Source organism: Cydia splendana, chromosome 27, assembly GCF_910591565.1.
Source record: "Cydia splendana chromosome 27, ilCydSple1.2, whole genome shotgun sequence".
NCBI lineage: Eukaryota > Metazoa > Arthropoda > Insecta > Lepidoptera > Tortricidae > Cydia > Cydia splendana.
This window is the reverse complement of record NC_085986.1, coordinates 698074-842252: the sequence shown is the minus strand read 5'-3', so window position 1 is coordinate 842252 and position 144179 is coordinate 698074. Positions and strand designations below refer to the sequence as shown.

Below are 144179 nucleotides of genomic sequence, written 5' to 3'. Positions count from 1 at the left end.
CAAAATGTCTGCAGCACTATGTATAATTGAGGTTAACGCCATCTAGCGTTGTATCGTCGCATTACTTGAAACCCCTAAGCACATCACTGTGAGTACTACTGGTACTACAGTTATATTAATACCAGTTTGAGGGAAACTCACTAGATGGCATTTAAATCAAAAAACAATGACATTGTCCGTCACACATAACATAAGTCACGCAAGCGCCCTGCGCCGCCTACATGTAACAGCAGGCTCAGCATACATTTTCGCCGTGCGGTAGAAAGAGAGGAGAGACGCCTTACGCGTTACGCGTTACGCTGTCTCGAGTTTATAATTTTTTCCCCACCTCAAAAAGTGCACAGCGCCGCTAAAGAAGTTTTCACTTCAAAAACTTACCGAGTTGTTTTGTATGGAGATGACAGCACAGATGTCATCATCTGACTCCACGATCAGAATCACACTCTTTGGTATTGTGTAGTTGAACCTGAAAAAATATTATTTTAAGCAACAAGAGTTATTTAAATGCGAGGGCCGGAGCGATCGTCCATTAATCACGTCATACTAAACTTAAAATAGGGGGGTCTGCAAAAAATCACGAATGATCACTTTAGGGGAGGGGGGGTCAAAACTTGATCTGTCATTTTGACTTGTAAAGTCTATTTTTTTATTCGGTAGACTAAAATGACATTTCCTAGTATGAACATAAAATAACATTTCATGGTATGAAATGTCATTTTAGTCTACCGAAAGTACCGAATATAAAAATAGACTTTACCTATTTGTAAGAAAGGGAGAAAACATAATTTAACTAAATCAGGCCCGTAAAGTTATATGAATAAGGGGGTAAGAGTGTTGTTTGTACCTTAGAGAGGGTAGCTGGAGATCTGTTGTTCTCGTGTTATTGGGCGGCGGGTCGCTGCTGAACGAGAAATAGTAATACTTCGGTGAGCTCGGCGTCACGTTCAAATACACTTCCTGTAACAACACCAACAACAACTTTTTGATTTTTATGAACTTAAGACATCGGTTACACGCTAATTCTGGCGTCAGTTCAGTCCATCAATCTGGTCAGAATGACGAGAGAATTATCGTGTAACACTCGGACTGATGGACTGATGGTCTGGACTGATGAAAATTTAATATTTTAGATAATTTTCGTCAGTCCATTTTGAATGACAGAAAACTGATAGGAGACTGATCATGTAACCTGTTTGTGTCATTCTCGCGTCAGTCACCATATTAGACAAGACTAAATGACTGTGTTGCGTTCTGGGTCCAAACGGCGACTGTGTCGTTATTTTATCAGTCTGTTGTCAGTCTGGACTGATCGTGTAACCGTGTTCATTTTCCATCATTCTGGCATATAAGTTCATTGTTTTTACCTTAAATTCTGACGTTTCAACTGAGTTGCACCAGCTGTGGTCACGGAACTTATTAAAATTTTAAGCGCTGTGCTGTCACCGCTGGTGGCCTAACGGTAAGAGCGTGCGACTATCAATCCGGAGGTCGCGGGATCAAACCCCGGCTCGTACCAATGAGTTTTTTGGAACTTCTGTACGAAATATCATCTGATATTTACCATTCGCTTTTCGGTGAAGGAAAACATCGTGAGGAAACCGGACTAACCCCAATAAGGCCTAGTTTATCCTCTGTGTTGGAAGGTCAGATGGCAGTCGCTTTCGTAAAAACCAATGCCTACATCAAATCATGGGATTAAAATAGTTGTCAAGCGGACCCCAGGCTCTCATGAGCAAAATGCCGGGATAACGCGAGGAAGAAGATGAACTTATTGAAATTGAAATTGAAATTGAAATCTTTATTGTCATATTGTGAGTTACAATGATTTTAAAATTATGTTAAGGTAGAATCATCACAATCAACCGCGATGCGGAGTACAATGTTAATACTAAAACTAATCTTACAGCTAAATACTTATACAAATGTCATGCCGTTACATGTGATACGAATAAAATGATGGGTAATATGTCAATGAGCAAATTAATAAATATTACTATTCTTACTAATTATTGTTTGAAGGCATAAAGTGGTCACTTATCTTATAGTAAGATTTTTCTAGGCACCATTTATAAAGTTTTCGTCCGAAGTCAGGTTGTTCAAGTATTTTAATTTCATTAGGCAAGTGGTTAAATGTGTGAACAGACATATAAAACACACTCTTTCTAAAGTAAGCTGTTTTGTGATCAATGGGATAGCACAAGTTAAAGCCATGGAGTTTTGACGTTATTCTCGGATTGCTTTTTTGTACATTAAACTTGTGTAGATTTTTTTTCACATAAAGACAGATTTCATATACATATAAAGAGGGGACCGTTAGTATTTGTAATTCCTTGAACAATGGCAGGCACGAGTCTCTACTACGGGCGCTACAGATCGCCCTTACACATTTTTTCTGCAGCTTAAAAACTCTGTTAATGTCTTTGCAATTGCCCCATAAGATGATGCCATAGCGGAGGTTGGACATTATATGGCCATGAAATGCCGTTATCGATGCTTGCCTGGAAGCGATATTTCTCAATTTACGCAGAGCAAAGATAAACCTAGTTAATTTCTTAATTAAGTGTTCAATATGGACTTCCCAACTATTGTGACAATCTATCATAACGCCTAAAAATCGCAAAGATGTTACGCTATGTATCTTTTCATTGTTATACATAATATTGATATTTGTGGGGTTACCCTGAGGAGCATGAAATTCCATATAATTTGTTTTATTTAAATTAACTCTTAACTTATTATTTTCTAGCCAAACATTAATATCATGGAAAACAGTATTTACTTCAAACTCGTAAGTAGCAGGGTCTTTGCAGCAAACAACAACGGAACAATCATCAGCAAACAGAGTTACTTTGTGCTTAGTAATATTAGGTAGATCATTTATATATATAAGAAATAATAACGGACCAAGTATACTGCCTTGTGGAACACCCTGTTTTACAATTTCAACGTCAGAGTGAAACTTTACTATAGTTTGAGTCTTAGGACAGTATTTTGTGGTTTCGGTCAACTGTTGCCTGTTCACTAAATACGATTCTATCCAGTCCGCACAGATCCCACGGATGCCATATTTATGCAATTTGTCTAATAGAATATTGTGTTGGACATAGTCAAACGCTTTTGACATGTCCATGAATATTGCTGTCACGGGCAACCTTTTCTCTCTGCTCTCAGCAATATCTTCTAGCAACTCAAGTATAGCCGACGTTGTAGACCTGTTTTTTCTAAAGCCAAATTGACGATCAGACAGGACGTCAAACCTATCAAAGAAATTTAACATTCGAGAATACATCACTCGTTCAAATACTTTAGATATTATGGGAATTAATGCAATAGGTCTGTAGTTATCTGAAAGACGCTTATCACCTTTTTTAAAGACCGGTTTAATTATACTAACCTTTAATTTATCGGGAAACGTACCCTGCATCATTGAAAGATTAATATTTTTTTTTTATTAAAACTTATTAAAATTTTATAACGGACAACTCATGTAAGGTCGAATTTCGCTCAACATGATTCCAAAATCCAACTTTAATTATGAACTTTGTCCACCACTGGGTTACATTGCCCATTTTAGACAATCATGCTTAACACTGGGTATTAACCTTGTACACTCTTGTACATAACTTATCCTCGACTAGATACCCTTGTCCAACACTGGGTAATTATGTCCAACACTGGTTATAGTTTGTAGCTTTCTAATAGACCCCGACGGCTAATCCTTTGTCTATTGTTAAGTAAAACCGCTCGTGCCACGTGCCACAACCACCTGCATAAAAAATTGATCGTTGTCTTTACCCTAGTGTGTCATCGAGATGCGTAACAAAAGCGCGTTATCGGAGAGCGCACCTACACTGGTTTTTTGAGCGTTGGACTAGCCCGCGCTCAGGTGCCAAATAGAATAATTAAGACAGGTAAGTAGCACGTGCGGTTTTACTTAACAATAGACAAAGGATTAGCCGTCGGGGTCTATTAGAAAGCTACAAACTATACTAACCTTATCCACTTCGATAAAAAAGTCTGTGACCCGCCGCAACTTGATGGAGACGGGCACGTCGGTAGGATTAGATGTGGTTATTTGTATCGTCGGCCGATTCACCGTTGTTATATCTGGAACAATTAATAAATTAAATAAAAATATTTGCCACAGATAATTACCTTATTATTATATTATGTATCTTATTAACTTATTATTATAGTATTTTTCTTATTTACTCGTAATGCATGTCAATTATAAGATGTAATAATGTTTTGACATGATGTGTCCCGCCGAGTTTGTTGCCGGTCCCATATTGGGATACCCTCCTCCAATTGAAGGGGGATTTAAATCTTCTCGAGGCAGAGGTGTAGGGTTGGAGCCGGTATAGCTTTATTTGACGTTCATAAGCGCATTATAATATGCCTACTTGAATAAACTATTTTTTATCTTATCTTATCTATTAATATTATTTTCGATATTCCAAAAACTTTCAGTGCCACCCGTACTTACTAGGCCCGGCGTCGTGTGGACACAGCGTGCGAGCCATGTCGTTCGTGCGCCATCGCCAGTTACTAGTTTGCATCACTAGAGGGAGCTCCCAGGATGATACGCCTGTGGACAGAAGTAGGTACAGATGTAGAGCATAATTATTATCCTTCGTATTTTCACGGAAACGTACGAACGTGTCTTGATATTCCAATCAGACTCGGTACAAAAAATACTGAGGTCGACTGACAAATTTAAATGTAAAAAAATCCCTATAACTGTATGTTATGAATTAGTATTTTATACAATCGTGATATAATAGAGAGCTTTTCAGTCGAGTACCGTGTTTAGACATCGAAGCTTGCTGAGTTGCCTAAGTGAGGTACGAGATTGAAAAGGTTGATTATATCACTATTGTATACAATAAATTTCAATTTCATTTCAAAAACAAACGTTTCCGAGACAACACGATGGAAATTATGCACTACATCTGTATAAGTATGTGTAGTCAGCAGAAGATGTTATATTAAGCAGGTGAGATGTTTTAATGTGTGTGTGTGTGTGTAGTGTATATAGGCGTTTTTAGGAAATAGTGTACCATTTTTCTTCTAATAACACACTTTTGGGTGATTTCTATTCATAATCCAGTAACTTTGTCGAATTTTGTAACCTGGCTCTTTTGCGTCAAATCCGGTAGTTCTGATTTTTTGCAGACTTGTTTATGATGTTGGCCCAATGAATAATCCAAGTTTGTGACTTCGAGCGCCGAACGCAACTTTGTCAAAAATAGAATAAACCGCATTTTTTTTTAGATTTGGGCGATTATAACCCTAAAGTACTAGTTTTTGGTAGTAACTTCCTAGGGTGTTTTTAAAGTAGACTAAATTTGCTACAACAAGACACTAGAATTGTCTCTGTACATCTAATATTTTCCGAGATAAAGCCTTTCAAAATTTTATAATTTTACATCAGTTCTTAGGTGTAATATAAGGGTTAGGCAGGTAACTTATATATTCAAAATAGGCACTCATACATTTTTTTATGGAAAATAAATATTTTGTAGAACGTGCCGGTGATGAATTCCATATAAATTACCAACCTAACCCTTATATTACACCTAAGAACTGATGTAAAATTATAAAATTTTGAAAGGCTTTATCTCGGAAAATATTAGATGTACAGAGACAATTTTAGTGTCTTATTGTAGCAAATTTAGTCTACTTTAAAAACGCAGTAGGAAGTTACTATCAAAAACTAGTACTTCAGAGTTATAATCGCCCACATCTAAAAAAAAATGCGGTTTTTTAGATTTTTGACAAAGTTGCGTTCGGCGCTCGAGGTCACAAACTTGGATTATTCATTGGGCCAACATCATAAACAAGCCTGCAAACATCAGAACTACCGGATTTGACGCAATTACGCAAAATGTATAATTTGACTGTATTATCAGGATCACGATGATAATATTGATAAAAAAAGTGTCTGAAAAAAAAAATTACTGACGCATTTTCACATAATGGCATACTGGGAACACTTTTTTCATTTTTTTATTGAATAATCCTCATGATTGTGAGTCCAAATAAACTAAAACTTGGTAGTTTAAAAAAAATATATGTTACACTTTTTTCTGAAAACCCGCGTATGTTTAAGGAATGTACAGACAGTCGCCATCAGATATATTGGAGCGGCCGAGGTCCTCAAAAATATCTGATCACGCACTCTATAAAAGTCTGTATCTTTAGGTATTTAAATAAAAGTAAACATAATCTCCTGATCTCCTCAAATGGCTCCTTAAGCCAGTTGAGAGTAGATGAAAACATTACATGATCAAATAATGTAGGTTAAAGTATGGTTAAAGTCAGGTCGTTCAGTGACTGATCCAGGCGTTTTTGTATTTGGTTGGTTAACCAATAAATGTTATAACTACCCGAAAATGTACAAATTGTTTGTTTACATTTATTTAAACACCTAAAGATACAGAATGTAGCGCCTTGACAATAGAGGCGTGAGATATTTGTGAGTACCTTGACCGCTGCGATATATCTGACAGCGAGTGGCAATGTCACTATATCTAACCTTTCTGCTGCGTGGCGGTGACGAACACGGGGTGGTCACCGTCGACGACGTCGGTGGTAGAGACGTGTACTCGCGTCGGTAGGTGGCGCCATTTGTCTGTCGTCTGAATTAATTAAAAAGAAGCATTAGGGCATTCCACGACAGAATTTAAGACGAAACAGGAGCTGAGTTTTAAATATTTTAGGTAAATATACCCGTCTCGCTAACGGAAGCGGCACCTAAAAGTAGTGCGACAAGGACAAGGCGAAAAATCCTGCGTAAAAATCTCAAAAATCGAGGTTTCGTACTCCTCTGTTTCCTCCTCCAAAACTTAACCAATCGTAACCAAATTTGGAAATCTAAATGATTATGAAATTATCTGTGTCGGACCGTTTTGCTTTTTTGGCTAATTGATATCAGTTTTGAATACCACGCCTCTCATTGCGGCATAGTCAATTAGGCCATTTTGGCCATTTTTGAAGTGCTCTAGCGCCTTAAAAGACAAAAATATCAAAAAAAGCAAAACGGTCCGACACAGATATTGACAATATTAATCTGTGTTGAAAAAATCATTGCTCTAGCTTTAAAAACCACGGAGGAAAACGAGGAGTACGTTTGTATGGAGAAATGACCACTCCTGTTGGCTCTTAAGGGCGTCACACACGGCGAAGATACTATAATATTTTATGTTAAGATGCCTGGATATAAAATACGAGTATGATAGTATCTTAAGGTATCACACACTGTTAAGTAGAGATGCCCCGAATAGTGGTTTTGGCTGAATACCGAATATTCGGCCCCTCTCTCGGCCGAAGCGCCGAATATTCGGCATGACATGCGAACATTTTACATTACCCAGTCGCCGAGGCCGAAACCGGCTAGGGCAGGATGATGATGATTCTGACTGCAATCTCTTTCGAAACAATAATATAATGCACCTCGAGTTATGAAGAAAATAACAAAAATTTACCATTACCCCAGTTGCAATTATATGTGCAGTTACCTCATTGAAGTCCAAGATCTGTTCAGTCGTTGAGTTCACTGTGATGTTGATGAGGGTGTCATATTCGTACCTGTAATATTTCCATATTTACGATATTTCCACATTGAAAACATTTCGAAAACTTCTCATATTTTTGTATGGGGATTGAATTTTTCAATTTGTTTCCTTTGTATTATTTGTTTCCCAAATTTTTTTCATCTTTTTGAAACTTTCCGCAAGTTTTTCATCACACTCGCTCATTAAATGTGGAATAGCACGCAGATTTAGCGGGAGTTATAGGAAAAGCGTTTTCCCTAGGGAGTTATGAAGTTTCTAGTGCCATAATTAACAGTTTTTTGTCTTTATACATAATTTTTGTATTGCAAGTGTGATGAAAAACATTGTGTGTAACTCGGGGCATAATAATATTGCAAACTCGAGTCTATAAATTTAACTTACTCTTGTTTGCAATATTTAACTTACGCCCCATGTTGCACAATGTACTATTTTTACCCCCCTTTTAATATGGCCACGAGGTTGGTCCCGAATTTGGCAGTACTTGTTAGGTGGGTCTGAGCCCAGTCAACTATGGGAACCACCGGCCTAACCTCCTAAGACCCAGAGGCATTTTTGCAGTTTTGAATTTGGAACCTTCTTGTATTCCATTGTAGTTCAAAATTTCCAGGGCTCTATGCGGAAGGCAGAAGATCGGCCAGGCCCCAATTTCCAGGGCTCTATGCGGAAGGCAGAACTTCGGCCAGGCCCCAATTTCCAGGGCTCTATGCGGAAGGCAGAAGATCGGCCAGGCCCCAATTTCCAGGGCTCTATGCGGAAGGCAGAAGATCGGCCAGGCCCCAATTTCCAGGGCTCTATGCGGAAGGCAGAAGATCGGCCAGGCCCCAATTTCACCACGGCTACAATTGTCAGTGACATATGTCGAGCGACAATTGTCTAGCGACAGGTGACATATTACAATTTTATAAAATATTTTCTATAGAAATACTTACAAACATGACAGGCATTTTGCTACAATTGTAGTGAAACAAAAATTATTTTTTCTAGTCGACATATTTGTAGAATTGTCAGCGAATCTTGACAGGAAATGAGTTATATGTCGGAACTTCGTGAAAATTGTCGTGTTTCTTGTGACAATTGTCATAAACTTAGCAAGAGAAATATCTGTTTTTTTCCAATATAATAAAGTTTCTTTTAATAATACAATGATGGTGGCAAACAGGAATACGGCCCGCCCGATGGTAAGCGGTAACCGTAGCTCATGGATGCCTGTGACGTCAGCAACAGTGATGTATTACAACTGTCGCACCTGTCACCGTGGTGAAATTGGGGCCAGGTTGGAGAGCAATGCAAGATAAAGCAACTTATAGCGGTGACGACCCTCAGTCATGAGGTTTCAACGAGGAAGAAGGAGAGCTCAAAATTCGATTTTAATTTGTTCTTTTTAAAGGAACTCAGGAGGCTTACTAAAGTAAAAGTGAACACCAGAAGTGATGTTACACAATACTTGTACCAACATTACTAAACTGTTTCTCAACTTTGCTAACAAAACTTCTCAGTTGAATGATGCCATTTTAGTATGCTAGCTAATGCAACGGAAGTAGTTAAATTATTATTATAAAGAGAACTTTTATTGAAGACAGTAAAGTAAGAATTAGATAATTAAAGACTAACCCCCTTATTCATAAACGTTTACTAAAGTTGACAAGCCGATAATAATTGTTTGTCCCTTTCCATCATACCAATATGTCGGAAAGGGACAAACGATTATTATCGGCTTGTCAACTTTAGTAAACATTTATGAATAAGGAGGTTTGTGCATGATTGAAGTTTTCTTTGTGAAAGAAAAATTACCAATATAAAATGCATATTTTTGGTACCTACACAATGGAAATTATGAAAATGTTAACAAGTTAAGGCTCAGTTCAGTATGAACATAATAAAAAAAAATACCTATATATTATTAAAAAAAGTGCAGACCCATAAATTTCAACCTTTATGCACCTTTTTTTTACGCATTTTTTAAGATTTAAAGATATATTTTTAAGCATGTTATATATCACACATCGGTAACTCATGGCATTTAGGTAGCACTTAAAAGATTAGTGATGAGCACACATCGGTAACTCATGGCACTTGACAATTTCTAACAGACCAGTGATGTGACAATGTTCTTCCTATACGAGTCGAGAAAAAGAAACCACTAATAAAAGGAATTAATTAAACTAATCTTTTAAATGCTACCTAAATGCCACGAGTTACTAATGTGTATATATATCCAGTTATTGTGAAGGTCTTTACTATCTATCGGCTGATAAAAATGTTTTGTTTTGATACTATCAAGCAACTGCAATATGATACTGATATTAAATAACAAAGTTATTTCACTGATTCATCGTTATCTACGGCTTTACAAATAATAATAACGCGTCCCCAGTCTACTACTGGCATAGTACGGGGAATCCCTAGCCACAAACACACATATACTGTTAAAATAGACACAAATATGTATAAGAAGCTACTCACACATTGTAAACAAAATTCCTTTTCGTCCCATTTTCACCAAAAAAACTACTCTGAACTATGCAGTTTAGTAATCCATATAAAACTACACTCACAATTAATGATTTTGTAAGCATTTCGTGCACTTAAACTATGTTATTGCTCATTTATTAAAGATAAAGAGTCGCAAAATACACCGCTCAATGCCTTTTGCGAATAACTGGAAGATGTCATTGTCATCGTGACATTGACAGGTAATGTCAAGGGAACGTTCGGAAATTGATTAATAAAATAGTCAGTAACTATGATTGACTATGATAATGATCCGTACCTTTTTTAATTAATTACTAGAGTTCTGTCGGAGTGTTTTTATGTAACTGAAGAGGTAATTATAATTTGAAAATGTAGTTAAAACAGAAAATATACTTGAATCCAGGAAACTCTTCTACATTTGTTTTGTATTAGATTTTATGCTTGATCTTTGTTATGTACATTGTACAGTAATTTGAGACCAGTAGGCATATGTATAGTAACAAAACTGATCGTCGAACAAAGAACAATAGGTTAGTATCAAGGTAACAATAAAATAATGCACAAAAATTATTGATTTTCACTTATCGAACTTGCGCAAAGTTCTTTCACTTGTCAATTTTCTAGATTTGTATCGAAAATACCATCAACGAGAACAAATACATCACGATATGCGGTCCAAGCCTAACTAAAATTTCATAAAAGTCAGAGTTTCGTTTTGATAGTAGGGCAACACTGTGGATCCTTTGTGCAATTCGGAACAAAATTTCAAAAAAGCATTTGTACATTGAAAACATGCTAACAGTAAATAGATTGAAAATGGCGTCGTTTTGCCGATCAAATAAAATATTTTAATCTTTTCATCAAAAAATTCTTCTGATCATATGTTTTCGACTATTTCTCTCTCAATTAAGTTTTATATTATTCGGAACATAACATTTAAACGGCAGTCAGTGTTTAAGTGGCTTAATTCAGTTGTAAATTGTAAAAAGTAGTGGAAAAATGTGTTGTATTTTATGTTGAGTGTTTTAAATCACGTTTACATGAATTTATCTTGGATCTCGAGGGCGAGATGTTATCGACGGTGGAGGAGAGCCGGGGCTACGACTTCCAGGACCCGGAGAACGCCAAGAAATGGCGCGGGCTCTTCGTTGGCTCACTCCGAAAGGTTTGTATACAAAAACATTCATTGATAAAAGTTAGTTTTTGTTACGAAATAGTCGGAAAAACTCCTAGAAATGTATTAAAGAACCATTTTTATTTAATTGTGAGGGTTTTAAAATAATTTCTTCATTGGTTTAAGCGTTTATTTAAGTACCAGATGTTGTATTTCGTTTATATATTTTTGAAGGTCTGTCTCATTCGTAATTCAAGGGTAGGTGTTCAGAGCATTTAAATTTCTTCCGAATCCAGTATGCAATCAAAAAGTGTCTTAAAATGGCTAATTTTTATATAAATTATAGTTAATTGGTTCAAAACAATCATACAAAGTTTGGGGTCAATTTGTACACAATATTTCAAAACCAGCCAAGTGCGAGTCGGACTCGCGCACGAAAGGTTCCGTACCATCACGCAAAAATCGGCAAATAAATCACGTTTGTTGTATGGGAGCCCCACTTAAATATTTATTTTATTCTGTTTTTAGTATTTGTCTATCTCAATAAAATACTAAACAAGAGTGACCAAGTAGTTGAAAACTTATTGAAACAAAGACAAATTGATGTTTCTCTTATGACTCACTAATGGAGACCCCAGCCTAAAAAAGTGAGCTATCCAGAGTGTTAGCTCATTAACTTGAAGATGCCAGTTCAATTCCAGTGGAGCAGAGGCATATTTTAAAGATTTGGCGGCCCTGGGCCACAGATAGATTCCCCGCCCCATTAAGTGATGATAATGTAGCTCATACAAGGAAAAAAAACCTGTTTTGCCACCCTCTGCAGCCTGCCACCCCAGGCCATGGCCCCCTTGGCCCTAGGGTAAATATGCCCCTGCAGTGGAGGGCTTCGTCATTTTTTCTTTAGTATATGACACTCATTTGAGTTTAATTTGGAAATTTTATGACATATTGGAAATTCTCCAATGAATAAATGGGCTGTTCCATTGAATATGTTGTTTAAAGTCTATTTCAATAGAACTTGCTAACTATGTAAACAAACAACTTAACTTTGTTGTATCACTGTTTCTCTTTGAATTTTCACACAACCTCATCAAATACCATTGAAACCATACACATATACACTATTGAAACGGTCCGTTCCGTAAAATACACAAATATATAACTGTATCTTGGATATTTCTTTAAAAGTTTAAAATGGGTTCATAAGTTAGGTTATTAGGACCTGTTGGAATGACGGTTTTGTTTCTTTTAAATTCTACAATTGTCTATGATGGGTAGTGTTGTGACTAAAGTTTGTGATATAAACCCGCTACACACTACCCAACCCACGCTCTGTACCTACCGCCGCGGTTATAAAATACATCAATACATCATTCTTAAGTACTAAGTTGTCTTCTGATTGTGATTAAACAAATTAAAAATAAGTAACTACTTGTTTTTTACTTTTGGTATTTTATTATTCAATATGGTTTGACATTAGTAAAGTAGTAAGTAGGAGTCTTGACCATCACTAGTAAATTCATCATTCAGAGACAATTTCAATATGGCGGTTTGTTTACATAGTTAGCAAGTTCTATTGAAATAGACTTTACATGATTATATACCAAATTAACCATGTGTAACAAAATGCCTAAAATTTAAAATGACTAATCTTTTTCTTGGAACACATCATTTCACAACATGATGAATCAATTCATAGGCTGACCTAACTGGTGACCGAAGGGCTTGCGGCTACCTCGCACAATGTATCAGCATTGCGATACAGCGAGGAAATGCTGCCAGCATCCTTGGTACAATGCCTCAAAGGCCTGTTTTAGGTTTAAGCTAGTTATTAATTTCGTTTAGTAGTACCACTATATATATCTTGTATGTAAATAAATGACTTTTTATTCATAGTTACACATAGGTCTTAAGTAAAACATAGGTACACATAGGTATTACTTAGGTAAAACAGGTACACATAGGTCTTACTTAGGTACATAGGTACACATAGGTCTTAGGTAAAACATAGGTACACATAGGTCTTACTTAGGTAAAAAAGGTACACATAAGTCTTACTTGGGTAAAACATAGGTACACATAGGTCTTAGGTAAAACATAGGTACACATAGGTCTTACTTTGGTAAAAAAGGTACACATAAGTCTTACTTGGGTAAAACATAGGTACACATAGGTCTTAGGTAAAACATAGGTACACATAGGTCTTAGGTAAAACATAGGTACACATAGGTCTTACTTAGGTAAAAAAGGTACACATAAGTCTTACTTGGGTAAAACATAGGTACACAAAGGTCTTAGGTATATAGGTACATTTGAATTCGTTATGTTTAGCCGGTTGCCATAGGCGACGACGAGCGTTTGTATTGTAAGTATTTGTGTTGTCTGACTCGTGCGCGTATCGCGTGTGTATCGATACAAACGCGCGCCATCAAAATACCGCGCTGTGCATAGTTTATACCTTTGGCGTTGTGCACAAATCACGCGAGGTGTTTTCGGCTACTTTTTGATCCCCCCTCCCCCTGGTGATATTTGGTGAGGTTTTTCGCTACCCCCATTCCCCCCGCACAACCTCACGTGTATTTTTTTGAATCTTTTTCATTCGACCTAATTTTAAGAAAAATTGTATTGTTTATAGAAAATCTTGTTTATTTTTCTATTTTCGTTAAATAGACTCGCTATTTTGAAGTGCAGAGTGAAGATTTATGTTTAACGAAACCGAGTAAAAGTATCTACTCATGTGGTAGGTGTTTTTTTCATAGTTTCGTTCACTGTAGAAAAATACACGTGAGGTTTCCTTATACCCCCCCTCCCCCAACGTGATCTATCGTGATTTTTTCGTTACTGTTTATTCAATATAACGCACGCACCTGCTTGATGCACGCATTCTTGCTCAAATACTAAACGTTTCGTTTTTTTTTATAATAATAATAATAACTCAGCCTTTATACGTCCCACTGCTGGGCACAGGCCTCCTGCCTCCTCTCATGCGTGAGAGGGCTTAAATAAAAACCGGGCAAGTGCGAGTCAGTCGGACTCGCGCACGAAGGGTTCCGTACCATAATGCAAAAAAAAACGAAAAAAAAAAGCAAAAAAAAAACGGTCACCCATCCAAGTACTGACCACTCCCGACGTTGCTTAACTTTGGTGAAAAATCACGTTTGTTGTATGGGAGCCCCATTTAAATATTTATTTAATTCTGTTTTTAGTATTTGTTGTTATAGCGGCAACAGAAATACATCATCTGTGAAAATTTCAACTGTCTAGCTATCACGGTTCGTGAGATACAGCCTGGTGACAGACAGACGGACGGACGGACGGACGGACAGCGAAGTCTTAGTAATAGGGTCCCGTTTTACCCTTTGGGTACGGAACCCTAAAAAAGGATAAAAATTAATAAAAAAAAACAACGGGTTGCACTCCGGGAGTGCCGACAGAAGTGAAAACTCAATGACTAGTCCAAAATGACTGCAGCACAATGTATAATTGACCCATCCTCCTTTCTATTGAAAAACTTTAGTTCCGAAATTGCTGGCCAGTGAGCTTAAAATTGTAGCGTTAATTGTTTAAAATTCGAATATAAATTGTAAAGTTACCTTGCAGACATCGCATCTAAATATATTTGGTCATGATATTTTGAGTTTTATTCACCAGTACTAGAGTTCACTTTTATTAGCGATTTCATCAAGATGTAGCTTTATTGAATTATATTGGAGTGATATAAAGTTATGTAACTGTGAGATCCTCATATTTCAGCCCGTACGAGATTAGAACATTGAGCTTTATTGCTTAATATAAAAGTCCAGTTTTAAATAATTGACCTGATTATGATATGTTATGACTAAAGTTCTTTGGTAAATAACATTGTCCGTGACACATGACGTCAGAGTTACGTTACGCGTTCTGAATCGAGTTTATCATTTTTTCCCCACCTCAAAAAGTGCTCAGCGCCACTAAAGAAGTTTTCACTTCAAAAATTAACATTTGACGTTTTTTAAGTACCTAATCTTGACATCCGCATCCGCGGATGTGAGCCTTTAAATATCCGCATGCGCATTCGCATCCGCGGATGTCAAAAATCTGCATCTGCAACATCCCTGGTTTATAACTTTTTAGGTTTAATAGTTTTTACTATAAGGACGGACAGAAGACGCCCGGACGGCTGGAGGGACGGAAAACCACGACCCAGATGGTCGGACGACATTAGAAAGACGGCAGGGCCGATCTGGCATAGAACCGCCGTATACAGAACAACATGGAAATCCATGAAAGAGGCATATGTTCAGCAGTGGACGCAAATATGCTGAGAAGAAGAGAGAAGAGAGAGACTGGAAGTGGGTGTAGGGTGGTAAATTTTGTCTGTTTTGTTTATTGTGCGCATTTGTCCTCAGGTGCTGGAACAGGTGCACCCGTCGCTGACCGCGGAGGAGAGTGCCCTGGAGTTTGTCGAGTCCCTCTGTCTGCGTCTCCTCGCTACGCTCTGCGCCCACCCTTCACCACTCTGCGTACAGGTAAGCATAAGGGCTGATTTAGACGGCGCGCGAACTCGTATGCGATTTTAGTTACATTGAGGACTATTGGTTACATCCAATTCAGCCGACTAATCATACCACAATGTAATGCAACTCGCATGCGAGTTCTCGCACCGTCTAAATGAGCCTTAAGGCAGTTTGGCGCGACTTTACACTCTTGTATAGTGATGAAAAAATATTACTCTCATAGTTGTAATATCAGCTATTGCCCCCTGCTATGCCTAGATGCCCTAGATGGATTAATTAACATATTTTTGAGCATGTATAAATTGCACAATTTATATTTTAAAAAATGCAGAGAGTAATTGTTCGAAAGCTTTCCGTCGGTTGTACAGTCAACTGTAAAAATATGTCCCATAGTTCTTAATTCACTGACATAAGAGTCATGGGACATATTTTTGAGATAATTTGTACACCCAATATGGTAATTTACAGTTGGCTGTACCAGGATCTCGTCATCAAATCTTGACGTGTACAATGGGACCTTTTCAAACAAGAAATTTGTTTTCCAAATTGGTTCATTTGCCTTCGAAAAATCGGAAAACTTACATAAAATAAAGTTCCTGAATGATGATGAATTCAAAACCTCTAGAATTAAATGAAAGAATTTGTAAAAAAAAATTGCTAAACACCTTCTTGAGACAAACAAAGCAACGAACTTTCTTTTGATCAAAACTGAATTCACTCAAGCCCGAATCCAAGTCTTTCCTCTTGGAATAATAGTTTTATCAAAAAAAAATTATAATTGAAAGATTCTTTAGAATTTGTATGTTGATTATTAAGGTACCAATCGGCCACACTGTTAACTGACAGATCGTAAACCTTATTACAAAACATCCACCGGCAGTTAAGAGTGTTTATACAAACCAAAACCATATTGCAGGATGTAGAGGAGCGCGTGGCCCGAACCTTCCCCACTCCAATAGACAAGTGGGCGCTGTGCGACGCCCGCGACGCCGCCGCCAGCGCCACCAAGCGGCGGAAGCTGTTACTACCACAAGACCGCCTGCATCAGATGCTGCAGAAGGTATTTATATAGTAAACTATCATCTACCAGGGACTGTCTCATCTTAAACAGACAGAAAGCATCATACTGTTTTTGTATTACGCTAGTACTGGCACCCAAAAGAACGGGATGAGTATAGTTTTTCTTTCTTCTTATTAACTGACAAATTTGGTTTGCCAGACTATAAATATGATAGATACATATCTGTTCGCCAAAACTAAATAATATTAATAAGTTGTCACAACTGATCTACAAACATATTACTGCGATGTATATTATTACTGATGTATATTACTGATGTATAATACTGATATATATTACTGATGTATATTTATTTATTTCCAGGAGGTGCTAATGTACAAAATCGACACGTCCGTGTCCGTGTTCATGACCGCCATATTGGAATACGTGAGCACGGACATATTGCGGCTGGCGGGGCATTTTGTGAAGAAGATATCAGCCAAGTCCGGCTACGAGACCATCACTAGCGGGGACATCAAGACTGCCATGTGTGCGGATAAGGTATTTATTTAGATTAAAACTCAAGAAAGCACTCGCTACGCTCGGAGTTCTAATATCTGTGCTGTTTTTAAACCATAAAGACGGTCATGTGATATAAGGTAGGAATTTAGACCAAAATTAAAGACACTCGCTACGCTGGGAGTTCAGTAACTAAAAAGTCTGATTCATTATTATATTTTAGCAGTCGGGTTTTTGTTTTTAACCCTTTTCCAGGCCATACCAATCTACAAGGTTTTCCCGAAAAATCTAAATAAATTCCAATTAATCCAGGTTTGATGATTCATTTGAAGACAAGTCAAATTTCCCGAAAGTGCAATCTAATTTGAATCTTAAATCGGAATGCTAAAGTTGAAATTCTAGTGGCGCGTATGTGGTCGATAAATCATACTATGCCTGGCAAACGGTTAAAATAATTCTTAAATTGTACAACTGGACTTAATCGCGTATTTCAGTTTTAAGATTTACTACTGACGTTTTGAGTACGGCGTTGTACCCGTGGTGTAACTAATGATGTGTAAAAGTTTCGAGTACGGCGTTGTACCCGTGGTGGAACTAATGATGTGTAAAAGTTTCGAGTACGGCGTTGTACCCGTGGTGGAACTAATGATGTGTAAAAGTTTCGAGTACGGCGTTGTACCCGTGGTGGAACTAATGATGTGTAAAAGTTTCGAGTACGGCGTTGTACCCGTGGTGGAACTAATGATGTGTAAAAGTTTCGAGTACGGCGTTGTACCCGTGGTGGAACTAATGATGTGTAAGAATCGTGAAAGCTTAAATCAGTGTTTTATAATAGGGTATTTTCCTACTAGTCAAATCAGTTACTTTTTTAGAACTGTCAAAATGATTTGCTAATATGGAATTTATATGAAACATTACATCATGACGTCACGGTCAACTCACCTACTTTTTATATTTCTATCCGATTTATTAAATAGAACTTGTGCTTAAAAATAACTCCTATCTGTGTTTTTCTAATAATTATCTGGTGCTTTATTTCATGCATGATGTAAAATAATTTATTTTAAATACAGTATAATACCCTATAATTCCGCTAGGAGTCCGCTGGATGCCTAGGGGAGGCCTATGTCCAGCAGTGGACGTCCTCTGGCTGACATGATGATGATCCTATAATTGACTTGTCCACAGGTGCTTCTAGACATGTTCTACCAGGAGTCCCTGGCGGCGGTGGTGACCTCGGACCGGCGGGGCCGGCGCGGGTCCCTGTCGTACGCCGAACTCGCGAGAGACCTCCTCACAGATGAGAAACACTTTCTAAGAGACCTGCATCTCATCATAAGGGTGTTTAAGGATGAACTGGAGAAAATATTGGATAAGGACACTAGGGTGAGTCCAAAATATATTTTTTAATATGTCTTCTGGTTTCCGAGTCATCGGTCATACTTTAAACAAAAAATCCGACGAATTGGAACATTCTTTTTTTTTAAGTCCCCTTAAGGCACCTTTATTGTAATCCCTTGAGAAATATATTTCGTACAAGTTTTCCAGCTGAGGCCAGAATAAAAATCAAAACGGTTCAGAAAAAAAGTCCAGTTTCAGTACAGTAAGCTGCTAACAAATTTTAGACTGTATTCGCGCACATATTTATTTAAATGTTGTCAAATATTACTATATTACTAAGACCCAAGGACCCTATTACTAAGACTCCGCTGTCCGTCCGTCCGTCCGTCCGTCCGTCTGTCACCAGGCTGTACCTCACGAACCGTGATAGCTAGACAGTTGAAATTTTCACAGATGATGTATTTCTGTTGCCGCTATAACAACAAATACTAAAAACAGAATAAAATATAGATTTAAGTGGGGCTCCCATACAACAAACGTGACTTTTGACCGAAGTTAAGCAACGTCGGGCGGGGTCAATACTTGGATGGGTGACCGTTTTTTTTTGCCGTTTTTTGCATTATGGTACGGAACCCTTCGTGCGCGAGTCCGACTCGCACTTGCCCGGTTATTTATTTTATTTTATAAGACTGAGTTAGGGCTGATACAGACGGACTGTAACCCGACTGCAACTTGTATGGGAATTGCACGCGTCCAGTCGGCGTGCAGTTCCCATACAAGTTACAGTCGGGTCCGGCCCTCAGTCATTGACAAATACTAGCAAATAACAACTTTTTTTAATTTGTTCCAGACGATCTCTCTAATTTTCGGCAACATTGTGGACATCTACGAGTTAACCGTGACATTATTGGGCAACCTGGAGGACGCCATGGAAATGTCTCAGGACTCACCCACGCCGTACATAGGCAGCTGTTTCGAAGGTAAGATAGACAGACACGGAGATAGATAGGAAGATAAACAAACAAATAAACAGACAGATAGACATCAACATTGGAAAGGTCTCAGGATTCACCCACGCCGTACATAGGCAGCTGTTTCGAAGGTAAGATAGACAGACACAGAGATAGATAAGAAGATAAACAAACAAATAAACAGACAGATAGACATCAACATTGGAAAGGTCTCAGGATTCACCCACGCCGTACATAGGCAGCTGTTTCGAAGGTAAGATAGACAGACACGGAGATAGATAGGAAGATAAACAAACAAATAAACAGACAGATAGACATCAACATTGGAAAGGTCTCAGGATTCACCCACGCCGTACATAGGCAGCTGTTTCGAAGGTAAGATAGACAGACACGGAGATAGATAGGAAGATAAACAAACAAATAAACAGACAGATAGACATCAACATTGGAAAGGTCTCAGGATTCACCCACGCCGTACATAGGCAGCTGTTTCGAAGGTAAGATAGACAGACACAGAGATAGATAGGAAGATAAACAAACAAATAAACAGACAGATAGACATCAACATTGGAAAGGTCTCAGGACTCACACCCACGCCGTACATAGGCAGCTGTTTCGAAGGTAAGATAGACAGACACAGAGATAGATAAGAAGATAAACAAACAAATAAACAGACAGATGGACATCAACATTGGAAAGGTCTCAGGACTCACACCCACGCCGTACATAGGCAGCTGTTTCGAAGGTAAGATAGACAGACACAGAGATAGATAAGAAGATAAACAAACAAATAAACAGACAGATGGACATCAACATTGGAAAGGTCTCAGGACTCACACCCACGCCGTACATAGGCAGCTGTTTCGAAGGTAAGATAGACAGACACAGAGATAGATAAGAAGATAAACAAACAAATAAACAGACAGATAGACATCAACATTGGAAAGGTCTCAGGACTCACACCCACGCCGTACATAGGCAGCTGTTTCGAAGGTAAGATAGACAGACACAGAGATAGATAAGAAGATAAACAAACAAATAAACAGACAGATGGACATCAACATTGGAAAGGTCTCAGGACTCACACCCACGCCGCGCCGTACATAGGCAGCTGTTTCGAAGGTAAGATAGACAGACACAGAGATAGATAAGAAGATAAACAGACAGATGGACATCAACATAGGAAAGGTCTCAGGACTCACACCCACGCCGTACATAGGCAGCTGTTTCGAAGGTAAGATAGACAGACACAGAGATAGATAAGAAGATAAACAAACAAATAAACAGACAGATAGACATCAACATTGGAAAGGTCTCAGGACTCACCCACGCCGTACATAGGCAGCTGTTTCGAAGGTAAGATAGACAGACACAGAGATAGATAAGAAGATAAACAAACAAATAAACAGACAGATAGACATCAACATTGGAAAGGTCTCAGGACTCACCCACGCCGTACATAGGCAGCTGTTTCGAAGGTAAGATAGACAGACACAGAGATAGATAAGAAGATAAACAAACAAATAAACAGACAGATAGACATCAACATTGGAAAGGTCTCAGGACTCACCCACGCCGTACATAGGCAGCTGTTTCGAAGGTAAGATAGACAGACACAGAGATAGATAAGAAGATAAACAAACAAATAAACAGACAGATGGACATCAACATTGGAAAGGTCTCAGGACTCACACCCACGCCGTACATAGGCAGCTGTTTCGAAGGTAAGATAGACAGACACAGAGATAGATAAGAAGATAAACAAACAAATAAACAGACAGATAGACATCAACATTGGAAAGGTCTCAGGACTCACCCACGCCGTACATAGGCAGCTGTTTCGAAGGTAAGATAGACAGACACAGAGATAGATAAGAAGATAAACAAACAAATAAACAGACAGATAGACATCAACATTGGAAAGGTCTCAGGACTCACCCACGCCGTACATAGGCAGCTGTTTCGAAGGTAAGATAGACAGACACAGAGATAGATAAGAAGATAAACAAACAAATAAACAGACAGATAGACATCAACATTGGAAAGGTCTCAGGACTCACCCACGCCGTACATAGGCAGCTGTTTCGAAGGTAAGATAGACAGACACAGAGATAGATAAGAAGATAAACAAACAAATAAACAGACAGATGGACATCAACATTGGAAAGGTCTCAGGACTCACACCCACGCCGTACATAGGCAGCTGTTTCGAAGGTAAGATAGACAGACACAGAGATAGATAAGAAGATAAACAAACAAATAAACAGACAGATGGACATCAACATTGGAAAGGTCTCAGGACTCACACCCACGCCGTACATAGGCAGCTGTTTCGAAGGTAAGATAGACAGACACAGAGATAGATAAGAAGATAAACAAACAAATAAACAGACAGATAGACATCAACATTGGAAAGGTCTCAGGACTCACCCACGCCGTACATAGGCAGCTGTTTCGAAGGTAAGATAGACAGACACAGAGATAGATAAGAAGATAAACAAACAAATAAACAGACAGATAGACATCAACATTGGAAAGGTCTCAGGACTCACACCCACGCCGTACATAGGCAGCTGTTTCGAAGGTAAGATAGACAGACACAGAGATAGATAGGAAGATAAACAAACAAATAAACAGACAGATAGACATCAACATTGGAAAGGTCTCAGGACTCACACCCACGCCGTACATAGGCAGCTGTTTCGAAGGTAAGATAGACAGACACAGAGATAGATAGGAAGATAAACAAACAAATAAACAGACAGATAGACATCAACATTGGAAAGGTCTCAGGACTCACACCCACGCCGTACATAGGCAGCTGTTTCGAAGGTAAGATAGACAGACACAGAGATAGATAGGAAGATAAACAAACAAATAAACAGACAGATAGACATCAACATTGGAAAGGTCTCAGGATTCACCCACGCCGTACATAGGCAGCTGTTTCAAAGGTAAGATAGACAGACACAGAGATAGATAGGAAGATAAACAAACAAGTAAACAGACAGATAGACATCAACATTGGAAAGGTCTCAGGACTCACACCCACGCCGTACATAGGCAGCTGTTTCGAAGGTAAGATAGACAGACACAGAGATAGATAGGAAGATAAACAAACAAATAAACAGACAGATAGACATCAACATTGGAAAGGTCTCAGGACTCACACCCACGCCGTACATAGGCAGCTGTTTCGAAGGTAAGATAGACAGACACAGAGATAGATAGGAAGATAAACAAACAAATAAACAGACAGATAGACATCAACATTGGAAAGGTCTCAGGACTCACACCCACGCCGTACATAGGCAGCTGTTTCGAAGGTAAGATAGACAGACACAGAGATAGATAAGAAGATAAACAAACAAATAAACAGACAGATAGACATCAACATTGGAAAGGTCTCAGGACTCACCCACGCCGTACATAGGCAGCTGTTTCGAAGGTAAGATAGACAGACACAGAGATAGATAAGAAGATAAACAAACAAATAAACAGACAGATAGACATCAACATTGGAAAGGTCTCAGGACTCACCCACGCCGTACATAGGCAGCTGTTTCGAAGGTAAGATAGACAGACACAGAGATAGATAAGAAGATAAACAAACAAATAAACAGACAGATAGACATCAACATTGGAAAGGTCTCAGGACTCACACCCACGCCGTACATAGGCAGCTGTTTTGAATACAGAAAGACACACAATGTACAGTCAGAGTCATAGACGTTGCCGAAGGGACTAAAATCTGCGTTAATATTTTGTATTTTGGTATGGATCTGTAATTTGGACCTAAGTGTATTTGTTTACACATTTTTGACTGCGTCGACCAGGAAGATTAGAGCCCGTTTGACGTAAGAAACAATTTCATGACAATAGTACATAAGGTTGTAAATCAAAATGTAACCATTCTGTAACCAAAAGTTTTGTTTAACATGTAACCTGAAATTAGAATATCCATATTTATTTATTTTTTACTTGTTTACAGAATTAGCTGAAGTGGAGGAGTTCAGAGCATACGTAAGATACGCGAATATCGTTACGAGAAAAGAATCGAGGGACGCGCTACAGAATATCGTCGCTGAGCCCGCTGTAAGTGATTTTAAGTAAATTATACGCGGTCACTCAAAAGGGGAATGGTCACTCACAAGAGGGTCAGGGTTACTCTCAAGTTTGCGACGGTCACTCACAGGTGAGAATTAGCCGAGCGGAGGCGTTCAGAGCTTATGTAAGATACGCCAACATCGTCACAAGAAAGGAATCGAGGGACGCGCTACAGAATATCGTCGCAGAGCCCGCTGTAAGTGATTTTAAATAATTTATACAAGGTCACTCACACGTCGGGCACGGTCACTCACACAATGGGCGCGGTCACTCACACGATGGCCAGGGTTGCTCACAAGTTTGTGCCGGTCACTCACAGGTGAGAATTGCCGAGGTGGAGGCGTTCAGAGCTTACGTAAGATACGCCAACATCACAAGAAAGGAATCGATGGACGAGGAATAGTTATTTGTACAACAAGAGATCAAAGTTTGATATTTCTTCGAGTGCTTATTTTGAGTCCCGTGCAAGCGAAAGATTCTATAATAGATTCACGAGCGTAGCGAGTGAATCTAATTTAGAATCTTGAGCGTAGTAAGGGATTCAAAAGCGCACGAGATGTAAATAACTTTGATCTCGTGTAGTACACAAAATTTTTCACCCTAAGCAGTGAGAACATACCTGAGGGACAGAGATAATAGAACCCAAGTATATCGAACTTGTATTAGACCCCGCATGTTGAAATGACCATAAAGGTCACTTGAATGTCATTTTGTCTCACTCAGTGAGCAAAATGCGATTTTGCTCACTGAGTGACCCACAATCAGTGAGCAAAATGCGATTTTGCTCACTGAGTGAGACAAAATGACTCAGTGAGCAAAATAGCATTTTGCTCACTGTTTTTAAGAAGCAAAGTACCCTTGTTCGAGCTGCTGAGGTGAAAAATTTGTTGTATCTTTCCCAATTACAATTAAGAGTGACCTTGAGGTTTAAAAGCCGTGTTAATTCTTTTTACGCCTTTTATTCTCCCATAAATTATGATTATTATTTTTAAATGTATTGCTAATAAACAAAAAAACACTTTCTAACTACATATTACAAAACTTCACCAAACTGCGAAACAGTTTGTTGGCGTATGAAATACACCCATTCATACCTAAATATTTATACCTACATGCTTAATACTATACTAATCAATGTGTTTTATCCTTTTTTTTCCAGTTCTCGGAACGCCTCGACACCGCCGGCCACGGGTTCCGGCTCGCCGTCAAGTACTACCTCCCGAAACTATTACTGGCCCCAGTTGCCCATGTCTTCCTGTACCATAGTTACGTACTGGCGATGTTGCAAGTGGCGCCCGCTACTGACGATCGGGAGAGCTTTAAACAGGTGAGGGTCACTCATTAACACGATCGGTCACTCACTCGGCTTGCCTGACACTCACGCGTGACTGATGTGTTAAACATGGTCACTCACGCGTGTAACCCGGTCACTCACGAATAATCACTCAAAACTATAAACACGATAGCAGGTAATATGTGTAATTTTACCTTTAACACTTATTTCGTTTAAAATGTAGTATTTTCTTTTGAATAGTTTTGTAAAAAAATATCATATTGAAATAATTTGGCTCATTAAAAATCTTATTATATGTTTTATTTTTCAGGTTGAATGCAACCTCCATCCTATAAAAAAGTTACTCATGAAAGCATTAGGAAACGGACCCAAAATGTAAGTAGTCCCAGGAATAATTATACTTTAGTAAGATGTTTTTGATGTAAAATGTTAGGTGTACTTTCGTTTGGGCCAAATACCTTTCGCCAAATTTCACTTCCCAACAAACTTATCGCAATAGTTTCATTTCCCAAAGGAACCTTTAGCAAAGTTACACTTCGCATATAATTTATTTGGTCAAATTATCACTTGGCATGATTTTACTTTGTCAAATGTTGTTAGGACAAAAAAATATTTGGCTAACGTTTTTTACTGGCTAATATTATATTCCAAAAAAGCCGTTAAGTGGGTTAGGTTAGGTTTGAACTGCGATCCTCACAGAACCGAACAAAAGTGGGTTAGGTTAGGTTAGAACTGCGAGCCTTACAGAAACGAAATGCTACTAAAAAGTGGGTGGTTTTACCTCCTTTTCTACATAGTGCACCATCTACAATAATCTTTCACCGGCCCCCATAGAAATCGCGATTAAGTATTTCAAATAAAAGCAAAAATAAAAATATCTATTGGTATGTAAATTGTATGCCATGCAATATGCTGTACTTACATGGTACATTTGACTAAAAATTTTTTGGTAAAATGAAACTTGTCCAAGTAATTATTTGCTAAACAATAGCTTGCCAAAAAATACTATTGCTAACTGAAAAATTGCGATAAGTTGTTTTGCCAAACATTTTTTTGGGAAATGATAATTTGGGAAACATAGTTTAGGATGTGAAACTTTGGGAAACGTTTTTGGCCCATTCGTTAGTAAACCAAAATGTTATATATATAGTTGGTCAACCAATTTGTCAGTCAGCAAGAACCAGGAAAACTATACTCATCGTTTTCTTTTGGGTGCTAGTACTAGTGTAAGACAAAGATATGTAGTATGATTCTCTCTGTCTATGATTGAAATGAGACAGTCCTTTGACAAACTATACCTCCCTTTTTTCCTTACAGTGACATGGCGTTACGAATGGCGGCGAGAGCACGGCGACAGTTAGCAATAGAAAAATGTAACGAATTGGCCAGGCTAGTCGACAACTGGGACAAAAGCGAAACGGGGCAGTGTTGCAATGAATTTATCAGAGGTTAGTAAAGGACGTATTACAGCTTTGTTTAGTTTAAGACGAGTTATGGTATGCTATTGTGGGGCAAGTGAATATATTGAGAAAACTGGCTGGTCGATAATAAAGCAGAAGTGAGATGAGATAGTTGCAAGATGTAACTAAAGGCCGTATTATGCTTATGTGCAGTTTTTATCGCTGTATGGGACGCCAATTTGGGGTAAATCAAGTTCTTATGAATTTGGGTACAGTCAGCAGCAGAAGTTGCTAAGCGCGCGGTGTTCAAAATTACCTTGACGCGCTCTTATTCTCTTATCAATAAAGTTGCGTCAAGATAATTTTGAACACCTCGCCCGCTTAGCAACTATTGCTGCTGACTGTATCTATCAACAACGTATGGCACGCTGCTGTGGGGTAAGAGTTTAGAAAACTGTTACAAATCGGACCTTTGATCAGCTAGTCGATAATTGGGACAAGAGCGAAACGGGACAGGGCTGCAATGAATTTATCATAAGGTAAGTTTAGACCAAGGGCCCAAAAGAAGACGTTTGTCTGAGAAGCCTAAGTGAAAGATTTTGTAATATTTTGCATGTTATTAATGAGAGATTGTTTTTTACAGAGGATACGTTATCAAAAATCGGGCCTGGCAAGCGGATAGCGGAAAGAAGAGCGTACCTTTTTGATGGCTTATTACTTCTGTGCAAGCCAATCACTAGTATAGTAAGTATATGTGTTTTCGCCTCCTAATTGGTGAATTTAATTAACTCATTTAAACAGTTTAAGGCACTGAGTTCATACTAATTTCGAAAGAATAATGACTAAAAATATTACAAATATGTTTGCGACTTTTACGCGCACAGTGCTATTAGTTTTTAATTTTTTTCTACTCCCGTACTTTTATTTGTCATTTAAAGGGTCGTGCACACACCTTTAAAACCCTACCTTATAGTTGTCAAGACAAGTCTTTAGTCTATTCCCCAAAAAATAATTTGTGCATACACGCAGTATCTTTTTGGCGATTTTACGATACTTCGTGTAATGACCACTTAAAAAATATTGAATGAAATACAGTGTTGCCAACCGTATTTTAAATGTCACCTCTGATAAATAAGTGAACCATAGACATTTTTTTTAATTCCATTCATTAATTCATTCTTTTCCCGCCCGTACCCTCCATTTTTGCTACTTCTTGAATTAAAAATATTTGTTAAATTTACATTTTTATTTCTAAGTTAGTGCTTGGTCGTAGAAAAAGTATTGTATGCAACGTTGTTTAACTGAGTCAAAAAATACTCGTGGCGTCTTTATTAACAATTTTCGGCTTCGCCTCAAATTGTTACTCACGACACTCGCCTTTTTTGACCTCTCTTAAACAACGGTTGCATAAATAGTACATTGTAGGAGAGGACGGAAAACCGCTAAAAGATGGACGAGTCGTTTGAGACTCAAATAATACGAGTCCATCTTTAGCGTTTCCGGCCGAGGCATTACATAGTACTTTTCACGACTACTGCGTGGAAATAAGAAAACATTTGCATAACTATAAGTACTAGCCCGCGATTTCTCTGGTAACAAATTACTAGCCACTGCCTGTGCTGTCTCTAGAATTTCAGTAGGCGTCAGCGTAAGAATATCATTTTCTTCACTAGAAGAACTCATTTTTATAGCGAGCGTAGATACGTGTTTCTTGTATTTTTTAGTCAAACACAATTTACACTATCCAATTCAGTAAGTATTTTCAGATCCCGCCTTTTTTACTTTTTTTATCACTTTTAAGATGCGTTTTTCTGTTATTTGCTTCAAACCGACTCTAAACTTAGAAGCGTTTTTGCAAAAAAAAACCACAAACAGCTACAAAAGTAAAAAACGCTTTAAGCGTGAACTGAATGGATAATTGTTAAAAAAAATGAACTGAATGGTTTTGTCATTTCTTTTTTTTAAACAAGAAATTGGTCCTATAAATAACCTAATTTTATTTTTGAAGGAAAAATTTGCGCCAAAAAAGACATTTTATTGATTTTATGTTTTATATGATACTCATTGCTGTAGCGAACCGTCACCAATGACAGATGATGATAACAATGAAACATTGTAGTAGTGGTGGTTCAGGTGCTACAGGTATTGCCTACTTTCCAGCTTGGTTTTAGACCAGCTATTGCCACATTTCCGAACAGTGGCGTGAAAATAGTATAAAAGGATAAGAATTAGTTCTGTGTTTCACATAAGATATAAATGCGGGCATTTCCGAAAATGTTAGAGTCGCTCGTGTTCCCCTTAGGTGGGCGTGGCGGCGGCCGGCGCGGCCGGCGCGGGCGGCGTGCAGCAGCTCAAGCTCAAGGAGAAGCTGCACGTGCGGAAACTCGAGCTCGTCGACCGCCCCGATAGTGACGGTAACATATCTACCAATTATACTCTCTTCAGTAGAAATAGGTAGCTAATTCATTCTAAATTAGGTAGTATGGAAGCTCAATATACCATTGGGATTGGGACCAAAGCGAGCTCACTTATTAGAGGTTAGTAACATGTTTACTTATTACGGCTTCGTTTAATTTGAGACACCGTATGGGACGCTATTATGGGGTAAGTTGAAATATTTTAAAATATATCGACTTGAGAAGAGGTGGGCGTGGCGGGGGCTGGCGAAACGGGGCGCTTGCAGCAGCTAAAAGAGAATATGCATGTGCTGGAACTCGAGCTCGTCGACCGGCCTAGTGACGAGAAATATAGAAGAATAGAAAAACACAATATATTGCAAACTAATAACCCTTTTTTCCACAGAAGCGAAGCACTGCGTAGAGCTACTGCCGCGCGCGGGTCCGCCCGTCGTGCTAGCGTGCGCGTCCTGCCAGGAGAAACGGAACTGGATGTGCGACCTCGTCATGCTCAACACCAAACCCATGCTAGACCGCTCTCTAGACAGGTAAATACCATCCATTATCATTCACAGACAACGGTCACTCATAAGATAGACATGGTCACTCGCAAAAAGTCACGGTCACGTATGAGATCGAAACGGTCACTCACAAGTTGGTCACGCTCACTCGTGTCCGCGGTACGGGTCACTCATGATTGAAACACGATCACTGACAGCTCGGACGCGATCACTCACACTCACAAGCCCATAGCGAGTGGTACACTGTCACTCACAAACACTGCGTAGAACTAGTACCGCGCGCGGGTCCGCCCGTCGTGCTAGCAAAGAAGCGCAACTGGATGTGCTCAACACCACGCTCATGCTGGACCGCAGCCTAGTCAGGTGACTACCCGCTTGTCACTCACAAGATAGAGGCGGTCACTCACGGGTGAAGCACCAGTCACTCATTATATATGCCAGGTCAAGTCACGCATCGCAAGTGTATACCACGGTCACTCACAGCTAGGTCGAATAAACGTGGCATGGACATGGCCACTCACAAACCACTCACGGTAACTCACATATAGGGGCACGGCCGCTCATGAATGAGGTGAGGTCGCTCCCAAGTTTACTCACAAATTAGGCGCGGTCACTCACAAGCGGAGTCCGATCGGACAAATTGTATAATGGTACTGCCATTGTAGTATCTGGGATATAAAAATACAGAATTATTTGTTCTTTACTATATAGTTATGCACTATTAATTTCCTTCTATGGAATGCTGTTATGGGGTAATTCGTCTTCTAACCATAACCTTTTTGTTACAGCATACTACTAGACCTAGAAAAACGTCACCCCCTTAAACTACCCCCACCGGAGCTATACAGGTTCGCGGTCCCGGACTCGCCTGACAACATCCGGTTAGAAGAGAGACAGGGGAACGCGCCCGCCCCTTTAATAAAGGTAAGAAATTTTTTATAGATTAAAATAGGCGTGAAATAGAATGTGACTAAGGGCCACTTGCACCAATCACTAACCGGTTAAACCTGGGTCACCACGGTTACCAGTACAATTTGACACTGGGTTAACGGTTTTACCGCTTAACCCCGGGTTAGTATGGTGCAAGTGGGGCTAATGGTGCTCCCACATTGGCTGTTAATCATTGTTATAGAACATCGTGTGACAGGGACAACATAATATAAATAATCAATACCATCATGCTGTCCCTGTCACACGATGTTATATCACTACACCTTATGAAACAAAGTCCCCCGCCGCGTCTGTCTGTTTGTGTGTATGTACAGTCAGCAGCAGAAGTTGCTAAGCGGGCGAGGTGTTCACAATTACCTTGACACGCTCGTATTATCTGAACAATAAAGTCGCGTCAATATCATTTTGAACACCTCGCCCGCTTAGCAACTTCTGCTGCTGACTGTATGTGTCTCAAAAACTACAACGGATTTTCATGCGGTTTTCACCTATCAATAGTGGTTTTTGAGGAAGGTTTAGGCGTATAATTTGTTAAGGTTTTGTGTAACCCGTGCGAAGCCGGGGCGGGTCGCTAGTTTTAAATATTTTAATGTATTATTTTCTTCACAGGGCGCAACTCTACTAAAACTAGTAGAACGGCTAACCTACCACATATACGCGGACCTGAACCTAGTACGAACGTTCCTAACGACGTACAGATCGTTCTGTTCCCCGTCGGAGTTGCTGGGACTGCTGATCGAGAGGTTTCACATACCGGACCCCAGCGAGGTCTACGAGACACACATACCAGGTATGTAACAAATTAAACTAGTAGAACGGCTAACCTACCACATATACGCGGACCTGAACCTAGTACGAACGTTCCTAACGACGTACAGATCGTTCTGTTCCCCGTCGGAGTTTCTAGGACTGCTGATCGAGAGGTTTCACATACCGGACCCCAGCGAGGTCTACGAGACACACATACCAGGTATGTAACAAATTAAACTAGTAGAACGGCTAACCTACCACATATACGCGGACCTGAACCTAGTACGAACGTTCCTAACGACGTACAGATCGTTCTGTTCCCCGTCGGAGTTGCTGGGACTGCTGATCGAGAGGTTTCACATACCGGACCCCAGCGAGGTCTACGAGACACACATACCAGGTATGTAACAAATTAAACTAGTAGAACGGCTAACCTACCACATATACGCGGACCTGAACCTAGTACGAACGTTCCTAACGACGTACAGATCGTTCTGTTCCCCGTCGGAGTTTCTGGGACTGCTGATCGAGAGGTTTCACATACCGGACCCCAGCGAGGTCTACGAGACACACATACCAGGTATGTAACAAATTAAACTAGTAGAACGGCTAACCTACCACATATACGCGGACCTGAACCTAGTACGAACGTTCCTGACGACGTACAGATCGTTCTGTTCCCCGTCGGAGTTGCTGGGACTGCTGATCGAGAGGTTTCACATACCGGACCCCAGCGAGGTCTACGAGACACACATACCAGGTATGTAACAAATTAAACTAGTAGAACGGCTAACCTACCACATATACGCGGACCTGAACCTAGTACGAACGTTCCTGACGACGTACAGATCGTTCTGTTCCCCGTCGGAGTTGCTAGGACTGCTGATCGAGAGGTTTCACATACCGGACCCCAGCGAGGTCTACGAGACACACATACCAGGTATGTAACAAATTAAACTAGTAGAACGGCTAACCTACCACATATACGCGGACCTGAACCTAGTACGAACGTTCCTGACGACGTACAGATCGTTCTGTTCCCCGTCGGAGTTGCTGGGACTCCTGATCGAGAGGTTTCACATACCGGACCCCAGCGAGGTCTACGAGACAGACATACCAGGTATGTAACAAATTAAAGAAAAACATTTGTCCCAGTCCAAAGCGAGTAAGTTTCCCGTCATGGTTGGAAAGGCGCCACGCGTTTATTACGTAAGACGAATTTTGCCAGTTTTTGATCCCCTCTTAAAAAAATATTTTTTTTTTCAAAGAAACCATTTTTATAAACGTTCATTTGTACAACTAGTAGGTATAGTCGCCATCAGATATCGTACCGGCCGAGGTGCTCACAAGTATCTGAACACGCCTATATTGTCAGGGCGTTAGAGTGCGTGTTTAGATACTTTTGAGCACAACGGCCGCTCCGATATATCTGATGGCGCTAAGATCTTCGCGGGACCATTGCGATGGAAATAGAGTGGTGCCACTCGCGAGAATGTTCTCCGTTTACTATGGGAAATATTCTCGAGAGAGAACGTTCTCCATACAAAACGGAGACCGTTCTCGAGAACGGCAGAACTGTAGATAGAAATCGTTTAGTTATACGCATATAAGCGCGTGCTTCGGGTTTTTCAAAGTATAATCTTAAATTCGCACATTTTTGTGATTTTGAAAAATGCTTGATGAGCAATGTGTCGGAAATGCATACTATGATTACTTTCAATCAATTGTAACGTACGGAATTGATATGTGGGGCAAGCAACGGACAGACAAAGGGTGTTTATGATGCAAAAAAGGTAATTAGGATTATGGCTGCGGTGCCCTGGGACTCGCCTGCCCGCAGCCTATTTCGGAAGTTAAGGATCATGACTGATGTAGGTCTGTACATATTTGCAAGAATTAATAGTCGGGTTTTCCGAAAGCAGCATTTAAGAAAAACGCAATGTTAAAGTTAAGGTCGAGGTGATCGTGAAGTATGTACCAGTCAAGTCCGGATACATCCTGAGGGTCGTGAAGTTGGAATCTCGACACAGTGTGAATTTTAATTCTTTTGTGGTGAGCGTTCCGACTGAACATCTAGCGACCTTCACCAAGGAGGAGTTTTGGCCGAAGAGTGTCAAGTTCCGGCGGTTCCGCGGCCGGCTCCCTGACACTGCGGGGTTGCGAACTGCATCGCACCCATAATTGTGTGTTCTTAATTTTAAGATATATGTACTTATGCTAGTTTTTAGGTATTTAACTATGGACCAATAGTTGCCTGAAAATAAATATTTTCATTAATTCATTGATTTCTTCTAAACCTTATGTAACTATAACTATTATATAAAACGGACTTGTATGCACGCACGCTTGCCAGTCGTAAGGATACGGACCCCGAACCAGCACAGGACCATTCAACCGGCCACCTCGCTCGATAGCATTATGGGTGACGTATATTTCATACTGATATTGATGGAGTTTTTTATGTTCTTTTTTGTTCGTACAGTCAAGGAATATTGTACCTTGTCACAATGATAATATGAAAACCACTAGTGACAAGGTACAAAGAGCAACACCCTTAAGGGGCTATTCATAAATTACGTCATTTCAAATTAGGGGGGGGGGGGGGTCTGGACATCGGATGACGGTAGCATGAAGTAGGAGGAAATGGGGTCATTTGAAGCATGTTTTTTGGATGATTATAGGGGGGGGGGGGGGGGTCAAAAATCGCCAAAAATCGATGACGTAATTTATGGACAGCCCCTAACTGTCCATGGGTGGACCTTATGCCTTTTGTAATAAGGTTTACCCTCGTAAGACCCACCATATAAAGTTTTCAATTATTTAATTTGAACCTTATTCTATAAGTAAATTAGAACGAATTTAGTTTGTTTTAAAAAGCAATGAAACGAAAGAAATGCTACTTTATTTGGTTCATGGAAGGTTCAAATTAGGTTGCACGAATATGTGCATTGTAATGTACATTTAGTCTCAGGAGGTTAACGATGGACAGTTAACAGTGTGGGCTATGGTGCAGGTCGTTTCACGAAAGCTGGCACGAATGGAATGAATTAAACTTTCATTGTTTGAGTGATATACATGTATCGTATACAGTCAGAGCTGCCACATAGATATTTTCATTCACTCATTCGCTCCATTCGTGCCAGTTCTCGTGAAATGACCGGTACGAAGTGGCACGGACATCTAATTTCTTTGTTTTTAGCACCCTTTTATATATCGCATTTAATTCCAATTAATATTAACTTATTTCCTTTTTGTAGAACGACACTGATATGTTTTTTGACCTTTTTAAGTTTTGCAGAAACTGATTTGTGATTTTTAGGTCTTTATGATTTAATTTCATGTGATTCCGTGTTATACAAATATATTTAGAGTTAGACCAAGATAACTGCAACGATTTTGACAACACGGACTGTGCAAGTGTTATTTATACGTCATAATTTCATAGAAGTTTGACGTTTAAAATAACACTTGCACAGTCTGGGGCTATCGAAATCGCGGAAGACTTGTCTTGGTCTAACTCTATTAAGCTTTTTATATTTAAATTTTATAGTGACATAAAATTAAGTTTACTTGTTTTTTTTTAACAGAAAGCATAGAGAGCGTAGCGAGTGACGCTGAGAAACTTAGCAAAAACACGGCCCGGGAAGACTGGAAGAGGTATAGGAAAGAATTCCAGCAGCCTGTCAAATTCAGGTAGGTCGAGGGTTCGAGTCTCGCCAGAGGCACTGAATAAATAATAGTACTAGGTACAGAAGACTCACTCTCTAAAAAAACGCGTCTGTTACGATCAGGACAGATATGACCGCTAGGTGGCGACAGCGCCACGCGCGGCTTACGGCTCGGCCACGACATCGAGCGACTTGCGACGGCGGGAGCGATAACCATAGGTTGGAGCGAAAGGTCCGATCGCCGAGCGCTCCAACCTATGGTTATCGCTTCCGCCGTCGCAAGTCGCTCGATGTCGTGGCCGAGCCGTTATGGCTAGCCACCAAAATTGGTGTGGAACGGATGTACTTTTACCTACCTGTAGCAAAGCGACGAAATCGCGGAGTGAGCCACGCCTGCCAGAGGCACTGATTTATCCTTGTAACACTTTAAACTCTCGCGTTTTGTACACATATTTAATTACACAAACGGGTCTACCGCGATATAATTTCATTGTTTTTACCTTTAATGAAATTATATCGCGGTAGACCCGTTTGTGTAATTAAATATGATTTATCCTTATTCCTTTATTTTATGCATTGTGGTATTTTAACTGACGTTTGATTATATAAAATCGAATTTTAACCTTATGATACCTGAACAACACAAGCCTTCTTAAGCTTACTGTGGGGCTTAGTCAATTTGTGTAATAATGTCCTATAACAGGGGTTCCCAAAGTTGACTGGCCTCCGACCCACCTTTTTAGGGTTCCGTACCCAAAGGGTAAAACGGGACCCTATTACTAAGACTCCGCTGTCCGTCCGTCCGTCCGTCTGTCACCAGGCTGTATCTTACGAACCGTGATAGCTAGACAGTTGAAATTTTCACAGATGATGTATTTCTGTTGCCGCTATAACAACAAATACTAAAAAGTACGGAACCCTCGGTGGGCGAGTCCGACTCGCACTTGTCCGATTTTTTTTAACGTTCGGAAAATGCGTTTACGCATGCCACCTGGCCCGGTGGAAGCAGGAGCGATGACGGACTAACCAGCGGTAGGACTACCGTCTAAAACCACCAACGAATGCCGACTCCACCTTGTAGAGGAGCGCCGCAGGATCACTATCAGCACGACTGCGTACAAACGGCTCCGACCGAACCTAATAAAACTGCCAAATTCGGGACCCACCTCTTGGCCGTCTTAAAAAGGAGTAGCTAGATCAGTGCCCCAAACGCGTTAGTTCCGCGTAGCATTATTCCCGATCGCGTTTTTCCCCACTCGCGTTAGTTCCGCGTAGCATTATTCCCGATCGCATTTTTCCCCACTCGCGTTAGTTGCGCGTAGCATTATTCCCGATCGCATTTTTCCCCACTCGCGTTAGTTCCGCGTAGCATTATTCCCGATCGCATTTTTCCCCACTCGCGTTAGTTCCGCGTAGCATTTTTCCCGATCGCATTTTTCCCCACTCGCGTTAGTTCCGCGTAGCATTATTTCCGGTCGCATTTTTCCCCACTAGAGTTTGTTTTTCAAAAAACATTTAGTTCACAACTTACCTAGACGGAGCCCCGCTTCGCGGGGTCCTATTTCTGGGCGGTTTGGCCTTCGGGCATCTGAAGCTACCTAACGAACCTAACCTACCTAACCTATTAATTTAGTGTGACGTCCATGAAAACATTACACTTTGGGGAAAAAAGTGTAGGTAGGTTAGGTTCGTTAGGTAGCTTCAGATGCCCGGAGGGCAAACCGCCCAGAAATAGGAGCCCCGAGCGGGGCTCCGTCTAAAAATGCGACCGGGAATAATGCTACGCGGTACTAACGGGTTTGGGGCACTGATCTAGCTACTCTTAAAAAGGGGGCATTAAATATTATTGGTAACGCTCAGATTCCCTAGTAGTTTCAGGGCCCACTCAACATTCGCTCTTTAGTTTGGGAAATGCTGTCCTATAATATTTATTTATTTCCAAGGTTTTAATAACTGGCCAGCCTTCAGTAACTAGCTACCTTATACTAAAATGAATTCTGTTTATATGTGAATAGAATTCATTTTTAGTTTAGGGTGCCCAGTTACTGACGTGGCCAGTTACTGGCGAATTACCCTATTATTATTGTTGCAGAGTAATAAACGTACTCCGGCACTGGGTGGACCAGCATTTCTACGACTTTGAACGGGAACCGCCGCTGCTAGAGAGGCTGAAGGCTTTCCTGGAGTCCGTCGACGGGCGGCCCATGAGGAAATGGGTGCAGAGCGTGCTTAAGACTGTGCAGAGAAAGGTAAATGTTTATAACACTAGTGTTTTGGAACCGCCGCTGCTAGAGAGGCTCAAGGCTTTCCTGGAGTCCGTCGACGGGCGGCCCATGAGGAAATGGGTGCAGAGCGTGCTTAAGACTGTGCAGAGAAAGGTAAATGTTTATAACACTAGTGTTTTGGAACCGCCGCTGCTAGAGAGGCTCAAGGCTCTCCTGGAGTCCATCGACGGCCGGCCCATGAGGAAATGGGTGCAGAGCGTGCTTAAGACTGTGCAGAGAAAGGTAAATGTTTAATAACACTAGTGTTTTGGAACCGCCGCTGCTAGAGAGGCTCAAGGCTTTTCTGGAGTCCGTCGACGGGCGGCCCATGAGGAAATGGGTGCAGAGTGTGCTTAAGACTGTGCAGAGAAAGGTAAATGTTTATAACACTAGTGTTTTGGAACCGCCGCTGCTAGAGAGGCTGAAGGCTTTCCTGGAGTCCGTCGACGGCCGGCCCATGAGGAAATGGGTGCAGAGCGTGCTTAAGACTGTGCAGAGAAAGGTAAATGTTTATAACACTAGTGTTTTGGAACCGCCGCTGCTAGAGAGGCTCAAGGCTCTCCTGGAGTCCGTCGACGGCCGGCCCATGAGGAAATGGGTGCAGAGCGTGCTTAAGACTGTACAGAGAAAGGTAAATGTTGAAATTATAAATAACACTAGTGTTTCCCCTTTTAAATTAGAATTTTGAACGATCTGACACCGACATATTAAATATATTAAGAACGGGTCACTCACGTATTTTAAGTCTAAAAACGCTCGACATGTTTCACTCCGTACCGAGGAGTATCTGCGCCGGTCCGTCACCGTCAACGCAAGCTCCTGATAACACTCCTGGGTACGGAGTGAAACATGTCGAGCATTTTTCGACTTAAAATACGTGAGTGACCCGTTCTTAATATATTTAATATATCTGTGTCACACGGGAGTTTCGTTATTTTATTAAGCTCTGACACCGAGTTTCATTTGAAACTTATTATAAACTAGCAACCCACCCCGGCTTCGCACGGGTTACACAAACCTTAACATTTTATACACCTAAACCTCACGAATCACGCTATTCATAGGTAAAAATCGCATGAAAATCCGTTCAGTAGTTTGAGTTTATCGCGAACATACATACTGGCGCGGCGGGTGACTTTGTTTTACAATATGTATTGATAGTTTTTTTTAAACCTTGGTATGGAGTAAAAGCTTACTTAAATTTTTTACTACACAAAAAAATCAATGATCTTTTGCATTGTCTAATGATTTTTTTTTTTCAGAGCGAAAAATCAGAATCCGACGCTGGCGTGTCCCACGTGTTCTCAAAACCCCCACCCCGTGTCATTAGTCACGTGGCCAACCCCGAACTGCACAACTGGCATCCCCTGGCGTTGCATCCCTTAGAGCTGGCCAGACAACTCACCCTTAGAGAATTCCAACTATATAGACAGGTGAGATTAGTTTCAGATGACAAACGGTAAGTAATGTTGGTTACCCCATCCCGAGTGATGTCACGTGGCCAACCCCGGACTACACAACTGGCATTCCCTGGCGTGGCATCCCTTAGAACTAGCCAGACAACTCACCCTTAGAGAGTTCCAACTATATAGACAGGTGAGTTCCCTAAGTCCCCCCTTTGTCACAAAACAAAATATCTTATAAAATACAATGTGGTCTGGAAGAGATCGCTTTTTAGCGATAAGACCGCCTGTTGTGTACCTCTGCGTTGTGTTGCTGTTTTTAGGATTCCTCTCTGTCTGTCACCAGGCTGTATCCCATGAACCGTGATAGCTAGAGAGTTGAAATTTTCACAGATGATGTTTTTCTGTTGCCGCTATACAAGTAACAACAAATACTATAAAGTAAGGAACCCTCGGTGGGCGAGTCCAACTCGCACTTGTCCGGTTTTTTGTATTGTTTTCTTTTATTGACGTGTGAAGTAAAGAGTATTTGTATTGTAAAATAATATGATTTGTTCCTAGTTGAAATTATTTATATATTTTTAGGTAAAACCTTCGGAGCTAGTCGGAGCGGTGTGGACGAAGAAGGATAAAGAGAAGACGAGTCCAAATCTATTGAAGATTATCAAACATACGACAAATGTAAGTACTATACTCTGTATCTTTAGGTAATTTAAAAAAGAGTCAACAAAATCTACCCTCCTCCTCTGGCTCCTCATGATCAAATAATGTAGGTTAAAGCACAGAATAATTAATAGTACTACCGTACAGAAAGGAAACTTACTACAAAAACGAAGTTTGACAGCGGTTCAGGGTCGAATCATGCTGTCCCTTTCTAATATATGGCACTATCCCTTTCGGCTATATAGGGTTGTCAAAAATCAAGTGATTATCTTATCTGTGGTCGTGCACGCAAAAGGAAGTCAAGTGGTGCCAACCCTAATAATTGCTCGGAGCAATGATGAGCCGAGCGGAGCCGAGTTTGACCGAAGTCAGGAGTTTCGCACCCCTGGTATAAGTCTGGTCATAATAATGGTAGTAAATATGGAAAGATATTTTGTATATTACTTACAAATAACTTATTGGTACGAGCAGGGACTCGAACCTATTACTTACGGGTTCCATTCTGATATTTAACCCTTAAATGCATGATTTTTCTTTTTGCCCGAAATTTATATATGTATCACATAATTGTTTGTAGATTCTAGGAAAAATAGTAAAAAAAAAATAACTTCGATTTTCACTGCGAAATCAGTGTTAGAAGTTGAATTGGCTAAATCATATTTATATAAATATGCAATTTACAGTAATATATAAATGATTTTTTTTACTACCATTAGAAAGGTACACTATTTGTGATATACCTATGATAAAGTTTTTAAATATAAAATAATTACATACCCCGAAAAATCTGCCCAAAATCACATACTAAAAATCATCAACTTCCAGGTTTTTCCAAGTTTTCCGACATTTCGTCTTTAAACAAATGTAATATTTATAAATTAAAATACTGCGTAAATTTATGTAATAATTCAGAAAATGGATTAGTTTTACTATTGAAATAATATACAAGAACAAATATAATTTGTTTAATTATGCATAAAATTTGATGTTTATGTCGTGATGTATAAATACATCACTATGCATTTAAGGGTTAACTTTCGCTTAAATAAATTATTATTATTTTATCTCAATTCAATAATAGCTTAAGAGATACTACAAGTTTATGCTTAGTTTTTTTTAAACATACGTGTATAGTATTTCTAAAAATGTCAAATCTCGCAAAATTGTATTGAAATGACAGCTGTCATCCTACCCATGGAGTTTGAAAAATATTATAATTTACTTTTCTATCCGCTGTGTAAGTCACCCATTTCTGCCTCGAACTATCGATACTCTGAGCGGCAAAATATCTCGACAGAAACGTCTGCCTTTCAACCCTTGGTTAACAATTGATATTATTCACAGTTCACACGGTGGATGGAGAAATGGATAGTCGAGAGCGAGAACCTAGAGGAGCGAGTGGGCGTCGTCTGCCGGTTCTTGGAGCTCGGCTGCGCGTTGAGGGACCTCAACAACTTTAATGGCGTCCTATGTGTCGCCGCGGCCGCTGGCTCCGCGTCCGTTCACCGGCTCAGGGCCACGTTTCAGGTGAGTTACAGTATAGTATACAGCGGTTCTTGGAGCTCGGCTGCGCGTTGAGGGACCTCAACAACTTTAATAGCGTCCTATGTGTCGCCGCGGCCGCTGGCTCCGCGTCCGTTCACCGGCTCAGGGCCACGTTTCAGGTGAGTTACAGTATAGTATACAGCGGTTCTTGGAGCTCGGCTGCGCGTTGAGGGACCTCAACAACTTTAATGGCGTCCTATGTGTCGCCGCGGCCGCTGGCTCCGCGTCCGTTCACCGGCTCAGGGCCACGTTCCAGGTGAGTTACAGTATAGTATACAGCGGTTCTTGGAGCTCGGCTGCGCGTTGAGGGACCTCAACAACTTTAATGGCGTCCTATGTGTCGCCGCGGCCGCTGGCTCCGCGTCCGTTCACCGGCTCAGGGCCACGTTCCAGGTGAGTTACAGTATAGTATACAGCGGTTCTTGGAGCTCGGCTGCGCGTTGAGGGACCTCAACAACTTTAATGGCGTCCTATGTGTCGCCACGGCCGCTGGCTCCGCGTCCGTTCACCGGCTCAGGGCCACGTTCCAGGTGAGTTACAGTATAGTATACAGCGGTTCTTGGAGCTCGGCTGCGCGTTGAGGGACCTCAACAACTTTAATGGCGTCCTATGTGTCGCCGCGGCCGCTGGCTCCGCGTCCGTTCACCGGCTCAGGGCCACGTTCCAGGTGAGTTACAGTATAGTATACAGCGGTTCTTGGAGCTCGGCTGCGCGTTGAGGGACCTCAACAACTTTAATGGCGTCCTATGTGTCGCCGCGGCCGCTTGCTCCGCGTCCGTTCACCGGCTCAGGGCCACGTTTCAGGTGAGTTACAGTATAGTATACAGCGGTTCTTGGGAGCTCGGCTGCGCGTTGAGGGACCTCAACAACTTTAATGGCGTCCTATGTGTCGCCGCGGCCGCTGGCTCCGCGTCCGTTCACCGGCTCAGGGCCACGTTTCAGGTGAGTTACAGTATAGTATACAGCGGTTCTTGGAGCTCGGCTGCGCGTTGAGGGACCTCAACAACTTTAATGGCGTCCTATGTGTCGCCGCGGCCGCTGGCTCCGCGTCCGTTCACCGGCTCAGGGCCATGTTCCAGGTGAGTTACAGTATACAAAGCTAATAAAAACATTTAAGCAAGGTATCTCCCTAAAAGTTACCCTTTACAACCTATTGCCTTTACAAATAACGAATTTAACATATATAGAATTTAAAAGTAAACTTAAACGTTTCTTTCAATGTAACCCATTTTACTCAATCAATGAATTTACAGATAAAATGAAAAATAATGACTTTCTTATATAAAATAATTCTAAGCATGCTTTATTTACACTATGAAATTGACCTTACCTATTTGATCATTTACTATGGGGTCATTCCACCGTTTCGGGTGTTACACTTGAACTCATAAAATAAGGTTTTATTCGATATTGTAACAGGAACTAGGAGGTTATAACTATTGATTCATCTACTACTTTGATAATATTTTCTTTTCCTGTACACATACAATTAAAGTATAAGAGCAATAACGAGAGAATCATTAAAAAGTAGCTGTTTCGGGCGTTACGGGAATTGGCCTATACCTTCTGACCATCAGTACCAAAATGCATAATTTAGCGAATTTTGTCAAGTAACCTCCAGTTTTATTTATGTCAAGTAATAATAGTTAGTATAGTCTACTGAAACACTGAAGTAACACTTAGTATCACTTTTATATTAATTTTAATAAAATAAATTACCTGTTTCGGGTGTTACTCATGGTTCGTTTCGGGTGTTACGAGTACGAAATTAAGACAGATTTATACGAAATGATGGCTCATTTTATTGAAATTATTGTCTTTTTAATAAATTCGATTAAAAACATAAGTAATAAATGCTGAATTATTATAAAATACATTAATCTTAACAATAAAAACTGTTTCTCGAAGATATGATAATTATTTTTCTTTCGATGCGAATATTTCCGAAAATATTCACTTAATCAAAAAATGGTTGATGGTGAAACCTATTCATTTTGAAAGATCTATCTAACGACACCCCACATCACAGGATTAAAGTCGAAAAAAATAAAATATTTTTTGTACAGGAGCTTACCTAAAAAAAATTTTTTTTTTTGTAGTTTTTGTGTTATTACTTTGTCGCCATTATTGATTTATGTATCCATGCCAAATTGCAGCTTTCTAGCACTAACCATCACGGAGAAAAGCCGGGGACGGACAGGCGGACGATCAACACGTTTCGGGTGTTACACAACTTCAAACTTTAAAACATACCACTAAAGCAGACGCTAAAACAATAATTATTACTCATTTGCATAGGTTCACATCATAGCCTTTCTTTGGCAAAATATGTTTGGTTATAGTTAATTACCTGAAAAGTTACACATACTTTTATCTCTTTTTCGTTTCGGGTGTTACTTTGACACCACAGTCTAGAATACTCTTCTAAAAACCGATTAATCCATGCTTTTTAATATTTTTAAAGACAAATTATATAATTACGATATTTTACCTGAAATAACTGCGGGAAATTTGTAACAGTTTACAGTTACTTTCTTTTTAATTAGTCTTGCCAATATCGCTGTAAAAAATTAGTTTTACGCCTATCATTTAAACGTTGCGATCAAGTACATGAAAAACATGTAAAAATTGTTATTTTTTTCGGTTTTTTTTTCTGACATGAAGATTTGGTATGTTTTCTATGGAAATAGGTTAGTGTTGACTTCTTAAACTAATTTTCATTTTTGAACCCTTGGTAGCGTTTATTATGGAATGACCCTATGTTAATAATAAATTTTGATTTGTATAATTTTATCTACCTATTAAGACATTGCATGATTAGTTTTAGCAATGCCCTGTATTTGACTTGCTAGATGTAACGTTCTTTTGTTACTTGGCCAAATAAAGAAACTTGAAACTTGAAACTATAGTATACAGCGGTTCTTGGAGCTCGGCTGCGCGTTGAGGGACCTCAATAACTTTAATGGCGTCCTATGTGTCGCCGCGGCCACTGGCTCCGCGTCCGTTCACCGGCTCAGGGCCACGTTCCAGGTGAGTTACAGTATAGTATACAGCGGTTCTTGGAGCTCGGCTGCGCGTTGAGGGACCTCAACAACTTTAATGGCGTCCTATGTGTCGCCGCGGCCGCTGGCTCCGCGTCCGTTCACCGGCTCAGGGCCATGTTCCAGGTGAGTTACAGTATAGTATACAGCGGTTCTTGGAGCTCGGCTGCGCGTTGAGGGACCTCAACAACTTTAATGGCGTCCTATGTGTCGCCGCGGCCGCTGGCTCCGCGTCCGTTCACCGGCTCAGGGCCACGTTCCAGGTGAGTTACAGTATAGTATACAGCGGTTTTTGGAGCTCGGCTGCGCGTTGAGGGACCTCAACAACTTTAATGGCGTCCTATGTGTCGCCGCGGCCGCTGGCTCCGCGTCCGTTCACCGGCTCAGGGCCACGTTCCAGGTGAGTTACAGTATAGTATACAGCGGTTCTTGGAGCTCGGCTGCGCGTTGAGGGACCTCAACAACTTTAATGGCGTCCTATGTGTCGCCGCGGCCGCTGGCTCCGCGTCCGTTCACCGGCTCAGGGCCACGTTTCAGGTGAGTTACAGTATAGTATACAGCGGTTCTTGGAGCTCGGCTGCGCGTTGAGGGACGTCAACAACTTTAATGGCGTCCTATGTGTCGCCGCGGCCGCTGGCTCCGCGTCCGTTCACCGGCTCAGGGCCATGTTCCAGGTGAGTTACAGTATAGTATACAGCGGTTCTTGGAGCTCGGCTGCGCGTTGAGGGACCTCAACAACTTTAATGGCGTCCTATGTGTCGCCGCGGCCGCTGGCTCCGCGTCCGTTCACCGGCTCAGGGCCACGTTCCAGGTGAGTTACAGTATAGTATACAGCGGTTTTTGGAGCTCGGCTGCGCGTTGAGGGACCTCAACAACTTTAATGGCGTCCTATGTGTCGCCGCGGCCGCTGGCTCCGCGTCCGTTCACCGGCTCAGGGCCACGTTCCAGGTGGGTTACAGTATAGTATACAGCGGTCCTTGGAGCTCGGCTGCGCGTTGAGGGACCTCAACAACTTTAATGGCGTCCTATATGTGTCGCCGCGGCCGCTGGCTCCGCGTCCGTTCACCGGCTCCGGGCCACGTTCCAGGTGAGTTACAGTATAGTATACAGCGGTTCTTGGAGCTCGGCTGCGCGTTGAGGGACCTCAACAACTTTAATGGCGTCCTATGTGTCGCCGCGGCCACTGGCTCCGCGTCCGTTCACCGGCTCAGGGCCATGTTCCAGGTGAGTTACAGTATAGTATACAGCGATGCTTGGAGCTCGGCTGCGCGTTGAGGGACCTCAACAACTTTAATGGCGTCCTATGTGTCGCCGCGGCCACTGGCTCCGCGTCCGTTCACCGGCTCCGGGCCATGTTCCAGGTGAGTTACAGTATAGTATACAGCGGTGCTTGGAGCTCGGCTGCGCGTTGAGGGACCTCAACAACCACGTTCATCCATCGTATAAAATGTAAAAGGTGACTGAACTTATCGATAGGTGAAAAAGTCGATAAAATTCAACGTTCAAACTCTATTGACGTTTGATTTTTGCCATGAGCAATTCCGCCCTCTGCTTATCATGTAAATAAACGAACGTCAAATCCATAGAAACTCAATTTTTCAGTGGTTATATAATTGATTTCAATACTTTGTGAGTTTCTCTAAGTATACAACAACATTTTATGTGATGATTATTGAGTAATTCCAGAGAAAAGTGTGATAATGTCTTCGATAATGTATTACGTAATACACTTCACACTATTTATACTATTTATTTATGTAAATTATAAAAAAAGCGCTGGTGGCCTAGCGGTAAGAACGTGCGACGTTCAATCCGGAGGTGGCGGGTTCTAACCCCGGCTCGTACTGATGAGTTTTGCGGAACTTATGTACGAAATACCATTTGATATTTACCAGTCGCTTTTCGGTGAAGGAAAACATCGTGAGGAAACCGGACTATACCCAATAAGGCTTAGTTTACCCTCTAGGTTGGAAGACCAGATGGCAGTCGCTTTCGTAAAAACTAGTGCCTACGTCAATTCTTAGGATTAGTCAAGGGGACCCCAGGCTCCCATGAGTCGTGGCAAAATGCCGGGACAACGCGAGGAAGATGATGATGATTTATGTAAATTATACTTTGTCCACAGATGGTCCCGCCCCGGTTACTCCGACATCTGGAAGAGTTCCGAGAACTGAACTCGGACCACTTCCGACGGTACCAGGAAAGATTGAGAAGCATCAACCCGCCCTGCGTGCCATTCTTCGGCATGTACCTCACGAATATACTGCACATTGAGGAGGGGAACAGAGGTAAGTCCCCCCCACAGACAAAACATCCTCCAGACTGAGCATAGTCGCGCTACCCCCTCTGCCACGCATACGGTAAATTTACTCCATGTTCGAGTCGAAAGTGTCTTTGTGTGACGTCCGTGAATTCGTTCGTCGTTTGAACGGACCAATCACGGCACGGGATCTCGCTCACCTCGTCCCCCGCATTTTTGGCATCGGTTGCATGAAATAATTGCTCTAAACTCGGTCTAGAGGATTCCTAGTCTATGGTCCCCCCTGACTTTCCTAGAAAGCAATCTACTTACAAAATTACAAATGTCTTAACCTAAACTAACAACACAAAAACTATTCACAAAATTCGCCCCGCGCCCCTCCAGATGCAAAGGAGCCCATCTCGTCGCGTTGCCACGTTAAAAGAAAGTGGAATTGGTAAAGTTGCTAAAATGTATTTAAAAGTTGCCAATTGGCAGGATTGTGTCCTGGATTATTTGAAAAGTTGCTAAGTTTAGCATGTAAGTTCATCATCATCGTCATGTCAGGCTTTTATCGTCCACTGCTGAGCATAGGCCTCTCTTCGAGCATGTAGGTTGGTTACAATGAAAGGTGAGAGGCATCAACCCGCCCTGCGTGCCATTCTTCGGCATGTACCTCACGAATATACTGCACATTGAGGAGGGGAACAGAGGTAAGTCCCCCGACTTCCCTAGAAAGTGGAATTGGAAAAGTTGCTAAAATGTACTCGTATTTAAAAAATTGCCACTTTGTAAATTTGGGTACTAGGTTGTTTTTTTATCCTAAAAAAACGAAGTTATAGTATCAACCACATTTCGCGGAATAATCACCGAACTTAACAGTAAACTATGACATATCCCTTACAAAAAAACTTGGCGAACGTTTTAACGGTGACATATGTTTTGGTGCAACCGACCCTAGGGGCTATATAAGGCTCCATAGCCTTATGTATCACTTCGCAGTGATCAGGGATGGTCGCTCATCCCTGATCTATTGTAATCGCTTTTTCTTCTTCTCGTTAGGAACCGACCCTAAACAATTTCCTAGATAGTTTCATACTTTCCCGCTATGTCCCCATTAAAAAAAACCTGTATAAGAAAAGAGTCTAACCCCCTTATTCATAAAATTTTGCCGGCCCGATTTAGTTAATTAAATTATGTTTTACCCCTTTCTTACAAATACATAAGTCAAAATGACAGATAAGGACAAACGATTCATAGCTAATTCAGGCCAGTAACGCGTTTATGAATAACGCTATTATTCATTAATACCCTTTGTTTCAGATTTCCTACCCGACTCGGACAACAAACTAATCAACTTCTCAAAACGGAGAAAAGTAGCCGAGATCACCGGCGAGATCCAGCAATACCAGAACCAACCGTATTGCCTCACGGTTGAGCCTAAAACAAGGGTGGGTACTAAAAACTCATTTTATCGTATTCTCTATTGCACTATATTTCAAACTGTGGGTCGCGCCCCCTGGGGGGTCGCGAAGCCTCTGCCAGCCTTAGGACAGTTATTATTATCAAAAAGAATAGATAGTATAGAGGGCGGGTCCTGTCATTGTAAATTTTGTACTACAAAATTTGTAGTCACTGTAAATTTACTGCCATCTATCGACACACGACTAAAACTCAAAATGAAAACGTATAAAGTTATCAAAAAATGTATATATATGGATAAATGATTTGATTATTTTTATATCATTTTGATCCATGTTCATTCACTGATATCTATGTGTTAAAATTGTTAAATATGAAACGGTGTCGTCACGCCATCTAGCCGAGGATAGGCTAAAGGTGTGTGCGCCATCTATTCGAGAATGACTTTTGCTTGAATTCCGAGGCACGTTTTTTCCTTAGACTTTATTCGTCTTATACGAAGTTACATATGTCTTTGTTATTATTGAGAGCCTGTTGTGTCCCACTGCTGGGCAAAGGCCTCCCCCCGTTTTTTCCATTCTTCCCGATTTTGAGCAGTCTTCGGCCGTTCTTTTAAAAAGGGGTCTAGCTCGTCTCGCCATCGCCGACGTGGTCTGACAAATCCCCGTTTTGAGCTGGGCTGCCACTCTGTGGTAATCTTGGCCCACAGCTCACTCGGCATACGACAGACATGGCCAGCCCAGTCCCACTTCAGCTTAGCCGCTTTCCGAGTTACATCGATGACTTGTGTTCTGGAGCGCAGCGTGGTGTTCCGGATACGATCCATTAATTTTACACCTAATGTGCTGCGCTCCATGGCTCGCTGGCAAACCCCGAGTTTGGACTTCTGAGACGCTGTCAAAGACCTTAGGACAATACATAAGCGAAATATTTACTAAGGGGTCGCGTCATGAAAAAGTTTGAAATACACTGATCTATTGCATCTTAACCTTTCATATGTGTATGTGTGTGGTCAAAAATCATGGGTCAACCAAGGTCCAGAAAAAAAAGTACTCGAAAAAAATGCAAAAATATCTAATCATAAGAATTGGTGGTAGCGCTAGTTTTTACAAAAGTGACTACTTTCTGACTGAATGTACTCTTATTTGATAAATGCTTAATGGCTGGGAAACTACAAAGATATTTATTTCTACGTTTGTGGGTGCTTACTGTTCCTCATCCCACCAACGCCACGGCAGCTAACGTTCACGAGGCATCATTATACACCTCCCGTTACCGCATTACAAGTTATTACCTAGAAAGAAATGACTTATTTTCATGGGATTTTTTTATGGAGTCGCTCCCAATTTCTGTTGCTTGTCAGGTCCAGGTCAGGCAGAGTTGACCCAGAGTTAAGCGCCACTTGCACCACCCCACAAACCCGGGATTAACCGGTTAAACCGTTAACCCACTGTCAAAGTGTACTGGTAACCATGGTTAGTAAATGGTGCAAGTGGCTCTGAGGGATATATGTGGGATATATATTTCCCACATACGGCACTTCCAAGCTGTGTTCTATTTTCGATCAGTAACTCTGACATTCGATTGTCATTATTGAACTGTCAGCATGGTAAAGGGTTATTGTCTGCTGCTGGCGGGTGTCAGGGATATTTAACTCATTTGTATGAGTCGGGATTCAAACCCGCCACCTCGATCTTTATAAAATATTAAATCTGTATTTGTTTTCAGGCATTCCTAGAAGCACTAGACCCGTTCCCCGGTCTAGATGAGAATGAAGTAACGAATTACCTGTACGCGAAGAGCTTGGAGATAGAACCTAGGCCGCCTGTCAAACAGATGCCTAAGTTTGTGAGTAATTAATTTTATCTGTTTACATCATAAAAGGAAAAGCAATGATTTAGATGGTCTAGTATTTCCGGGCTTTTGTAGCAAGGCTCGGAACCGGTATATAAAATATCGGTATATACCGGATTATTTCGGTTTTCCTCCGAACTTTGCGTACGTTTTAAGAACTTTCTTGTAACTTAAATAAACCGGTTTATTCGACGAGCGACGAGACACCCGGCCGGCCTGGCGGTGTGCCGCATAAACATAGACACCGACATAGGAAGAAAACGGTTTTTAATTTTAACGGTTTAATGACAAGAACTTTATGGAAATGTTCTCCTAAAAAAGGTTTGAAAGTAACGGTTTTTCAAGCGAAGCCGAAATTAAAAGGTTTTGCGCCAAGTACACGATAACGGTTTGGAAATTTAACCGGTTTCCGAGCCTTGTTTTGTAGTAATGTGCCATTTTCTTCCAGCCCCGAAAATACCCGGAGTTGTCACTGAAACCGGTGAAAGTGTCGCGGCGACAGCACGCGCCGCGCGATAACGACGCGCACAACAACAACGACGACACTCTCAGTAAGTTCATTCGAAGATTTCCACGAAAATATTCATTTTCGCTGAACATACAGTGACTGCTATGGTTAATGGTTATTGGCCACTTTTAACGATAAGACTTCTATTGTCGCCTTTTGCGGGGACCCATCTTGTGAGGGCGAGTCACTGTCTGCCGGAAATAAAATTGCATACCGTTTTAATTGGCAGGCGTCCGGCGTCCGCCCCATAGCTCAGTTCTTAGTCCATCGCTTTCACCAAATAACCTGGTTCATTTTAGATTCCATCATCTCTCAATAGTCCTTACACCCTGGCGGGTGCTGACTCTGCGTGCCATGACACTCGGTTTACACCTTACATTTCATTAAAGTGTCATAATTCATAATTTATTGCATAATAATCATGTGGTACAAGACAGATATTACATTAGGGTAAGTTCACACATGAACCCTGTTAGGGCACAGCAAATGTTTCTTAAAACTAAACTATAACTAGGACGTGCAGTGCAGGCACATATGTACACAATTTAAAATAAACGCATTTTGATACTTATGTTCAAGGCATAAGATTAAAAGCTAATATTTATTATTTTATACTTATGTTATTACATTAGTTACCTACCATTGATTTATTATGATTAATTTGTTTTAAATACACTCCCATACTTAGAGGATATAACCAACGGAGACGCCATGTCTAAAATTTTCGGTACAAAATAGTCTGCCGTTTTTTGCGGGGGAGGGGCACATCAAATGTATAGGTACGTCATGTCAGATAAACGTCAGTCCATACATATGGTTGACATGTGGTTGACCATTGGCCGCCTATTTTCGACAGAGGGGAACGCCTGTTAATGGCGGCTCCATTGTTAATTACTCCGAGCTCCCATAGTATCATTAATAAATTAGCATTAAATATATTCAATTCATCAATTTATCATTCATTCAATAATATTATAGGTAAGTATATTCAATTTAAATTATCATTATAAGTTATTATTTATTTAATTATTTAGGTATATTTAATTTAAATTATCATTATAAGTTATTATTTATTTAATTGTTTAGGTATATTTAATTAAATTATCAATATAAGTTATTATTTATTTAATTGTTTAGGTATATTTAATTTAAATTATCAATATAAGTTATTATTTATTTAATTGTTTAGGTATATTCAATTTAAATTATCAATATAAGTTATTATTTATTTAATTGTTTAGGTATATTTAATTTAAATTATCAATATAAGTTATTATTTATTTAATTGTTTAGGTATATTCAATTTAAATTATCAATATAAGTTATTATTTATTTAATTGTATGCAAGTACATACAATACAAGTATGCATCGATAGTAAGGGCCTTGTCAAAAGGGCGTTTTAGCTTCGCGCACGCCTCCCAAACATCATTGTACCGTGATGGGAAAGACTTGTATTGCCTTGTTTCTTTCTGATTTGTTAAGAGTGGTCAATTACCATGTAGTGGCCAATATTTTTAGCAGTCACCCTATATGGCGGTCAAATCCGTGCCTCTTAAGGTCCTCTAATCGTTCCGTGCCTGACTGTGGCGCCGTCCTAGTGGGTGTGTGGGTGCACTTATTGCTTTGATAGTTAAGGTGGAGGGAATATATTTCCCACATGATTTTAAACTTTATTTCGAAGTGACAGGATTCAAATTAGCATAATTTCTGATACTCTTATGCCTTATAAAGGGTAAACAACTGCCAAATAGTATGAGATTTTTACCACGTGGTGCGTTGGCATCGCTTATATTCCCCCCACCACCACCAACTTCGCATATAGCCAATAAGAACTTTTCATCCCATTTTAGTAGTTTGATATGGCATAAAATGGTGGCTGATGCACATGGAGCTTAAGGACTCTTGTCTGATGGAAATAGTAGATTGTGTCACAAGGTAGCAAAATGACATATTTACGGCGTGGGCGTACAATGAATCCTAAACGAAGCGAAGGATTCTATAATAGAATCAAGAGAGTTGCGAGGGATTCTAAAGTAGAATCCTGGGCGTAGTGAGGGATTCACGCGTGTTACGCCCAAGGTGGAAATAATTTTGCTATCATGTGACACATAGGTACTGCTTTTCACATCACCTGTGAGGTACTAATGATTTTTAAACATTATTTAAGCTAAAAATGAATGTGCAAAAAAAATTAAACTAGTGTCCTAGAACAGAAAAGTGTTTCTTTTGATCCCTCCTAGCATGGAAGAAAAGCCTCTTTGATCCCTCCTACCAGGAAAGAAAAGTGTCACTTTGATCCCTCCTAGCAGGGAAGAAACAGCCCTTTTTCGAATTGGTAATGTGAAAAGTCCCACATGAAGCATAAGGATCCTTTTCTGATGGAAAGCCACATTGATGTCCTCATGTTCTAATGAATGATAATTTACCAGGTGTGTCTCAGCTGTCGCCGACGAGCAGCGTCAGTACGTGGGACGGTGCGTCCGTGTCGTCTCTGTCGCTCTCCGAACACAGAGGTAACTATACCCCGTTTTTCAATATAAGAATTTTTCTAACCACAAAAGTACAGTAGAATCCGCTTATAATGACATCGAAGGGAAGTGACAAACACGTCATATTAAACGGATGTCATATAAAGTATCATAGTTGATTAACTTCTTATTTTAGCTATTTTTTCCGAATTCATCTCAAATTCTTTCGTGTGAGATGAGTTTTATTAACCTTGTACCAATTATTAACTTGTCACCGAGATTCAAAACTAAAACAACCTGAACGCCACGCGCGCATCAAACGTTCTCGCAGGGAAAGACGTGGGAACGGCCACGAAAACCAGCGAATGTGTCAGCATAACCGGACATAATTTCATGAAAATAGGATTTATAGGTCATAGTAAGCGGTTTGTCACTATAAGCGAAGTCACTCTTATCAGACTTTGTCACAAAGAATTTTATATGAAAACCAAACTTCACACAGTAATTACGTCATAGTAAGCGGTTGGTCAGTATAAGCGGAGTCATAATAAACGGATTCCACTGTAGTGGTAATTAACTTTTTCTTCCGAAATGCTAGGGTTCCTATGATATGTAATATTGCGGTACAATAATATGTAAACGACACTATAATTCAGTGCATAGTTACTCAGATTTAATTTTAGAGTCAAAAAGGTACTACTACTTTTAAGGTTATAAAATTTCTAATCTAATAAGGAAGAGGGAATATATTTCCCACCAGATTTTGAACTTTAAATCAAATTGATAAGGTTAAATTTTTTGCATAATTCCTAGTCAGGTATCTCCGCGGTGGTTCCCTAGTACAGTCAGCAGCAGAAGTCGCTATACACTCCAGGTGCTCAAAGAGAGATAAACGTTTAAACTGTCATGTTGACTGTCATGTCAAAAGTTGTTGACTGTCATGGTAGTATTTACTTGTGAGCGCTCAACGTGTCACAAATATCTTAACAGTCGCTATTCATTAATTTCTACACTTACAACAAGTCATTGATACCTTAGCTGTCAAAAAACCACTGGTATCTAAGCGGTCAACGTGTCAAATATATCTGAACAACATGGAAAAATAGACGTTTAAAGCATACAAGTATGGTCGAATATTGAATGAAAAATAGCCATGCTAATTTCAGGTAAAGCGTTTTGACAATCATCGAAAGCAGTACAGTCTTGTCATCACATACATCTATCTCACGTTTTGCTCTTCAACCATTTGACAGGGGCCTCTCGGTCTATTTCAAACTATTTCTTTTAGCAGAATCGTCAAAACGAATGACACATAGCGAAAGCTAACTGAAGCCGAATTTAGAGCCAATTGTCAAGGCACGTTGTGGTCTCAGTAACAGGCGTTTGCTTTTCAAAGCAGATAACGCGGGTTCAAATCTTTTTTTTTTGGGTTTCACTTCTATTATTAATTTGTGTCTTCTGGTTTTATGTTAATTTCGCATTAGTTTATATACAGTAGAGTCCGGTTATAATGACGCCCAAGGGACCGCTGATATTACATCGTACTAACCGGACGTCGTACTAAACGAACTGCGAATTTTAATATATTTATTTAATCAAAATAATTAAATCATATTGTATTTATTGATACTTATGCGATAATCAAAGAAAACAAACATTTCAATTAAAATATTTATTTACGTTAGTATTACAACACTTCAATGGCGAGATTGTGTGTTTAGAGGAAGCAACTTTTGTAGGTACGCACTCATCATTTAAATTACTCGAATCCCGTAAAATAAAAAAATCGTAATTTATGGGGATCTAATCAAGATGACAATCGTACATTGACAATCAAAAAATAAATACGTTTTTTGTCAAACATTTCAATTTTCACTCAAGCCGTTATTGCTGACTGTGTACTTTTGTTTCAACAAGCAACTTACACTCAATTGAGACAATTCTTACAAATCTTATCACACAGTTCCTATGGCCACCTCCTGTGTCCATCATCAGATCAGCTCGAAGGTACCTACGAAAATATTGCATTCTCACCCAACTTACATAATTATGTATGTAAAGTTCAAGCTCAGAATTGGGTTTTTATTTAAATTGCAAGATTACGAAAAGTCACATGACTATTTCATTATGCTGCGTATAGGCAAAGGGGGGAGGGGAGTTGGGTGCGCGGGACGGAGTAGGTAACCTTCTTCCTTCTTACCAACAATTTATTTGTAAAAATTACGTCGCTCGTCGTTGTAACCGGACTTGACGGACGGATTTTGTGTCAATTTCCGTCGTTAAAAACGGTCGGTCGTTATAAGCGGAGTCGTACTAAACGGTTGTACTTTCATAGTAGCTCGTACTAAAACCAAACAAGTGCCCATACTTACGTCGCTATAAGCGGTTGGTTGTTATATGCGAAGTCGTACTAACCGGACTCTACTGTAATTTTTGAAGATATGTCACATGTAGCGTATGTACGACTTTCTAACAGGACGTTGTAGGTTTGAACCCGCAGTGGGCTTTCCTTAGATTAGGTACTCCTGTGCGGAATGCCATTTGGTGTTTACTGCTAGGTTATACTAACAATAAGTTCAAAGATATATATAACTCCGTATACTCCATCCTCTCTGCTAAGTTGTAAAAACAAAATTCGTCATTCCTATGGTCAACAGTTAGCATATTACGTATATGCATGGCAGTGATGTTTTTATCGCATACATCTATAGAAGAGGAGGCACCGTTCTTGCGGATCTCATGATCCGCAAGAAAAGTGCCAACCAACAAAATAAAGAGAGGAGTCATAGTTGGATATGTTTAACACCTTTACTGCCCGTGCTCCTCACGTGGGGCCACGGCTCTAGCCTCTATTACAAAGCCATAAGGTTTACATGTCAGATTGGGACAGTGAACGTGTTACGTTTTAATGCAATTATTTTCTCCTTCGTTCTTTGATCGATTTGGAGCATCGTATTTTAGTACTATATAGTATATTTTAGTACAATAAGCGGGCTAAATAAATATATTAACATATATGAGTCGCTTAACTTCAAACTCGGGTAAATCCATCTGTCAGATTATGCGATTTTGGTATTAAGAAAAGGTAATAGGGTATATATTTGCTGAGAGGGCCGAATGGATTTACCCGAGTTTGAAGTTAAGCAACACATATATGCTCTACGGTTTGGAAGAACGGCCGCCTATGACAGTTCAAAAAAAAATTGATCATTCTCGTATTAGAACCTACTTATTTATTATCTAAGTTTGACACTTGACGATAAAATACTTCTTTAAGAAAGGAGGTGTCAATTCGTAGTTGCTACAGTATTTTTTTAAAAGTGAAACAGATAAAATGTTGATGCTTAGTTACCATTGATATAACAACTGCTTACCAACTGGTGGCACCCTGGCTGCTGACGTACGTGATTGGGAGTGCGTGTAGGTATTAATGACAGCAGCATGAATTTGAGTGCTTGGTTACCACTGACTTTCTAACCGTTATTGTCATTTTGATTAAATAATGTGTTAAAGAAAAACTCAGAAGTTAAGATATATGTGACGAACTGAAAGCCTACGTGAAAATGACAAATTAGATGTCCTTATTTTTGTGACGATTGAAGTGTATATGTTTTCTTGGACACCTTGCCCGCTCAGGTATATCTGCTGCTGACTGTACATATATTATTACTTAGTTTGGGACTAAACCTGCCTAGTTATTAACCGACGAAAAAAAAAACGGAGGAGGTTCTCAAGTCGACGCGTATAACTTTTTACAGAGTAGTTCGATTTTCTCTTAGACATTCAATTTTAAATTTGTAGTGCTTTTTAGAATAAACTTTGAGATCCCATATCGAAGCAATTCGACGCTCTTTAGAAATGCTACAGAAACAAACGGATTTATAGGTACAGTGGCCTTAATTTCATTGTTTTTACCTTAAATTCCAACGTTTCAGCTGAGTTGCACCAGCTGTGGTCACGGAAAGTCTTTCCGAAAGTGAAATTATATCGCGGTAGACCCGCTTGTGTAATTAAATATGTGTACAAAACGCGAGAGTTTAAAGTGTTATATGTTTTTTTGTACAATAAAGAGTTTACTACTACTATTACTTTCAGGATCACGGTGGGACGATGGTAGGAATTCTCTAGTGTCGCCGAGACTAGAACGGTCGGCGAGCAACACTTTCAGCCAACTCAGCCTGTTTGACAAGGGGCTAGCTCTATTCGACAAAGCGAAGTAAGTCATTTTCGATATCATTTAAAAATATAAGCCTACAAGAGCGTGCTCCCGTCTTAAAGGCCGGCAACGCACTTACAACCCCTCCGGTGTTCTCCTAGAACTAATTTAATTATTTTTGTTACGAGCCTCGGTAGAGAGTACCATATTGTACCATTTGGAGCTGAAACTCTAGGTCCATGGGGTCCTAACACGCACAAGTTGTTCGCAGAAATCGCGAAGCGTTTGGTTGACGTAACTGGTGACCGAAGAGCTGGCGGCTACCTCGCACAACGTATCAGCATTGCGATACAGCGGTGAAATGCCGCCAGCATCCTTGGTACAATGCCTCAAGGGCCTATTTTAGATTTAAGCTAGTTTTTAATTTCGTTTAGTAGTACCACTGTATATATCTTGTTTGTAAATTTAAAGAAATGTATTAATATAATATTTGTTTTATAGGACCAGTACTAGATGCGAAGAGCCGCCCTCACCGCGAGCGATAGAACGGCACTCGCCCAGACACGAAAGGTGAGTTTTGGATAACAAATACCGCCAACCGGGGTGAATAGGGATGGCTGGAGTGAATAGGGATAAAACTTCAAGTGTGATTTACCTGACAATTTGTTTAAAAATAGACAAATTGTATTGAAAATATGAATCGATTTTGCATGATACAATTTGTGTGGGTATTCTTATTGTGATAAATGCTCATTTTCTATCTATTTTACTAGGTTTAGACGAAACGGTTTCACTCACTTGAATTTTTAGTCGCTATTGGCGACATGTTTCGGGCCCGTCGGGGGTCCTTCCTCAGGCGCTCGTGCTCGCGGCGGCTGCACTTCGTGCACTCGTTGTCCTCTAAGCAGTTTGTTAATGTCTTGTGTCATTGTCCCTATTATGTTGTACAGGACGCCGGGGGGCGGGGGCGGGGGCGGGGCGGGGAAGCCGGCGCTGTCGCCGCGCGGCCCGCTCGCTGACTCCGCGCCCATCTTCCACCCCGACCTGGTGACTACTGCTACATTTACCCTTTACCTGACTGACATTTCACAAATAACAATCGAATGTCAGTCTCACACATTGAAAATGGAACACATGTTTGAAGTGCCGTATGTGGGAAATATATATCCCTTGGAGCCACTTGCACCATCCCACTAACCCGGAATTAACCGGTTAAACCTGGAGATTTGACACTGCATTAACGATTTAACGGTTAGTGGGATGGTGCAAATTTTCGGCTCAATCGGAAATCGGGAAAATTTAGCTTCCAAAATTTGACCAACACTAGTTAGTGTAGTATAACAATCTTACATATTATACTAACAGGCCAAGTTAAATAAAAGCTTGTAAAAACTGCAAGAAGATGGTCAAAGGTAAGTGTACGTCCTGCGTCCCGTTGCCAATTTAAAGGTACTTACATGAATTTTATTTGTGACAGATGCAGGAGCGGGTGCCGCCATTGTTACCCCGCAACAGCACGACCAGCAACACGCACACATCGCACTCGCCGAAGGGCAAACCCGAAGCGCACACACGTAAGTTTATTATTATATACCATGCAAGTGTATTGAAGGACAAATGCCTATATTGTTCCCACGGCAGATATGGGTTGTGAAAAAAAAAATACTCCCTAGGGAGTTATGGCTTTTTAGGGAATTATAAGTAAAATACTTTGTTGAAAGTTAAGTTAGGTATAAAGGAGTTTTACTTTTAAAATACCGACGATTATTAGGTATTTAATATTTTTGTATATGATTAAAAATATGTAATTTGGTTAATTTAATAGCCGTTTAAGATATTTTTACACAATTTTTAATCGTGGCTAATGTACTTGTACACTTTGTATCGGGTATTTCGGCCCAGCTTTTTTTTTTTTTTAGTAAGCGTGTTAACCCTTTACCAGGCTGACAGTTCAAAAATGACAATCGAATGTCAGTCTTACTCATCAAATAGAACATATGTTTGAAATGCCGTATGTGGGAAATATATATCCCTTAGTCTGTATGTGCGAAATATACAGACTGGCCAACTTGGAGGTATACAACTTTTTTTTGCCGCCATTTTGTTTTGGCGGCAAATATGACAGTTGTTGCATAAAAATTACTTTGTGTAGATACGGCAAATTTGTTATGGAGCGTTTACAAGACGGGGACACGTGTCACGCGCCACGAGCCACAATAGAAACATTAAAAATAACGTTTCCCGGTCCATTAATTTCGAGAAACGGTGACATTGACTGGCCCCCAAGATCGCCTGATTTAACAGCTCCTGACTTTTTTCTGTGGGGCTATCTAAAGCGACGTGTCTATGCTAATAGGCCAACGAACCTTCAGCAATTAAAACAAAATATTCGAAACACTGTCGCTGAGATAACGGCAGAAATGTGTGAAAAAGTGATGAAAAACGCGATGAAAAGGGTTCGCATCTGCCATGCTGCTAGAGGTGGACATTTGTCTGACATTATTTTCCATGTGTAATTGCTGACCCTACATATTATATTTAACAAGGAATACTTAATATTTTTTGTTTTATAGAATAAAATTTCAAAAATAAAGTGTATACCTCTTATTTGGCCACCCTGTATATCTCTTAGCCTGTATGTGGGAAATATATATCCCTTAGCTTGTATGTGGGAAATATATATCCCTTAGCCTGTTAAAGGGTTAAAGCAATGTAACGTTCAGCCTCGCTAATGATGAATGTCCCCGCAGCGGCGCCGGAGCCCGAGCGGCGCGCGCCGCCCTCCCCGCTGCCCGCCCGGGACCGCCCCAGGTAACACGCACGCACGCGCGCGCACACACACACACACACACACACACACACACACACACACACACACACACACACACATACACATCTAAACCAAAGAGACTTTAGAATAGAGACGTATTGTCAAAGTAAATTTCGTAGCCACAGTAAATTTACTGCCATCTTTCGACACATGATTAAAACTTTCAGAACGCCATTTGACTTTGATCCTTGTTCTTTCACTGATACGTGGGTCATTCTGGATTCTGATATATGAGAAGACTTATTTTTTCTAAGTGGCCAGTCCAGGAATTTTCAGTATGACCTAAGTATGTTTTAAATTTGTTCCATGTCAAAAGATGTCGCCGTCTACACGAGAATAGGCCAAAGTTATGGCGACACCTTTTGACATTTAACAAATTTACTTTGATTCTCTATTTTAAATTCTCTTCGCCTACACACACCTTACTATTTTAATTATAACGTTAGAATGCAAGAAATTAGTCTGACGAGGAATAAACAATATCGAATTTTAAAAGCAAAAAAACTGTTGTGACGCGTAAATATTTTTTAGTTCTGTCTGTAAGGTATGTATTTATGGGTTTTCGTTGCCTGATAATAAATGGTTTTTGATTTGATAAAAAAAAATACAGTTAGCAGCATGAAGTTGCCTTGGCACGCTCTTATTCTCTTACCAATAAAGTCTCGTCAAGATCATTGCCCGCTTAGCAACTTCTGCTGCTGACTGTATGTATCTCTGTAAGGTATGTATTTATTGTGACGTTATCTATGGAAAGGGACCTTATTGTCGATGGCGCTTACGCCATTTTGAACGATGCTCCGATATAAATACAATGCCGCGCGACGCTGTGCGGCGTAAGCGCCATCGACAATAAGGTCCCTTTTCATAGATAATGCCCCAAATAAACAAAAACATGCCATCGGAGAGTGTCGTGTTCCAGCCAAAATATAGTTTATCGACGCGCAAGCCGGTCGCCATCTGGCTCTCACAGCCCTGTATCAACTTACATTCATATGAAATACTAGCTTTTGCCCGCGACTTCGTGTGTGGAATCAGTAATTTGGGTAGCTTATTTTTTATCCAATCTGCTTTTTTAGGGTTCCGTACCCAAAGGGTAAAAACGGGACCCTATTACTAAGACTCGGCTGTCCGTCTGTCCGTCCGTTTGTCTACAGGCTGTAACTCGAGAACGGTGATAGCTAGACAGTTGAAATTTTCACAGATGATGTATTTCTGTTGCCGCTATAACAACAAATACTAAAAACAGAATAAAATAAATATTTAAGTGTGGCTCGCATACAACAAACGTGATTTTTTTGTCGTTTTATGCGTAATGGCACGGAACCCTTAGTGCGCGAGTCCGACTCACACTTGGCCGGTTTTTATTGATTCCGCATACAAGTTTCCTTATTTGTGAGACAACTATAACGCCTAGATAAAGTGTAATGGCAATCATTAAATTTGAGCATATGCTTACATTAATTATCAGGCGACGCATCAATTACCTCTCCCCACCCTGCTTTTCACCCTCTTAAGGGATGATTTCCGGGATAAAAATTATCCTATGTCCTTCCTCGGGTCTCAAACTATATCCATACCAAATTTCATCTAAATCGCTTAAGAGGTAACAGACAGACAGAGCTATAGTTAACCCAAACCAGGGGTGCGAAACTCCTCCCTTCGGGCAAACTCGGCTCCGTTCGGCTCAGCATTGCTCCGAGCAATTATTAGGGTTGACACAACTTGACGTCCCTTTGCGTGCACGACCACCGATGAGATAATGGCTTTAATTTTGACAACCCTAAATAGCCGAAAGGGATAGTGCTATATATAAGAAAGGGGACAGCATGATTCGACCCTGAACTGAATTGAACCGCTGTCAAACTTCGGTTTTGTAGGAAGTTTCCTTTCTGTACGGTAGTAGTAGTACTGTCATTTATTCTGTGCCCAAACATAATAGACTATAGGAAAATTAAACAAAAGTCCTCTCCTTCACGATTTTCGTCGACATCTCTTCTAAATACCTAAAACTGGTATGGATGTGTTCCTCGTGGTCTCTAGAAAACGAATTGACCGGTTTTAGTTTATGGAGGGGGGGACGTGTCGAAAAAAAGGGGGGGAAAGTGGTAGGCCGACCAGCATTGATATTTGTTCACATCTTGAGTCCTATGGGACCGATCGGTTCATGTGAGGTGTCGTTTGAAAGAGTGTTAAACGTACTATTATTGTTTCATAATAACCGTAGTCATAATTGTAGTCGTTTACAAAATATTTTAAAATATATGATTTTTTACCCTGCATGGATGGCATAAGTACTGACAAAACATGCGTCTAACTCAATAAATTATAACTTTACCGCAATTAACGTTATTACAAAATATACGAGAAATTTCATTATCTTTCCAAAAACATAAGTTTTATTGGTGTATAACATTATATAACCAAGTAATAACGAATTTTGTTCAGCATGGGTCACTACGCACGGTCACGTAAATGGCGGGCGACCGACGTCAACTTTTCATTATTTCTCGGGTTCTAATTTATTGATAAATTGATGATAGGTACCATTTGAAACGTTATTAAACGTACTATAATTGGTTTCAAATAACTGTAGTCATAACTGTATGTCCGACCGCCTGGCCGGCACAATTTGGATTTGGATAAATCTGGTTCAATGGTGGATGATTATGCAATAAAACTTTGATTTTATGAAAAGACGCATTATATTATTACTTTTCACATACATTTATACCGTGAATCGACATTATAACTAATTTTCCGTTTATTATAAAGGAAAGCGAACTAGCTAGTGCAGCCATTTTTTTGCAAGAGACAAAGCACAGATAAAATATCTTTGACATAAATCTAGGCCGAGCTGTTTGAGGTTTCAAATTAAACTATTTGCACAATGAATGGCAAATTACTCATAAATCTTATAATAATACATATAACGCTCAAACATCCCGCCCGCCAAGAACAGCATGTTCTTCCTACCGCCCGCCATGACATCATACAGGAACAGGCATATAGAATTGCATACATAACATGGTTTAGGCATTGCACCTTAATAAAGTACTAAAATTAACAAGAGCTAACATGACATCAATAGACAACTTTGAACTCTATCTAAAGTTTTAAAATAGAAAACAATACAAGGTACACTGTTCACCAGTCTATAAAGAAGAGATCATGAACAAGTTTGATAACAATCTATAGAGATAGAGATCACAGGCTTAACTAAGACAAGTTACATTGAATACTAACCACTTGTTAATATTTACTAATATACCCGTACAAAGGTGAGTATCATCAATCATCAGAGGTTTTACAACTCTGTTATAACAATATAACATAAATGAAAATTAAAATAAATTAAACACTTATAAGTATACCTATTAAAGTATTGGTACAACATAATAATATTCTTTCCTATCAGTCATTTTAAATAAGTACACTTTTATTTCTAAATACACTGATATAGTTTTACATAACTAGTGACTTTATACTATTAATAGAAACTTTGGTAAACCTTATAGGAACTTTAATAAGTCTCTAAAGTTATACAGTAACAGTATCAACCACATGAAAATTGCAGTACCATTTGGATACCCTAAACTAAACATATATTAATAAAATAACATACTCATGGTCTTGCTCTGACCTGTAGCAAGATAAGAATACAGAAAAAACAATAACTACATTACAAGTAATACTAGTTGGCAGCAGGCAATACTATTAATTTGGAAACAGGTCTCACAAGTTTGGAATGATTACATTTTAAGGTAACGACTCTAGTGACATTGTCTGGACCAGGGTGCTTTTCTTGTACTAACCCGTATAACCACTTCGAGGGCGGGAGATCATCCTCCTTAACTAATACTACGTCACCTACCTGTGGCTCCGGGGTGACCTTAGTCCATTTGTACCTCTGATAGAGCGTCGTTAGGTACTCCTGAGACCATTTTCGCCAGAACTGCTGCATGAGCTTCTGGGTGAGCTGCCATCTATGCAAAGGGCTGATCTGAGAATCTTCATAGTTACTATCTGGAGCGGTTACCAGAGCTTCGCCAACTAGAAAGTGTCCCGGGGTGAGTGGACTAGTGTCCACTTCATTTGACGGTAGCTGGTACATGGGCCTACTGTTTAAACAAGCCTCCGCCTGGACTAAAACCGTTGATAACTCCTCAAACGTGAGAGTGGTGCCATCTAGGACCCGTTTCAAATGGTATTTAGTAGAGGCAACACCCGCCTCCCAAAGTCCACCGAAATTGGGAGCCCGGGGTGGAATAAAATGCCATTCAGTACCTTCATTAGCTAAGGCCTCAGCGACCTCTTTCATGACAGAAGACTCGCTCTGCTGGAAGAGGACTCGCAGTTCCTTGGATGCACCGACAAAGTTGGAGCCGTTGTCGCTCCAAATCTCCTTACAAGGACCCCGACGTGCGACGAACCGTCTGTAAGCAGCTAGAAACCCTTCAGTGGTAAGTGAACTTACTGCCTCCAGGTGGATACAACGTGTTACCATACATACAAACAGTGCTATGTAACCTTTATAGCTTTTACATCCTCTACCCTTGGATATTCTAATATTTATAGGGCCTGCATAGTCGCACCCAGTGCGATGAAACGGACGAGCAATAGTTACCCTTGTACTGGGCAAATCAGCCATGAAGGGTTGATTTTTGGTAGCCTTGTACTTTATGCATCTTACACATTTACTTAAAATATGCCTAATCAAGCTCTTGGCATTGAGAATTAAAAACTTGGATCTTACATAATTTAGGGTGAGTTGGGGGCCTCCGTGGAGAGTCCTTGTGTGAGCGTCACTCACAATCAGCTTGGATAAGTGATGGTCATGGGGCATTATTATAGGATGCTTAACATTATAAGAATGATCGCTATGCTCAATCCTACCTCGAGTTCTCATAATACCATCCTCGTCCAAGAAGGGACACAATGATACTATTATGCTTCTCCGGGGGATTGGATTAGAATTATTCAAGTTAGTTAACTCCCGAGAGAAAGCTGAAGATTGACTTGCTTTGATACCTACCTTTAAGGCATTATCAAGCTCCCTTGCGGTCAGATAGGACTGAAACGATTCTCCTTTCAATTTTTTACAAAATCTGAGACAGTAAGCTACTACCCTTACCGTCTTGGATAAAGATGAGTATTTAGTCCAAACACTCAACTTTTCGGATGGCTGATCCGTGGATAAAACAGTACATACATGTACTTTCATGGGCTTGGCTTCAAGCTCAGTGGATACGGTTTCGGATGTTGGATGCTGGTAGTTAGGGTCTTGTAGCCATGCTGGGCCGTGGACCCACAACTCGAATTGGATAAAATCGGCTGGTGACATTCCTCGACTGGCACAGTCCGCCGGGTTGCTGGTGGATTCTACATGCGCCCACTGATCATTGTTAAGTATGGATAGAATATCAGTGACGCGGTTGGCAACAAACGTTGTCCAGCGGCTCGGCTCGCCTTGAAGCCAAGCTAGGACTATAGTCGAGTCTGTCCAAGCCCTGCAACAACTGACTGGGATGGATAGAATAGCGGATACTTCTCCCAGCAGTTTGGATAAAAGTACTGCCCCGGACAGTTCAAGTCGGGGTATGGATATCTGGCGGATTGGAGAGACCTTTGTTCGAGCTGCGACTAAATGGACTGTGACATTACCTTCATGATCCACTACCCGAAGGTATATGACTGCTGCGTAAGCGTCGTTGGAGGCGTCACAGTAGCCATGTAGTTGGATATCACTTGCATCTTGCCGGAGACCGACCCATCTTGGCATGATGAAGCTGTTGAGAACTGGCAGCTGCTCCCGGAACTCGTTCCACTCCGTCAGCAAGTGGGAAGTTACTTCCTGGTCCCAGGAGTGACCTGAAACCCATAGTTTTTGCATGTATATCTTGGCTCGGATAATAACTGGGGAAATCCATCCCAGTGGATCAAAGAGACGTGATATGTCAGACAAGATGTTCCGTTTGGTGACGGGGCTTGGCTGTGGAGGTAAGTTAACCTTGTAGTGAAATGAGTCAGTCTGATGATTCCATGACAAACCTAGGATTTTGATCATGTCATCCAGCTTTATGTCTTTGTCAGAGCTAGTAACCGGGTGTGGATAAATTGTATCCATTAATTTTTGGCTATTGCTTGCCCATTTTTGTAATTCAAACCCAGCTTTACTTAGCAAACTGACCATCTCAGAATAAATTTGGATAGCTTCATCATCAGTCTCACACCCACTCATTAAGTCATCCATATAGAAATCTGTCAGCACCCTTCCTGCAGCCAATGGATAATCTTGACCTTCATCTTTAGCCACTTGCTGTAAACTTTTGACTGCAAGATAAGGAGCTGACGAGACCCCGAAGGTTACACGTAACATCCTGTAATCGTTTACAATATCATCAGAACTCTCACGCCACAGCAGGCGTTGGAAATCAGTGTCTTTGTCCACGACTTTAACCTGTCTGTACATTTTGATAATATCTGCTATAAAGCAAATTGGATAAATACGCCATTTCATAATGATATGACGCAGTTCAGGTTGTAGTCGTGGACCAACCAAGAGATCATCATTCAAGGACCTACCATTGAGACCTTTAGACGAGCAGTCAAAAACTATGCGAAACTTGGTTGTGGATTTGTCACTGCGAATCACGGCATGAAAAGGCATGTACACACAACCAGGCTTCGCAGCTTCCTGCTGGTCTTGGATAAGTTCCATGTGATTGAGTGATAAATATTCATTGATCACTTTGGTATATTCTTGCTTTAGGAGTGGATTACTATTCATCTTTTTCTCCAATGAGAGAAATCTCCTTAAAGCCACTTTCCGTGAATCCCCGTACTGACATGACGGATCCTCATCACGGAATGGTAAACTAACAACATAGCGACCTGTACTGTCCCTAGTTGTAGTGGATGCATAATGCTCCTCACACGCTTGGTCTTCCTTAGACAACAAGGTGCGAGGCTGGTCAGTTTCAATTTCCCAGAATTTACGGAGAGTGTCATTGATGGAGCTATCCAGAATATGGGCAGTTATAAAGTTATTAGCATGGTTACTCACTTGTGTTTTTCCTGACAGGATCCAGCCCAGAGCGGTGTTTTGTGCTGTCAGGTTGGACGATGGATTCCGTACCATACCCTCTATCAGAGTCTGTCCATACACCTCAGCGCCCAGCAACATGTCCACATGCCCTGGAGTGTCATATCCTGGATCTGCCATCTTTAATTTCTTCAACTCTGGCCAATTATGAATCTCAACTTTCTGTGAAGGAATGGGATTAGTTACCTGTCTTACCACATATGCCTGAACAACACAACTAAAGGAGCCACAAGTGGATTGTATTTTGAATTGAACCTTGTGTTTAATTGGTGTTGACAATGGGATTTTCTCCCCACCCAGTCCTGAAGGATCAACACTACCATTTGCAGGTATCTTGTGTAACTGAAGTAATTGTACAGTACGCTCACTCACAAATGATATTTGAGAACCCTGGTCAAGAAATGCCCTAAGTGTATGACAATTTCCCTTATTTTCTACCTTAACTAATGCCGTAGTTAACATTACCTCACTATTGGGCATACTCGACCCTTCAGCAGCATGAGCCACAATGTTACTAGGTACTGGTTCCCTCTGCTCTGGCTTCTCCTGGATACCTTCACGCTGTTTGCCGTGGATCTTTTCCCCTTCACTGAGTCGGCTTGGTTGCGCTGAAGGTGGATGCTCGCTGTCCAGATGCAGCAGGGAGTGGTGGCGACGACCGCAGCGCTTACATGATGTATCTCGCTTGCACTGTGTTGCAGAATGCTTTGCTCCAAAACAATTGAAGCACAACGCCTTATTTTTGACAAAGTCCCGCCGTTGTTGTACTGAGTCCTGGCTAAAACGCTTACATTGGTACAACAAGTGAGCCTCTGCACAGCATGGACAGGATATTGATGACGCTGTTGCAGTAACGCTGAACACCTTAGGTCGCTCTGCTTCTTTTGGTTTTGTTTCTCTCTTGTTACTTGGATCTAGGAACTCTAATGCTCTGAATCTGGATTCCAGGAATGTTGAAAATTCACTAAAGGTTGGTAGTGTGTCTGAGTTATCACTGATCTTGTGTTCCCATAGTTTCCGGGATTCCTGGTCAAGCTTCTGTATGACCAAGTGGATAATAATGAGATCCCAGGATGAAACATCTATATTCATGTTGGTGAGAGCACTTAAACATTCATTTGTTATGTCCAATATTTGTTTGACACCATAACAAGATGCTGTGGATAAGGTCTTTTGGCTTATTAATCGATTGAGTATGCACGATGAGATGTAGCGTGTGTTACTGTACCTTTTCTTTAATAATGTCCAACATTGTTCATAATTTGCATCAGTTATGGGTGTGTGTCGTATTAATTGCTCTGCCTCACCTGTCAGATGACCTTTCAAGTAATGGAGCTTTTGCACAGGTGCTAAAGTTTGGTTATTATGGATCACAGATTCAAATAAGTCATGAAAGGTAGGCCACTCTGCATACTTGCCGGAAAACACTGGGATAATAATTCTTGGTAGCTTCACTGCACTGGATACATTGGATTCATTATTGTGTGAGTGAGCTATGGATATTGCCGGCAAGCTTGCTTGTGGTTTGATTTTGTCCAAGGCCTCTTTTAACTGACATTTATATTCGATGTATTTCTCTTCGACTCTGTCATAAGTCTCGGATGTGAAATAGGTGTTGTTGGGATCTTCGGATTCTAACACGATAGCTTGATGATTGTTCTCGAAACATTTCCAGTAGCCTTCTAACAGGTCTAACCTTGTTTCTAAGTATGTACTCGTAATCCGGGCCTTGGGCGATTTTTTGAAGTTAGATACGGCTTTATCTATCTTCTCTTCTATATTTTTCTGTAATTTGGTATAAGAGTCGACTTCCATGATGATTTTGGTGGTGAACTTTCACTTGTTTTACAAACTTCCGGTTCGTTTGGACCATGTCCGACCGCCTGGCCGGCACAATTTGGATTTGGATAAATCTGGTTCAATGGTGGATGATTATGCAATAAAACTTTGATTTTATGAAAAGACGCATTATATTATTACTTTTCACATACATTTATACCGTGAATCGACATTATAACTAATTTTCCGTTTATTATAAAGGAAAGCGAACTAGCTAGTGCAGCCATTTTTTTGCAAGAGACAAAGCACAGATAAAATATCTTTGACATAAATCTAGGCCGAGCTGTTTGAGGTTTCAAATTAAACTATTTGCACAATGAATGGCAAATTACTCATAAATCTTATAATAATACATATAACGCTCAAACACTGTAGTCATTTACAAAATAATTGAAAATATATGATTTTTACCGTGCATGGACATAAGTACTGGTAAAACATGCTTCTAACTCAATAGATTATAACATTACCGCAATAAATGTTTTCAAAATATACGGGAAATTTTATGAGCTATCCAAAAATATAAGTTTTATTGCTGTATAATGTTGTATAACTAAGTAATCATGAATTTTGTTCAGCATGGGTACTGTGCACCGTCACGTAAATGGAGCCCTGCCATCGTTGAGTTTTCATTATATTTCCGGTACTATTTTTCTGATACTTGGTGGATACCATTTGCAAGCATATTAAATTTTCTGTGAATACTCGATTGTTTGAAATCTGAGGCCCAAAATTAACAATTTTAAAACAATTTAAGAAAATGTTTAATTTTTACCTAAGAGGTTCGCTTAGTGACTGTAATAATTTGAGAAAGAGATATTGTAGTAAATATAGCGTGAAATTTTTAGAATAAAATCAACAAACTTTTTATTAACTTTCCATAAATATTGTTTAGTTACCGTACAATTATAAACATATATGTAAGCCAGGACCAATTTCGCCAAGCAAGCAAGCGGCGAGCGCCTGGTAGACCAGCAGCAATCTATTATTGTTTGACAGTACATTTTATAATGTAGGTACCTATCCAAAATGTGAGGTTCTGTTATGAAATATCGATATAAATGATGGTTTATTTGTTTTGTCTTTTATCACAGGAAACTTAAATATGTTTTGACAAAAGCCCAGTTCTAGGTTCATACAATTAATAACTCATAACATCCTTAAGTTCGTAGCTTTCATGATTGCAAGACCACTGCATATAAAGTACTTAATATCTGTGTTGTTATTTGGTTAATTTTGGAAACAGTGAACAATAACTATCCGTGAAGTCCGGTTTTAAGTATAGTAATAGTAACATTAGGCCAATATAGTAAAATATCTACATTTATTTACTATTTTATTTCACAGTCTAATTTATAGTTTTTGCTTACCTATTGATTCATTGGCGTTTGGCATTGTAGTTTTAGCTTATAAATATGACTCTATTGACAGTTATGAGATTTGAGAGTACTACGGTATTTAAATAACGCTCGTCCGACTCATAACATCTCTGTTCGACTGTAAGCCATACAAGAGAGTTAAGTAACGATTGCGATATAAAAAGCTATAAGTAGAAGACTTTATCACACGTTTAGAACCTTAAGTGCAAATTGCAGATTATTACTCATATAGATGTTAAGGTTGTTCAATTCACTTTGAGCTATAAGCTATAACACTAGCAGCTTAACATGCATTATAGCGCCCTAAACAGCTACTGTAGATCTTAAATCTATAGACTATGAACCTTTTAAACACTTTTATGTCACCAGAGCCTGTAAACTGTAAACTAAGACTAAATATGTAGCTATTCTAGAGCAAGGCTATGTCTTTAGGTAAGAAAATAGGTGCTAAGTGTTGCCTAATTGTTTGTTGGGATTTATATGACGGTGCGCAGTGACCCATATTGAACAAAATTCATTATTACTTGGTTATATAATATCATACACCAATAAAACTTATGTTTTTGGAAAGCTTATGAAATGTCTTGTATATTTTGTAATTACATTAATTACGGTAAAGTTATAATTTATTGAGTTAGAAGCATGTTTTAGCAGTACTCATGTGCATCCACGGTAAAACATCATATGTTTTCAATTATTTTGTAAATTACTAAAGTTATGACTACAGTTATTGAAACCAGTTATAGTACGTATAATATTCTTTCAAATGGTATCTATTACCAACTAATCAATAAAATAGAACCCGAGAAACAATGAAAAGTTGACGCCGGTCGCCCACCATTTACGTGACAGCGCTTAGTGACCCCTGCTGAACAAAATTCGTAATTACTTGGTTATATAATATCATACACCAATAAAACTTATATTTTTCGAAAGCTAATTAAATTTCACGTCCATTTTGTACGAACATTATTGGAGTAAAGTTATAATTTATTGAGTTAGACGCATATTTTATCAGTACTTATGCCACCCATGCACGGTAAAAAAATCATATATTTTAAAATATTTTGTAAATTACTAAAGTTATGACTACAGTTATTTAAAACCAATTATAGTGCGTTTAATAACCTTTCAAATGGTACCTATCACCAATTGATAAATAAATTAGAAGCCGAGAAATAATGAAAAGTTGACGTCGGTCGCCCGCCATTTACGTGACCGTGCGTAGTGACCCATGCTGAACAAAATTCGGTATTACTTGGTTATATAATATCATATACCAATAAAACTTATGTTTTTGGTAAGCTAATGAAATGTCTCGTATATTTTGTAATAAAATAATTGCGGTATAGTTGTAATTTATTAAGTTAGACGCATATATAATCAGTACTTATGCCATCCATGCACGGTAAAAAATCAAAAATTTTAAAATATTTTGTTAACGACTACAGTTATGACTACGGTTATTATGAAACAATAATAGCACGTTTAATACTCTTTCAAACGACACATCACACGAACCGATCGGTCCCGTAGGACTCAAGATGTGAACAAATATCAATGATGGTCGGCCGCCATCTTTGCCCCCCTTGTTTTCGACCCGTCCCCCCCTCCATAAACTAAAACCGGTCAATTCGTATTCTAGAGATCACGAGGAACACATCCATACCAGTTTTAGGTATTTAGAAGAGATGTCGACGACTTTTTTCGAAACAGGCCGGTTTCCTCCAGTCTATAAAGGGAAGAATAGAAATGCCTATTTAAAGTTGTACCAAAATTGTTTGTGTTAGAATTGGGAATTTTTATATTATTTCTACTCAGAATCACGAGCTTTTTCCATTTTTACTGAGAAAAAACGTGTCCCCGAAATTTTTTGGGGGTACCCCAAGTTGGGGGTACAACTTTAATAGAAATGCCCAAGTAGGTCTAATTTAGCTTGCAAGATTTGAGCCGAACGTACATACAAACATTGTTAAATAAAAACTTGTAAAAATGTAACAAAATGTAAGCGCGTATTAGATTATACAACACATATAATATTACGATGATATCCAGTCTGCCGGACTGTCTGTCTATTGCGTTTCGTCTGCTCTCGAGGTACGTCTGTCGTTTTGTTATTATAAAGTTTGGATATAGGTATTATGTACCTACCTACCCATCTATCTATCTATCGAATACCTTTAAACGAGCAATTCTTGTTTATTTATATACTTCGGGGATCTCGGAAAAGGGTCTAACGATTTCGATTAAATTTGCTATATGAGGGTTTTCGTGGGCGATAAATCGATCGATCTAGCTAGGTCTTATCTCTGGGAAAACGAGCATTTTTGAGTTTTTATATGTTTTCCGAGCAAAGCTCTGTCTCCCAGACATTTTAGATTAAGACTGAGCGGTATCTCCTGACACAGGTATATATTTACTTACAAGGAGCATCTAAATACAATTATTTTCAAACTGTGTTTAACACAGTAAAATTTTTGGTTATTCATTTTTCAAAGTGTCGTGATCGTAATAAGTTAATAACGTTTTAAATTAAGAGGTTTATTTATAACCCAGATACTTAAATGAATTTTCCGTAATCGCCTGTCTGAACCGGGAATAGAATCCGCTAAATGCGGTACTGAAAAAAAAAGTCGGCCATTTCGAAAAATAAAAAACGCCAATCGCCTCGTCTCGGAGCCCGCTATGACATTTGGTCGGGCACCCCCACCCATCACGCATAGTTTAAGAGATGCCTTACAAAATAAGTGGCCACTTTTTCCGCCATCTTGGATATTTTCTAATTTTTTTTCATAGTAATCTAGAGGCCTCTATTTCCTGCAATGCAAAATCTCAGCGCGCTAGAGCCATTTTTAAAATTGACCGTCATAGTTACCACATTCAGCGGGTTCGATTCTCCGTTCAGACAGGCGATTATTTAAAAACTTTTGAATGCAGTTCGTTATGTCTTAAAAATAAAAATGAAGTCAAATTTCCTACCTACAGTATTTAAGGTACTTCCCCTCCACGTGGCAAAGTCGTGGGACGCCCTGTATAAGACATACAATATCCAGCTCATTTCGCCGCGGTCTGATGAATAAGACAAAACTTCGTGTAACTTCGTACCGGCGGCGACACGAGCACGCTCGGTGAACAATTCTACGGCGGTTAAAAGGTTAAAGGTGAAACGTTGTGTTCCTCCCTAGATTACCGGGCATGTCGCCGAAGCGCTCGCCCGCGCCGGCGCCGCCCTCGCCGCCCGCCTCCGCCTTCAGCTTCCCCGCGCCCGCGCCGCCCGGCGCCGCCACGCCCGACCGCGAGCCCGTGTGTGAGTATCCCGGCAGGGTCGCCATGTAACGTGGGCGACTCGACTAGGTTCGAGGTTAAACGTGCCTTGCAAGTTCCTATAATTAACACTAACGCTATTTAAAAAGTTAAATGAATATTTTCTAGCTGTTGGAATTCCTTGTGTAAATAAATAAATTCTATAGTATAGTATTTATATAATACTATAGTATTTATTTATTCAGTGAGATAAATATTTCAAATGAAACATGCCATTGAACCTACGATCGTTATCCACAGCGGGGGGAGGGTCGGCCTCCTCGGCGGGCGTGTGCGGCACGCCGCCGCCGCTGCCCCCGCGGCGCCCGCGCGAGCCCGCCGCGGCGCCGCTGCCGACACCTTTGTTACAGGTAACTACTCTAGCCTGTAGTAGATAGTGTTAGTGACTCTGCCTACGAAGCAGAAGGTCCCGGGTTCAAATCCCGGTAAGGGCATTTATTTGTGTGGTTTTTCATAAATATTTTGTTCCTGTGGTGGGTGGTTTATATATAGAGAGTTTTTGTTATCATTGACCAAGCTTTGAAGGGTGAATATGTAGGGCATATTGAACAATTTTTACTATGTGGCCATCTCCGAAATCACGAAAGAAAAATCTGATGTCTCATATATTTCGGTAAATTAGAGTCTATGTTTTATATATATAGAACTGCGGATTTTTTTTTTTCGCGATTTCGGGGTTGGCCCCATAGTAAAAATTGTTCAGTATGACCTATATATTCACCCCTCAGAGTTTGGTCAGTGATTACAAAAGCACCCTGTATATTATATGTATATATCTTCGTCTAGTACCGATCGAACTCGCACTCGACCGGTTTTTTTAGTATTTAGCGTTATTAATAGACACAGTAGCTGACAGAAGGGGCAAGATGGTTGGCCACCTGACACGGCACGACAGATTCTTTTTAAACATCCTGGAGGGCAAGATTCTGGACATCCTGGGGAAAAGACGCAGAGGAAGGCCCAGGCTCACATATCTCAGCCAAATAAAAGATAGAGTTTCCGTCGTGTCGTACGAGGGAGTTCAAAGGCTGGCCCAGTAGAAAGAAGAGGGGCGACTACTCCACCGACAAGAGCATAGCTCTTAAATACTGATGATGATGAGCGTTATTATCATGTCTTCCTTTATCTCTCAGCCATCGACATCGATACCGAGCACGACCCCGCCGGCGCCATCGTCCGGCGGCCCCGCGCCCCCCCTCCCCCCCGCCGCGCCGCCCCCGCTGCCGCCGCGCCCCGCGCCCGCGCCCGCGCTGCTGCGCCCCGCGCACTCCGCCATACTGCAGAGAAGACATAACACGTGAGTATACATATACCTTATGGTCTGTTTTACATTGATTACTGTTAACCCTTTTCTAGGCATAGTGCACCTAACGGCCACGTACGCGCCAATAAAATTTCAACCTTATAGTTCATATTCGATTGGACTTTCGGGAATACTATAATAAACTTAGGATCCACGTAAACCGTACGTCGTACCGCAATAATAATCAAATTTTCGTTCCCCTTAAGAACCCCTATTTACTAATAATAAAAAATTTACTATTGTAATAGTAGTTTATACAATCGTGATATAATAGAGAGCTTTTCAGTCGAGTACCGTGTTTAGGCAACGAAGCTTGCCGAGTTGCCTAAGTAAAGTACGAGATTGAAAAGCTTGATTATGTCACTATTGTATACAATACTTTTTCTACGAGTCAACAAAAATAATACTTTAAACTAGTAGAATTATATAGTAAACAAACCAAAAGTATACAGCTAACATATGCGAGCAGCCGCGATACCTTCATACTCGTAAGAGCCCCGGCCGGCGCACCCGTCGCCCAACGGCGGGCTGGTCAACGACACCTTCTCGTAACTCATGAGGCCCTGGTACTTGCTCTGCGCTAAATTCAATTTTTAGTCAGTTTTTTTCTCGATTTTGGCCACCGTAGCCTATGAGGACTAACAAGCAACGCTAAGTGGTTATCGTAGTCTATGGATGTTGCTATAGTAAGGGTGTCATATGCGAGTTTCTGACTTATGAAGCAATTATTTGCTATACAACAAAAAATAATAACTACTTTAGAGCTATGGTTTTGTTTCGTCCTCTTGATCGCGGCGAGCTGTGATTGGTCAATTTCATTATAGTAGACTAAACTGTATCGTAATGAATATTATAGTTGAGTTGGGAGCCCATACATTAAAAGTACCCAATTGCAGTTTGGTGTACGAAATCTTAATTCAAGAATTACAGTCGACGAGTAGAAAACGTATTATTTTTATTGACTTGTAGAAAAAATATTGTATGCAATAGTGATTTAATCAAGCTTTCCAATCTCGTACCCAATAAGGCCACTCAGCAAACTTCATAGCCTTAATACGGTACTCGATTGAAAAACTTTGCATTATATCACAATTGTATAAAATACTATAGGTAATACCAAATATTCGTACCTATCGTCCTCTTTAAAATAGCTCTTAAAACGTCCGTTCTCCCCCCCCCCAGCTCCAACTCCAACTCGGGCGCGCCGCGGCTCCCCCCCAAGCCCGGCGCGCGCCCCTAGCGGCCGCCCGCCGCGCGCTGCACGCTGCGCGCCACCGCCCTGCCCGACGGCTCCGTCGAGCTGCACTACACCTGCGACACGCTGTGATACCACACGACATGAGAGACTAGGACACCGTGCCTGGCAGGTGCTGCCAACTTAGGGCAATATAGGTTTAGGTTGTCACGACACGACAGATGCTACAGGGGTCAGTCCCTACACTACACCTGCGACACGCTATGATACCACGTGCCACGAGATACTAGGACATCATAACTAGCAGATACTATAAAACGACTTGACAGATGCTACGGGGGTTAGTCCCTACACTACACCTGCGACACGCTGTGATGCCACGAGATACTAGGACATCATACCCTAAAGGTGCCTCTGACATCTGGCATAGCGGCTCTGTCGAGTTTTACTATACCTGCGACACTCTGTGATACCACGTGGCAAGAGCGGTTAGGCCTCCATCCCCTGAAGATGTATGTAGTCTAGCGACTTCAGCATAAGCGGCTAGGCCATCACACCCCAAAGGTGCCATCGACTTAGGGCAATATAGGGTTAGGTTGTCATTTCTTCAAGTCCGTAGCTAACGTCTCTGTCGAGCTACTCTATACCTGCGACACGCTGTGACACCACGTGCCACAAGAGACTAGGACATCATACGTAGCAGGTGCTGTAGGGTAACACGACAGATGCTACAGAAGTTAGTCACCTCCCCCCAAGCCACTGCACTACACCTGCGACACTGATAGTAGGTGTATGGCATGGGCAGTTAAGCCACCATCCCCTGAAAGTGTAGGTATGTGGCCTAGCGGCTCCGACATAAGCGGCTGGGCCATCATACCCCGAAGGTGCCGTTGACTTAGGTTGTCTTCTCCGAACCCGTAGCATCTAGCGTAGCGGCTCCGAAATGATTTAAGTCCTTCGGTTGTCATCTTCTTTTCTCCCAGATGATTATATGATATTGGCCTCCCGCTTTCGATCCGCGATAGAAAGCGGGAGACCAAAAGGACTTCGTAGTTTAGAGGCCTCTGCTTAGAGCATTTAATAACTGGAGCCGCTTTTAAGAGCTTACCGCTCTGCCGAAAACCTTCCACAATTGTGCAAACTTTTGTAATTTTTGTATGGACTGACATGGCTATTTGTACGTTACGCATAAATCATGTAGAAATAGCAATACATTTGACGTCCCCTCCCCCGCAAAACTCGGCAGACAGTTTCGTACAGAAAATGACAGCCATGACGTCTCCAGTTACTAAATGCTCTAAGGGCCTCTGACATAACCTACTAAGACCCAGCTATACAAGAAAAATTCAAAATTTGCCAGTGAAATTATAACCTATAGCGTAAACGAGGGTGTTAATTCGCGACAGCCGCGGCTTGGAAGGAATTAGAGACTTGGACTTTGTAATATTACCCCCGGAGTTACACACAATGTTTTTCATCACACTTGCGAAGAAAAAACTAAATTTAAAACGAAATAATTCTTAAATACGGTGACAGTTCAAACATTCGTCCGCCATATTGTCATTTTTTGACAGGTTAGGCATCGATGGCACAGACCAATCCGGCATTCAGCCACGATTGAAAATTGTGTAAAAATATTTTAAAAGGCTATTGCATTAATCAAATTAAATATTTTTAGACATAAACAAAAATACCAACAGTACATGAAATAAGATCTTTTTCGAGCAAGTGTGATGAAAAACATTTTTTTGACGCACTTGTGGTAGCCACTTTTGCTCCTGACTGTACGGCGAGCTGCAAAATTGTATGGACACATTATGAAGTTTTCATTCACAAGGTGGCCATGCAATTTTGCGGTTGGGTGGGTCAAGGAATTGAATTTCAGTACCATTTCGCAGCTTGTCACAGTGACAATAATACGAGGTCCCTAGCGACTGTCACTGTGACAAGGTACAAGCAAAAAGAATAGATAGTATAGAGGGGTCCTGTCATTGTAAATTTTGTAGTCACTGTAAATTTACTGCCATCTATCGACACACGACTAAAACTCAAAATGGAAACGTATAAAGTTATCAAAAAATGTATGTATATGGATAAATGATTTTATTATTTTTATATCATTTTGATCCATGTTCATTCACTGATAAGTGATATCTATGTGTTAAAATTGTTAAATATGAAACAGTGTCGTCACGCCATCTAGCCGAGGATAGGCTAAAGGTGTGTGCGCCATCTATTCGAGAATGACTTTTACTTGAATCCCGAGGCACATTTTTTCCTTAGACTTTATTCGTCTTATACGAAGTTACATATGTCTTTGGTACAAGATAGTACTGAAATTAAATCCCCTGACTTTAACCCAAATGTAATTTTGAAGTAAGGGCATTTTCACTTAAAACTGTACCATTTGCTTTATTTCGAAAATCCATAAAATTTTGGGTTATTTCTACTCAGAATCACGAAGACTGTCGATTTAAAAAGAAAAAAAATGTATCTCAAAAAAATGACAGTTTTGTAACGCATTTTCACATACATTTTGTATGGACCGTTACAAAACTGACACCCAAAATTTTTATGAAAAACTGGGGACACTTTTTTACTTTGTCTCATTCAATAGTACTCGTGATTCTGAGTCTAAATAACCCATAAGTTGATGGTTTTTAGAAAAAAAGTAAATTGTACATTTTTTTCTGAAACCGCCGTAAATACCTATCCCTAAGGCGGCGATAGTCTTAAAGTTGAAATGTAAATAAATATATATTATAGATAAAATTGAGACAAGCGTAAGCTCAATAATGTTTTTTAACAGTGTTTTAAGACCGCCGTCATTCCTATAAAAAAAACCGTTTGTCAAATCGTAGATAAACATGTACAGGGTGTAACAAAAATATTGGGGATCCGTTTAAGGGCATATTGGGTAGGGTTGGCCGACTTGGGACCTGCTCCATAGAAACAATATTATTTTTCTCGTCAAAATTATTTCTTCTAATTTTTCTTAATCAGAACGCGATACAGAATCTGCCCTTGAATGCATCCCCACTATTTTTTGTTACAGTATGTATGAGTTTTGATGAACATTCCAAAATGTTTCAATTTGTAGTTGTTTTATATATCTCATTTCGATATTAGGCTATATAATGCAATACATTAGATATAATTTAACACATTGAGTGCCGGGAACCCGCTTATAGTGTAAACAACGTTATTTACGGTATTTGACGTCTGTCACTCACTACAGCAACACTACGTAAAATGTCTTGCACATTGAAATCACAAAGGAAAACAACTGCACTGCGAACGTTTACGTTCTACGTCTTTTTTTTTTTAATTTTAGTGTTGTCCGGACACCACCGTTATGAATCGGTAGTCGTCTAAGTAAATCGATATGAATATTTCATTTTAGGTCGCAACAAAGCATTATTAAATGTATTATATTTACTTTCGAATAGATAGTGTATCGATTTCTGAACGATCCGGTATTGACGTTTGAAAGTAAAGTTTTTGTATTGGTGCAGTTCGTCGTAGTTATATTATAGAAAGCTATAAATGTTTTGTTCTGTTTGTTTGTTTTGTTCGAAATAAAAATATTTCATTTCATTTCATTTCATATGTGTCTGTCCCACTACTGGGCAAAAGCCTCCTCTCTCCCTTATCCGAATTATCTATTAATAAATTTAAGAATTATGTAAAGCGCAAACTTATTTCAGGGGCCCACTGATTAACAATCCGCAGGACGGTATCGGCCTGTCAGTTGTTAGGAACTGTCAAAATTTTGTTCTAACTGACAGGCCCGACTAAAGCTTATTATACCACACAAGATTACATAATAATACAACGTGGGATTAATTGTTATTCGAAATGATTATTTATTTATTAGGTATATTTGATTATTGATGAGGAAATGGATATTCCGATAGTTTCAATTTTGACGATAGGTGCGACCTACTAGGTCGATGTATTAAATGCATTTACCTTGCGGGAAAAACATATAATTTTAGCTTTATTTAAATCTCAAATAAAAAATCATTATACGTCACAATTCGATACCTCAGTCTATGTGCCATCCAATCGTAATCGCTTGCTGTGACAATCGATTTGCGTTAGTTACATCTCTATATACGTCAGTCATAATGTGTCAAATACCGTAAATAAAGTTGTTTACACTATAGCGGGTTTCCTGCGTAGTTGCTTTCCTTTACAAAGCGGGAAAACGCTGGGAACGACTACGAGCGTAGCGCTACGAAAACATTGGCAGTGTTAAAAAAAAGTTTTTAAAATAATATTAAAAATGCATAATATGGCCAAATATCGAAATTATCATGTGCAGTGCCAATAATATGAAAGTAGTTATAAATGAAAAGCGATTTGTATGCGATAGGGGACTTTCGTATAGATTTTCTGTAAAATCGACATAAAAACTAAAGCAAGGACGCGTAGCGCGAGTAATTTGGTACAGTGACACTCCTAGTAGTAAAAAAGTTTTTGGATCCCTCCACTCTCTTCGACGGCTGCAGAATTTTCTCCCTCTTCATACTAAACTGACTCTTGCCCGTTCTCTCTTGCTCCCTCTTCTGGACTATGGTGACGTTGCGTATCTGGACCTTAATGAGGAATTGCTGGATAAACTTGAGCGTTTACAAAATGTTTGCATCAAGTATATATTTGGCCTCCGTAAATATGATCACGTCTCCAACTTTCGCTCCCAGCTCGAGTGGTTACCGATCCGCCGACGCAGAGATGTGCATGTCGTGTCGTTGCTGTTCAATATACTCTTCAACCCCCGTTCCCCATCTTACCTAACGGAAAGATTTAACTATCTGGCTGAAGGAAGTGATCACCGTTTACGATCTAGCTGTAATCTCACGCTTACTATTCCGCCTAATAAGACGCGAACATATGCAAATTCTTTTACGGTGCGCGCTGTGAAGTTGTGGAACGAGTTGCCCCTGTCGCTCAGGCGGTCCCAGTCTGTGGCGTCACTCAAGGCTAATCTGAAGAAGCTTTGGCTTTCCAATCAGCGTGATCTGGTTAAGTACTAAACCTTTATTTCTACTTTAAACTTGTATATATATATATATATATATATATATATATATATATATATATATACAAGTAAATAATATATATATATATATATATATATATTGTATTGTATGTATGTATTTTATGTATTTTTATTCTATAATATTATTTATGTATTTTATGAGTTGACAATACGTTAGTTTACTTTTTCTAAATATTACTGTACATCCCGTAAGTTTGTCTATCTGACCTGACTGGAGTTTTCCTCTCATCTAATCGAAGGTTAGCTGGAAGAGATCCCTTATAGGGATAAGTTCGCCTTTGTACTTCCATTACTGTAATTTATTTTTGTAAACCTGTGTTGTGTACAATAAAGTGATTACTACTACTACTCCTGTATCTATCTCTATCGCACGCGCATATTTATAGTGCTGTCCTGCTCCCACAGTGGCATTGACCGCCGGCGAGAAAGCAATATAATTACGGGCGTGCGATAGAGATAGGAACAGGCGAGTCAATGTACGATATTCCTCGTGCTATGCGTCCTTACTTTAGGCATTAAATCGTCAAGAAATAATCAAGCAGCGCCACCTATCGCTAGCAAACGCTTTCACAAAATAGAGCAAATTATATAATTTTTCAATAAAAATGCATTTATGTAAATAAAATTAATGATATGTTGTAAACGTGTACCTATATGTTAGGTTTTGCACTATGATGATGATGATGAATTGTGAATAGTATGTATGCCTGGTATGGTGCGTGTATGGAATATATATTATATGTATATTGTATACGTAGTTAATATGAAATCAGATGTAAATTATTCGTATATGACAATGGAATTTACTCTTCATTGAACTTTGCCGATAAATTGCAACTTTGCCCAATTTAGCGAAGTTTTTCCGCTAAAGATATACCGTTATGCCATTTTCTGTACTTTAACACATTCAGTGCAGAAAACCCCGGGTCGGGATCGTGGTACTACTGCTTTATATGACGACATTGTTGTGGCCTGGCGCGGATGTCTTGTTTGCCTGGTTGGCAATGAATGTGTTAAAAATTGAGTATATTTATGTTGAAATTAATATTAATTTTAGGCAAAGTTATAAAGAGGTGTGAAAAGAAACATGAACTTAAGAGTCACAAGAACACCGCCAAAGCCCCTCCCATACAATCGAAAGTTCTCATTTTAAAACGAAACGCTTGAATTACATGAAACTCGGCATGAACATTGACTGGTACGAGTTTTCGTGTCTAAAAACTGTTCTCTCTCTTCAATCGTGACTCCGTTTGATTCCGTCAATTAGTTGTCTCTTCGAGCAACACCGGCTTCCGACACGTCGGAAGGGAGGGGCCCAAGCGATATCTCACCGTACAAATCTTGCTGCCATTTATTGCGGGGGGAAACGTGCACACAGTCGCACTTCTCACACACTTACATACAAAATCCAATCTGTAATGACGACACAAATACATAGAAAATGACACACGTCAAAGACAAATCTTGCAAACCTCGATCTCTTTTTGTGTACAGACGAGTCACAACACGCACACTAACACATTTTCGTCGAAGAATTTTATTGTATTCTGAGAGATGAGAAGTCGGATTTGTCGCTCGACCGATCCGCAATTTGTACTGAGCGAGCAAAATCGATAAATCCAACAATTACATGAGACTAAAATATAATAATTGTGTTTAAATGTAATTAAACGTATGATATGTAAAAAAAATATTACATGTGAAATGTAACACCTTCTTTTTGTAAATTTGATGTCCCCGACCTCTTTTTACAACAAAAAACCGAGCATTAGGCATTTTTTCTGCTGCTGTGTTCACGCGCGTGTCTGGATTCGGTCTAGTGTAAAATCCGAGCGCAACTAGTTTTATTACCCGCGCTAGATCAGTTGATCTTGTACCTAGGCAGAGGGGAAATAGTGCGAATGCCGCCTCCCTTCCGTGTTGCTCGAAGAGTTGTCTCCATCGGTCCCGTTCTGTAGCTTGGTGTAGCGCGTCGCTAACAGGTATTTTTAGTTCCTAAAACTTATATACAAAGAAAATACAGCGGGTAGAAGTATTGCATGTAAAATTTCTACCTAGAGTATAGTGTGACAAAAAAGAGTAGAAATAAAAAGTGGCTATACTGTAGTGTCGTCCCTTTCAAACCAATCTATATAAGAAAACGGGACGACACTACAGTGTTGCCACTTTTTAATTTCTACTCTTTTTAGGGTTCCGTACCCAAAGGGTAAAACGGGACCCTATTACTAGGACTCCGCTGTCCGTCCGTCCGTCCGTCTTTCACCAGCCTGTATCTCACGAACCGTGATAGCTAGACAGTTGAAATTTTCACAGATGTTGTATTTCTGTTGGCGCTATAACAACAAATACTAAAAAGTACGGAACCCTCGGTGGGCGAGTCCGACTCGCACTTGTCCGGTTTTTTTGCCAAGCTGTACCTACGACTGGTACGAGTTTTCGTGTCTAAAAACTGTTATAACTGTGTGTGGGTTGGCACAACTTGACGTGCCTTTGCGAGCACGACCACATATAAATAATCACTTGAATTTTGACCATCCTAAATAGTCGAAAGGGATAGTGTCATACATTAGAAAGGGACAGGATGATTCGTCCCTGAATCGCTGTCAAACTTCGGGTTTGTAGGAAGTTTCTTTTCTGTACGGTAGTACTATTACTTATTTCGTAAGTTTGATCGTATAGCGGCTTGTAGGTTCGAGTGACTCTTAAGTAATTAAATTATAGTACCTACATTACGATACAAGTGTTTTAAATCGACACGAGTTGTGAATTACCTATTCGCACATGTATCGTACAACGTTTTACAGTACATATGGCTCTTTACATTTTCGATGTAGTTAAGTAATGTGCTAATTATCGCACTAGTGCGGTAAAGTAGCATCATATGTACTGTAAAAATATTAATGATATTAAAATTGATTTCTTTAACTCATGACAACAGGAACCACTTATTTTAAATCATGTTCATATTTTAACGACAATTATATTATGCAATATGTTAATATTAATAACTGACTGTTCATGATGCGGTCCGGTTCAAAAATATGTATACATAATTTTTACTTGTTAGAAAGAAATAAAATAAATGTATATAATTATATTATATTTATGAACTGACTAAGGTTTATAATTTGAATAAAAGTTCGTAGGGTAATTCGCCAGTAACTGGCCACCGGCCAATAACTGGCCACCCTAAACTAAAAATGAATTATATTCACCTATAAACAAAATTCATTTTAAACTGAAATAAATGTCATATACTAAGAAAAAGTGACCAAGGCCTCCAGTGCCCCAGGCTGGAATCGAACCAGCGTCCTCTGCTATCGCGGCAGGTGCCTGAACCACACGGCCACAGCGACATTAGTCAAATTTTCCAAGTATATGCACTTCCTACTGAAGGCTTTTCTTAGTATATGACATTTATTTCAGTTTATAATTTATATAGTAGTGTTTCTACTTGATAAAAACAAATTAAAATATTTTCTGAAAAATAATTTAATTTGTTCAAATACTTCATAGTAAAATTCATTTTAGTATAAGGGTTCAATAACTAGCCGCCTTATACTAAAATAACTTCTGTTTATAGGTGAATAATATTAATTTTTAGTTTAGGGTGGCCAGTTACTGGCGAAACATCCTATATGTAATAAATGGGCATTTGAACTGTTTTTAAATGGTCAGAAATAAAAAAATGTGAAACCGTTTCTGATATTCTGGCAAATGGGCAAAGACACAACTAATAATCTTAATACTACATAATTCTCTTGGCAACTTTGCCCAATAGCGTTTATATCCGTTTCAACTTTGCCAACACCGATTATGCCAATAATACTCTATAGTACTGGCATATACGGTTATACGGCCCAATTCGAACAACTTATAAGATGTCACAGCGATACGATACGGATCTGACAGTGTCAAGTGACATTTCTTCAACCACAAACGTCACTTTTGACACTGACAGATCAGTATCACATCGGAAACAGATCCAATAACTAAAACTCGAATGGCCTATTATGCGTTGGCTTGAAGATATGAAAGGGTATTTTATGTTATACTTAACGCAATATCAACTGGCGAGTGAGACCATAATGCTATCTCCTTTACCCTTGTTCAGATTGACCAAGAGTGAAAGAGATGGCATTGTGACCTCGGTCGCCAGTTGGTATGGCGGTGAGTATAGTAGAGTAGCTATAAGAAAAGACCACATGTGTATAAAGTAGAGTTACTTGTACATACTATATTATTGTGATAAATATATAACATATTATATACAGTTTGTGCTCGTTTTATTCTAGTTAATGCGTTTTTATCCAAAATTTTAGCGAACCCTACTAGAAAGACTCATCAGTATATTATTTTGCAAACAGCATGGGTACGGTGTCAGTGTCACCTAGGGTGGTCCTTATTTCGTCGATGTTATAATTTTCTACGGGGCACCCGCTTAATATAAAATCTACCCCTAAAAAACCACTATAATTTTTTTTCAGAATTTTAAAATACATTTTAGGGGTCGCTACCGCACTTTGAAAATTTGGACCCTCCATACAAATTATTATATTTTTTTCGATTTTTCGTTGTGGGGCGAACAGTCGGGGTGTATTAATGTGCAACATAAAATAACGCCGCTGATTTAAAAAAATATATTAATTTGTAAGGGTTAAGACGAAACGGGAGCTGAGCTAAAAGTCAATTTTGAGATTTCAAGCTGAATATACCCGTCGCTCTGACGGGGCGTGAGAGACTGTATTTGTGTGTGTAATGCACGCACACAGATGCGTACGCTTGCACCCGCGCGCGCCTCATTGCCGACAATTTGCAATGTTATTTTTCGTGCGTTACTGCCACGAGGCGTTCACTTATTACTTACTGTGTTGCGTTTGAATTTTTTGACCCGGCTTACGTTTACGGAACTCGATAATCTTTCTACTACTGTGACTTGGCTTTGTTTACTTGACTTTGCTGATCAGCTTATTGTTTTGGACTCCGTGAGTTGTGGTTACCTATTGGACCGCACGCAATTCATCTACCTTTATTCAAGTAATTAAGCGTAATTAGCCGAAACCTTTATAAGAGTGTAATTCATAAGAAGTACATAAGATATAATTTATGTATTGGTTTGCTGTTAGCTTTTAATTGTATTACTTTACATATATGTTACTCAAATAACTAACACGGTTACACTGTTGTAAGAACATTATTTTCAGGTAGGCCTTATTATACCTACTATAGGCCTTATTACCTCCTAGTACCTTAGTAGTAGTAGTACTACTACGGAAATTGATTCAAAGACTCAAGACTGACTTAAGTGGCAGTAGGGTGTAGGGTTTTTTCTAGGCTTAATGAGTTCGCTGAAGCTTATTTTTTATACTTAGCGCACAGAACCACTAGTTTAACAATATCAGCTCCAACCGCATGTCACCATTTTGTCCTTTACGTAACAAACTCAGGGGCCCAGAATATCCGATGTACCTATCAAATCAAGGTTCTGTACCAAATAAGGCCCGGTTATTATAGTTCGTTATTTTTTAGCATTAGAAAGAAGGTAAACAATCATGACGTGTCTTTTTATTAATAATTATTGAAAAACGCTTTCAAAAATTAGTTTATATTACTTATGAAAGCAAAAGAATATAAAAAAGTATATGATTAATACATACATACATACATACATACAATCACGCCTATTTCCCGGAGGGGTAGGCAGAGACCACGGATTTCCACTTGCTACGATCCTGACATACCACTTTCGCTTCCTTCACATTCATAACATTCCTCATACACGCTCGCCGGTTTAGGGTGCTCTTGCTCATTAATATGATTAATATGATTTATAATTCTAACATATTTCCCAAGTAACACACAAGCAGGATAATAGAGTAAAATTATCATCTTATTCAAATTAAGATTGCATAAATTTTGTGTATAAGCGGTGGAAATTACTAAATTCGGAATAAGAAAATATGTGGGCCTAGTGGGGCCTAAATGCTGAATAAATTTTGCATAGTATCGGTTTTGCATATTAAAGCTGAATAATACTTATTTCTTACACAGTTAGTCAGACATTATTCAGCTTAAAGCATTTGTGGTTACTAAAAGCTGCATAATAGCAGCATTAGCAGCAATTAGCTGTATATATTTGGTGTCGTGAGATATTAAGCAGACAATATTAAGAAAAATGTGATAGTGGCTACTAAATGCTGAAAAGAAGCGTCGGTGAAGACTTTCAACTGTATAAAAGCGGTTGCAGTTTCTGTTTTAATGCTAGTTTTTGAATAAAGGTGGACGCTATTACTGGAAGCTGTAATGAAATCCACATATTATTTGTTATTCAGTAGCTGCATATATGGGTTAGTTATGGCTTTTATAGACATAACGTCTGAATAATAAATACTAAAACAACACTTATACTTAAGTTATAGCGATTTTAGTACACATATACTATCTTTTCTAAATGCTAAAAGCTGCAAAATGAACGCAATGAGCAGCGCTATTCAAACTACTGCTTAGTATCAACAAATGCGCGGTGGAGATGGTTCCGTAGCTTTATAAGTTTATACACGGTCAACAGTGCTACTTGAGCCTGTTTGCTTTGAGCTTGAGCGTGTTTTTATTTTATTTTGAACGCATCTTGCGTATTTATTCTTTAATCCAACCATTATTTAAAAAATCGAGGTTTAGTTTTCTTAACAATTCTCTTCGATTGGTTATTTTACACAAGATGCATTGTCGTTTTAATGACGTAAAACAATTGCTAGCTACCATCGTAAACACTGTTAACTGACCATTTGCATACCTTACTGCAACGAGATAAAGTTTACCAATGGCCATTTAAGGTTGTTGCTAGTTTGCAAACAAGGTGGCAAATGCTAGTTATTGATATTGTTGCATTAAAAACTTGTAGACTGGACTGGGTATGTGAAAAATAAAATAATCACCCCCATTAAAATATAGCGAAATCGGTTCTCCTGTCGATTTTGAACGGACTGTTTTTAGGTTTCAAGTGGGTCTACTCATACCCATCCCACACTATACTCGTACTCATACCTAACCAATACTGCCCATACCAAACTATACTTGTACTCATACCCGTGATACCCGCACCTTCGCACCTATACCATATTCATACTCATACCATACTCGTAACCACACCATACTCATACTATACACATCTTCGTACTCACTTCGTACATCTTTGCGTATACCTTTACCTACTACATATTTGTCGGAACTGATAACGGAAAAAATAACTGTGTAGTCTGCCGTGCCCCCAGATTTATCATATAACTTAAATATTATATCGCGTTTATAATATTAGTAGGAAGTAGGATTGAATATTGCCCGTGTTACATACCTATAATGTTTTTCATCAAACTAGTGAGGATCTATGTGGTTTTTACCATTTGTGTATAGAACCCTAATATGCTTTAAGATTGCGAAAACAATTACTATTATACTGATGTTATTCAAAACTTGTTGTTCTAAAACCATTATTATCTAACATGTAGCTTAGTAACGCGAATAATGTGAATGCCTATTCAGAAATTTAGCACATAATAGCTGTGGCAGCAGCTTATATTCAGCACAGTCGGACGCCATTACGGTTGCTCATATTCTAACCTCTAAAATTAAATAGGAATTTAAAATGAACTGAAAAACCCATTTATATTCATTTATAAAACTAGTTTTATCGTAGCATAACTTGTTAAAGTACATTTTCTATCACTAAAACATCTAAACACCGCAAAAAAATTACAAATTTAAAAGTGGAGTAAGTACTACATTTTCTATATTTACTTTCTAAACAGTGCATTATTTACGCGGCGCTTTAAAATTTTAAATAAAATGTATATATATATTAACTGTAAAGTCGCATGCGCAATGAAATTGATGTTATGTAAACATCAAATCAATATATGGGTAATGTCCTCCTTATTTTGTATTCACTTCAGACACTACACTTTGACATGAGTTCACAAATTAAAATGGAAGACAAATCATACACAAATAGCTGAATATATTTTCTGTAACAATGCACTGTTGAACCAAAAGCTGCATAACGTGTGACTAACTGAGTCATTCTATACAAAGCTGGATAACTTTGGTTTAAAAGCGGTATAGAAGCTTTTGACAGCCTCTATACAAGTGTTATTCAGCGATTCAATGTGTGGGCACACACATTACATTACTGTTATTCAGTAATAAGCGGCGTGGGCTAGCCCACTTTGCGCCCAAACCTTCTGTATAACGTCTGTATAAGCGCTTATACAGACGTTATACAGCTACCTTATTCAGCATACAGTACGGAATGCTCTATTATACAAACAATATTCAGCTACTTTTGTGTTACTTGGGTTGCTATGACTTATTTTTCAATGGTAATTTTTAATAAGACATGTCAAAATCTGTTACCTTAATGCAAAAAAACGAACTTTAAGCGTGCTAACTTTCAAAATTTCATTTTTTATAAGATAGTATAATGGGCAAAAATTTTGCGTCCATGTCCACCAGTGAGTAAGTGATTGAGATACCTAAACATTTAACTTTATAATGTAAAATGATATAATTTACTAACCTACTCGTTTAATTTCAGGTAGGTTGAATAAGGAACGCTGCTGGAGCGCTGGTGGCCTAGCGGTAAGAGCGTGCGACTTTCAATCCGGAGGTCACGGGTTCAAACCCCGGTTCGTACCAATGAGTTTTTCGGAACTTATGTACGAAATATTATTTCATATTTGCCAGTCGCTTTTCGGTGAAGGAAAACATCGTGAGGAAACCGGACTAATCCCAATAAAGCCTAGTTTCCCCTCTGGGTTGGAAGGTCAGATGGCAGTCTCTTTCGTAAAAACTAGTGCCTACGTCAAATCATGGGGTTAGTTGTCAAGCGGACCCCAGGCATGAGCCGTGGCAAAATGCCGGGATAACGCAAGGAAGAAGAAGAAGAGGTTGAATAAGGAACCAAGTAACCATGGGGAGGAGCAGTATTTACTAACATTTTCTTTTTGGGTCTTCAGAGTGTATCGTTTCCTTTTTTTTGCACATATTACACTTAAATATATATTCTCTGTGTAAACCCTTACGTCTTTCAATGACAAAGGCAAGATCAGCAAATGTACAATTTGTATGATCGTGCCTGATATTTGAGATCACAGAAAATAAATATTTTAAATCCACTATTCTGCGACCTTCTAAAATTTTGTTTTATCATGATTCATGATCAGAAAGCTCGGATTCAATAGTCATATCAAACGTCGATTATGCAGTTGATGATGAGCTTGCATTTTCTACCATTGGTGCTGCAAATGCATCAACCGGTGGCGATAAACTTTGCCCTCTTGTAAAACAAATTACTATTGTGATTGTGTCCAGCAAAAGGCCAAAATTCGGTTTACTTTCCTGTTTAAAATATTACTAATTTATTCATATTTCAGATTAGGTACATAGGTAACTGTCTGAATGTTACAATGCCAGCTGGCAAATTCTATCACATTTGTTTGTTTGGTAGTCATGGTAACATTCACTTACATTGATATCCTTATTAAGATCTGTATCTTATTATCCAGACCTTAAAATATTGCCACCCTTGTTGCCCTAATAATATATGCCCTAATAAAAATATTGTTGCCCTTTAAAAAAATACTGTTTAAATAATTGGCTACTCAAACAATGCTTCTATAGTATAAATAATGACTACACAAAAATGGGTAGTATTGTATATAATGCACGAAATAAGGCCCGATTCTTAAGCGGGTTTAAATTTTGAGGCCATGTCCGCTAATACTATAGACAAAATATCAAGTTTAATAAACACAAAAAAAAACATTGATGGGCCTTATTTTATAATTTAGGCCTTACTTTGTAATTTAAAGCAGAGTTAGGCCAAGAAAAATCTATAGCGATTTTGATAGAACACGCAGTGCAAGTATTATTTCAAACGTCGCTTCTATGAAATTATGACATATAAATAACACTTGCACTGCGTGTGCTATCAAAATTGCTGTAGACTTTTCTTGGTCTGACTCTAAAATATTCTTTATTACACCACAAACATAAAAACAAATTAAAAAAAAACCGGCGAAGTGCAAGTCGGACTCGCACACGAAGGGTTCCGTACCATTATTTATAAAAACGGTCACCCATCCAAGTACTGACCCCGCCCGACGTTGCTTAACTTCGGTCAAAAATCACGTTTGTTGTATGGGAGGCCCCACTAAAATTTTTATTTTATCCTGTTTTTAGTATGTGTTGTTATAGCGGCAACAGAAATAAATCATCTGTGAAAATTTCAACTGTCTAGCTATCACGGTTCGTGAGATACAGCCTGGTGACAGACGGACGGACGGACAGCGGAATCTTAGTAATAGGGTCCCGTGTTTTACCCTTTGGGTACGGAACCCTAAAACCGATTTACAATGTAGATAAAGGTAGCAACAGGCGGTCTTATCGCTGTTAGTTCTTATTCTTCGTTTGTTTAGCATTAGAGTGAAGGTGACGTGTCTTTTTTAAGCATGCAATCGTATAATTATTTAGCTTTTTTTGTAATAGTTATGTACTTAGTGGTTAATATTAGTATTTACTATTTTTTTTTCAATAATGCTTAAAAACGAAGTATAGACATGACAACCAAATATTAACGCCATTGTAGGGCAGGATATACAGAACATGAAACATTAGTACTGTCACGCTCCGTGATTGTTGAGCCATTTAGGGTTCTAGCTAAATTGGACATTCCATAGAGCACGAGTAAGTATGGAACAACCAATTCAGCTAGGACCCTAAATTGCTCGAAACGAAGCGTGCCTGTAGGTACCTAAAAATTTTGTTAACCCATTTTAACCATGCAATAAAATATTTTTGATTTTGATTTCTAATTTGAAATATTAGAATCAAAAAGTTCATAATAGATTGTATATCATCACTACAAAAATGTGTTCCCTACTCTCAACCCAAAACCCCTTGTATCTTAGGATCTAGATATTTTCACACAAGACGGTTTATCGATAACTTCTTACATCACTAGATTATCGGCATTAAATGTCGACTATTGCCCATCACTTTTCTGGCTGTGTACGTATTTAGAAACTTGACTCCGCCCCTAAAATTAGTGCGATAGGGACAACTGCAGCTGAGGCGAAAAATCCTGCGTAAAAATGACAAAAATCGAGGTTTCGTAGTCCTCTTTTTCCTCCCCCAAAACTTAACCAATCGTAACCAAATTTGGAAATCTAAATGATTATGAAATTATCTGTGTCGGACCGTTTTGCTTTTTTGGCTAATTGATATCAGTTTTGAATACCACGCCTCTCATTGCGGCATAGTCTATTAGGCCATTTTGGCCGTTTTTGAAGGGCTCTAGCGCCTTAAAAAACAAAAATATCAAAAAAAGCAAAACGGTCCGACACAGATATTGACAATATTAATCTGTGTTGAAAAAATCATTGCTCTAGCTTCAAAAACCACGGAGGAAAACGAGGACTACGTTTGTATGGAGGAATGACCACTCCTGTTGGCTCTTAATCCTTTATAGGGCAACAGTCTCATAAAATACCACCCTGTAACATTATTTTGTATATTTTTCTTGTACAGAATTTTTAGGAAAACGTTATAAAATTGTATGGATATGACAGCTATCACCGTGCCCATGATATTCGAAAAATACTATATAACGACTTCACACAAATCTTAACCTTTTGGATGCCAATGACGGATATATCCGCACCGCAGGTCCAACGCCAAAGACGGATTAATCGGTCACAGACCACAGAGCAACATAGACCTAGGGGCTGTCCATAAATTACGTCATCGATTTTTGACCCCCCCCCCCCCCCCCCTATAATCATCCAAAAATCATGCTTCAAATGACCCCATTTCCTCCTACTTCATGCTACCGTCATCCGATGTCCAGACCCCCCCCCCCCCTAATTTGAAATGACGTAATTTATGAATAGCCCCCTACGTGCATATGCATAAAGTTCAATTTAAGTTTTGACACTTCGGTGACCTGGCGTCCGAGTGACAGCTTTTGTTTGACATGGCGTCGAAAAGGTTAAGCTACATATGTGCTTCATCACATATGTTCCTTGAGTAATTCTAAGCATTTCTAGTCCGGGAGGCAATAAGAAGTGTGCGTCTAGTCGGGGAGGCCGGGGTACAAAGATGGCCGCCACCCGTCATCTATTCTAGGGCAGGCGTGGCTCACTCCGCGATTTCGTCGCTTTGCAACAGGTAGCTACAAGTACATCCGTTCCACACCAATTTTGGTGGCTAGCCATAAGCCGCGCGTGGCGCTGTCGCCACCTAGCGGCCATATCTGTCCTGATCGTAACAGACGCGTTTTGTTAGAGAGTGAGTCTTCTGTACCTAAGTAGTACTATTATTTATTCTGTGTCTAGGGCAAGTTTGGTAACATTTTCGTATAAACTGAAGACGCAGAAGGAAGAAAAATGGGGACTACGTTAAGTCAATAATGAAACAAAATAATAAAATTGAGTGCATTTATTTAATATCTTACACCACTCGCGACTCAACTAGTGACATCTATACACAAACTTAATTCAACACATCTGGTTAACATCAAAATAGTAACATAATTGCATTTTTCAGCCGTACTGTTAACTGTTTAGACGACAACGGTTTCACTCACTTGAATTTTTAGTCGCTATTGGCGCAATCAGTAGCGCCAATATGGAGCATTATCTATGAAAAGGGACCTTGAATTTTTAGTCGCTATTGGCGCAATCAGTAGCGCCAATATGGAGCATTATCTATGAAAAGGGACCTTCTTGTCGATGGCGCTTACGCCGCACAGCGTCGCGCGGCATTGTATTTATATCGGAGCATCGTTAATAATGGCGTAAGCGCCAACGACAATAAGGTCCCTTTTCATAGATAACGCCACATATATATTGGTCAGCGCGTGCGCAACGAGCGACGAGGCGGGCGGCGCGCTCAGTGCACGAAGTGCAGCCGCCGCGAGCACGAGCGCCTGAGGAAGCACCCCCGACGGGCCCGAAACATGTCGCCAATAGCGACTAAAAATTCAAGTGAGTGAAACCGTTGTCGTACAACAGTTTAAAATATGTTTAATTTCGATTTTCAGCCCTTAAAAAAAATTGGTATTATAAAGTTTAATTTCGTGAAACTACTTCGCCTTCGGGATTTTTTAATGATACATGAGGCAAACGAGCAGATGAATCCCCTAATGGTAAGCAATTGTCGTCGCTCATGGACACCCGAAGCACCAGAGGGCTTTTGATACAAGAATTATATGAAATAACCAACATTTTGTATCGAAATTGTTTCAATCAATTTACTATTGAAAACATAACCTCACTTATGTACACATCAACAATAACGAAAAGCTCAAATTGACAGCCTTATGATTATGTATACATATATATAGTCTGTCAAACAAGTTTGTCAGTAGATAAAGGCGCGAAAAACAAAAATTCTATGGAACGGTCACCTTTCGCGCCTACATTTTTTAAATTTGCCGCTGTTCTCTACTGACGGAAATGGCTTGACACTATAGTCTGTCAGCATGTAAGCGCCACTTGCACCATTCCACTAACACGGGGTTAAGCGGTTAAACCTGCAGTTACCATGGTTACCAGTACAATTTTATACATTTATTTTATTTCAAACTTTATTGGACATCAAAAAAAGTACAAAAGGCGGACTTAATGCCTTGTGGCATTCTCTACCATTCAACCATATCGCCAAACAAAATAATGTCAAGGTGGGTGCAGTGAGAACCGTTTAGAAGCAAACAAGTATTATAGTAAATTTTTCACTGGGTTAACGGTTTAACCGCTTAACCTCGGGTTAGTGGGATTGTGCAAGTGGCCCTAAGCAAACTAGTCAATGTCAAAACACTTTATGCAAGTTGATACGGTTTGAAACTACTAATAAAATTTTACACATAAAGGGGCCCACTGATTAACTGTCCGCCGGACGGTATCGGCCTGTCAGTTGTTCGGAACTGTCAACATTTTGTTCTAACTGACAGGCCGATACCGTCCGGCGGACAGTTAATCAGTGGGCCCCTTACAACATCACAACTGATGTTTTTACCATCCTATTTTATTTCTCAAGTAAGTTTAAATAAAACTTATGCTATCAATTCAACTATTAAAAATCTTTCAAGAAATTTACAATTACAAGAAAATCATTTCATAAAATTTCAAACTTGTTAAACATAGTGTTTACTCAAAGTATAGAAATAAAAACAATTACTTTTCAACAAAGTATTACCGAGTATACTCCGTTTTTTTTTTTTTCAAATTTTATAACCTCAAAAGTAGTGGTAACTTTTTTCCTCCAAAATATATCTGAGTAACTATGTACTGAATTATAGTGTCGTTTACATATTATTGTACCACAATATTAGATACCGATCATAGGAACCCTAGCATTTCGGAAGAAAAAGTTAATTAACACTACTTTTGAGGTTAGAAAAAAAATGATCTTAAAAAAACCGGGTTAAATCATTGCGCCGCTTGCACCATTCACCTAACCAGGGGTTAAAAGGTTAAACTTGGAGTTACTATGATTACCCAGTACAATTTGACACTGGGTTAGCGGTTTTACTGGTTAACCCTGGGTTAGTGGAATGGTGCAAGTGGCGCTAGAGTTAGACCAAGACAAGTGTCATTTTAAACGTCAAACTTCTATGAATTTATGACGTATAAATAACACTACTGCGTGTGCTGTTAAAATCGCTGCAGACTTATCTTGGTCTAACTCTAATAATACTTCTTTAAAGAAATATTACAAATTACTTTAAAATTTAAAATACAATTTGCGCTCCAAAACTCGCTCGTCTCGTCATTTTCTTCTTAAAAAAAGGATTTATCGGTGAAGGCGTCGATACCTTTAAATTCGTCTTACTCGGCCGCTTAGAACTGTCGAAAGGTATATTTGGACTCTCCCTTATACTCTTGTAATAGTCCACCGTTCCCTGCATCGAGTTGTTTTTCAACACGAATTTCACCTTTTTTGGCGTAGACATGGAATTCAAACTAACATTCTTATCTTGCTTTTGAAATTTCTTAACTTTGTTATTAACCAGCAATTTAGCTTCGCCATCTTTAGCGTGTTTAGTTTTTTCTTTTTTACTTAATTTAGTTTCTTTTTTATCTGCAACATTAACATGTTTAACACTAGCTTTAACTATGTTAACACTATTTTTAACTTTAAAATCATTTGTTACTTTACTACTGTTTTTCACTTCCTTAACATTATGCTTAGCGTCTTTAACATTATTTTTAACTTTCTTAACACTATTTTTAACATCCTTAACATCATTTTTCACCGGTTTAACATTATTTTTAACTTTATCGTTTACCTTATTATTTTTCTGTTTCTTAACACTGTTTTTCACTTTTTTCTCCTGGTTTTCCGTGTTTTCTAGTTTGTTGAGCTTCTGTTTCTTAATTTTAGGTTCCGCCTCGTTCTCTTTGTTGGCCCGTTTCCGTTTCGTCTTGTTTTTAATAACTTCTCCCGTTTCTTCAACTTGCCAATCGCCGTTCTGAAATAAGCATTTATAAGCAACATTGAGGTACAATAATATAGAGATGAAATTGGGGAGTGGGGAGATGAATGAACGAGATGCTCTTATGGAACATTCAGTAGGAGTAGCAGAGTAGGCACTATTATTGTTTGTCCTTGTCATAATCTCACTTTTCCTTTCTGCCTACTTCTAAAAAGTCTTAAATGACGTAGACGTTTTTTGTTTTTATGGTGGGGAACAAACAAACCGACCAAATTACGTAGGTTGTTTTTGGTATGTTGTCAGGAATGTTAAAACGTGTTTTTAATTTTGTCGCATTGCGTATGTTCTGTGCCTCACGGACGCACGCGTATAGCACGTCTATATAATACTAGGTCTATGATAAGCAAATATGAATTGAATGTGTTTTATATGTAGATGGCGTTGTACGGGTACCCTGGTCACCAAAAGTTAACTTTTGACAATCCAGTGACCACAAAACATATGCGCAGTACCGCGTTTTCTATTTCAGCTGTCAATCTAGTTATTATAGTCAATATTTTTTTTTTTCAGAGTATGCATTTCTGCTACAGCCTAAAATATTTTATTTATTCTTACGGTTTTCATCTCTTTCATATTCTTACATAGGATAATTCGCCAGTAACGGGCCGGTTTTAGTAACTGGCCGCCCTAAACTAAAAATGAATTTTCATTTCTCATGCTCAAAAAGTGCACCTTTATGTCGTGTGTAGACGACATAAAATCGCATTTTATGCTCTAGAGCATAAAGTAAAATCATCTATTACGACCCTTATTGACTTAGCAATAAAGTCCAAATTCTGCCATACAAACTGCCAGCCCTGCCGGCGCGCCCCCGATCGGCGTGCCCCGCGCCTCCGACCGGCCCAAGAACAATTTTCTTTAGTCTTGAATAAATACGTTACAATAACCTAAAATATTTGATTTTTTGTATATTTTCCTCGCAATCGAAGTGAAAAGCAGAGTGTACAACAAGGGCATAAATGTCCATTTTTACCCTCGTCTACTATTTTGGTCTTCGCTTCGCTCAGACCAAAAAATTGCCTCGGGTAAAAATGGGTCACTTTATGCCCTTGTTGTACAATCTACTATCTATTCACCTATAAACAGAATTTATTTTAAGGCTGGCCAGTTATTGAAACCTTATACTAAAATGAACTCTGTTTATAAAAAAAAAATATGTTTATAGGTGAATATAATTCATTAGGTGGCCAATTACTAACAGTGGCCAGTTACTGGCGAATTACCCTAATAAGTTTTTGATCAAAGACAAGGCTCTAGCTATCAGATTAGGATCCAAAGCCAAAATATTTATGATAATAGAATACATATATTTATATATTTCAGGGATCTCGGAAACGGCTCTAACAATTTCGATGAAATTTGCTATATGGGGGTTTTCGGGGGCGAAAAATCGATCTAGCTAGGTCTTATCTCTGGGAAAATGAGCATTTTTGAATTTTTATATGTTATCCGAGCAAACCTCGGTCTCCCAGATATTACTTATCCCTAAAAGTATACTTACGGAGGTCTTGGGTTTCTGTTTGGTTGTCTGGACGTCCTCGACGATGGACAGACCGGCGCGGGACTTGGCCAGCAGACGCTTCCGGTGCTTCCGGCTCAGACCTGGCACAAGATACGGTTTTAATACAAAGGCCTAAATGGTGGGTTGAAGTAAGTAAGGATAGTGGTAACTAGAGATGCCCCGAATAGTGGTTTTGGCCGAATACCGAATATTCGACCCTTCTCTCGGCCGAAGCGCCGAATATTCGGCACGACATGCGAACATTTTGAGTCACAACTATTATGAAAACGGTTCACCAACAAAGCACAACGTTTGCTAAGATATGTTTTTTGTTGAACAGAATTAATGAATGTAGTTAAGAGTCAATCAAATCAGACGCATGATAAAGAAATATATTTTGTAATCAACAAATGCTCAAAAAAGGGTCGTCGTATTTAACAACTTTCCAAGAATACATTTTAAATATTAAATATACCTACTTTTTGGTTATTTTTATTGTGTAATTTTTCTTTTTAGATAACTTCAACAGATATTCGGTATTCGGCCGAATAGTAGGCACATTCGGCCGAATATTAAATATTCGGCAAAGTGGCCGAATACCGAATAGTTGCCGAATATTCGTGGCATCTCTAGTGGTAACTCCATACATCATTTTTCTTACCAAAACGCGGATTATTTCGTAGTCGACATCTAGCGTCAAGTAGTAGATTTTTCAGTACCGCTACTTGACACCAGACGTCACGAGTGTCGCGACTGACGAAAAATGCATTGCTGAAACTATTTACAACTAATATTAAGCAAAAGAAGTTGAAAATAGACTTCCGGTTAATTCGGTTCCAATATTAGCTGAAAATTGTTGAGCATTAGACTTTTCGGTCGTCGCGAACTACATTTAGTATTTAGCCTTAAATATTAGTGATTTTTAACTCATTCAGTGCCGAAAACCCGACTCTCGGGTATTTTATGATTTCGTTCCCAGGCCGGACGACCCGATAGTCGGGATCGTGGTACTACTGCTTTATATGACGACATTGTTGTGGCCTGGCGCGGACGTCTTGTTTGGCTGGGTGGTAATGAATGTGTTAAACTAAAACATTTTTTTTGTACAAACGCGGTAACCTCAAGAAATGGTCTGACTAGGCGAAAACATATGCATCAGTCTTAGAGCATTTAGTAACTGGAGACGTCATGGCTGTCATTTTCTGTACGAAACTGTCTGCCGAGTTTTGCGGGGGAGGGGACGTCAAATGTATTGCTATTTCTACATGATTTGTACGTAACGTACAAATAGCCATGTCAGTCCATACAAAAATTACAAAAGTTTGCACAATTGTGCAATGTTTTCGGCAGAGCGGTAAGCTCTTAAAGGCTACTCCAGTTATTAAATGCTCTAAGGCATCAGGGCTCGTAAGTACCTCTTAAAGCCAGTTCGTCTCCGTTAGCGACGAGTTTCTTCTCAAGCGCCCGCAGAGCTTTAGCCGTCTTGGTGGGCTTGAGGGGGGGACCCGCGTCTATGGTGGGGGAGGGGGGCGCGAACGGGTGTGTGCCCGATGCGAACTGCTCCAATCTGAAAATCATAGACACACACACCTGAATGAAAATGGGAATTCACGGATGTTGCGAACATCCGCATCCGCAACCGCGGGACTTCCGCATTATTTTCAACATCCGCATCCGCATAAAATCGATGAGGATCTTATGCGGATGCGGATGTCGTACAAGTCGGCACAGGAACGTCTTAGCGGCGGCGTAAGTGCTAGGTAATTTCGTCATTACCTATAACGAAATCGTCTATGATCCGGAAAAGTCGGCCAAGTTGCTGTTTATTAAATATAACGCACCTATATTCTTGCTCAAATACTAAACGATTCGTTTTTTTTTTTAATAAAAAAATACTAAAAATGTAATATATGACGTTTCCTAAGTACCTAATCTTGACATCCGCATCCGCATCCGCGGACGTGAGCATTTAAATATCCGCATCCGCGGATGTCAAAAAATCTGCATCGGAAACAGCCCTGGCGTCTTTTACTGTATTTTTTGTCATTTTAGGCAAGTTACGTTTATAAATGGAAGACAAAACTCGGAGTAAACCAAAAGGAACATTAAATAAATAAATAAATTGTATTGATGCTTAATTTCCTTTAAATAAAAAATAAAAAAGGAATTGATACTTAATTTCCTTTAAATAAAAATATAAAAAAGGTATTTATGCTTAATTTCCTTTAAATAAAAAAGTAAAAAGGTATTGATGCTTAATTTTCTTTAAATAAAAAAATAAAAAAGGTATTGATGCTTAATTTCCTTTAAATAAAAACATAAAAAGGTATTGATACTTCATCTCCTTTAAAAAAAAAAGGTATTGATACTCAATTTCCTTTTGAACTTGTAAACCATAGTCATAGTTGCAGTATTGAACTATAGTTGGGAGGTTTTACAGTAATAGAAAAGTTCTTAAAATTTCCTACGGCATTTCAGGACTTGTGTATAGTGATGTGCCGTGGGAATTTCGCGGTACAAGGAATATTTCCATATGGGAAATTCCTAGGAAATTTCCAGTGTTCCTGGGAATATTCCCCAAACAGGGGAATATTGAAACACAGATTAAGTGTATTACAATTGTAATTAAAGCCAGCTATAACGACAAGTAACTGCGTTTAGTAAAATAAAGCAGCCAAAAACCGTAAAATGCAAAGTGGCTTCCCAAAAAAAAAACTTGGAAAGTGGATTTGCTTACAACATTCGTCACTTTGGATGTTTCAAAAAATATATATGGCATCACTTTAAGCCTTTATGAGATACAGTTTATAATGCTTTAAAAAAAGTTTAAGATGCTAAGTGTTTACTGAATTTCTGATAATAAAATAGTATATCTAAGCGCAATTTCCAAATTCCCCTACTTTCTCTTCATATAGGAAATTTCCCGGGAACGTTTCCGGGAACAATCCCACCTAGGGAAATTTCCCGGGAACGGCACATCACTATTTGTGTAGAAGTCAGTCTATACTCCGTTTTTTAAAGATTAGTATTTATTTAACCTCAAAAGTAGTGGTAATTAACTTTTTCTCCTGAAATGTTAGGGTTCCTTTGATATTTAATATTGTGGTACAATAATATGTAAACGACACCACTATAATTCAGTGCATTTAATTATGTTACTACGAGGGTAATTCGCCAGTAACTGGCCACCCTAAACTAAAAATGAATTCTATTAACCTATAAACAGAATTCATTTTAGTATAAGGTTTCAATAACTGGCCAGCTTTCAATAACTAGCTATACTACCTGCCACCTTATACTAAAATGAATTCTGTTTATAGGTTAATAGAATTCATTTTTAGTTTAGGGTGGCCAATTACTAATAGTGGCCAGTTATTGGCGAATTACTCTACTTGAGTTTATATAATTTTGGAGAAAAAAACGGAGTATTTATTGAATTGCGTTAACTTCGGGGTATGGTTAAGTATGTTTAAGAGAACTAAATGGCATAGTTATATTAAAAAAAAAACATTTTTTTTTTGCTTTAAAAACAAAAAATATTTAAGTTTAAAAAGTAATTAAATGTAGTATGTAGCGTGTTGTAACAAGTGCATTACATTTAACTCAACCAAACAATTGAAATCTGTGACATATCAATGTCATTTCGAACATCGATCGACCGAGATTGTACTTAAGTTTAGTAGCAAATGTATGAACTCATTGTAAACACTAATCCATATGTAAACCGGCCCTAAGGCAAGTGTACACGCTTGTAGAGGCCTTATAGGAAAAATATAAATTATTGATTATCTCCGAAATAGAGTTAATTAGAATATCGGTGTCTTTGAGAAAGTTACTTGATTTAAGCTCAGGAATGCAGCCTTGAAATTAACGGAGACCAAAAAAAAACACGGTTTAGAAATATGTACTTACAGTAATTTTAATTTTTAACAAGCAGAAACGTCTGCGGACGATGCTATTAAGCTTAGAATAAATTTAAAAGTGGAAAAATTACTGTCTTGGGTGAGACTTGAACTCACGGCCTCTGGACCGCTTTTTGCTGGCTATGGACGAGGTCTTGGTGGCTCAGATGGCAGAGCGCTGGAGTATCGATCCAGAGGCCGTGAGTTCAAGTCTCACCCAGGACAGTAATTTTTCCACTTTTAAATTTATGTACTTACAGTTGAATACAATGTCGCGCCCGACGATTCCCAGCACCCTTAGCTTGCACTAAGTACTGTTTGAGCACCGCGACGAGCCCTGCAGCCGGCACCGGCATCGGGTGGAGCACCACGTCCACTCGGCCTGCGCGCGGGTCTAGAGCTCTGCAAAAAAAAAGAAACACATTATTGCAGAGGCTGGGAAATGGCAATTCGTGGACGAGTGTCGATTTTGTCGGACGATCCGAAGCAGAGTTCGACAAAGAAGACGAACATTATTATTGAAAAAAATGTTATTTACTTTACAAAGTTATTGTTCAACCCTCGTGCTAATAGCCTAATATTGACACCCGACCAAGCGAAATATTCCAAAATTAAACTACAAGCATAGTGAGTGATTTAAAAAATAAAATCTTGACATTTGCGAGTTTCAAGACACGGATATACTTTGCTACCAAAAGAAACACAAAGTTTTTCACCATGTGTACAGTTGTACACCAACGTGAGGTAAAAGCATTATAAATTGAATTCAAACCAGATTTGTGAAAATACTTATTCCTAAGGATGGTATTCCATCTGTCCAATATATCTTGGTCCAATGTGTATTTTGTCTCACATTTTGCTTAATAAGAGAGTGAGACGCAATAGCATGCTTAGTGAGAAATTGGACAGGTGAAATACTACCCTTAATCGTATTACCCACTATTCAGCCTAAACCAATTCAATTCAATTCAATTCTTTATTGATAAAAATATAATTTTACATGTCAGGTACACATATGCTTAATGCTAAGTCTTATAATTAATTAATTATTAGATTTATTTACATAGTTGGACAGGCAAGGCTGAGCCCGCGAACTAGTAGTTGTTTATTAGATAAATTAATGTGAAAGTACCTATATTATAGTATTATCTACTTGGTACAGTGTTAGGTCTCGAAAAAGGCGTCGATTGAGTAGTATGCGTCAGACGCCAGTTTAGATTTAAGTTTTTTATTGAAACATAGGTCGCTGGTGGTTTGTTTCAACTCCAGCTGGATTTTATTATATACTTTAGGTCCTACCGTATGTATACACTTTCTAGACTTGGCAAGTCGCGTCTTAGGTGGATTAAGTTCAATAGGCCTCCTGGAACTCGCACCTCGGGCGTTGCCACGAGTCGGAAACAGTGTTATGTTGCGTCTTACGTATTTTGCCACTTCGAAAATGTATAGACACGGCAGGGTAAGAATTCCTGTTTGTTTGAATAGTTCCTGGGCTGGGTGGTCCCATGGGTCCCAATCTACAGAATACAACAAAATACTAATAGAAAAATTATTATATTTACCCATTGGTCATCACTTCATCATCATCATCTCTGTCTTCTTCATCTGCAGCATCTTCTTCGTCTGAATCCTTTTCATCATCATCCTCCTCCTCAGAGTCTTCTGCGTCCTAAAAAAAAAGATATTTACACAATTAATATCAGTAACTAGTACGCAATATATATAATTATATAACCGAATATTCTAGAAATTGTAAGGTAGGATAAAATAGGCCAAAGTAGGATAACCAGAGATTATGGGGACATCTCTCCGACACCGGGGCAATAGCCGGGGGTGGCACATGCGCGGTGCCGACTTAAAGGGATATTACTGTAACTTTCCTTGTTTAAATAGGAAGCGGCGAATATAGCCCACGGACGCTGTTACCTCAGTGCGGATGGCTGTGTGTGAGTGACTGAATAAGCTTAATGGATGATTGTTGATGTCGATGGTTACCGGTGAGTAACCTAGTATCTCACCTCTGGGTCTCCGTGTTTGAGCAACTCAGTCAGTACCCTCCTCGAAGCGATGCATATGGCTGGAGCGGAGCCCTGGCTCAGGTATGCCATGAACGGCCGGAGTAGGATAACCAGAGATTCTGGGGATATTTCTCCGGATGACACCTAGTCAACAAAAAAATAAATAAATTAGGTTTATTTTTATTTCCATGTTCTTGGACGAAAAACCGGGCACAACAAGCCCTCTTAGAGCCACTTGCACCATCCCACTAAACCGGGGTTAAGCGGTTAAACCATTAACCCAGTGTCAAATTGTATTGGTAACCATGGCAGCTAAGATGGGAAGATGATATAAAGAAGGTTGCTGGACCAGCTTGGAGTAGGGAAGCGCGGGAGAGAGAGCGCTGGAAGGTTTTAGTGGAGGCCTATGTCAGTGGACAAGCTAGAAATAATTAAAAACTAGAGTAAATAAAATAAAACATGTAACTACACATAATATCTAGCAATAAAGGCTATCTTTATCTTTATCTAACCATGGTAGCTCCAGGTTTAACCGGTTAACCCCGGGTTAGTGTAATGGTGCAAGTGCTTAGAAGTGTTAAAGAAGTAATCCTACCTTGGAGATTTCTTCCAGATAACAATCGGCGATGTGTATGACCAGCGAGTTGGCGTTGCGCGCGTACAGGGGCGTTTTTAACGACAGCAATCCTGGATATAATGCGTTCAAGTTAGATTAAATGACACATCACTTCAACTAGCAAACTTCAAACCAGGTTTTGTGAGAAGATGGATGCACGTCCTTCTACTGTTTAAAATGTGCTAATTATTTATGTTTAGATGTCAATAGGTATTGTAATTTGTGATGAATTGTATACATGTTGTATTCTTTTTCTTAAATTTTCTGTGTAGTCAGGAGTGGTTTGGTATTTTTACTGTTATGCTGTTTAACTTGTTTGAAAAAAAAAAAAAACTACCAGACACACGAGTGCGTCAACACACAGAAACACACACATATTCTAAAAATCAGAAGCACAGAATACTCACACATGCGTGCGTACACACACATCATAGTTTCACATGTTTATATATTTCTTTAATTTTAATATTGTTGTAATTGTAATATAAAATGTCTAACTTGTAACATTACCTACGCTTGTAATTGGGAAGGAACTGGCTCTTGGGACACAGGGAAACCTACTTTGGGGCTATTCATAAATTACGTCATTTCAAATTAGGGGGGGGGGTCTGGACATCGGATGACGGTAGCATGAAGTAGGAGGAAATGGGGTCATTTGAAGCATGATTTTTGGATGATTATAGGGGGGGGGGGGTCCAAAATCGTCAAAAATCGATGACGTAATTTATGGACAGCCCCTTTGGGGTTGTGCACAAATCACGCGAGGTGTTTTCGGCTACTTTTTGACCCCCCCTCCCCATTGATGATATTTGGAATATTGTATACAGGGTTACCTTTTACCGGTACAATAAATTTTACCACATCATTGGTATCGATAATAGATCACATTGCACAAATAAAAATTTTTTTTTTTTATTTCGCATCAATTAATTTATCCTTCACCAATTTAGTAACTTCTGGCCCCAATTTCACCACGGTGACAGGTGCGACAATTGTAAAACATCACTGTTGCTGACGTCACAGGCATCCATGGGCTACGGTTACCGCTTACCATCGGGCGGGCCGTATTCCTGTTTGCCACCATCATTGTATTATTAAAAAAAACTTTCTTATATCGGAATAAAACAAATATTTCTCTTGCTAAGTTTATGACAATTGTCACAAGAAACACGACAATTGTCACGAAATTCCGACATATAACTCATTTCCTGTCAAGATTCACCGACAATTCTACAAATATGTCGACTAGAAAAATAATTCTTGTTTCACAACATAATTGTAATACATACAATTGTAGCAAAATGCCTGTCATGTTTGTAAGTATTTCTATAGAAAATATTTTATAAAATTGTAATATGTCACCTGTCGCTTGACAATTGTCGCTCGACATATGTCACTGACAATTGTAGCCGTGGTGAAATTGGAGCCTGGATGCACTAATTACAAGGTGTCAACGGTATGAGGTAAAAGGGGCGGGGCGGGGCGAGCGGCCGGCGGCGCACGATTTGACAACTGTTGGAGACTAAGAACGCAACCTCATGAGATAGGTTTTATTTTTCTGTTCTTACTGACATGTGTTGTCACGTCACTTCTTGATTTCCTTCAAAAATACGTTTGTGTTATTTGTTCCCGTTTTATTTAACTCTCACTTATCTTACAAATAACCATCAACAACAAAGCATCCGGGAAACTGCGAATGCAAAGTGCAACCCTTTGACCGATAAGACAGTGCGTTTGACGAAATTAAACATGAAAATTACTTGGAAAGAATCGAAGCAAACGTACAAAAACGGGCACGGCTTTGTTTACAAAACCACGGACAGCATTTTGAACATTTACTTAAGTATGTGAATTAGTACGAGAAATGGACTCCATTAATTAGGTATGTAGGGTAGATTTCAATCATTGTACATAGTTGATTCCAATTTTTTAAATACGCCTCAATGAAAAATGTTGCAGACTTACTTCGTAATTTTATCAGATTTCGAGACCTTTTGTCATACTTCACACAAAGCAACATCTTCATTTTGACGGTCCTAAGCCCGTGCAAGTATGAAGGAAGAATTGGGATCAAGTAGTATTTTTTTATGTCAATACGTGTGCCGCCGCCGCTCGCTAAATCGCGCGCGATGACGTAAACAAACAGTTGCCAGTTCGTGCGTTTGCTAATTGATGCGTAAGGCATCCACATTTTCTAGTACTTTAGCGGATAAGTTCGGGCATTGGTATTTTTGTTTTTTTGTTCCCAAATAGTAGTAACAAAGAATGCTGGTATTTTTTATTATTGGCAACAATTACGTATGTTGATTTATTGTACTGGTAAAAAAGTAACCCTGTATAGAAAATCTTGTTTATTTTTCTATTTTCGTTAAATACACTCGCTATTTTGAAGTGCAGAGTGAAGATTTATGTTTAACGAAACCGAGAAAAAGTATCTACTCACGTGGTATTTTTTTTTTCTTAGTTTCTATCACTGTAGAAAAATACACGTGAGGTTTCCTTATACCCCCCTCCTCCAACATGATCTATCGTGATTTTTTCGTGACCCCCCTACCCCTATCGAACCTCGCGTGATTTGTGCACAAGCCCTTTGAGAGCCAGGAACCAATGTTATGTAACAACTCAAAGTTGCATTAAAGTTTTTAGTTTTTACTACAAGGTGGAGAACATACTTCTAAATCATGCTAAAGGCCACCACCGTACTAAGCCGAGGTTACGCGGTTAAACCGTTAACTCGGTGTACTGGTAACCATGGTAACTCCAGGTTAAACCGGTTAACTCCGGGTTAGTGGAATGGTGCAAGTGGCGCTAACAAGCTTAATTTGTAATGCAGGAAGAAGTACTTATGTAGTGATTTTCCGAAAATCCGTTTCGAATCGCAATATTGGAAACATAGTAACTTGCCTTTCATTCAAACAGAACTCCCTCGCTAGGGTCCAGAGCTACGAGTTAGTGTCCCAGCACTCCCGCACTATTATACACGGTGACCAAAAAATAAGTACATTCCCGTTGCCAGGGGGGTTTTGGGATTATACTGATTGTGAGAAACTTTTACTATGGGACCAACCCCGAAATCGCGAAAAAAGAAAAAAGTTCCCAGTAGTTACCACCTGGCCCCAATTTCACCACGGTGACAGGTGCGACAATGGTAAAATCACTGTTGCTGACGTCACAGGCATCCATGGGCTACGGTTACTACTTACCATCGGGCGGGCCGTATTCCTGTTTGCCACCATCATTGTTTTATTAAAAAAAACTTTATTATATCGGAAAAAAACAGATATTTCTTTTGCGAAGTTTCTGACAATTGTCAAGATTTAGAAGAATTGTAGGTAATTCTTGACAGGTAATGAGTTATATGTCGGAATTTCGTGACAATTGTAGTGTTTTTGTGACAATTGTCATAAACTTAGCAAGAGAAATATCTGTTTTTTTTCCGATATAATAAAGTATTTTTTAATAAAACAATGATGGTGGCAAACAGGAATACGGCCCGCCCGATGGTAAGCGGTAACCGTAGCCCATGGATGCCTGTGACGTCAGCAACAGTGATGTTTTACAATTGTCGCACCTGTCACCGTGGTGAAATTGGAGCCTGGACGATTAAATTTATCCTTACACATATGTATTTTAATTTTTGCACTTGTACCGGTTAAACTGTTTTAATATTTTTGGTCACTCTTAAGGCAGTTTCTGAAACACTAAACTTATAATTATTTATTAAAAAACCTCTATATTTAAGCAGTTTTTATTAGTATGGAACTGTAACAATATTTTAGTGGTAACTACTGGGAAAAAAATCCCAGCTTTTACTGCCACCAACTCGGTTTGGTGGTAACTACTGGGATTTTTTTTCCCAGTAGTTACCAGTGGTAAAAGGTGGGACAAAAATCCCGGTAGTTACCACTGGTAAGAACTTGGTGGCAACTAGTGGGAATAACCCAAAAAAAAATTACCCTCCCATAGAAAATGGACCAGCCAAAATGTATGAAACAGCCAAATTTTATTTCGCGATTTTGGGGTTGGTCCCATAGTAAAAGTTGCTCAGTATAATCCCAAAACCTCCCTGGCAACTGGAATGCACTTATTTTTTGGCCACCCTGTATAAGCTTCTTATAATCATTATTGTAATTTTAATTCTAGATAGACATACTTACATTTTTTATTATTCTCAATGATGTGATGATCATAATTTATTTTCTGATGTTGACAAGTAACATTTTATGAATATTATGAATAAATAAGTATAGAGTTAGACCAAGAAAAGTCTGCAGAGATTTTGATAGTCTATTCAGTGCAAGTGTTATTTTAAACATCAAAGTTCTATGAAATTATGACGTATAAATAACACTTGCACTGCGTGGGCTGCAGACTTTCCTTGGTCTAACTCTAAGTATATTGCTCACCATCCTTGCCAGAGAGCATGTTGGCGAACTGGTTGCAGGCGTCCTCTGTCCAGCCACTGCGGTGCACACAGCGCAGGGCGCCGCGCAGGTAGCGACGCACCAACTAAACAAAAATATACTATATAAGTAAACGCGTCCTGTCACGGTCGCCATGTAGTGAGGGGTAGTCAAGTGAAACACAGGCGCTATAGAATGGTCCGTTTACTACTGCTAATACATGTATATCTATGCTATACCTATACACACTTGTAGTAAATGCGTCTATAGAAAATATATTTGAAACGCAACATCTTATAACTATTTTAGCAGTCTAGTTATTTACGATACAAGTGCGGAAAGTAGGAAATTCGCATCGAGTGGTGATAAATCCCTCTCCCTTCGGTCGTGTTTTATATCGACACGAGTTGCGAATTACCTATTCGCACGTGTCTCGTACAACGGTTTACGGTACATATGGCTGTTTACATTTTCGACATAGCTACGGAAAGTACTGTAAAAGTAAAGTACTATAGTAATAGTCATGGTATAATAATATACTCCGCTTGGTACTCCATTCCCGTCTTTTCTAGGTCACCTAACTGACACGGGCCTACGTCATCATGCGACAGCGCTATATGATAATATGCGATAGCGCTATATATAGCGGCCATGTTGTTGTGACGTAGGCCCGTGTCACTCTGGGAATGGAAGACCATGTTTTATTAGACTATGGTAATAGTAATAGCCTTTATTTCATGCGTTTTTGTTATTTTTACATTTTCATTGTTATTACATTTATTGTTTTTTTTTTTATTGATTAAATTTTATTTTTAACATTTATTGTTTTTCAATTTATTTTATTCATTTGCATGCCGCGTGTGCGGAAAAGGCCTCCCCCAGTTTCTCCCATTCCTTCCTATTCTGTGCTGGGGCCTATTTCTCGTACGTTATTAGACTGATAATATTAGTCCATGAGCTAATACTTTTTACAAGTTTACAAGTTTGCGTTTCTCGAAGCTACACTTGTAAATTATTAGATACTAGTCACCAACTAATAAATATTAGCTAATAATAACAAGAGTAAATCTGTTTGGTTTCACAAAAGAGTACGCTAATAATTACACTTGTAAATTACATGCGTAAAGCTATTAAGCTCAAAAGGCTTGTAAAAACTATTAGCTAAATTTATTAGTAACCAATTTGTGAAAATGTGGTCAGTTTCCGACAGTTCAGACGACGAAATAATAGTTATTCGTCGCCGAAGAGTTTTCCTTCCGAGGAATAACTACGAAATACTTCAAGGGGCCTTTGCATTTAATGAGTTCCGGCTGTCTAGTGTGAAACTGGAAGAGCTGATTTTAGCCATTAGGCCTAGTTTAGAAAGACTTACGGAAAGAAATCAAGCTTTGTCGTCGAAGTTAATGATTCTTGTTACTTTACATTGGATGTGGGCACTGGAGCCCAATACCACGCAGTAGCCGATATGCACGGTATTTCGAAAAGTAGTGTATGTCGTGCTGTAAATTCAGTGGTGAATTCTATTGTGCAGGAAATGTTTCCAGATTTGGTTAAATGGCCAGAAAATATGGATCATACCGTCAATTATAGGTCCATTTTTATTATAATATTATGTTTTTCTGAGTTGTCCCGCTATTAGCGCAAAAGTGCACGTCAAACGACAGCAACAATACGCGGGAAGTTTTTTTTTAATTGGCCAAATGGCAAGGGTGGTGATGCATTAAGCCAAACTACACCAATAATATTATTAGTCCGCTACTATTAGTGACTAGTCTAGTAAAATTATTTGAGAAACATAAAATATTAATACTTGTAATTTTTACACTAGTAACTAATAAACTCATAAACTAATAGTTACGAGAAATAGGCCCCTGTTCTCCACCAGTATCTGTCGAAATTTCGTAGCTCATCTCTCCATCTTGTATTCGGTTTTTTCTGTTTTCTCGGTGTGTCTATTAGTAACCATTCTGTGACATGTTTGGTCCACCGGTTATCTGTAGTACGACATATATGGCCAGCCCAGGCCCATTTACACTTTTTTATTGCATGTATTACATCTTTTACCCCAGTTTTCTCTCTTATAACTTCATTTCTGATTCTGTCTTTAATTTTAATTTTTAACATGGACCGTTCCATTGCTCTTTGACAAATTTTTAGTTTATGCGTGTGTTTCTTGATGGGGCTCCAGGTTTGGGCACCGTAGGTTAAGGTAGGTAGGACAGCAGTATCAAATACTTTTTTCTTAATGGCCATCGACATGTCACTCTTTAGAATTGATTTTAGAGACCAGTATTTTTTCCACGCTCTACTAATTCTGTAGTCTAGACATCCTTGTCGAGTCTGTCTTTGAAGGAAACTATTTGTCCCAGGTATGTGAAATCTTCAGCATATTCCATATTGTTCCTTCCAAGCTGTATTGGTATTTTATCTCCATTAGTAATAATTCTGCATTTTTTTTTATTTAAAGTACTATAAACGGAAAGTACTATAAATATGTACTGTAAAAGTTTTGTGACCATACTTTGAACATATAGGTTGGCTTAAAAGTATTGACATCCTAGCCTACCTATAAGGCGTGCGAATCTCGAGAAATTGATGAATAAATGAAATGTCAAACAAAAATATTATTGGATATTTGACAATAATATTAACTTTGAAATGACTGACAATATTATGTTAAGTAATATAGTGGATAATTGTTTTCCATCGTATTTTCTCGGAAACGTTCGTATTCGTCATGATACTTCAGTCAACCTCAGTACTTTTTGTAGCGAGACTGACTGAAATAGCACGACACTTTCGTATGTTTCCGTGAAAATACGATGGAAAATAATTATGCACTATATGTGTATAATGTAAAACTATATGAATTTAATTACTTCGATTTATGCTACACACCATAATATATTAGTTGAAAAGTTGCTGTACTCACCATAAGAAACTTATCAATCCGGTGCTGATCTATCCCAAACCACTCAGTGGCCAGCATCTTGAAGCCTGCCTTGGCGAGCAGCATGGCATTGGAGAGCTGCTCCGTCGGGAACAGATCCAGGATGCCGGCGATGCTTTCGCAGAGGTCTTCCTGTTTGTTCATATGTAACATTTTAGAACCTTGTAAGGCCTAATGTACAGACAATTTTAATGGAGTTTGATAAAACAAATGGTAGAGTAGGTTCACAGATAAGAAAGTGCAAGAAGGTACAATAGAACTAAATAAATATCTTATACAAAAACTGGCCAAGTGCGAGTCGAACTCGCGCACAAAGGGTACTGTACCATTACACAAAAAACGGCAACTTGCGGTTTGTTGTATGGGATCCCCACTTAAATATTTATTTTATTTTTAGTATTTGTTGTTATGGCAGCAACAGATATACATAATCTGTTAAAATTTCAACTGTGTAGCTATCACGGTTTATGAGATACAGCCTGAATTATGGGTTACACAACAAAAATACTTATATACATAGAAAACATCCATAAGTCAGGAAAAAATATTCATGCTTATGACCACACATTGGGGTTTTGATGTGGGAATGATTTAGTGTATTTATAACTTTGTTTACAACAACATGGTAACAATATGGTTCATTATGGCTATTAACTTGTGGCACAGAATAATTAATAGTACTACCGTACAGAAAGGAAACTTCCTACAAAAACGAAGTTTGACAGCGGTTCAGGGTCGAATCATGCTGTTCCTTTCTAATATATGGCATTATCCCTTTGGGGCTATTCATAAATTACGTCATTTCAAATTAGGGGGGGGGGGGGGTCTGGACATCGGATGACGGTAGCATGAAGTAGGAGGAAATGGGGTCATTTGAAGCATGATTTTTGGATGATTATAGGGGGGGGGGGTCCAAAATCGTCAAAAATCGATGACGTAATTTATGGACAGCCCCTTTCGGCTATTTAGGGTTGTCAAAAATCAAGTGATTATCTTATCTGTGGTCATGCACGCAAAAGGGAGTCAAGTGGTGCCAATCCTAATAATTGCTCGGAGCAATGCTGAGCCGAGCGGAGCCGAGTTTGACCGAAGTCAGGAGATTCGCACCCCTGCTTGTGGTAGTAATAAGTGAGTTTTGGTTGTCACCTGACAACATTTAAAGTAAAAGAATACCTGAACCAGAGGCTTGTCTGACATCCATACAGCATAGAATAGGCCTTTCCACACTCTTGTGAAATCATCTTCTTTAAATTCTGGAAAGTGAGTGACATTTTATATGAGTAGCTTATATTTGAAACTACAAACTTTTATTTAACTTTCGTCGATTTATTCCAAATAACACAACATTAAAACATGGCATCTATTAATAATTGTCCATAAATATAGCCTGAATGATATTTAAGTACTAATTTAAAAGGTGAAATTCAATGCATGTCTTTTATTTTGTTTTTGAGGTTATATTACCCCGTGTCAAACTATTACTTAAAATCGCCTAAAATTTCAAATTTATCTTAAACATTCTTAGGAAACATACCGTAATTCTTTTCAAAACAGTTAACAAGCCATTTTTTCAACGCTCTAAGCACACGGTCACGCGTTTTCTTCTCGTTTCCAGAAAGTAATCTGGCAAATTTGATTTCTTGCGCGACGACCAAGACTAGCTGTTTTTTGCTTTTATCTATAGGTTTTTTCTTGATTTTCCGCTTTTTCTCGTTACTTTTATCGGTGACTTTCATTTTTATTGATAAATCCGTTCAATTATTTTGGTCAAACGCGTGCGAATCTCGAAAATTGCTGAATGCGTCGTGGTTTTTTTCGTGACATTGACAGATGAATAATGTATGTTGCCAGTTGCGATTAAAAAACGAAGTTCGGCAAAAGTTCGGTCAACGGTTGTACTTTTTGACCGACTGACGAAGAAAGGGTAATGTTTCTTGTGGGTAAAGTCTATTTATTTACATCAAAGAATATAATACTCACTAGGAGAAGAACGGTAACTCCATACAAAAAAATGTCCCCAACTGTTTATACGTTTATACTAGTGGCGCCGTCTTTGTGTACCAATGGAACTAAAGTTGACAACCGGTTTAGCCTGGCGGGTATTGGTAGGTAGTAATTCTGTTGATAAACATATTTGTTATCTTCATATCACGAAATATATGCAAGATGCAAATATTACCCCTTGTTTGTGGTATTATCAATTGATTTAAATAAAAGGCATGTTTATGTTTATAACATTATATATATTATTTATTAAAAAATGTTTTACATATAAAAATATACACTGAAAACTGGCAACTGGCAACTTAATAAAAAAATAGACATTAATAAAGCGCATTCACAAAGTTTTCAGTACCTTTTATACAAATAACATTAGGCATGCCTACCTATTACACTTTACACACAGATACACTACACTTTACATACGGCATTTTACACAGATTTCCAACTTGTATTCATACATTTCTTCACGGTTAATTAATACGCTTTCCAGATGCGTTATGACTCGGTTCCTTCTGAACCCACTAAAGTTGTAAATTTCACTCTGGCTGCTTCAACAGCCGTTGCTCCGCATTTAGCACATTTTCTATGTGCATTGCTGTAATCCATGTAGGTACAGACTTACAGTCTTAAGTGGTACGTAGCGGTACACGTTGTATGTATTATTTAAAGAGTTAATAAATAAAATTTTCGTTATGAACTTTAACCACAGCAGTTGGACAGAGTCATTGACAAATATATTTTTTATTATGGTGGGTAGACGTACCTACCCTCCATATATTTTATGAACATTGATAAAGACAGTTGGAAGCAAATATTCATTATAAAACTTAATCGCATGTAATTAAGTTTTAAGCGTTTTAAGTCCCGTTTTATGATTAAGAGCGCTCTTACAAGAAAAGTCGAAATAATGCAAAATTGATGATACTAGTCGACGAAATTCAGGACTTTGCGCTCATTATTAGAAACAATGAGTGCTTGTTCCAGTAAAAGCGTCTTCTTATCTTTATAAATATCGTTGTAAATATTAGAAAAAGGACTTATTAAATTAGTAATGATTTTTTTTCTGATGGTCGTTTCCGAAAAACCCCGTGAAGCACTGAATGGCGAGCTCTTATTTGGAAATGTTGAGAATTTTACTCTGCTAAACCTGGCTATTTTGTATTACTAATACCCTGTACTTTAGGCATATCAAACTATATTTTTCCTACATACCTTTGAGAAAGAGAAAATCAAAGTAAAACGAACTCGATTTTCTCTCCGAAACAAGTGTCAATTCCTACGAAAATCTACTTAATATCGAAGTCATTTTCATACTCAAGCAATCTGCAACGTTTGCTTATACTGTTGGTATACATTAGTGTTTATGAAATTCTACTATAATTTTTTGGCAATTTTTTGAAAACTACTCTATATTACCGATGACGCGCGCTGCGCCAGCTCAGTGCCGCGGCAGAGTTTGTAGAGGCAGGACGTGTGTCGGTCGGCTCCGCACATTTTCAACGGCGACGACGAGGTTTTTTATCATTGTGTGCGGCGGGCGCCGTGTAAAACGCTATACTGTGTGCGTGTAAACCGCAACGAGAGACTTTGATCCTAGCACTGTTTTTATAGTATTATAATTTATAATGGTACTTACAGTTTAATAAACTACCGCACATGATTAAAAATATTTGAAACGACCTGACATTCTATATGTATTTATTTGACTCAAGATAGTACTCAGGGTCTGATGATGGAGCCGGAAGGTGGTCACCGGTAACAATCAACCATGTAACTAAACCACTTCGTGTTTAGGCTCGTTTTATTCATCTCAACAAGATCTTTGACACAAGATAGTACTCAGGGTTTGATGATGGAGCCGGAAGGTGGTCACCGGTACCAATCAACCACGCAACTAAACCACTTCGTGTTTGGGCTCGTTTGATTCGGCTCAACAAGATCTTTGACTTAAGATAGTACTCAGGGTCTGATGATGGAGCCGGAAGGTGGTCACCAGTACCAAATTACCAATCAACCATGCAACTAAACCACTTCGTGTTTAGGCTCGTTTTATTCGTCTCAACAAGATCTTTGACACAAGATAGTACTCAGGGTCTGATGATGGAGCCGGAAGGTGGTCACCGGTACCAATCAACCATGCAACTAAACCACTTCGTGTTTGGGCTCGTTTGATTCGGCTCAACAAGATCTTTGACTTAAGATAGTACTCAGGGTCTGATGATGGAGCCGGAAGGTGGTCACCAGTACCAATCAACAATGCAACTAAACCACTTCGTGTTTAGGCTCGTTTTATTCGTCTCAACAAGATCTTTGACTTAAGATAGTACTCAGGGTCTGATGATGGAGCCGGAAGGTGGTCAACGGTACCAATCAACCATGCAACTAAACCACTTCGTGTTTGGGCTCGTTTGATTCGTCTCAACAAGATCTTTGGCACAAGATAATACTCAGGGTCTGATGATGGAGCCGGAAGGTGGTCACCGGTACCAATCAACCATGCAACTAAACCACTTCGTGTTTAGGCTCGTTTGATTCATCTCAACAAGATCTTTGACACAAGATAGTACTCAGGGTCTGATGATCGAGCCGGAAGGTGGTCACCGGTACCAATCAACCATGCAACTAAACCACTTCGTGTTTGGGCTCGTTTGATTCGTCTCAACAAGATCTTTGGCACAAGATAATACTCAGGGTCTGATGATGGAGCCGGAAGGTGGTCACCGGTACCAATCAACCATGCAACTAAACCACTTCGTGTTTAGGCTCGTTTGATTCATCTCAACAAGATCTTTGACACAAGATAGTACTCAGGGTCTGATGATCGAGCCGGAAGGTGGTCACCGGTACCAATCAACCATGCAACTAAACCACTTCGTGTTTGGGCTCGTTTGATTCGTCTCAACAAGATCTTTGGCACAAGATAATACTCAGGGTCTGATGATGGAGCCGGAAGGTGGTCACCGGTACCAATCAACCATGCAACTAAACCACTTCGTGTTTAGGCTCGTTTGATTCACCTCAACAAGATCTTTGACACAAGATAGTACTCAGGGTCTGATGATCGAGCCGGAAGGTGGTCACCGGTACCAATCAACCATGCAACTAAACCACTTCGTGTTTGGGCTCGTTTGATTCGTCTCAAGAAGATCTTTGGCACAAGATAATACTCAGGGTCTGATGATGGAGCCGGAAGGTGGTCACCGGTACCAATCAACCATGCAACTAAACCACTTCGTGTTTAGGCTCGTTTGATTCGTCTCAACAAGATCTTTGACACAAGATAGTACTCAGGGTCTGATGATGGAGCCGGCAGGTGGTCACCGGTACCAATCAACCATGCCACTAAACCACTTCGTATTTAGGCTCGTTTTATTCGTTTCTATAAGATCTTTGACACAAGATAGTACTCAGGGTCTGATGATGGAGCCGGCAGGTGGTCACCGGTACCAATCAACCATGCCACTAAACCACTTCGTGTTTAGGCTCGTTTGATTCGTCTCAACAAGACCTTGGACACAAGATAGTACTCAGGATCTGATGATGGAGCTGGAAGGTGGCCACGGGTACCAGTCTACCATGTAACTGAACCACTTCGTGTTTGGGCTCGTTTGGTTTGTCGCAACAAGATCTTTGACACAAGGTAGTACTGAGGGTCTGATGATGGATCCGGAAGGTGGTGACCGGTACCAATCAACCATGCAACTAAACCACTTCGTGTTTGGCTTCGTTCGATTCGTCGCAACAAGATCTTTGACACAAGTTAGTACTCAGGGTCTGATGATGGAGCTGGACTGTGGCCACGGGTACCAGTCTACCATGTAACTGAACCACTTCGTGTTTGGGCTCGTTTGATTTGTCGCAACAAGATCTTTGACACAAGGTAGTACTGAGGGTCTGATGATGGATCCGGAAGGTGGTCACCGGTACCAATCAACCATGCAATTAAACCACTTCGTGTTTGGCTTCGTTCGATTCGTCGCAACAAGATCTTTGACACAAGTTAGTACTCAGGGTCTGATGATGGAGCTGGACTGTGGCCACGGGTACCAGTCTACCATGTAACTGAACCACTTCGTGTTTGGGCTCGTTTGATTCGTCGCAATAAGATGTTTGACATAAGATACTACTCAGGGTCTGATGATGGAGCTGATGATGATAGACAGGTACCCGTCGCCACCTTCGCGCTCCATCATCAGACCCTGAGTACTACCTTGTGTCAAAGATCTTGTTGAGATGAATAAAACGTGCCTAAACACGAAGTGGTTTAGTTGAATGGTTGATTGGTACCGGTGACCACCTTCCGGCTCCAACATCAGACCCTGAGTACTATCTTGTGTCAAAGATCTTGTTGAAACGAATAAAACGAGCCTAAATACGAAGTGGTTTAGTTGCATGCTTGATTGGTACCGGTGACCACCTTCCAGCTCCATCATCAGACTCTGAGTATCACCTAGTGTCAAAGATCTTGTTGAGACAAATCAAACGATCCTAAACACGATGTGGTTTAGTTGCATAGTTGCATGGTTGATTGGTAATGGTACCTTCCAGCTCCATCATCAGACCCTGAGTACTGTCTTGTGTCAAAGATCTTGTTGAGATGAATCAAACGAGCCCAAACACGAAGTTGTTTAGTTACATGATAGACTGGTACCCGTGGCCACCTTCCAGCTCCATCATCAGACCCTGTGTATCTTCAGTGTCAAAGATCTTGTTGAGACGAATCAAACGAGCCTAATCATGTTACTACATGGTTGATTGGTATCCGTGACCACCTTAATCATCATCAGATCCTCAGTACCAGTTCATTTTTAAACCCTCGTTGATACAAACTTTACAACCTATAGGTACCAAATGCAATGACGAAACATGTAAATAAGCGAGTAGGTACCTATAATTTCTTTCGAGTAATATACCTTCATAAGTACGAGTATGGGGCTATTCATAAATTACGTCGTTTCAAATGGGAGGAGTGGGGGGGGGGGTCTGGACATCGGATGATGGTAACATGACGTAGGAGGAAACAGATTCATCCGAAGCTTGATTTTTGGATGATTTGAGGGGTGGGGGGGGGTCAAAAATCGTCAAAAATAGATGACGTAATTTATGAACAGCCCCTATGTACATTTGCACTGCATTTAGTATTTTCGTACTTACCAAATAACAGTTTTAGAACTTTAAAAGTTAAGTACAGTTAGTGTTGTTATGGTTGATTTCAATATGCTTCGCGAAGGATCAAGAATGTTTAATCCATCATTGTAGTGCGAGTGTGGTAGAAGGGATCGGCATACTGAGCTCGCACGGCCTGCCGCAGCGCGTAAAATACCTAAACTCGCTCAACGCCGAAATGTAATAGCGCTCTTAATATTGTATAAAATTCGTGATAATTTAAATCAGAGTTGGGAGCAATGTTGCTGTAGAAAAATGTTTTTATTTTTATTACTCGCAACTTTTTCCCGGAGGCCAACGCACACATAGAAGATTAAGGCGCACACATGCGCAATTATTTGGGGACATAACTTTCTTAGGAAGTGAACAGGCCTTGATTTACATTATCCAGAGAGTTTAAATGAAATGAAATATGTTTATTGCGAGAACATAGAGTAGTTTATAATATGACTTAAATATATGTACATTATGTGGGCCAAGTGAGAGCTCATTTCAACCCAGTATTCCAATAAATGAATCCTTTTAGCTAAGATCAAAGTGTAGAATTATTTTATGGAAGAATAATGGAAAGTTCATATAATAATGGATCCTTTCTTAATTTAAAAGAATTAAGGAATAGGTCAGGTGTTATATCATTTCAAAATATTAGATAGAATTAAATGAAACACAACACTAAAAATCATTAATATATTTCGGTATATAAGAATAACAATAATCATTATACAATATTAGGCACATTATACAGCATTAATTCCATATATTAGACCATTTAATTATTACTAATAAAACAATAACTTATTATAAAAATCTCATAAATTATCATGGAATGTTCTCGTAAATACTAACCCCAAATACCAATTGAGATTTTTTTTTATAAATAAAATAATCTCATTAATTTACTATTTTGTTTTTCATGATTTAATAAATTGAGATTTTTCAATAAAATTATAAAGTACCTAACTAATAAAAGTAATAAATATATTTTTTCAAAAGCAAACCACTTTAGCCAAATCTTTGCTAAAAATAACACCGTCCAACATACTTATACCTACCTCATTGTAAATAGCTGATGACCAAGGTATGTAGTCTTTTTTTAGGGTTCCGTACCCAAAGGGTAAAAACAGGACCCTGTTATTAAGAGTCCGCTGTCCGTCTGTCTGTCTGTCACCAGGCTGGGGTGTGAAAATTTCAACGGTCTAGCTATCACGGTTCATGAGATACAGCCTGGTGACAGACGGACAGAGGAGTCTTAATAATAGGGTCCCGTTTTTACCCTTCGGATACACAACCGTAAAAAGGTTACTACATTACTAATAACTCTTTGCCAAATGAATTCTAATTTTAGTGTCTGGATTAAGGCTCTGTCCAATTTCTATGTCCAATGTGTATTTTGTCTCACATTTTGCATAATGAGAGAGTGAGACGCAATAACATTAGACACCTGTCTAACCTTCCTTCCTTCCACCTGGAATACCACCTTTTGGAGCAATTTCTTATGTTGGACAAAAAAAGAATACGCTACCGTTGCAGGTACTTTTGAATCGAATTAGGCGCAGACTCCGTTTGCTATTGCCGTCCCTTTTGTTTGACATATTGAGGACAGAGATGCATTAACTCGATAACGATATGAAACACTTACATTTCGGGTATAAAATGCTTGCATTGTATCTTGGGCATCTAGGCGGTCTTCACATTGCACGCGGATTCGCATTGCTCTAATGTGTAAGCGGGACATATACATGCATAGAGCTGTCTCACTCACACACCGGAGCGGTGACATCAGTCTGATAACCGTCACAGAATAAATAATAGTACTAGGTACAGAAGACTCACTCTCTAACAAAACGCGTCTGTTACGATCAGGACAGATATGGCCACTAGGTGGCGACAGCGCCACGCGCGGCTTATGGCTAGCCACCAAAATTGGTGTGGAACGGATGTACCTACTTTTAGCTACCTGTAGCAAAGCGACGAAATCGCGGAGTGAGCCACGCCTGTAACAGTTTTAACCCTATGAACGCCGCCTGTCGCATGTACGTCATCGCGAATCTTGTCGGAAGGTTGATATTGGGTTGTAGCCGCGTCAGTTGACGCCTTTAGCAGTCGAGGGTTTAATCATCATCGCCGAATAGTGACAGAGGGTCCACAAAGACCGGCTCCGCTGCTTTCGGCTCCTTCACAGGAAGGGTGACCGGTACATCCGGTTTGATTTCTGAAAAAAAAAGACATACGTAAACAATTTTCACCTTTTTGTAAGCAAAGTTAAACGGTGCGCGATCTATACTATAGGGTATTTGACTGTACTTAAAATAATAGTTATTTGTTTTACAAGGGGGCAAAGTTGTTGTTTAACCGCTCGTGCTAATATTGATACCCGAACAAGCGAAAGATTCCAAAATTGAACCACCAGCGTAGCGAGTGGTTCGAAAACTGGAATCTTGAGCGTTGCGCGAGTTTCAAAGCACGAGGGTCAAACAAAATTTGCCCCCGAGTGAAACACAAAATTTTTCACCACACCAACCCGATGCAAATAATATTAAATGTAAAATATCAAACAAAATTAAATCCACATGAATGTTATTAAATATTTATCATCCAAAATCATCATTTAAAAGTCAATTCTACCAGCAAACATAAGAAAACAACTCAAAATTTGCATTTGATTACTTTGCCTCACATGTGAATAAAATGCAACTTTGCTATCCGTTTTTGAAGTGCAAAGTAAGCCTTTCCGAGCTGGTGTGGTGAAAAATAAATTATTTGAAATAAAGCACCAGAAGATTAATAAAGAAACGTATATACGTAATAAAGTCGTTATAATTTAAGTGTAGTGAAACTAACCGTAAATTATTCAAAACTGTTATAACAAGGATTATTTTTCATATTTGTACTAATTTAAACTCACCTTTAACAGATTTGGTCCCAAATAGATCATCATCATCACCGTCATCTCCGAAAAGACTCTTATCCTTTTTACTTAACAATTTCGTTTTACTTTTAAACAAATCATCTTCGTCGCTCAAATCGTCTAGTATTGATTTTTTCGCTTTTTCAACATTTTCTTTTACTGTCTCTACTATTGGTTCTTTTACAACTTTACTCTGCTGTATTTCTTCTATATTGTTGTCTATCGACTTTGCTGGGAAATCGTCAAATATATTATGTGTGTCTTTTACCTCTGTTTTATTTTCTTTGATATTATCTTTATTTTTATTGTAAACTTTGCCCAAAGTGCCAATACCTTTATTTTGAAATAGATCTTCATCTGAGCTGATATTGGTTTTAAACTCTGGTTTAGTTATTTTAGTTTTTACTTTAAATAAATCGTCATCGTCTGAATTAGACAATAGACTAGGAGCTTTCACTTTTTGAGTATCTGTTGTAGTTTTTTGAGCACTTTTAAAAAGTTTTTCATCAGAATCAGTCTCACTGGTTGTGTTTACTGATGATTTTTTATTAGTCGGTCTAAATAAATCATCATCGTCGTCTGAATCTAAAAATGATTTATTTTCCGACCTTTTACTGACACTTTCCCTCTTTATTACATCAACTACTGTAGCTACCTTATCATTAAACTCAGCTTTCTCTTCATTTGGAGCAACCTTATGTACTTTATCTACTTCATCATTTGAAATATCTTTCGTATTAATTGTTTTTTTAAACATATCATCAATCTCAACAGATTTACTGTCGTTTATTCTAACGTTATCTTTCTCAGTTTTCTTTTCTGGTTTTTTAAATAATTCCTCATCAGAATCAACTATGTTCAAATGTTTCTTCGCAGGTTCCATACTTTTATCATGTGTTTTTGTAGAGCCAAAGATATCATCATCATTCAAAATATACACTGTTTTCACTACTTTCTCCTCGACCTCATCCTTAGTACTGTTATCATTAGAGCTATCAAAACTTGAATCTGTAAAATCGATAGCAGATTTCCTAACAGCTTCTTTCCTAGCGCGTCTAGTCGATGGTCGTCTTTTCACTTGTATTTTAGCTCTGTCCTTTGATATTTTGTTATCTAATATTTCTGGATCATCTAAACTTATAGATTTTACCATTTTAGGTTCGATTTTATCGGTTTTATATAAGTCTTCATTACTTGCTGTGTGATCTTGCTTAACTTCGACATTTTCAACCTGTTTCTTTTTAGGAGAAGCTCCTGGTAAGAGCGAGTTAACATTTATGTTGATATTCATGGGTTTAAGTTTACCGACTTTTTTGGGTTCTTTAGATGTATTATCTGTAGTGTCTTGAGCGTCGCGGGTTTGTACGTTATCGCTTTCTTCAGCTGACTTACTAATATTTTCAGTCTCAATCGGTTTAGCTGAAACATTGTCAGTCCTATCTATCCTTGAAGGTACTTTTTCCGTTTTTAGAGGTTCTTTTAGTTCTTCTTTTTTACTTGGTTTTTGAGTAAAATCGACATCTATCGCAGGCGGTTCATCATTGAAAATACCAAATCTTTCCTCGCTAGGACTAAAATCTGGTATGTCGTCAGTGATGATATCACTTTTCTTGAAAAACAAAGCTTCATCATCGGAGTCGTCATCAAAGAGAGCATTGACGTTTTTAGACTTTTTAGGCTCCTTGGGTTTTTCGAAAACTGGCGGTACATCATCAAAAATATCAGAAAATATATCATTTTTGTCAGGACTTGAAAATAAATTTGATGTTTGTGGTTCAATTGTCGTTTGTTGATTTTGTTTAGGATTTTCAGTGTTAGGAATTTTCGGTTTACTTCTAAACAAATCATCATCAGAGTCGTTAAAAATATCTGGTTCTTTCTCTGGTATATTTTCCTCGTCTGCTGCTATTCTTGTAGTTCTTAAAATATTTTCACTAAAATGTGTCTGCTCACTTGGTTTACTAAACATGTCATCATTAATTTGGACACTACTTTCTGTATTTTCAGAATCTTGTTCGATATCTGCATATTTTTCATTATTTTTGACAGTTGATTCCATTGTATCATCATCATCAAAACCGTCATGGCTAGATTCTGGAGTTGATTTTTTTTGAGATTCAAAAGGAGGTATATCATTGTCAATGTCATTGTTTATACTATCTGTCACTGTTGGATGTACTGTAGGTATATTCCTTTCTTTCGTTGTTTTAACTTCAATGCGCTCAACATTTACTGAATTAATTATATCGAGTTTGTCTGATTGTTTCTCAGATTTATCATTAGCTGCTGTGAATAACTGACCATCCATATTTGCACCTACAGTCCTTTTTGGTCTGGTTTGAGATATCTTTGCTTCTTTTATATTTTTCGTATCTTTAAACAGCTCATCATCGGAATCAAACAATACCTTTTTACTAAGTTCAGTCATTTTACCGATGTTTTTAGCAACATTCGGTTTGGTACTTTTGGTAAACAATCCATCATCATCGTCATCAAGTAAATGATCTTTAAGTTTATTAACAACAGGTTTACTCTCTTTATCTGTATTACGTTTAACATCTTCAGACATATTCGTAAATAATCCATCATCACTATCTGAATCAAAAATACTTTTTGATTCTTTTATTTCCTTGATTACCTTATTTTCCTTTTTAGCATCATCTTTTTCAACATTAGTAACACCAGATAAAGTAGCCACTTTTGGCTTAGCACCATACGAATTAGATTTTTCACTAACCGCGTTATCTTTTTCACTATCTTTTTTAACCTTTGACACGTCATCAAATAAATCATCATCATCACTGAACAGGGACTTATCATTTTTATTAACATTAGGTTTGACCTGTACCACAATATCACTAGAGAATATATCATCTATGTCATCAAATATATCACTAAATATATCCTTTTTAGCTTCTTTAGGTTGAGTCACTTGTTTTTGCATGGGTTTTGTTTTAACCACTTCAGGTTTGACATTCTTTTTATTTAGTTTCTCAGATTTTGCAAAAAGATCGTCGAATATATCTCTCTCTTTCTTTTCTTTAATCTCTTTGACAGGTTCTTTGACTTGGACTTCCTCAGTGTTGCTTTCGTCACCGGAAGTGGATGATTTCCGGCGGTTCCGTTTCAAGATGGCCGCCCCTATGCTTTCAGCGTGCTTGTTTGTACCGAATAAGGATATGCCGCCAACTGGTTTCTGAAAAATCCAAAATAATGTTTCAGGTACTGAATAAATGCTTATTACAGTAATATGATTTTCTCCCAATAAGTTCAGATTGGCCAGCTAAAAAAATATTTGCCTGTAATTTTAGACTACTCTCTCCTTGTTAGATGGATTTATAACGGTCACCAAATTGGCGAAAATATGGCTTAAATCTGAAATTTCAAAGTCACCCTAGCATTTCAAAGCCACTACGTTTACGGTGATTTCAGTCCCAAGCACCGAGGGAGCCATACGTTCACTGACTACTTAAGCTTTTTGTAAAGTTTTTTTTTATTTGGTACATGTTTTATTTTTTCAAATAAGTAGGTACCAATACTGTATTCATATTTAAAAATATATGTACTGTTACTTACTTTGACATTGTCTTCCGGTTGTTCTTTAATTACTGTCTTTGTTGTTTCTGGCATTTCCGGTTCCGAATCTTCAGGGAATAGAGGTTTGTCTATGTTTTGGTTTGTTTGTACCTGAAATATAAAAATAATGATAAATTTTATGAAACAACTGTGTCCGTTTAAGTTTGGGTATTCTTTGTTATGTCTGTCCGGCTGTTCTCTACAGGTCGCATCTCTCAAACGATTTTCGTGATAACAAATAATAAATACAAATACAAATCGTTTATTGAACAAATATTTTATACAATTGACATCACAGATTACCTAAACTTAGCAGAAAATTAGATTTTACAATTAAACTAATATCCGTCAGGCGTATGCAGATTCGATATTAGATTCAATTTTGGAAATTTGCAAAACGGCATTGTCATGGGGGTTCGTGAGGTCTGCAGCTCAAAAGTTTACTTATTAACCCCCTTTCGACGCCATGTAGACTGTCAAACACAAATAAAAAAATAGGTTAGTAGACTTATTTATATAGTAGACTTATCTACTTGAAATTACACATTTTATCAAATTAAAATAAATATTGAAATAATTTGATTTATTTCCTAATTGACCGGAGCGTAGCGAAGGTCTACGTTTCGACTGGAGCATTTTGCTTTTGTATGTCCGGATGTTCTCCTCTACAGGTCGCAATTCTCAACCGAATCTCGTGAAATTTTGTGACTGGATTCTATGTCAATATAATTTTTTTTTGTCCGTCCGGTTTTTTTAATTTCTTTAAAATGGCGGAGTCGTGATAGCTCGCGCCTAAACAAATAGTGGTATCGGTACCATACGAGTGTTTTCTTTTTGAGATATGTTTATAGATTAAATGGCCAAAAATTCAGAAAATTTATTTCGCTGGTTTCGGAGGTATTGAGATATTTAATTTTAACTAATTTTAATTTGAGAAGGAGTAGCTAAATTTCGTCAACCCATCTAAGAACTATTTGGCTCAGTTTGTAAACGTTCGCTTTTTCTGTTTGCACAGAGGGTCTGGGTTCTCGATCCCCAGTAATTGTATGCTGGAATATTATTATAACTTTTTGTATTTTTTTACACATACATTTCGTATTGTTTTTTTTAATTTACTATATTTAAAGCTCTTAGCACCATGTTATTTAAAGCTCTGCTCGCGAGGTCTACAGCTCACAGAGCCACTAGTAGTTAACTTATTGTCACATTATTTTACCTTTGGCGCTCCAAACAGCGCTTCTTCAAGCCCACTCGGCTTGTTGCTAAAGTCGAACAGATCGTCGACCCTATTGCTATGGGGTTTGGGTTGAGTTTTGTGCAGCTCCGCGAAAATATCGTCGTCGCTTGATTGGTCGTCTAGTGGCGGAGGCTCATCTGGGAAGATTGTTGCTGAAAAAAAGTATAATTTAAGAAATGTTCCGTACTCAAAGGATAAAAACGGGACCCTATTACTAAGACTCCACTGTCCGTCTGTCTATCACCAGGCTGTATCTCATGAACCGTGATAACTAGACAGTTAACATATTCACAGATGATGTATTTCTGTAAGTAAGTAAGGCTTTAAGATTACCCTTTCCAGCTCTTAAGAATTACTTAAAAAAGTCATTGATGTTGAAGGCTTATTACAGAGTCGAGGACTACTTGACAGACAAACATGCATGGTCCAAACCAGAAACTGTAATAACGACAAGTAGCAATTAAAAGCATTGTATTATGTGTAGAGTTAAAGGTGACTCAGCTCAGGTAAGAATGCACATCAAATTGTATGAAAGCATCTCATAACAATCAGTCAGATTCATATAATATGTATTCTCATTTCTTTTATTGATTATATTTTCTTTTCCTTTTGTAAGAATTTGATATGTTTTCTGAAAGAGCTACGTATTTGTATAAAGTTATGTACCCACTGAGTATAATTGCATGAATTCTATAGTAATTTAAATTGTATTTTTCTTAATTACTCGTAATGCATGTTAATTATAAGATGTAATAATGTTGTGAAAAGATGTGTCCCGCCGATTTGTTGCCGGTCCCATATTGGGATACCCTCCTCCAATTGAGGGGGGATTTAAATCTTCTCGGGGCAGAGGTGTACGGTTGGAGCCGGTAAAGGTTTATTTGACGTTCATAAGCGCATTGTAATATGCCTACTTGAATAAACTATTTTTATCTTTTTTTTTTATCTTTATCTTTTTAAGTAAGTAAACAATTTATGTACGAAAAGAAAGGAATATTCGGTTGCCGCTATAACAACAAATACTCAAAAGTACGGAACCCTCGGTGGGCGTGTCCGACTCGCACTTGTCCGGTTTTTATATTTTTAAATAAATTATTTGCAAAACATACTTTTCTGGGAACTGAAAACTGATGGAAAATAATTTTGGAAATAGCTTACTAGTTAACGGCTCCTGTGGTTTGTACAACTTCCGGGGGACAGTTTCCGGTTGGGTGTACACCGGCTCTCTTTCCGGTATCTGTGAAATATACTTCAAAAATAAATAAATAAACTCAAAAATGTATTAGAATAATAATTTAAGTGACTATGATAGTTGGGCATAGCATTACATTACAATTTGGTGCCGTGACCAGGATATTAAGTATTTACCCCCTTATTCATAAAACTTTACGGGCCTGATTTAGTTAAATTATGTTTTATCCCTTTCTTACAAATACATAAGTCAAGATGACAAATAAAGACCAACGATTAACCTAATTGAGGTTTGTAGCGTGTTTATGAATAATGGGGTTTATCTGTACTTTAAATTTATTTAACAAATATAATTCAGTGGCAACCACGAACAGGTACAGAATTTTATCTAACGGACCAGGTGTACAAAATGATCTATACAGGCTTGAATCCTCTCAACAACAAAACAGCGTTGCGTTATGATAAGTTTGATAGTCTATTCATCTCGAATCGATGAAGTATTATCCAGCAGTGGACGTAATGTGCGACATAAAATGAGGGCGTCACTTTCTACGTAACTGTCACATTTTTGACGTAAAATGCTTAAACATGGCAACAATTTTTTTTAATTCCGTTTTATTTAATTTCTACTATTTTATGTCGCACTATATATGATGTTTACCTTAATATCTCCTCCTAGCCGTCGAGCTAAGTCCGCCGCCACGGCGGCAGGGGACGGACGTACAAGGGAGACAGAGACGGGCGCTTCTGATTGTAGAGACAACGTGCTGGTAGACATCTGCAAGGATAACATGACATCTTCATCATCATACGAGAAACTTTTTGGTACTATTTAAACAATGACATTATACAAGATCCTTTTTTTATCAGTGATCAGAATGATTGTGGTAGTATCAGCTTTTTCTTGACACTCGTCGCCATGGTTACTTGTTTGTGTACTTTTTTTTTTTACAAGCATTTATTTAACTTGCCCTGCTAGTATATATGTATGATAGTTAGTGTGGGTCAAATCTTAGAAGCTAAATTTGACCCGTAACATACATACGTAAATCGGATGACAATGCATTACATATTACGATGACATCGAGCTGATCAGATGATGGAGACAGGAGGTGGCCATGGGAACTCTGTGATAGTAAAACAACGCAACCTAATTTTGTTTGGGGTTTTTAGAATTGTCTCAATGAGTATTAGTTGCCCGTGGAAAGAAAAGTACCTTGTACCAAAAATGAAATTTTTGCCAACTTATTTTGTACTGTTTAGACGACAACGAACTCACTCAGTTGGCGACATGTTTCGGGCCCTTCGGGGGTCCTTCCTCAGGCTCGAGTGCTCGCGGCGGCTGCACTTCGTGCACTCAGCACACATGCACATGTCGCCAATAGCGACTAAAAAATCAAGTGAGTGAAACCGGTGTCGCCTAAACAGTTTAAAATATGTCTCACGAAAGTTTAACTTATTTTGTGTTTGAAATAGTAATATATCTTACCGTCCTATCAGGTATATAGTGTTCCGCGGGCCGTTCTTCCTCAGACTCTGAATACTGTTCCACTTCTTCTACCTTCGATGTTGAGCTGTCGGAGTCGCTCTCATCTGGGACCAATCCTGAAACAATGTATGCTTGATTTTATATTTTGCAGATGGTAATGAAATTAGTTTGCTATTTTGCTAGGCCTACATAAATAATAGTTATTTGTTTTATAAGGGGGCAAAGTTGTTGTTTAACTGCTCATGCTAATACAGGGTCATTTTTGGACCGTTAGCCATATTGTGCGAGGTGATTAGGTAGGTCATACTGAACAACTTTTTCTATGGGACCAACCTCGAAATCCCAAAAAAAATTGGTTTTCCCATACAAAACGTCGACATCCACTCGACCAAAATGTATGAAACGGCCAAAAAAAAATTGTGATTTCGGAGTTGGTCCCACAAAAAAAGTTGTTCAGTTTGGCCTACCTAATCACCTCGCACAATATGGCTAACGGTCCAAAAATAACCCTGTATTGATACCCAAGTAAGCGAAAGATTCCAAAAAATGGAATCTTGAGCGTTGCGAGGGTTTCAAAGCATGAGGGTTAAACAAAATTTGCCCCCGAGTGAAACACAAAATTTTTCACCACCAGTGTGGTGAAAAAAATATTTTTAAGTTTGAAGAAATCATAATTAGGCTTCCGTACCCAAAGGGTAAAAACGGGACCCCATTACTAAGACTCCACTGTCCATCGTCTGTCTGTCTGTCACCAGGCTGTATCTCATTAGCCGTGAAAGCTAGACAGCAGTGTTTTATAGAAGCCAAAAAAGTGACATCCTCATTTTATTGCAAATTACTGAAGTTTAGATCATTACAAATGCGAGACTAAAACTCCCGCGTGTCCAATTTGCGTAGTTTTTGTGTAATACATTTTTGAAGATCGTGTTTTAGGCCCCCGGATTTTACGAAAAACGTTAATAATTTGCAAATTATTTTGTAAACTTTCCGTTGTTTAGTGCTATTGGATAATCCATTCAAAGACGCAAATTTAGTGGCAATTGTGACATCTCTAGGTATATTGGTTATAAAGATATTAATGAATTTATTGTTTTTGGTTTTCATTTTTTTTCTCCCATGTTCCGCCGTAGCCCATATTTGTATGACAGCTTCATATACATATATGTCTTCTATCCACCCTATTTTTTACAAGACCTAATTCCGTGGAACATTCAAGTAATCATCGAAACACTTTATATCCGGGTTATCCGGCCGCTAGGGTTGGCACTTCGGTATTTTTATTTATACGCCATTTTCTTGGGGATATCTGGTTTCGAGTTCATATGGAAGAAAATGTGATCCCACTGCTTCGAGAACTGATTTAGTAAGTACCTATCAGGCAAGTGAGAGTCGGGTTCGCATAAGAAGGGTCTAAAAAAAATTTACCATGTCATTGTCAGTGTACAATGACACGGATCCTCAATGTGCAACTCCAACTCGTACTTGACCCTAACTTTATTTAATTTATATTAAATTGGCGTCACGATCGAGAACACCATACTCGGAAATCGGATAGGATAAAAACAATGTCTGATTTGTTTCACAGAGCACTAGTCTCATCAGATCCAGTAATTTCCGAACAACGGATGTCACAGAGAATAAAATATATTAAAAAACGTCCCCTACCATCTGCCGCAGTAGCTTTATTGAAAGCACCGCAATCACCACAGGCACAGGAATCTCAGGAGGAAATTCCAACACCAACACCCGAGTTCTGTCCAGACGACAGTTATTACGAGGTGCAAGATGGGGCAGAGAGCCTCGAAGTAGAAAATGATGACCCGACCTGATGAGCCGACTAAAAACAGATATATACAGCAGTGTTTCACCTTACTGCATGGTAATGAGGTCCAAAAGTGTATACGTCTCTTTGTAGTCGACTGTGATACAGCTAACGACCAAAATGTAAATATTATCTACCCTAATTATAAAGAGGAAGAATTTGTAAGTTATCTATAGCTAATAAATTACTAAATCTTAAAAAAACTTATTATTTTATATGTGTAGGTTTTTATTAACGTATTAAAGCTTATTTTTACCACCCATAAAAGTGCTATACTGTGTATACAGCGTTAATATTATATCCGGGTGAACCCGGATATTGGTAGTGGCAGCCCTGCCCGAAAATTTTAATTGGCTTTAAATTCAATCTTCCACGGAATTAGGTCTTGTTAAAAATAGTGTAGATAGAAGACGTATAAATGAAGCTGTCATACAAATATGGGCTCCTACTACGGCGGAACATGGAAGAAAAAAAATAAAAACCAAAAACAATAAATTCATTAATATCTTTGTAATAAATATACAATACAAATACAATACAATATACCTAGAGAAGTCACAATTGCCTCTAAATTTGCGTCTTCGAACGGTTTATCCAATAGTACTAAACAACGGAAAGTTCATAAAACGATTTGTATTTTTTTTTAAGTTTTTCGTAATATCCGGGTGCCTAAAACACGATTTTCAAAAAATTATTACACAAAAACTACGCAAATTGGACACGCGGGAGTTTTAGTCTCGCATTTGTAATGATCTAAACTTCAGTAATTTGCAATAAAATGAGGATGTCACTTTTTTGGCTTCTATAAAACACTGTGGACAGTTGAAATTTTTACAGATGATGTATTGTATTGTAATAAGTTACCTGCATGCCATTTGCTCTTCCACGCTTGTGAGCCTATGATGTGGGGCAAAGGTCTGTCCGCGTACAGGTCTTTAGGCTTCAGAACCAACCTGCCAATATATAGAGGAATAGAAATAAAATAAAAATACAATAACAACAATACAGATGTAGTGCATAATTGTTTTCCATCGTATTTTCTCGGAAACGTTCGTATGTCATGCTACTTCAGTCAACCTCAGTACTTTTTGTACCGAGACTGACTGAAATAGCAACACACGTTCATACGTTTCCGTGAAAATACGATGGAAAATAATTATGCACTACTTCTGTTAAACAAGCAATTTTAAAATAACGATTTCTTTTTTAATTTATAATCATTTCTAAATTCTAAAGAGATCGGAAGGGATCCTACAAAATGATAAAGATAACGTGTTTATACATAAATTTATTCCCAGATTTCGCAGATCTCAATATATATATTTTTTTTTGAAGGCAGTTCTTTGGCTAAATTATACGATACCTATCTTATTTCTGATCTAAATTTTGACTGACGTCCAATCCTTGCCTTTCGTAACAAACTGTACTAACAGATTTTTTATACTACATGAGTGGCAAACAAGCATACAGCCTCCCTGATGGTAAACAGTCTCCGTAGCATATGGACGCCAGAGAGACCCTAACACCCCGCACCCTCTGTGAGCTCTGGCAACCTTACTGCAGGAACACAACACTATGAGTAGGGTCTAGACTCTAGAGTTATTTGGCTGCGGTTTTCTGTAAGGTACCTAGATGTACTGTACTCGTATAATTAACTTGCCTGTCATCGTTCTCATCACTATCGCTATCGCTGTCACTGTCCCTCACGATGAGAAGGGGCTCGTGGTAGCTCTCCAGGATTTGTAAGCTCTCTTTCAGCTTGGTTAGGTCTGAAGCTAGGTCTTTAGGTTTTGGCGGTTCCTGTAGAATTACAGAAAATATATTTATAGTCTGGCAAACCGATTCGTCAATAGAAAAAGGTGCGAAATTCTAATAGCTAACTATGTCATTTTGACTTGTGTATTTTTCAAGAAAGGGATAAAACATAAATTAATTTGACAGGTGAAGTCAGGAATTGTAACCGGTTTTTTGTAATAACTTCAAACTAACCATATATTTCGAATTATTTTATACTCCAAATATCCCCCCCCCCCCCTCATTTGTATTTTTAGGTAACTTCGTATTATTTATTAGATTGCCCACTTAGAAATGAAATAATTAACAAACAACGAAAAAATACCGGTTTCGTTCCCATAAAAAAAATACCGGTATCCGATCCCTGGGTGAAGTAGATGGCGCTGCACAGATCCATACATTATGCGTAATTCTGCTTGTCAAAAATTGAAGTTCCACCATTCAGTAAAAGTAAAACATGGCGCCATCTATTTCAGCGGTTAATAACTTTGTTAGTAACTAATAATGAGATTCAATTTGGTGTTAGTCCCAGTTACCTTCTCGACGGCGGGGGGTGCCACATCGGCGTCGTCCTCGTACACTCGGCTCTCCACAAACTGCGTGTTGCTCAGAGCTAGGAACCTGCAATAGTGAGGGGTTAAAAGTGTAACCCTTTGAATGCTACACCTATAGGCCCCGTGCATGAACTATAGGGGGCAGCATAGCAGTCGTCAGATTTTTGGCGCGAGGCGTAAATGTGTCGTTTGTGCTTCCGATGTAGCCCACAAGATGGCAGAACCTGCTATATGCATAAGGAAATGTACCGACGAGAACGGTACATGGTAGCACTTGCTTTGGCAATGTACATGTGCACATATGTTTCCGATTCAGGCCACAAGATGGCAGACCCTCCAACGCGCACGGTCCCTATAGTGTGCGGCGTGTCATTGTGAACCTTGTCGGAACGCACGAAGGTTGATATCAGGGATGTTGCGGATGCAGATTTTTTGACATCCGCGGATGCGGATACGGATATTTAAAGGCTCACATCCGCGGATGCGGATGTCAAGATTAGGTAGGTACCTAAAAAACGTCAAATATTACATTTTTAGTAATTTTTATTAAAAAAAACTAAAGGTTTAGTATTTGAGCAAGAATATAGGTGCGTTATATTTAATAAACATTAACTTGGCCGACTTTTCTGGATCTAGACGATTTAGTTGTAATAGGTAATGACGAAATTACCTAGCACTTACGCCGCCGATAAGACGTTCCTGTAGCGACTTGTTTGACATCCGCATCCGCATAAGCTCCGCGTCGATTTTATGCGGATGCGGATGTTGAAAATAATGCGGAAGTTCCGCGGATGCGGATGCGGATATTCGTAACATCCCTGGTTGATATTGCGCTGTAGCCGCATCAGTTCACGTCTTTGCTCTTTGGCGGTCAAGGGTTTCACATAGACACAGAGTAAATAATTGACCGAAGCGAAGCGAAGGTCTACGTTTTGACTCGGGCATTTTGCTTTCGTATGTCCGGATGTTCTCCTCTACAGGTCGCAATTCTTAACCGATTCTCGTGAAATTTTGTGACCGAATTTTATGACTAAATAAAATTTTTTTGTCAATCCGGTTTTTGGAAATTTTTAAAAATGGCGGAGTCGTGATACCTGGCTCCTAAACAAATAGTCGTATCGATATCATAAGACTTTTTTCTTTTTGAGACATGTTTACAGAGTTAATAGCAAAAAATGCAGAAAAAAATTATCGCTGGTTTAGGCGGTATTTAGATATTTAATTTTAACTAATTTTAATTTGAGAAGGAGTAGCTAAATTTCGTCAACCCATCTAAGAACTATTTGGCTCAGTTTGTAAACGTTCGCTTTTTCTGTTTGCACAGAGGGTCTGGGTTCGATCCCCAGTAATTGTATGCTGGGATATTATAACTTTTTGTATTTTTTTACACATAAATTTCGTATTGTTTTTCTTTAATTTACTATACACCGTGTTTTTATTGAATTCCGTTAACTTCGGGGTATAGTTAAGTACGTTTATAAGAACTAAATGGCATAGTTAATTTTCAAAAAAAATTTTTTTTTTTGTTTTCTTTTTTGTTTTTTTTTTGTTTAAAAAGTAATTAAATGTAGCATATAGCGTTGCTGTAACACGGGCATTACATTTAACTCAACCAAACAATTGAAATCTGTGACATATCAATGTCATTTCGTACATCAATCGACCGAGATTGTACTTAAGTTTAGTAGCAAATGTATGAACTCATTCTAAACACTAATCAATATGTAAGCCGGCCCTAAGGCAAGTGTACACGCTTGTAGAGGCCTTATAGTAAAAAAATAAATTATGGATTATCTCCGAAATGGACTTAATTAGAACATCGGTGTCTTTGAGAAAGTTACTTGATTTAAGCTCAGGAATGCACCCTTGAAATTAACGGAAATCAAAAAAAAACACGGTGTATTTGAAGCTCTTAGCACCATGTTATTTCAAGCTCTGCTCGCGAGGTCTACAGCTCACAGAGCCACTAGTAGTACTAGGTACAGAAGGTTCACTCTCTAACAAAACGCGTCTATTACGACAGATATGATCGCAAGGTGGCGCAAGCGTGAGCTGGCGTCCGTCCCGTAGCGGCTACTGCTAATATTTATAAATAACTACTAATATTTTACTTAAGATATTGAATAGTGCTTGATTATTGCATCAAAACTTGAGTTAAATTAACTATGGAAGTCATAATTATACATTAATAATGCGACGTGTGTCAAACTGCTTTCGCTTTGCGTCCGCAGCTCACGCGTGGTTACAAAATATTGATCAGATAACTTTATAAATATTCGTTAAACTTTATTTTATTGACAATTCCATTGAATTTTTTTTGATGTGAAAAATTACCCCACATGCGTACTTTTACCCAATAACTTGCGGAAGTTTACCCGCACGGCGGGGGAGTGAGTGCCAACCCTAGCATTTCAATAAATTTTCACCACTGATAACGGGGTCTGTTCATCACATTTATTTAGGAACTTTTGGCACTTTCTACCCGAAGCACTAATTCTACGCAGACAAAGCCGCGGACAGAAGCTGGTATGATCACAGAATAAATAATAGTACTCTACCCTACAGAAAGGAAGTTACCGAAGTTTGACAGCGATTCAAGGACGAATCATGCTACAGCCCTTTCTAAAGTATGGCACTATCCCTTTAGACTATTTAGGGTTGTCAAAATTCAAGTGATTATCTTATCTGTGGTCGTGCACGCAAAGGGACGTCAAGTTGTGCCAACCCTAATAATTGCTCCGATCAATGCTGAGCCGAACGGAGCCGGGAATGCCCGAAGTCAGGAGTGTCTCCCCACTGGTATGATTATGATGTAAATTTGACATAAAACTCACTTACACAACTTTAGGAACAAACCAAATTATTTTATTAAATATTTTGATTTGTGTTTTTTTAAGTAGTCACACTACTATATATAAATTATAAACTGAAATAGATGTCATATATTAAAGAGAAAGTGACGAAGCCCTCCAGTGGTGAAGGCCGGATTCGAACCGGCGTCTTAGCAATCCGGGCCTAGAAATTGGGACAGGTTCCGCCGTGGCGGGGTGGCCCAGGAGTTAAAGGCGTTAGCCCGGATTGCTAAAGACGCCGGTTCGAATCCGGCCTTCACCACTGGAGGGCTTTGTCACTTTTGAAGTGAAAACTTTTTAAGCTGCGCTGTGCACTTTTTGTGATGGGGAAAAAATGTTAAACTCGCGACAGCGTAAGATTCGTAAGACGTAAGACGGACACGTGACCTGATCGAAAAACTGTTACAATGTCATTGGGTTTATCTTTATTGATTTAAATGCCATCTAGTGAGTTTCCCTGTAACTGGTACTAATATAACTCGAGTACTAATAACAGTGATGAGCTTAGGGTTTCAAGTAATGCGACGAAATAACGCTAGATGGCGTTAACCTCAATTATACATAGTGCTGCAGAAATTTTGCACTAGATGGCGCTGTTATTAATATTTTTGAAGTTGGCGTGAAAAACTGTTATAATGTCATTGAGTTTTTTTCTTTAATATATGACATCTATTTCAATTTTCAGTTTATAAAGCTCACTTGTTGTTGACGTTCTGCAAGTTGACGCTGGCGTCTCGGAGCCCCCGCGACATCTCTTCCAGTCTCCTGTTTGTCTCGTTGCATTTCGAGATTATTCTCTGTAATAATAATTGTTAATACATAGATTAGGTTGGTAGGTTGCTAAAAACATGAATTACATACACGGTGTAACATGAGGAAACCGAATAATTTTAACAGCGTATTCCTGATCATATTTAGAGACAAAAATACCCTGTAAACTTTTATGAAATTCGCCTAGTTTCAGAGTTATAACCAATTGAAGGGATGTTTACAAAAATTGGAGGTTTTCCCGAGAATCCCGAGGGTCTACAGTATGGGGTTCTTCAAAAAAGGAGTGTACAGGTTTTTAAAAGGTCGGCAACGCGCATGTATCACCTCTGGAGTTGCAGGCGTCCATAGGCTGCGGTGACTGCTTACCATCAGGCGGGCCGTATGCTTGTTTGCCACCGATGTAGTATATAAAAAAAAAAACAACATAACTGCTTAGAGCGTTTGACACTTTTTTAAGAACATTGTTAATCGTTTCAGGTGTCAACCAGTGTAGTCAGTTAATGTTGTTTTTGTAAACATCCCTTCAATTTAAAAAAAAAACAAGTTTTTATTGCTAAGAAGTTTAAGTGCAAAACGCCTTTTTAATGGCGATGTTGCTACTATGGAACGTAGTCTAAATATCCTTATTGATAGATGTCAAAAAGTGACAAGTAACACTTTGCAAAAACTAGGTTTTACGAAAAAAAATGTTAAAAATCCATTTTAAGTGACAAGTTTACCAATAACATTTACTTTTTATGTACAAATACATTAAGAAAATGGAAAAGATAAAAGTAAAAGATTTTTTTTTGTGTGGCGAAATTGACCTAAACTCATATTATAATTTTTTCCTTCTTTTGCCCTCAGAAATGCGTGGTTAAAATCTTTCGCATTCCTCGTGAGCACCTTGTATAGCAGAAAATTAATACATTTAATTGCTCGCTAGTGTATTTCAGAAAGGCGTGATAACAATTAGCATACACTTTCACCGCGTAACAAGATCTCAATTTCATTTTGTTATGCCTGTGAGTTTATTAGCATATTAATTGGACAAAGATAAACATTTTTTCGCAATGAAACTTGTTATGTACTGTTAACGCACTTTTTAAAGTGGTAAACAAATGTACAACCTGTGTCATGGTAAGCGGACATTAACACGTCTAGGCGAAAAAGAGGAGCTTTTTACAATATTGCAATCTTCCCACACATTTCCCTAGATATATATTCGTATGGCCTCGTTACATGTCACTGGATACAAAAATACTAGATATTAATACTATTGCAAAATATTTTGACACAATTTTATGTATATCAACCACAGCTATGCCCGCCTCTTCGTTTATTTTTTTTCGAATTTACAGTTATTAGTTATTATATAGGAGTACTAGCTTTTGCCCGCGACTTCGTCTGCGTGGTATTAGTACCAGCAGCTAGAGTAAGTACAGCGCCTGTACAATTCGAGCATAATATGCTTAATTGTTTACACCAATTAACAGGCACTTCATTAATTTTCTCATTTCCACCCCCCTGTTCACCCTCCTTAGGGATGACTTCTGACATAAAAACTACCCTATGTCCTTCCCCCGGACTTAAACTATGTCTATGCCAAATTTAAACTAAATCCGTTCAGGGGTTTAAGCATTAAGAGGTAACAGACAGACAGACACACTTTTGCATTAATAATATTAGTATGGATTAAAAAAAAACATGGAATTAGTTTTTTGTCAAAAAAGTCAAAGGCTGTGGTCAGTACACAGTATACATCAAATTGTGTAAAAATACTTTTTAATATCCAGAGAGAGGAAAATGACGACTATGTTTGTATGGAGAAGTGGGTGCAAAGGAAAAACTGAAGAAGAAGAAGTACAAGGTACCTGGTGTATGTCCTGCAGAAGGTCTAGGAGCTGCTGGTCGCCGGCGAGGCTCCAGCGCGGCGCCGCGCCGCGGAGCGCCGCCGTGCCTTCCATTGCACACTGCACATTAACAAAAATTTTTCAATAATGTTTTGAGGTACAAATTAAACAATTTCACAAACCTAGACTAATCCCAATAAGGCCTAGTTTCCCCTCTGGGTTCGAAGGTCAGATGGCAGTCGCTTTCATAAAAACTAGTGCTAACATCAAATCATGGGATTAATTTTCAAGCGGACCCAAGGTTCCCATGAGCCGTGGCAAAATGAAGGTAGAAGAAGAAATTAAACAATTTCACAAATGCACCTAGAACTTTTTCTAGACAAATCGTGAGATTGACAAAATGAAATATCAACAGCATAACTGTTATCGATAAGTACATATCTCACCTTTATAGAGAATTAACATTGTTTAAGAAAATATCTACCGCAAAATAGTAGTAGCCTATCTCACAGGCGTAGCCAGGTTTTAGTATCGGGGGGGGGGGGGTTCAAAAAATAAAACGACTAAAAGTACATAAAATATTCTATGAATGTTAATATTCTGAACTTTTCGGGGAGGGTTTGAACCCCCAAAACCACCCCCTGGCTACGCCCGTGGCCTATCTTCTTTAGTACATATATTAGACATTTTCAATGACTATTATTTGCATGTGATTTGTTTATTATCTACATAAGTATATACCTAACATTTTTCTGATTAACAGGATGCAGAGTAAACTTCGCAATAATAATTATTATCATTGAACAATTCCCACACACTATTATATTAAGATAATGGAATATGCATGATAGGCAAGTAGCAATAATTTTATTATTTTTTTAATGCCTACTTTTAAGTATTTTAACTTACACTAGAGTCTCAAGTCTCAACTGGTGGGAATAAAATGGGTTCATAAAGTTAGGCCAAGAAGTGCAAGTGTTATTTCTAAGTCATAATTTCATAGAAGTTTGACGTTTAAAATAACACTTGCACTGCGTGTGCGATAAGATAACAATTGTTGCAAACCTATCTTGGTCTAACGAATGAATGAATGAATTTTTACTCATTATTATTTACTACAAACTTACTTAGTCATGTACAGTCACCTGCAATAATATGTTACTCTTCGAAGGCCGCAAAAATATGTGACACACTCTTATGGCTCTATGAACAAGATCGTGTCAGATATTTTTGCGGCCTTCGTTGTGTAACATAATATTGCAGGTGACTGTACCTATAAATGTGTAAATTATGAATTTACCTAGATAGAAAATTTAACAACAAAGTTAAAGACTAGGCAGTCATTAAAATTTATTCATAATAACAGTTGCAATCAGGGACTGAATACCGGTATACATATTAACCCGTATTCAATTTCGGTATCTTGGTTGTTTAAGTATATTTTTGCACTTAATTTAGCTAATCTGATCAATCATTATCCTTACCTAAATATTATTCTATAATATCAAGGAAATAATGTGAAAGCTATGAGATATTTTGATTATTAGTTATACCGGTAACGGTCCCTGGTTGCAATTTATTTTATAATGAGATAGTTGATTTGAGCTATAGAAGTAGTGACCACCCCTTTACAAAACTACTGGCATTGAGATCTAATCAAAGAGAAACAAACATTGACAACGGAAACAATTACAATAAGAAGATTAACCTTTTTCAAGTTATTAAGTATAATGTCAGTTCTTCATGCACAAATAAAATCAAAAAGAATCGTATACAAACCTTTACGAGCTAAATCGAAGTCGACACAAGCACCAATTGATCACTAATCAACTATTTAAACAACAAAATCATAACATCTCATGTTTTAAAGCCAAACAATTACCCCTACACTGTCATTTAAAATACGTGCGATTCACTCACCAAGTGCAATGTTAATAAACTTTAGCGGCAAATAGAAAGTTAATTAGTGCGTCGAGCAGTTAGAATCCATTTGATAGCTAAATATAAGGTGTAATCGTATTTATTTTGCGTAAAAGGCACTTTCTCTGCGTACGCGTACTCAACAAAAACAAGTATGACAGATGAAGCTGTTTGAGGTACTAGGTTTTATAAACATGTCCGTTTTTATGGGTTTTATGTATTTATATTAAAAATAGCTTTAGCACTATAAACATAAATATTAGTAAATAGCTTAAAAATATACTAAGTAGGATTTTTTTTACACTTCAATTCTTATATTGTTTATTTTTAGTTTATCTGAGCGACGTTTTTATACTTGCCTTGAATAAGTTTGAACGTCAAATCCATCTTATGTCAAGTTGACATTTAAACCTTAATGTTGCTGCTATAATAAAATATAAAATCGAAAATTTATTGCAATACAAAAAAGAACTTGTGCAAATAATATAAGCTTTATAATATTAACAACATAGTGCATAGAATATATATACAGTGGTACTACTAAACGAAATCAATAACTAGGTTAAATCTAAAATAGGCCCTTGAGGCATTGTACCAAGGATGCTGGCGGCATTTCCTCGCTGTATCGCAATGCTGATACGTTGTGCGAGGTAGCCGCCAGCTCTTCGGTCACCAGTTACGTCAACCAGACGCTTCGCGATTTCTGCGAACAACTTATGCGCGCTGGGACCCCATGGACAGGGCCGGATTAAGCATGTCGGGGCCCCTAGGCAGTGCGAGGTTCGGGCCCCCCTACAGTCAATTCTGCACACAGCATATTCAACACAGGGAAAAAAGTTTGCGTTTTTAATTTCAATCTTCAGGCGTCGGCCGAGCTGATCCAAATAGAACGATGTCTTTTTCGCTCTTATTGCGTGGACATAAAGCTTTATTCTATCGGTTTTGGCCGATTCCGCGTCGCGTCAAGTGTGGGGAGAGCCCTTTAGGCTTAAGGCCAATTCGCAGTGGAATACCAAAGATGTGAGCTTCAGCGTCACTTTCCTATCTACCTCTAATGGCAAATTTTAAGCGAGGCTAAAGGCTAAGCTCAACTAGTGCCGCAAAGTTGATTTTCTCAATACTTAGTTAATATTTTGCGAGGCTGAACAGCGATTGTCCGACCATAAGACCAAACGCCGAGCCTCATAATTAGAATCAACCTAATAATAAAGAACTTCCGTATGTTAGAATTACTTAAATTACTAGAGTTAGACCAAGATAAGCCTGCAACAATTTTGATAGCACTCGCAGTGCAAGTATTATTTTAAACGTCAAAACTTCTATGAAATTATGACATATAAATAACACTTGCACTGCGTATGCTATCAAAAGAATTGCAGACTTTTCTTGGCCAAGCTAACATGTAGATGATGCAGGGTCAAGTAAAGAACCAAAAATAAACGCGAGCGCAGCGAGCGCGAAATTTTTTATTAACAATATCGCAAATTGTGAAAGCGTGTTAAAAGGCCGGGTATCGATCTTCATCTACACCTAAAGTCCGAAGTGCCCCAGTGAGGCGAGCTTTCATGCGAAGTCAAAGCCGTGCTTCATAGGCTTCAGGATAAATAGTTGAGCACAGACACGAACCAATGTCCATTGTATTAAAAGTTGTATTAAGTTGGCGCAGCGAGGCCAAAGGCTAAGCTGAAGTAGAGGAGATGTGGAACACAAACCAATGGTAAATTGAGGTAAAAAGTGAGGCCGAAGGTCGAGCATTCCTATGAAAAACTGGGGACACGTTCGTCTTCTTTCTTTTTCTTTGTTTTAATCCGTAGTCCCCGTGATTCTGAGTCGAAATAACCCAAAAGTTGTTGGTTGATCGAAAAAAAGTGAACCATTTTTCCTGAAAACCTCTATTATTACAACTTTACAACAGGTACGCAGAATACGCCCCGTAAACTGTAACGTATTGCTTCAATTTTATTACAGTATTTCATTAATTTAAAGAATGGATCGAAAAAAAATAATAACAAAGCATACTCATTATTATAAGAATAAAAAATTTACTCATGAATTTTGACCCTATGGAACAACATTTTATTTGGTGCGCGCTGAGCCGCCGGGGCCCCCTAGCCGAGGCGGGGCCCCTAGGCAGTTGCCTACTTTGACTTAGGGTTAATCCGGCCCTGCCCATGGACCTAGAGTTTCAACTCCAAATGGTACAAAATGGTACTCTCTACAGAGGCTCTAATATTTGTTACGTTTTAGAATTTCGGCGCTTTCCGCCGCTCCGCCCGCTTTTACAGTAGTCCGTTGGAGGTGGGATGGTGCCAGTGTGTCTACGCAGGTAGCATTTGTCTCAAGTAATCAGCTTTTTCGTAAAAACGTTAAAAAAATCTTGCCATGAAAAATTAAGCGCTTCATTCATACACCTTACTTAATTCAGTAACTGACCAATAACTGACTCTCTTCTTCGTATTAAATGCTGCGTCCATGTCGCCAGTTACTGGATAAAGTAAGGTGACTTTGAATAGAACCCCGTCTGCGAATCTGCGCCATGCCGGGTCCAAAGGTCCCTATTTTCATAGTGATTTCGTGAATTTCAAGATATTTTGAGTAACTGGCAGCATCGGATATCTTTTTAAACTTTCTCAAGGCGAGAGAAATTTGGTTTTCTGCCAAAGTAATTAAGAATGTTAAAATATATCATTTAGCGTAATTTTACTAATGATTTGCGGAAATGATTAACGAACTTAGTATTTATTTTTAGAAATTACATGAGCGGTAACAGAACAAAGAACTTTGTCCACATATTATGAATATGAAGGTACATGACTCATCAAGACATATTGTCGAATAAATACAGCGTGTAGGTATAAATACTTATTTGTAGGCACAGATAGTGTTTTCCGTATAATTTACCACACCCTGTAGTAGATACAGTTACAGTATCGTCAGATGATCGTCAGTGATCGTCAGTGATCGTCAGTTGCTTGTTGACTCAATATAACAATGAGATATAAACATTACACAATACCATTAACGTATATATCTATGGACTGGCCTTACGGGCACTAAAATTGGTACTAGTTTAGCGGTGTGACTCACGAATTCCAGCCAATCGTGCAGTCTAACGCAACTAGTTGCGTCCAATAGCGCGCGTGATGCGAACTCATCAACCAATCGCGTTGTAGCGGTGTCACACCGCTGTACTGGCCCCTGTCATGCCTCATTATTATTGTCCGTAAAGCCAGTCCCTAGATATCTATGTCAATGCACAATACCTATGGCAGTCAACAAAACAATAACATGACAATAACAGAGGTACCTAGCCCGACTGTGGAATGCACTCGGATGAGATAAGCCAGTACTCAGTGGGTATAAATATGCATTACTTGAGTTACTATAAGGTCTATAGGTGACCCTCGCACCGGCGGCTTTCTAGCGCAAAGATTGGCCATAGCAATCCAGCGCGGGAACGCTGCCTGCGTGATGGACACCTTACCAAGGGCGCAAAATATTAATTAAAAATACCTATGTATTTTTAATTTTTTAGCTTTAGTTATTAGTTGTAGTTAATTTTAGTTTGATATTCATTTTATAACACTTACTATACAATAAATGAGTTAACCTCAGCTAAAAAAAATAAAAAATAAGGTCTATAAGTATTTATATTTATAGAGTCTGTGCGGAATGTATGGGCTATTATATTACATTCCATGGCTCTTCTCTTTCCGTACAGACTCTATCTAGCAGTGGCGGCGCGTCCATAAAAGCCGATTCCCACCGGCTTGCCTGTTTTTGGACGTTTGAGCAGAGTTGTAAAGGAAATATGTAAGCCAAATTAGCCCCGGCTTGCCTATGGATATGTTTGACGCGCCGCCACTGCTATCTAGTATGTTATAACATTTAAAAAAACGGTCACCCATCCAAGTACTGACCCCGCCCGACGTTGCTTAACTTCGG

General features: G+C 39.0%; 5 protein-coding genes and 1 long non-coding RNA gene across 6 annotated transcripts in view; 2 read left to right on the top strand and 4 right to left on the bottom strand.

The window, feature by feature from the left end:
- The window catches only part of LOC134803848 (SID1 transmembrane family member 1-like), a 31065-nt gene extending 20835 nt beyond the window's left edge, over window positions 1–10230 (bottom strand). The window contains exons 1-7 of the mRNA XM_063776676.1: window positions 10041–10230; window positions 7521–7590; window positions 6539–6641; window positions 4487–4588; window positions 3995–4107; window positions 845–957; window positions 379–466 (exon numbers count right to left, since the gene is read on the bottom strand). Coding sequence (XP_063632746.1) covers window positions 379–466; window positions 845–957; window positions 3995–4107; window positions 4487–4588; window positions 6539–6641; window positions 7521–7590; window positions 10041–10153 — 702 coding nt within the window. The 5' untranslated portion in view covers window positions 10154–10230. The remainder of the gene's footprint in view (window positions 1–378; window positions 467–844; window positions 958–3994; window positions 4108–4486; window positions 4589–6538; window positions 6642–7520; window positions 7591–10040) is intronic.
- Window positions 10231–10802: 572 nt separating this feature from the next.
- LOC134803634 (protein son of sevenless) lies at window positions 10803–58956 on the top strand. Its single transcript, XM_063776418.1, has 30 exons — window positions 10803–11214; window positions 15552–15671; window positions 16576–16719; window positions 17044–17220; window positions 18367–18564; window positions 19370–19499; window positions 23482–23585; window positions 24757–24924; window positions 25202–25266; window positions 26209–26339; window positions 26935–27035; window positions 28594–28705; window positions 29094–29235; window positions 29997–30132; window positions 30769–30949; window positions 34497–34602; window positions 36670–36826; window positions 38104–38274; window positions 38830–38925; window positions 40252–40434; window positions 45619–45781; window positions 47056–47183; window positions 48883–49002; window positions 49457–49559; window positions 51947–52030; window positions 56081–56201; window positions 56643–56711; window positions 57092–57188; window positions 57619–57715; window positions 58892–58956. The coding sequence occupies exons 1-30, from the start codon at window positions 11119–11121 to the stop codon at window positions 58954–58956; spliced, it is 3765 nt and encodes a 1254-aa protein (XP_063632488.1). The 5' UTR covers window positions 10803–11118.
- A 3602-nt stretch (window positions 58957–62558) lies between these two features.
- On the bottom strand, window positions 62559–67849 carry LOC134803840 (uncharacterized). The gene is made up of 2 exons (XM_063776662.1): window positions 65694–67849; window positions 62559–65279 (listed from the first exon to the last, which is right to left on the bottom strand). The coding sequence occupies exons 1-2, from the start codon at window positions 67163–67165 to the stop codon at window positions 62663–62665; spliced, it is 4089 nt and encodes a 1362-aa protein (XP_063632732.1). The 5' UTR covers window positions 67166–67849; the 3' UTR covers window positions 62559–62662.
- A 15873-nt stretch (window positions 67850–83722) lies between these two features.
- LOC134803882 (uncharacterized) lies at window positions 83723–84454 on the top strand. The gene is made up of 2 exons (XR_010146049.1): window positions 83723–84226; window positions 84354–84454. It is a non-coding gene; the product is annotated as an uncharacterized LOC134803882 (long non-coding RNA).
- Window positions 84455–94276: 9822 nt separating this feature from the next.
- Window positions 94277–112941, bottom strand: LOC134803842 (ribosomal RNA processing protein 1 homolog). The gene is made up of 11 exons (XM_063776664.1): window positions 112653–112941; window positions 112292–112371; window positions 111101–111250; window positions 108172–108274; window positions 103745–103836; window positions 103150–103293; window positions 102694–102800; window positions 101390–101533; window positions 98645–98796; window positions 97230–97330; window positions 94277–95704 (listed from the first exon to the last, which is right to left on the bottom strand). Exons 1-11 carry the CDS (start codon window positions 112852–112854, stop codon window positions 94964–94966), a joined length of 2016 nt encoding a protein of 671 aa, XP_063632734.1. The 5' UTR covers window positions 112855–112941; the 3' UTR covers window positions 94277–94963.
- Window positions 112942–118961: 6020 nt separating this feature from the next.
- Window positions 118962–140381, bottom strand: LOC134803849 (WASH complex subunit 2). The gene is made up of 13 exons (XM_063776678.1): window positions 140235–140381; window positions 138336–138434; window positions 136411–136508; window positions 132842–132926; window positions 132172–132311; window positions 131376–131464; window positions 128690–128805; window positions 127862–127978; window positions 127168–127246; window positions 125989–126161; window positions 124773–124883; window positions 121194–124392; window positions 118962–120500 (listed from the first exon to the last, which is right to left on the bottom strand). The coding sequence occupies exons 2-13, from the start codon at window positions 138426–138428 to the stop codon at window positions 120400–120402; spliced, it is 4401 nt and encodes a 1466-aa protein (XP_063632748.1). The 5' UTR covers window positions 138429–138434; window positions 140235–140381; the 3' UTR covers window positions 118962–120399.
- Between the last annotated feature and the right edge of the window lie 3798 nt (window positions 140382–144179).

Excerpts from the sequence above, each read along its gene's own strand:
- LOC134803634 (XM_063776418.1), top strand. The coding sequence starts at position 11,119 with ATGTTATCGACGGTGGAGGAGAGCCGGGGCTACGACTTCCAGGACCCG. Across the intron at positions 26,340-26,934 it reads TTGCAATGAATTTATCAGAG|AGGATACGTTATCAAAAATC; the intron begins GTTAGTAAAGGA and ends TGTTTTTTACAG. Across the intron at positions 40,435-45,618 it reads GGCTCAGGGCCACGTTTCAG|ATGGTCCCGCCCCGGTTACT; the intron begins GTGAGTTACAGT and ends CTTTGTCCACAG.
- LOC134803840 (XM_063776662.1), bottom strand. The coding sequence starts at position 67,165 with ATGAATATAGATGTTTCATCCTGGGATCTCATTATTATCCACTTGGTC. Across the intron at positions 65,280-65,693 it reads AATGAATATTTATCACTCAA|TAAAGATGAAGGTCAAGATT; the intron begins TCACATGGAACT and ends ACAGCAAGTGGC.
- LOC134803842 (XM_063776664.1), bottom strand. The coding sequence starts at position 112,854 with ATGAAAGTCACCGATAAAAGTAACGAGAAAAAGCGGAAAATCAAGAAA. Across the intron at positions 112,372-112,652 it reads CTGTTTTGAAAAGAATTACG|AATTTAAAGAAGATGATTTC; the intron begins GTATGTTTCCTA and ends CTCACTTTCCAG. Across the intron at positions 97,331-98,644 it reads AGACGAACTGGCTTTAAGAG|GTCTGAGCCGGAAGCACCGG; the intron begins GTACTTACGAGC and ends ATCTTGTGCCAG.
- LOC134803849 (XM_063776678.1), bottom strand. The coding sequence starts at position 138,428 with ATGGAAGGCACGGCGGCGCTCCGCGGCGCGGCGCCGCGCTGGAGCCTC. Across the intron at positions 136,509-138,335 it reads TTCTGCAGGACATACACCAG|AGAATAATCTCGAAATGCAA; the intron begins GTACCTTGTACT and ends TTATTATTACAG. Across the intron at positions 124,393-124,772 it reads AACCGGAAGACAATGTCAAA|AAACCAGTTGGCGGCATATC; the intron begins GTAAGTAACAGT and ends TGGATTTTTCAG.